At 31.7% G+C, this 144,179-nt stretch overlaps 6 protein-coding genes across 6 annotated transcripts; 4 read left to right on the top strand and 2 right to left on the bottom strand.

Annotated features, from left to right (window-relative positions):
- Positions 1 to 15,527: 15,527 nt before the first annotated feature.
- On the bottom strand, positions 15,528 to 50,114 carry LOC139504441 (serine/threonine-protein phosphatase 6 regulatory ankyrin repeat subunit C-like). The gene is made up of 8 exons (XM_071294526.1): positions 49,992 to 50,114; positions 41,414 to 41,591; positions 39,423 to 39,844; positions 38,815 to 38,983; positions 37,660 to 37,847; positions 34,387 to 34,414; positions 33,759 to 33,818; positions 15,528 to 19,735 (listed from the first exon to the last, which is right to left on the bottom strand). The coding sequence occupies exons 2-8, from the start codon at positions 41,511 to 41,513 to the stop codon at positions 15,528 to 15,530; spliced, it is 5,175 nt and encodes a 1,724-aa protein (XP_071150627.1). The 5' UTR covers positions 41,514 to 41,591; positions 49,992 to 50,114.
- A 4,762-nt stretch (positions 50,115 to 54,876) lies between these two features.
- LOC139503774 (nicotinamidase-like) lies at positions 54,877 to 67,440 on the top strand. The gene is made up of 6 exons (XM_071293649.1): positions 54,877 to 54,995; positions 60,005 to 60,285; positions 63,024 to 63,187; positions 63,603 to 63,756; positions 64,539 to 64,625; positions 66,707 to 67,440. Exons 1-6 carry the CDS (start codon positions 54,979 to 54,981, stop codon positions 66,841 to 66,843), a joined length of 840 nt encoding a protein of 279 aa, XP_071149750.1. The 5' UTR covers positions 54,877 to 54,978; the 3' UTR covers positions 66,844 to 67,440.
- Positions 67,441 to 80,088: 12,648 nt separating this feature from the next.
- Positions 80,089 to 86,639, top strand: LOC139503773 (uncharacterized). Its single transcript, XM_071293648.1, has 2 exons — positions 80,089 to 80,367; positions 83,158 to 86,639. The coding sequence occupies exon 2, from the start codon at positions 83,175 to 83,177 to the stop codon at positions 84,498 to 84,500; it is 1,326 nt and encodes a 441-aa protein (XP_071149749.1). The 5' UTR covers positions 80,089 to 80,367; positions 83,158 to 83,174; the 3' UTR covers positions 84,501 to 86,639.
- Positions 86,640 to 93,391: 6,752 nt separating this feature from the next.
- Positions 93,392 to 101,427, bottom strand: LOC139504442 (uncharacterized). Its single transcript, XM_071294527.1, has 3 exons — positions 100,755 to 101,427; positions 100,378 to 100,473; positions 93,392 to 94,563 (listed from the first exon to the last, which is right to left on the bottom strand). The coding sequence occupies exons 1-3, from the start codon at positions 101,425 to 101,427 to the stop codon at positions 93,392 to 93,394; spliced, it is 1,941 nt and encodes a 646-aa protein (XP_071150628.1).
- A 1,025-nt stretch (positions 101,428 to 102,452) lies between these two features.
- Positions 102,453 to 107,345, top strand: LOC139504443 (uncharacterized). Its single transcript, XM_071294528.1, has 5 exons — positions 102,453 to 103,373; positions 105,111 to 105,179; positions 105,699 to 105,781; positions 106,482 to 106,547; positions 107,025 to 107,345. Exons 1-5 carry the CDS (start codon positions 102,950 to 102,952, stop codon positions 107,343 to 107,345), a joined length of 963 nt encoding a protein of 320 aa, XP_071150629.1. The 5' UTR covers positions 102,453 to 102,949.
- On the top strand, positions 107,341 to 117,235 carry LOC139503772 (uncharacterized). Its single transcript, XM_071293646.1, has 8 exons — positions 107,341 to 107,479; positions 108,378 to 108,478; positions 108,960 to 109,249; positions 109,831 to 110,087; positions 111,654 to 111,937; positions 112,500 to 112,695; positions 113,321 to 113,597; positions 114,390 to 117,235. The coding sequence occupies exons 1-8, from the start codon at positions 107,353 to 107,355 to the stop codon at positions 115,198 to 115,200; spliced, it is 2,343 nt and encodes a 780-aa protein (XP_071149747.1). The 5' UTR covers positions 107,341 to 107,352; the 3' UTR covers positions 115,201 to 117,235.
- The last annotated feature ends 26,944 nt before the right edge of the window (positions 117,236 to 144,179 follow it).

Consider the following 144,179-nt stretch of genomic DNA (forward strand, 5'->3'; position numbering starts at 1 on the left):
CACAAGAACAGTTTAACACGCTATTAAAATATAATGTCAGTACTTATAATCTATTTTCCAAGTCCAGCATGTACTGTGAAAGTACTTTAATTCGTGGGTATCAATTTTGGTGGTTTGAGCAATATTTACATGTTCGTGGTTTTTAAATTCCTGGATTTAAGGTTTCTGAAAAAGAAAAAAATAATTTAAAAATTAAAGCCTTTAGAAACGAAAATTACAAATAGTCTGAATTGAAGGAAATTGCAAAGTAAATATTGACCCGTGTAAATCGTAGTGATAACACTAACTAACCCATGATAAAGTGATCAACAGATTAATGACCATCAAAGGTGTTAATTAGGCCATAAACATGTCACCTAAAGAAAACAGTAACATAAACAAATGCTATAAACTTATCTTGAATTGTCAAATAATTCTTATCAAAATCAAGCCCAGCATGAAATTATTATTTCCCATATGTACGAGAACTATGTTGATATAAATGAACACTTGATCATACTAGCATATCAATACGAAAATCTGACTTTCATCGATCAAAAATATTTTTATGAGAATTTAAAGATCAAAAGTTGTACAGTTAAGGTTAAGGTTATTAAAGGTTAAATGGGTATAATCCTGCATGCGGTTGTAGTTCTGTGACTGCTTAAAATTACTTAAAATTAAAGTATTCTCAGATTTGGCGTTATTCAATATATTCTCTAGATCACAACAGTGGTCAAACCTACTGATGGGGATCTTTCCATGTCTTAATTTGTGAAATGGTTTTATTAGAAAATAATAACACGTTTTTTTACATAACCCTTGTTCATCAATTTTCTGCTCATACATTTGTGACGTTTTGTAAAGTCTGAGTAGAAACTAAACGCTCTTGAATACCAGATATGTATAGTTTAAAATTACCGTTTCCAATTAGAATTAATTTACTATGGATGCATATTTATCGGCCATTACTCAAACCATCAAAGTTCCCGCAAAAAATGTACATCACGATTTAAAATACTTCACGTCATACTAGTAATCTAAATATGAATGTTGCATGACTACAAGTGGTTTGATCTTGGAAACAGATCTAGGGTAAACAAGTTAAGCTAAACCCAGATGTTTAAACTCATCATACATATGTACTTGTTGTCATACCTCATAGCGAACTGTTGTTAGATGCACCAATTGGCACATGAACATTAACAATAATTCCGTACAAAGAGTGAGGCAAATAAATAGACAACTTTCGAGTTCGATGCATTTCCGTCAAAAACTTTGGTTTTAATAAACATCAGTCGTGCGTTTAGGGGCATCTCCTTTCTCATGTTGAGCGAGTGATGGCATGCGTAAAAGTTTCGAAGGGAGGATTTCAACGTCACAAAATGGAACATTTGGTTTAATAGCTACCTTGTGAGCAATAACCCTCTATCAAGGAAATCATGATATGAAATACAAACCCGGGAATATCGTATCGAATGGGAGATATACACTGCGTATGCAGACGCTGCTGAAATGTTGCAAAATAGAAATGGAAAGTTCACAATTGGGAAGATGAAGTCACATCTTTCATCGTAAAGTTTCGTCTTCAACCAACCCTCATTGTCAATTTCTAAATGTATGTCAAGATATGAGTCAGATTTTAACATGTTCATTATCGTGAGCCCGCACGGTGACACTATTTTCTAATGTCCATGTCATTTGGTCTGGTGGATAATTATCTCATTTGCAATAATACCACATCTTCTGTATTTCATATAGCTCATACAGGTTACACAAACTCAAACAAACAATTGGTTAAAAAAATCAATTAAATCCAACATAACAAAGTCATCATCTCATTTACAAAGTAAAATTGTTTTGTCATACATATCATTAATTATATTCACACTTTAAACGTATATCTTACATTTTAGGTTGAAGCCAGAAAATATCATAACACTTTAAATGAATTATCCCTTATCGAGATTTGACATTGCAAACTAATGTCACCTTTATTTTTTACTAGATTCGAACTGTTTGACGGTCGAATGTCTATTGAGACTGTTTAATGTTATACAAAGAAAACCATGTAAAGGAAAACGGTACGTTGTTGTATGCATGTCATGTTGTTGTAACCGATATTTTTTTTATGTACATCAATTTTTCATAATATGATAACAATAATAACACAGAGTGAATGATTTTTCTTGATGAATTTATTAATATTGTGTCCTACGTTGTATGTGGTAGTATAAATGTTAAAGCAACTAATTCGAACAATTATTGTTGTGAAGTATTTAAAATTTTAGAAAATAAGATTTTAGTTTATTCCAATATTTTAAGCAATCAAATTTCATTAATTTTAATGAGTGTTTAAACATGTACTATAACAGTTTGATCTCTATTTATAAAAAAATGAATACAAATTACATATGTACACAGCATGATCAGAAATTCCATTCAGGGCTTCTCCACCATTATGATCCAGTACTGAGGGTATTATTATTTTTAAGATATATTGCGTAATAATTAAGAATGTCAATATGAACAAAGATATTTTAGTGTGACTTTGCCATTTTAATATCTGAGTTTAAAAAGTAACTGTAATAAAACAGTATAGATTTGAAATTAATACAATCTTAGTGGTTTAAAAATGTACACTGACATTTAGTTATCGAGAAACGATCTTGACGTATTATTTTACACTGGTGCATTGCTAATTAAAATAAAACAAAGATCAAAGTAGAATCTAACACTGAGGTTAAGTCTATTCGATCGTAGGAAAACATGCCCCGCTCGCACTGACAAGTTTTCATGTTCACTGAATCGTGAAGTTTGATTCAGAAAAATAATTAACAACACAATTGAATAATGAAAATTCACAGTGTCTTAAGTGGTCAACTTACTTAACCAAAAACTATATCATGAGACTTGTTTATAGTTTGTAAAAATGTATCAGAGTTTTGAATTCATGGGACCACACATTTATAGTTATATAAATATCCATTCAGATAAAAACTTATCTTGAAAATGTTCATACTTCACAAGACTTTAAACTTATTTTAGAGGAACATAAAAAAATGCCCGTACAAAGCTTCTGATTTTGCAATTTGATAAGGGACTTTCCGTTTTGAATTTTCTTCCGATGTCAGTATTTTTGTGATCTTACTTTTTGATAAACATTTTATTTAGTTAACAAAGTAATAAAATACGTGAACAAAGTTTCATGTTGAAGAAACTACAACTGCATGTAAGATTACTTAACAAAAATCTGTAACCTGATAGAAAGCGGACTAACAGACGGATGGCTGTACACGTTGTGCTTCGAAAATACTAGCTATCTAGTGAAAATGCGATTAATTGTAAAGTTATTATGATAAGTATATTAAAAGAAAAATCAATAGATACAGTGGATATGAATAAGACATCTTTTTCTTAGATAAATGAATGCAGTTTTATTTAATATCTGAGGAATAATTTATATATTTGGTATACAGTGAATATACAAATAAGTTTGCAATATCTATACATACAGATTAATCTCTGTAACTATACTGATATAATGACAAAAAATTTTGATATAGATTTCACACAAATCCTGTTTCCTCACTTTGAATCAAACTCAATACATTAAGCATATAGAGCCACGAGTATTACCCCTGAACCAAAATGACTGGGTACAAACTCTCTGTTTATTAAACATATCTTAACATTGTAATGTGGAGCAGGATTTGCTTACCCTTCCGGGGCACCTGAGATCACCCCTAGTTTTTGGTGGGGGTTTGTGTTGCTTATTCTTTAGTTCTCTGTGTTGTGTCATGTGTACTATTGTTTGTCTGTTTGTCTTTTTCATTTTAGCCATGGCGTTTTCCGTTTATTTTCGATTTTAATTTTTAATTATACGTCGGTTACATTAGACGTGCATATATATATTAATACTCCCTTAACTTGAAACTGTGAAAGTTAAGAAATGTTCCCTATGGCCATGTTATTACAGGGGATCTCACTATCGTCCAGGACAGAGAGGTTAAAAACTTTTTGAAAACAGGACCAACAAATCGTCCTCCATCTTAAATAGATTGAAAAGAGTGTCGTCAAGTCACCAAAGATGTTCTTTCCTCGTTATGTAAAAAGTGGTGTAAACGGGAAAATCTGATAAAAAATATCTTGATTATTATTTAAATAAATGTATGAATGTGGTAGATAAGAGAATATCACATTTTGAAAATCATTTAGAAAAAAAATAGAGTACATAATACACCCATTTCCAGAATAAGAAATAAACTTCAAAAACTTTCAAAGCGGTTTGTGTTTGTACCGGACGACAAAGCAGCCAACAATGTGGTGGTGGTATGCCGTAAATACCACACGGACGTTCTTAAGAATGAAATTTTCAATTCATCTACATTCAAGTCCATCCGTTCCACAGAGAGTCATATAGTAAACAAACATATCACAACCACATCAAAGCTTAAGGCTTCTTCTGAACAGTTGAATGTCCCTACTATGTATTGGCTACCTAAACTACACCGAAAAACCATTTAGATATCGTTTCATCTTGGCCTCTAGTAAGTGTTCTATAACTAATCTTTTAGTGCTCTTAACTAGTTCATTAACTACTATTAAAGAACTTATCATAAACTATTGTAATACAATATATGAACATAGTGGTACAAATCATTTTTGGAGTGTAAAAATATCTTTGGATGTTTTAGGTAAATTACGTGCTTTTGATGGTCCTTTTGATTCTGTTGACAGTTTTGATTTTTCTACTCTTTACACTACACTCCCACACTATCTTATTAAACACAAGTTTTCCTATTTAAGTAAATGGTTGTTTAGTAAAACTGAGTGCACATATATTTGCTGCAACTCATCTAAAGCCTTCTTTTCTAATAAGAAAGGTAAATATGCTAGATATACCTACTGGAGGTGTGATGAGATGATTGAAGCTGTTAATGTTCTCCTTGATAATATTTATGTACGTTTCGGCAACAAAGTTGATCGACAGGTTGTAGGTATCCCCATGGGCACTAATTGTGCCACTTTAATAGCAGACTTGTTTTTGTACTGTTATGAATCACAGTTTATGACTAAACTCAGTAAAGACCCGTCGAAATTGCATTTAATTGATAAATTCAACAACACTTACCGTTATCTTGATGATATTTTTTCGTTAAATAATCAAGAATTTTCTCGATACACTGCTGAAATTTTTACCCCAAGGAACTTACTTGAAATAAATCAAATTTATTCGGTTATAACTGTCCTTTCCTGGATTTAGATATTTCGGTTTTAAACGGGAAACTCCACACTAAAATTTACGACAAAAGAGAGGATTTTTCGTTCCCTATTGTTAATTTTCCATTGTTAGATAGTGATGAGCCTTTGGCACCATCTTACGGTGTTTATATTTCACAGCTCGTTTGCTATGCCCGTGTCTGTTGTGACATTTTTGATTTTAACGAACGCAATCTATGTATTACTGGTAAATTGTTAAGCCAGGGATATCGTTACCATAAATTATTTAAAATCTTTACTAAATTTTTCCATAGATATAAAGATTTGGTTTTGAAGTTTGGTTGTACCTGTAGAAAACTTATTTCAAACGGGATAGCACATCCTCTTTTTTACGGAAATGTTGTTAACCGTGCCCGGAAATTTAGAAATGATCCATGTAAACTTGTCGCTCCTTTAAATAAACTTATTCTAAAAGGTTACCTATTCAACACTGTAATAAGATCATTGAACATTGTTTTTATTGGTATAAATATTGATTTTGTTATCAGTAAATGAAATGCTTACTAAATATTACTAGTATGTTATATTCATATAAATATTCATGGATATAAAATCTGTCGATACCTGTAACTTGGCATTGCACAAGGTCATGTTTTTCTCTGGCTGTTTATGAATTCTTTACACTAAATCCATTGGATGTCGGATGTGTACTGATTGATAGTTTAGTCTTAGATGCATGATATTTTTTATTAGTTGTTAGTGGCTTTGAACTAGCTGTCAGATAACTGCGAGTACTCTCAAATCTGTTCATTGTGTCTTTTTGTGTCGGGATGTATAAGTACCCGGCCACTTTAACTTGTATTTTTGTCCATCTGATGAGTTAAGCCTTTTTCAACTGATTTTTATAGTTCGTTCTTATGTTGTACTGTTATACCACTGTTCCAGGTTTAACCCCGCCACGTTATGTATGTATGTGCCTGTCCCAAGTCTGTAATTCAGTGGTTGTCGTTTGTTTATGTGTTACATATTTGTTTTTCGTTCAATTTTTTTATTTAAATGAGGCCGTTAGTTTTCTCTTTTGAATTGTTTTTACATTGTCTTATCGGGGCCTTTTATAGCTGACTATGCGGTATGGGCTTTGCTCTTGTTAACGGCCGTACGGTGACCTATAGTTGTTAATGACTGTGTCATTTTGGTCTCTTGTGGACAGTTGTCTCATTGGCAATCATACCGCATCTTCTTTTTTATATTGACTGTCCCTCTGGTACCTTTCGTTCCTCCTTTCTATGACTTAAACATAAAATCTGCACAGTTTGATTACATTACTCCTATATTAGCTGCACAATTAGGCAGAAATCCACTAGACTATATTGGTACCATTCTAGACATCGCTACAAACGATTTATCGACATTGAATTTTGCATGCGGAGCTCGACCTATATCTGCTTGATATTTTTGGATTTTTCGAGACGGTCACATTTCAATATTGGTAACCTTTTCATTAATTGTGTTCAAAGTGGCAATTGGCACAAGCCCATTTTACAAGGTTTCATGTCAATAGCTTTATTAATATAATGGTCATGACAGTGACCTACCGAATTAGACTATTTACCTGATTTCTCAAAACATAAACAACACGACGAGTGCCACATGTGGAGCAGGATCTGCTTACCCTTCCGGAGCACCTGAGATCAACCCAAGTTTTTCGTGATGCTAAGTCTTAAGTTTTCTATGCTGTACTAGTATTTGACTGTTTTTTTTAGCCATGGCGTTGTTAGTTTATTTTTAATCTATGAGTTTGACTATTCCTCCAGTATCTTTCGTCTCTCTTTCATACAAGTGAGAAATTTAGCTTGCTAAAAAACCAGGTTCAATTCACCTTTTTCTAAAGAGAAAATGTCTGTACCAAGTTAAATATGGTTAATTTTTAATAATTTCCCCCCAAAAATGTAATTCAAGAACAAAACATAGAACTTATAGCAAATTTTGAACTTCTCCCCTTAATTTCTCTTTTTTTAATTCTGCAGACTATTTCTTTTCAGGAAAATGCACAATTTCAGAGAATCCTTTAACTTTAACACAAATTATTGTCTGGAAACTAAACAATGCATGTTTTCAGTTCTTCTTTTTTGCTCCTAATGTCTAAACGGTTTGGGCGACAACCCCCAAACTCAACCTCAGCCTTCCATTCACTTAAACAAATTGTTGAAGGTATTACCTAGGCCTATAAGGGTTTACTTTTATAAATTTTTGCTTGGATGGAGAGTTTTCTCTTTGGCACTCATACCACATCTTCCTATATCTATATAAGCTATTGTCCGGTAACCAAATGTGTCTTCGGACGACTATTACGACGACGACATGATTTCTTTATACGAACGGAAATATTTAGCGGAGGTATAAAAATGACCACAGCAAAAAAAAAAAAAAACCACAATGGCGTGATGTACAAATACCGAGCCACGCATAAAATTATAATGGACCAAACAGTAGACGTAAGTAATTTACAAAGACAAATAAACATGATAAAAAAACACTTCGAAAGAATAATAAACAACGTCAGTACCTAGAATATATATAAGAAAACTACCATGTATTATTTTGGAAGCCGATACAATGAATACTTATCAACAAGTTCTTGATATGTTGCGATGAAGTTTTTTTGGAAAAAGGAATAGACGTTCTTTGACATAATCACGGTTCATTAACTTTCTGTTAAGACAATTACAAGGCAGCTTGATATCGATATAAGCAGACAAACAGTTCTACATGTGTAAGGTTGTTTTGTTCAAACATCAGACTCGGACTTCTTTTTAACTGATTTTACTGTACGTATTGATATGTATTTCTTTATTCTACATTGGCTAGAGGTGTAGGGGAGGGTTGAAATCTCACAAAACATGTTTAACCCCGTCGCATTTTTGTGCCTCTCCCAAGTCAGGAGCCTCTGGCCGTTGTTAGTCTTGTGTTTTTTTTTCTTCATTTTAGGCCTTTTATATATTCTTGAGTTTAATATGACGTCCATGTTTACTAAACTTGTACAGATTGTTTTAAAGGGCCAACTGAGAACCACCTCGTGCTGCGTTGAAGATTCATTAGTGGCCTACCGCTGTTGTCTGTTATTTAGTCGGGTTGTTGTCACTTTGACATATTCCCCATTTCCATTCTCAATTTTATTGTTTTAGGAACTTTTACTTTGGTGTTTCATAAAGTTTTCAAAACAGTTTTGATTCTGTGTAGCTTTATACAATTTGTTTGTTTTGCCTTTATGGTCACCAACAACGGTGTTTTATAAAAAGTATTAAGTATTTCAAGAACTGTGCTTATTCCCTTTGTATTTCCCCAATATAAGAAACTGTTGTGTTATTTCTTCTCAATGTAGAGAATCGATATCAGACGCAAGGCATAGTTTTCACATGCTTCCAGATTGTTAGACATGTGTATGTAGAACACTATGCACTATTGTTCAATGTAACATTGTGTATTTCTAGATTTAGAGGATTTCAACTAGTTTATCCATTTGACGGTCGCATGCCAATGGGAAATGCCGATGTATAATCATACACACACGTTTCGCGGACAACTTTTGGGTTGCCATCTCATTGATGTTACCTAATTTCTATGTATTACATGGAATTTTCATCATGCACTTTCAGTAAAAGAGGGGCGAAAGATACCAGTGGGATATTTAAACTCATAAATCGACAATAAGTTGACAACGCAATGCCTTGGATGAAAAAGTAAAACAAAACATATTAGTACAAAAGACACGACATAGGAAACTAAAGATTTAACAACACGAACCCCACTTTAACAGTAAAAATCTAAGAAAGTTCAGAAGTAAATATGTATTTAAGCATTTCTTTATTTCATAATCAATGTTAGTTCAAATGTGAAAGCAATTTTAGGTTACAATTAATTGTTTTAACTAATTACAAAAAATGTATTCCTAACATCGTACAATAATGGTGTATTCTACTATTAAACACGAAAGTATACGAAATGAACGTATATACAATGTACCATAATTTGAAATTCCATCATGTACATATCCACGAGATCAACTTTGTGTGTATTACCAATGTATAATATAGTGCATTAATAAACAAGAATTTAAGTCCAAAACAAACATTTATTTATGAAATTTTACCTTTTCGAATGATAGAAAGAACAATCCTTAAAAAACTAAAGTTAAAAACCCAAATGTATCAGTGTGTACATAATAACATAAGATGGTTTAAGCAAAAATTTGCATTTGGATAAGATATAAGAGCAAGGACACCAGCAATGAATATTCTGTCAGAGCAAATCTTTTTTTAAATTGTATGTTTACATTTGCATGGTTACTGAGGTAATTTAGACACTAGATCACTTGTCTACCGTGCGAAGCAAAACATAGATAGAATACCTGATGGACAAGCAGACCATGCCACAAAAACGTGTACTATCATAAGCGGGTTGCAGATACATGTATGTACAAACAATCTAGACCTGATGATTATGCTTTTTGTGCTTTGTAACAAAAAAATGCAAAACATATTGCAGTGAACTGACTAAATGAAAGATCTTAAATGAATTGGAATTGTCACATAACAGGCATGATAAATATATATGTTTCAAGAAAAATGAAAACACATAAAAAAGTAATATATAAAACCTTCGACTGGGATAAATGAACACAGTTGTATTTTTAAACTTAATATATTCTACAGATGTAATTGAAAAATGTATGGATGTAAAACAAAAGTATTGATACAAATACAATTTTAATCTAAAAGTCAAACAAACTATAAGTCAAATGGTAATTTAATAGATACAGTATAAATCATTTACATCGTATAGTCATAATATGAGTCAAAATGGTGATTTCAATATATACAGTGTAAAACACTCATATCTTAAAGTCAAACTACAATTCAAAAAGCCATTTAAATATATACAGTATAATATGTAAATGTCAAACAAACTGTAAGTCACAATGATAACTTTAATAGATACAGAATAACTCATTTATCATGTTTATATCTTATTGTCGTACTATGAGTCAAATGGTCATTTTGATACACACAGTATAAATCACTCTTATCTTTAAAGTCGTACTTTAAGTCAAGTGGTCATTTTGATATATACAGTATAAAACACTAATATATGAAAAAAATTATATGCGTCTTATGGTCATTTCAATATATGCAGTATAAATAAAAACAGTAGTATACCGCTGTTCAAAACTCATAAATCCATGGACAAAAAACAAAATCGGGGTAACAAACTAAAACCGAAGGAAACGTATTAAATATAAAAGGAGAACAACGACATAACACTAAAATGTAACACACATAGACAAAATCCCACGAGAATAACAAATATAACATATATATATAACATCAAAACCAAATACATGAATTTGGGATAGACAAGTACCGTAATACACACAGAAACGAACTATATTATAACAATGGCCATATTCCTGACTTGGTACAGGGCATTTTTAAAGGAAAAAATGGTGGGTTGAACCTGGTTTTGTGGCATGCCAAACCTCGCACTTTTATGGCCATGTGAAATATAACATCAAAATGACAACACAGGACTACAATATAAATAAATTGGAGAAAACAATTGACAAAGAATCACACGAACAACAGCCAACAAAAGGCAACAAGTTCAAAATTTTAATACGCCAGAAGTGTATGTTGTCCACACAAGACCTACGTGTGACGCCCAGATAAAGCACTAATATCTAAAAGTCATACTAAACGTCAACATGGTAATTTAAATAGATACAGTAGCAATCACTAAAAAATAAAAGTTATACTATACACGCAAGTGAAATGGTAATTCCATAGTATACAGTATAAAACACTAATATATAAAAGTAATAATATGGGTCGAATGGGCATTTCAATAGATACAGTATAGAAAACTAATATATAAAAGTCATACTATAAGTCAGATGGTCATTTCAATGAAAACAGTATATAACACTAATATACGAAAGTCATACTACAAGGCAAATGGTCATTTCAATATATACAATATCAATCACTAATATATAAAAGTTCTAATATACATGTAGGTCAAATGGTAAATTCAATATATATACAGTAAAAAACATATTTATATAAAGGTCAAACTACAAATCGAAATGGTTTTTGTGAAATAAAACTATTCAACAGCAAATCAAGTTAATTCAAATATTGACATTAACATACACATTGATGAGATACTTGTACAACTATGAATCTAGCTTTTATTAATAGTAACTTGGTTTATAAACATAATTTCTACATACGTAGTAAGAAAACAAAAAACATATCATAAACATGATAAAAGCACATACAAAGCATATATTTTAACTGTGATTTAAATACATATAAAATCCTGGACAAACCAAATACAGAGAATAATGGGATTCCACTGTTTTATTTAAAAAAAATGCATGTGTTTGTAATACACTTATACATACATTATACGTTCAGGTATTTCACATCCAATTTTTTATGGAAATATTCTTTATAAAGCACAAAGGTATCAGTTTTCACCTCAAAAACTAACAAAACCTTTGAATAGACTTATAAAGAAGGGATATAGTTACGATACTGTTGTCAGGTCATTAAAGATTGCATATTTTGGCGTTAATATTGATTCACTTATAGGGTCGTTGCATCGGAACTAAACACATTTATTCACAAACCAGTTGTTGGCATGACACGGGTTATGTTCTTCTCATATATGTTATGATGGTATGATACTAAACCCCTAACGGGAAGGATAGTGCCTGATGTTCATATGATGACATCATAATATTTCAGTTAGTTTAAGTTTGAAGCTGGCATGTCAGTTAACTGCTAGTAGTCTGATGTTATTTATGTATTATTGTCATTTTATTTATTTTCTTTGGTTACATCTTCTGACATCAGACTCGGACTTCTCTTGAACTGAATTTTAATGTGCGTATTGTTATGCGTTTACTTTTCTACATTGGCTAGAGGTATAGGGGAGGGTTGAGATCTCACAAACATGTTTAACCCTGCCGCATTTTTGCGCCTGTCCCAAGTCAGGAGCCTCTGGCCTTTGTTAGTCTTGTATTATTTTAATTTTAGTTTCTTGTGTACAATTTGGAAATTAGTATGGCGTTCATTATCATTGAAATAGTATATATTTGTTTAGGGGCCAGCTGAAGGACGCCTCCGGGTGCGGGAATTTTTCGCTACATTGAAGACCAGTTGGTGACCTTCTGCTGTTGTTTTTTTCTATGGTCAGGTTGTTGTCTCTTTGGTACATTCCCCATTTCCATTCTCAATTTTATTTGAATTCAAAAGTGATTTCATAATGTTTGACAAGTTGTAGAATTCAATTACAGTAGCACCTGTTCAACCTTACTAATAAACCTTTGTAAATTTGCAGACTAATTGTGATTCTACATGGTACATGTATCTAACATATATTGCAAAATCATAGTATTCTACTGTTACTAATGTAATACTATTGTTTATTACAATACAACAATATGAAAAAAGTAAAATAGCAAAAATACCCAATTCAAAGACAAAATCAAATGAGAAAGTCACTGAAAAATCTAAAAAAAAAAATGCTAGGACACTCTAAACAAATGCAAAACAACTGTCATTTTACTAATTGTGTGAAGGAATTTCCTAATGTAGAAAGTAGTGGAATAAAATCTGATTTCATAACTAGTTAAACATCTACTTGAATGGCAGTCACATACAATATCATTATAACACAATGTGTGAACAAAAAAACATAATGGGGTAAAATGTCAAAAAGGGGTACAGCAGTCAACATTTGGTTGTTATCTTAATCACTATAAAAAAAAAACTCAACAAAGAAAAACAGAATGTCATATAGAAAAAGCACATCAGAAAATATAAGGACAATGATACAAAAATTACCAAAGCACAACCACACAACGGTTTGATGCAGAAGTACCGAGCCACCCTAAAATAATATAAACAAAAATGAACTAAACAGTAAAAGTTGATTTCCTTAACAAAGACATAAAAGAACCCTATAACACGTCATTAAGATAATATATGAGTGTTTCTTACAAGGCATACACAAATGTATTTAACAAATAACAGTGTATGCCATAATAAATGAGTGCTGAATACAAATCATACACGAATGTATTTTACAGTGTATGTCATTATAAAACAGTACGCTTGTATTTAAAAAAAACACCATTATAAGGTAGTCTTTACAATTAACATATAGATGGTCTATTTATATAACGGGTATAAAATCAATTGCATACAATAAATATATATGCATATTATGACTAATTTCATATACTCCATACGTGCATTGACCAATTACATATACCCTGTCTACATACTGACGAATAACATACACTTCAAGTATATACCAACCCAAACACATATATTTCATATGTATGGCATGACACGGGTTATGTTCTTCTCAACTTACTAATTACAAGCATTCAGTTTCGCTTGACTGTTTTAAAAATCTCTGTTATTTAAAATGTATTCTAAATTTAGTTACAGATGCACAATTTCGACGTTTTTTGTACTTTAGTGAAGTAAACAAGTTTATTTGGGATCGCATACTGAATTTTGAAAATGTAATTATTCTACAAAACGAAATATTTAAAAACTAAAATGTTTTCATTATCACTTTCTTTAAACAAAATATTTTCTTACTCGTAATATCATGTGTACATGATTACCAATGAGACAACTATTCAAAAAGGTCAAATGAAATTGACGCCAGTAATGATAGGCAACCGTATCAATTGTCAATGTTCAGTGAACCATGATATTATTATTTGCAACATAATATGGCCTCATAGTGGATATGGGTACGAATTCTCAATTTTATGTGACCACAACTTCATGGTATCTACAGTAACATAATACGGGACAGACAAACAGTCAAATTGAAGGACAAATAGACCAGAAACATATTGCCAATCTTCTATCGTAGAAGTTTTATCTATCTAATACTGGCGAGATTTTCAAGTCAAAATATTTGAATAAAATGTCCAACTGATCTTAAGAAATACAAAATCTTAAATACGAATTTCCGAAAGTCGAACTATAAACTAGAAATGTTGTTTTAATTCATACAGTATGAATCATGTCTATCAGTTAGTAGTGTAAATACATTGTAAATAGTACATGCATCGAAGTAGAAAATGCAAGAACAACATTTACTTAATATACATGATAAAGTAACAATTTTGATACATTGTGTTAGGTAAACATTATGATTGATAAATTATCAAGAAATGTATCGTACTATATTATCACAAGTACGATTAATGTATCGATTGAAATGTCAATAAAATAACTCCATGTTTCTATGCAGAATGACAAAGAATGCAACCTCTTTTAGTAAAACAATGTCACGCTATCTGAAGATAAGCAAAACGTTATTGCTCAGAGTGTATTTACAACAAAGGGTATATATTTTGTACAAATTGTAATGATGTGCAAATTATATGTTTTGCTCAGAATTGTTCTACATTTTATTAATATTTCATGAATCCTTTAACACAAATGGATGATACAAGAAAACAGTCTTTAGCTTTGTATATTTCTGTCATATGTACATGACTACACTATACAATATAATACTGAGAATTGTTACAAAACATAAAAAGAACACAAAAAAGACTTGTTATGGATATGATTTGGGTATAAGGACAAACTATGAAAATATGATTTAAACCATTCAGGTGTTCTTATTTCCAGTTTTGGGACCAGGAGAATAGCGCATAATGTTAGGTTTCAGTTGATAAATTTCAAGTAAAATCATTAAGCTGATGAATTTAGAAGATAAACGTTTTTATCACCTGCTGTCATGATCTACTTGTCAAAAAAAATATAAATTAATTGAAAACCAAACACAAATTATAAATTAAGCAAATTTTCAGCTTGTACACAACATACATACATAACAAGAAAGAGATAGTAGTGTATAGGACTATAAAGGGCGAAGAGGGAATAAATGTTTATTAATATTTAGGTTTGTGAAAAGAATCAGCAGTTGTATTGAGATTTACAGAGCAAATGTTTGTCAAATATTTCCATAATGACAGCCAAGAAGTCGTTAATTATTAAATACCGATACGTTTTATAAAATGCATTCATAATTTCGTCTTCTCTTTGGGATTTATCACATTTCAACATTTCAACAGACTTAATTTTATAAAACGTTGTTCCCATTTCACCCTTTTTGAGTATTGTCTTCACTTAGTTCATGATCTAGATGTTGTTACAGATTTTCTATGAAGAGTCTTACATTTCACGTATTATTTTTTGTTGAAATTTCTTATTATAAAATAGTTACTTTAAATTTGATGCTTGTATTTGATGATTTTTTTCGAGAAGTTTTACGATTCTCGTGTCCTGTGATTTACGGGCATAATCAAGTGGTGTCTGACCTTTCTTATCACACAAATTAACATCTCCATTCCATGCAAGTAATAGTTTTACAGTTTCAATGGTACCTTGATATGTATCTTCGAGATCAGGATCATCAGCTCTTATACAGCTGTAGAGGCAAGGTATATTTGGATCCCAAAATTTATCTGTTGGTTTAGAGTTGTCATGTATACGAAGTTCACAAGCAACATGTAAAGGTGACTTTCTATCTTGTTGTTCACACTGAGAGACATCAGCATTTTTCTGCAGTAACAGTTTTACTGTATCTCTACGTCTAAATTTACATGCCACATATAATGGGGACATACCACAACTGTTGCACTTAGATACATCAGCATTATTCTTAAGTAACAGTTCTACCGTATCTTCGTGTCCGTTTGCACAAGCAACATACAATGAAGAATTACCTGTATAATCACACTGAGAGAGATCAGCATTATTCTGAAGTAAAAACTCAACCGTATCTGTATGTCCTCCTGTACATGCAACAAACAATGAAGACTCAACACGATAATTACACTGATTGATGTCAGCATTATTCTGAAGTAACACCTTTACTGTATTTGTATGTCCTCTTTCACAGGCCACAAACAAAGGAGACTCACCATTATTATTACACTGATTGACATCAGCATTGTTCTGGAGTAAAAGTTCCACTATATTTGTATGTCCTCCTCTACAGGCTCCAAACAATGGAGACTTACCATTCTTATTACACTGATTGACATCGGCATTTTTCTGAAGTAACAGTTCGACCATATCTTTATGTCCACTATCACATGATTGTAACAATGGAGAATCACCCCACCTATAACACTGATTGAGGTCAGCCTGGTTCTGAAGTAACAGTTCCACTGTATCTTTATGTCCTCTATTAAAAGGGAAAAACAATGGAAACGTACCCCACACAGTACACTGATTGACGTCAGCCTTGTTCTGAAGTAACAGTTCTAATATATCGTAATGTCCTCCTCGACAGGCCAGATACAAGGGAGACTCACCGTTCTCATTACACTGATTGACTTCAGCCTTCTTCTGAAGTAACAGTTCTATTATATCTTTATGTCCTCCTTCACAAGCTGTACATAATAGAGACTGGCCATACGGCATACACTGATTGACGTCAGCCTTCTTGTGAAGTAACAGTTCTACTATATCTTTATGTCCTCCGTAACAGGCTACAAACCATAAATAATTACCCCATTCACTACTCGTATTGACGTCAGCCATGTGCTGAAGTAACATATCCACTATATCTTTATAGCCTGTTTCAAAGGCTTCACACAATGAAGACTCAACATCCTTATTTAATCGATTAACGTCAGCATTGCTCTGAAATAACATATCTACAATATCTGTATATCCCCCTCTACAGGCCACACACAATGGAGACTCACAATCACTTTCATACTGATTGACATCAACATTGTTCTGCAGTAATAGTTCTACTATATCTTTATGTCCTCCCTCACAGGCCGCATACAATGGAGACTTTCCACCCTTATTACATTGATTGACATCAGCTTTGTTCTGAAGTAACAGTTCTACTGTATCTTTATGGCCTCCCTCACAGGCCACATACAATGGAGACTGGCCATACCTATTACACTGATTGACACCAGCATTGTTCTGAAGTAACAGTTCTACTGTATCTTTCTGTGCGTCTTTACAGGCCGCATACAATGGAGACTCACCATCCATATCACACTGATTGACATCAGCATTGTTCTGAAGTAATAGTTCTACAATATTAGTATATCCTTCTTCGCATGCTTCATACAACGGAAAAGTAAATAAATCACTCTTATTCGGGTCCACCTTCTTCTGAAGTAACAGTTCTACAACATCTGTATGTCCTTCTTTACAGGCTGCATTCAATGGAGATATTCTATTCTCATAATTCCGACTGACGTCAGCCTTGTTCTGCATTAAAAGTTCTACGATATCTATATGTCCTCCTTCACATGCTTTATACAAAGATGACTCACAGTTGTTATTACGCTGTGAGATATCAGCCTTGTTCTGAAGTAACAGTTCTAAGATATTTTTATTTCCCACTACACAAGCACAAAGTAATGGAGAATCACCGTACCTATCACACTGATTGATATCAGCATTGTTCTGCAGTAAAAGTTCTACGGTCTTTCTATGTTCATTTACACAGGCCGCATGCAATGGTGACGTACCATATTTATTACACTGTGAGACGTCAGCCTTATTCTGAAGTAGCACTTCTACTATATCTTTATGTCCTGCATTACAGGCCGCATATAATGGAGAAGCACCATCACTATCACATTGATTGACATCAGCATTGTTCTCAAGTAACACTTCTACTATATCTGTATGTCCTCCATAACAGGCCTCATGCAATGGTGACTTACCATACGTATCACACTGATGGACATCAGCATTGTTCTCCAGTAACATTTCTACTAAATCTGTATGTCCTCTCTTACAGACTACATGCAATGGTGACTTACCACAGTTATCACACTGATTGACATCAGCAATGTTCTGAAGTAAAAGTTCTACTGTATCTTTATGTCCTTTTTTACAGGCAACATAAAATGCAGACATTTTATATTTGTTACATAGAGATAAATCAGCATTGTTCTCTAATAAAAATTTAGCTACATCATAACGTCCTCTTTCTGATGCCTTATATAAAGGGGAACTGTATATGCTGTCTGTGTTATTCACATCACATTTCACATTAACAATCAGGAAGTGAACAATATCAAAGTAACCCCTCATTGCTGATTCTATTAATGGTGTTGTATAATAAATATCAAACCAATATTTTCGTTTATTATCATTTCCATAGTCTATTGGGCAGCCTTGTATATCAAAGTTCCTTAATACTCTTTTTGCATCGTCACTCCTTCTTAAATAGCTTACTAACTTATCTCTAAATCTCTTGAATTTTAACTGGAAATTGTGGAATGTCCTTGTAATAACACGCTTGTTTAAATCACATAACAGTCGTTCAAAGTATTTTTCTTCTTGGTTTTTTAATAATATAATTGAACAACCACCAACGTTGGCTTCCATAAGAGATTCGAAGATGAAATGATTCTGAATAAACTCAGGGGGAGCATATTTAATAAAACATTCTGTACGGCGTTGTCCACAGATTACAGCTGCCATTTTATAGATTTTGTCATGTATCATTCTATATTTCATGTCTCTCAATTTGAAAAAGGTGCCATTTAATGTCGAAAAACCGGATTTTAAAGAATTTCTATGCTTCTCTTTCCTTAAGTCTATGTCAAATTCTTTAACAATGTCCTCAAGTTTATTCTCCTTCTTTTGTGAAGCTGACAACAAATTCATCCGATCTGTATTAAATCCACCATTGAATAAGATACACAGAACAAGAGCACAGAATTGATATCGGTTTTCAATAATAATATTTTCTATATTCTCTACGATACTTTTTAAAGGAGCTGTAAACAGTTTCTTCACTTCTTCAGAAGTTTTGTCTTTTGACAATTTACAAAGCAAGGGAAAATAATGAACGTTCTCTGAGACTTGTTTTATATTGTCAATGATGTCATCTGGAAGATACCTGTGCAGCATATCCATTCTTTCAGCTTCCAACAGACACAATTCGGGTGATAATAAGTTACATTCTTTTTTTTTGAATAATGTAATACGTTGAAACTGTAATTCATTATATATATGCAGTCTACAAGACACCAGTAATTTTGGTTTTAATACCTTTGAAACCGTTTTATCATATTTTTCTGCAACCTTAAATATTTTCTCCATTTTTTCTGAATAATCTCTCCACGTCTGTAATGTCTGCATGTTGATTGTTTCCTTCCCACAGATGTCGTCAACAATAAACACTTGTTTTTTGTTTTCATTATAATAATTTATAATGTCTGTTGGTCCTGTTAACACAGGTATAATCTCATATTCCAAACTGTCACGTAAGTGTAAAGCAGCATGGTGTATATTTGAAGATTTACCACAACCTGAGCATCCTGTCACAACAATACAGTTATTTGTGGGTAGATATTCCAGAATTTGACGTGTTGCTCTTGTTTCCAAAAAAGTAGTTTGGTCTTGCTCCCATTCTCTTATATCTTGTCCATGTTGAGCTGCAATGATAATAATATTCAAAGCTGGAAATTAAATTTGACCAGGAATTGAACCAAACAATTGTACAATCTAAAATGCCCTGCAAGATGTCAAGGTCAGATCATAAGTAAACAAATAAGAACGTGTTCAAGCGACACAGATGATGTACCCGCTTGCATAAAACGTCTTAAAGAGAAAATAAGTGTTGTGGCAATAAGCATTTTGTATAAGTGTCATGACATTTGGTTGAAGAAACTTGTGTAAGAGAGCAGAAACGAAAATTTCAGCATGTTTTCAATGTTGAAAGAGGTATAACTCTAGAACGGTTCAAATGATGCAATCAAATTTTAATTTGATCTGTGTTATTTGGTAATAAACTCTGTGTTTAAGCTTCATCAAATGTCGTTAAGGCAATCTTAAGTTGAACATTCGAAACGAAAAATTCAGTATTGTTTTTGCATTTGTAAAGGAGCATAATTAATTCTAGAACCGTAAAACTTACACTTGCAAACTGCAGACTTGATCAATGTGTAATGGTTGTAAGCATCATGATCATTGCGTTTAAGTTTCATTCAATTGAGTAAAAGACAAACTAAAGATAAAGAATGGTAACAAAAACTGAGCAACTATTCCATATGTTAAAGGGCATAACTCTAGATCGATAGAGGTACAGATGGGTGCGGTCCTAACCTTGACAAAAGTTAACTTAGAGTTAACTTGTTGACTGCTTTTTAAGTTAACTTGAGAATTTTTAAGCAGACCAGCAAGTTAACTTCGTCTACGGTGGACCAGACCTACGGTCCGCTTTTTATGACTGCTGCAGACCTATTGACGGGTCTGTTCCAGACCAGACCTGTGGACAAGTCTGCTTTTGACCAGTCCTGAGGACAATCCTGCCCCAGACCAGACCTGTGGACAGGTCTGCTCCTGACCAGACCTGTGGACAGGTCTGCTTCTGACCAGACCTGTGGACAGGTCTGCTTCTGACCAGACCTGTGGACAAGTCTGCTATTGACCAGACCTGGGAACATGTCTGCTTATGAAATGTTATCGTTTTTGCGACTTTTCATATCAGACTTGAGCTTTATTAAAATATGTATAAACAACATTCGCATTGTTCTTCCCAAGTAGGCCTCTGATAGCAAATTTCTTTACTCGCTATACTCTACCAGACATTATTAATAACAACACAATTTTTTCTTTTTTATTTTTATATATTTTTATAAACATTAGTCAATTACATAGAGCTATCATATTTTTTTTAATTAGAAGGCGGATATAAATTAGGGTTATCCAACGCATCGGAACAACATTCGTATATCATTGGATATCAACATCTTTGTCGACGTTACTTCGTTCCCCGTATTTTACCTGTCCCTTCATAATTTTTACTTTACGCATTTATACATGCATGGATATATATTTCATTGTTATTCTACTTATTTGGATTGGATTTACTATTCTTTTTCCGCAGAATATTCTAACGAAAATTGTACAGTTGTATCCGGATATGTACTATGTGGTAAAACTACCAACAATCTCGTCAAATTCGTCAGATTTGTCGAGAGATTTGTGCACATGAATGAAACAGTTGTCACTTGACGTTTAACTACAAACAAAATCAATCAACCGCCATAATAGATTAACAGTATACTATTCAGAAGAGAACCTCAAATACATTTTTTATTAAAAGTCACAAATGAATTCAGACATGTCAGTGTTGGTACATGTACAAATGTACTTGGATGATGCGGCCTAATAGTTTCGTTTTACACACCCTAGTCACTGTTCAATATTATGAATACAGAGATGAAACGCTGACATTCTCAATGTATGCGGAAAAAAAAATTGCATTAATTGTTTTCCTTATTGCTTACATTTGCCTCCCTACTAACATGTTCACAGGAGTGCCAGGAGCAGACATAATTAGGCGCCATCCCAACAGCGGTCATTTATTTTATACATTGAATCCAGACATCAAAAATATGGCTGATTTACTATGCGGATATATATAGATTTTTAAATTAAAGTGCACATATGCAGGTCAGTTTTTGGTCGATGCAGTCAAATAATTTTGTTGTATAAGTCAGCATGAGGTATCATATCTACTGAAATTTTGTTACGTATCAATATTTTGAATAAAAGGAGGACATGCTGACATCCAAAATTAATGCAAACAAAAATGTGTTGTTATTATATTGCAATATTACTGTCCATTGTATTATACATTGAATCCTGGCATAAAAAATATGGCTTATTACTATGCGGGTATACATGGTATATAGATTTTTAAATTAAAGTGCACATATGCAGGTCAGTTTTTGGTCAATGCAGTCAAATCATTTTGTTGTTAAAGTCAGCATGAGGTATCATATCTACTGAAATTTTGTTACGTATCAATATTTTGAATAAAAGGAGGACATGCTGGCACCCTAAATTTATGCGAACACAAATTTGTTGTTATTGTATTGCAATATTGCTGTCCATTGTATTATACATTGAATCCTGACATAAAAAATATGGCTGATTTACTATGCCGATATATATAGATTTACAAATTAAAGTGCACATATGGTCAGTTTAAAAAGATGCGGTCAAATAATTTTGCCGGACAAGTCAGCATGAGGTATCAAAACTACTGTAATTTTGTTACGTATTAATATTTTGAATAAAAGGATGACATGCTGTCACCCTTAATTTATGCGAACAAAAATTTGTTGTTATTGTATTACAATATTGCTGTCCATTGTATTGTACATTGAATCCTAACACAAAAAATATGGCTGATTTACTATACAGGTATATAACTTTACAAATCAAAGTGTACATATGGTCAGTTTTAGTTGATGCGGTCAAATAATTTTGTTGTACAATCAGCATGGTCAGCATGAGGTATCAAAACTACTGAAATTTTGTTAGGTATCAATATTTTGAATTAAAGGAGGACATGCTGGCACCCTAAATTTATGCGAACACAAATTTGTTGTTATTGTATTGCAATATTGCTGTCCATTTTATTATACATTGAATCCTGACATAAAAAATATGGCTGATTTACTATGCGGGTATATAGATTTACAAATTAAAGTGCACATATGGTCAGTTTAAAATGATGCGGTCAAATAATTTTGCCGGACAAGTCAGCATGAGGTATCAAAACTACTGTAATTTTGTTACGTATTAATATTTTGAATAAAAGGATGACATGCTGTCACCCTTAATTTATGCGAACAAAAATTTGTTGTTATGGTATTACAATATTGCTGTCCATTGTATTATACATTGAATCCGGACATAAAAAATATGGCTGAATAACTATGCTGGTATATAGATTTAGAAATTAAAGTGCACAACATGCACAAATTGTCAGTTTTAGTTGATGCAGTCAAATAATTTTGTTGTACAAGTCAGCATGAGGTATCAAAACTACTGAAATTTTGTTAAGTATCAAAATTTTGAATAAAAGGAGGACATGAAGGCACCCTAAATTTATGCAAACAAAAATTTGAAAAAAATTGCTGATTTAGTATGCTGGTATATAGATTTATGAATAAAAGTGTTCACATGGTCAGTTTTGGTCAACGCGGTCAAATAATTTCGTTGCACAAGTCAGCAAGAGGTATCAAAACTACTATAATTTTGTTACGTATCAATATTTTCAATAAAAGGAGGACATATGCTGGCACCCTAAATTTATGCAAACAAAAAATTGTTGTTATTGTATAGCAATATTGTTGTCCATTGTAATATACAATGTACATTGAATCTTGACATAACAAATATGGCTGATTTACTATGCTGGTATATAAATTTACAAATTAAAGTGCACATATGGTCAGTTTTAGTTGATGCAGTCAAATAATTTTGTTGTACAAGTCAATATAAGGTATCAAAACTACTGAAATGTTGTTACGTATCAAAATTTTGAATAAAAGGAGGACATGCTGGCACCCTAAATTTATGCGAACAAAAATTTTAAAAAATATGGCTGATTTACTATGCGGGTATATAGATTTATAACAAAAAGTGCACACACGGTCAGTTTTGGTCAACACGGTCAAATAATTTTGTTGCACAAGTCAGCAAGAGGTATCAAAACTACTGAAATTTTGTTACGTATCAATATTTTGAATAAAAGGAGGACATATGCTGGCACCCTAAATTTATGCAAACAAAAAATTGTTGTTATTGTATAGCAATATTGCTGTCCATTGTAATATACATTGAATCCTGACATAACAAATATGGCTGATTTACTATGCTGGTATATAGATTTACAAATTAAAGTGCACATATTGTCAGTTTTAGTTGATGCAGTCAAATAATTTTGTTGTACAAGTCAGTATGAGGTATCAAAACTACTGAAATTTTTTTACGTATCAAAATTTTGAATAAAAGGAGGACATGCTGGTACCCTAAATTTATGCGAACAAAAATTTGAAAAAATATGGCTGATTTACTATGCGGGTGTATAGATTTATAAAAAAAAGTGCACACATGGTCAGATTTGGTCAACACGGTCAAATAATTTTGTTGCACAAGTCAGCAAGAGGTATCAAAACTACTGAAATTTTGTAACGTATCAAAATTTTGAATAAAAGGAGGACATGAAGGCACCCTAAATTTATGCAAACAAAAATTTGAAAAAATTTGCTGATTTAGTATGCTGGTATATAGATTTATGAATAAAAGTGCTCACATGGTCAGTTTTGGTCAACACTGTCAAATAATTTTGTTGCACAAGTCAGCAAGAGGTATCAAAACTACTGAAATTTTGTTACGTATCAATTTTTTCAATAAAAGGAGGACATATGCTGGCACCCTAAATTGATGCAAACAAAAAATTGTTGTTATTGTATAGCAATATTGTTGTCCATTGTAATATACAATGTACATTGAATCCTGACATAACAAATATGGCTGATTTACTATGCTGGTATATAGATTTACAAATTAAAGTGCACATATGGTCAGTTTTAGTTGATGCAGTCAAATAATTTTATGCGAACAAAAATTTGAAAAAATATGGCTGATTTACTATGGGGGTATATAGATTTATAAAAAAAAGTGCACACACGGTCAGTTTTGGTCAACACGGTCAAATAATTTTGTTGCACAAGTCAGCAAGAGGTATCAAAACTACTGAAATTTTGTTACGTATCAATATTTTGAATAAAAGGAGGACATATGCTGGCACCCTAAATTTATGCAAACAAAAAATTGTTGTTACTGTATAGCAATATTGCTGTCCATTGTAATATACATTGAATCCTGACATAACAAATATGGCTGATTCACTATGCTGGTATATAGATTTACAAATTAAAGTGCACATATGGTCAGTTTTAGTTGATGCAGTCAAATAATTTTGTTGTACAAGTAAGTATGAGGTATCAAAACTACTGAAATTTTGTTACGTATCAAAATTTTGAATAAAAGGAGGACATGCTGGTACCCTAACTTTATGCGAACAAAAATTTGAAAAATATGGCTGATTTACTATGCGGGTATATAGATTTATAAAAAAAAGTGCACACATGGTCAGTTTTGGTCAACATGGTCAAATAATTTTGTTGTACAAGTCAGTATGAGGTATCAAAACTACTGAAATTTTGTTACGTATCAAACTTTGAATAAAAGGAGGACATGCTGGTACCCTAAATTTATGCGAACAAAAATTTGAAAAAATACGGCTGATTAACCATGAGGTATATAGATTTATAAATAAAAGTGCACACATGGTCAGTTTTGGTCAACGCGGTCAAATAATTTTGTTGTACAAGTCAGCATGAGGTATCAAAACGTAACTAAATTTTTTATGCATCAATATTTTGAATAAAAGGAGGACATGCTGGCACCCTAAATTTATGCGAACAAAAATTTGTAGTCATGTGTTAAAATGATGTATTCCTCTAAAATACGTCCTTTCATAGATATACATATAAATAAAGTGCAAATATGGTTGAATTTGGAATATATATTCAGTGCCCGTTATCATTGTAAACAAGATCGTTTTTTAATTTATAGATTGGCAGATCACAGATAAATTTGTGTTTCAAGCAACGTTTTATGCGAACTTTATTTTCAAATATTTGTATTAAATCCTGTTTATATATAACGGAAGTATTAGTTTAACTTTATTTTCGATGTTTATACTACGAAACAAAGATATTAAAAAATATTTTTAAAAAATCGATGTAGAGCGGTCCTGGTTACAAGTTAACTTAGTGTTGAGCAGACCAGTCAAAAGTTAACTTGGGAACAGGTCTGGTTTCGATCGGATTTGTCAAAGCAAAAGTTAACTTTGTGGCAGGACTGGTCTCGAAGTTAACTTATGTTAACTTTATGGCAGGACTGGTTTCGAAGTTAACTTATGTTAACTTTACGGCAGGACTGGTTCGAAGTTAACTTATATCAATAGCGGACCTGTTTCGAAGTTAACTTTTTGGCAGACATAAAAACAGTCCTAGGACCAAGTCCGCTTTTCAAGTTAACTAGATTTTGGTCCTAGGACTGGTCAGAGCAGTCCTAAATTTGGTCATAGGTTAACTTTGACCAGTCCAAATGACTGGTTATCAAGTTAACTTGCTGTACAGGTTAGGACTGCATCCATCTGTAACTTCATCAACATTCAAACTTGATATGTGTTATATAGATCGGTAGTGGTAACTCCATCAGCATTTAAACTTGATATATGTTATATGATAAAAAAGCATCGTGTATAAATTTCATAACATTTGTTTGAGTCAAACTAACGTTAAAGAACTAAAATCAATTTCGAAAATTACGTACGTACGGACATGGGTACTGCATTATGCCCCCACCGCGACTGCTTTCTATTGATGTTCCGATACAATGTTCTTTCATAACAAAATAAATATATTTTGAAATAAAGTTAATACAAATTAGTGCATCACAGCTCATCTGACTGATTGAATTAACCAACATTCATTAGGTGGGTATTAACCGACTCGTTTGCATCATTTATCATTTCAATGTGATCTATATAAGGAACTGTTACAGTACAATCCAAAAGCAAATTTCACAATTTATGTCTGTAATTGCATCATTGATTATGTCATTGTGATTTATTTCAGGAACTGTTACAGTACTATCCATAGGTAAATGTAACAATGTTTGTCTGTTTAGAATCAACATTTATTTATTTGTAACTTAATGTTGAATTGTCAACCCTATCATTATAGAGACATACTATCCAAACAATATATATTTACATTATCCTGTTTTGGGTAATGACTATATTTTCAGCTTCGACTATGCATGGTTTTTTATTTTACATGTTTTAAAAAAAAATATCTATAGCCCTCCCCAATCAATTATTTAATTCTCGCAACTGGTAGTCAAAGTTTGCTGTGTAGACTATAATATTATTGTGTATTCATTTCTTTGAAACCCTCAGGGTGTTTTATTCAGAATTTATCACACGAAAACGGAATTAAGAGACGAAATACATTTATTTAATAAGACCTGTTGGTGACCTTCTGCTGTTGTCTGTTCTATGGTCGGGATTTTGTCTCTTTGACACATTCCCCATTTCCATTCTCAATTTTATTTTATATTTAAAAAAAAAAAATGATTAATATCATTGACCTTCTCTGATATATTTGTTCGATCATACATCAGAATAACGAATCCTTCGATTAATTATGTAATACTGCTTTCGACATTCAGAGTACTCGCCAGGGTTGCAATTAATATGCATGATTCTCCTCACAGTGCACTGGAAAACTACCGTCAAACCTAAATGTAACAATAAACAGAACGCTGCGAATAATTGTTACTGCTTTATGAGTCTAAATTTAGTTTGAGTGAAAGTCATCGTCACCTCCTTTCTGAAACGACGGTACTATATCATCTTTGAAAGCATGTGAAAGCTCTCTCATAGACAAACAACCCATCAATGTAAAATGAAAGAATTCTATTCGTTCATCTTGTACTATGAACTCTGTCTTCAATGTCAACACCTAGATTCCTTAATCGCAAAGGCATCTTGAATAATGGTGCTAAATCTTCTTCGGTTATGAAATCTTCAATGTAGCTGATGAATTCAGCTGATGCGATTCCATGGTTTATTCGTGTGTCTCTTCCTTATTCAGTCTCATCTTCACTAGAGACTTTTGATGCATGCCGATAAAGATTAGCAAGTCATTGGACATGATATTTCGTTTCTTGTACAATAAGATCCCAAGCACTGATATTTTCTAATAAAGTTGTGTACTGACCAAAGAGCAGACAACAGCTGATTTGCACCAATGGTTGTTCAATGAAGCGAGAAATTCCCGCACCTAGAGGTGGTCCTCAGCTGGTCCCTATACACAGGTGTGTACTAGTTCAGATAAAATGGATGTCACACTAAACTCCAAAACATATAAATGAACTTAAAATAAAGTCCTGCCAACCTCTACAACATTTGAGGAAGAACTAACTGGGCTTTGATCATCTGATGTCTCAATAAGTTTAAATCTTTGACAGCTCATCTTTGAATTGTTATTTAGACTCTTGATTTATAAAGTGTATGTCTATCTGCATTCAAATATAATAATGAAACAATATTGTTCACCATATGAATTGAATTTTAATGGTCTCCAAATAAATAAATAAATACATGATTCTATTACATCCTTACAAATTAAAAGTCGACATTTTTCTTGAATTTTAACATGAAATTTTGACCGGAAGTTGACCAAACGTCACCTAATTGCTGCTTGAACAATACTGAAAAACAATTAATGTGATTCAGATCAATTAAAACATCAGGTCTTGTAGTTAAAACTAAAAGAATTGGGAGAGAATTAAGAAAAGTAGAAATTTTAACATGCATCCGCCATTTTGGATTTTACCGGAAGTTAACTATATTTCTAGCTTGCCTCCATATCCTAAATTAAAGAGTATAGATAAAAGTATGTTTGAGCAAAATTTGGTGCTTTTAACACGAAGTGCACAATTCCTTCATATATTGCACCTATCTACTGGACTAATGTAGCTAATGTAAACCTATTATATAGGTTTCATAAAAAAAATCTGGCAAGAAAAGGCCACATGAAAGCGATAACATTGCGTATAATCAAAAAAATTCAAGGAGAAATACTAGTTTATATTGATTGATACGTTGATGATATGAACCTGTAATATTATTTCAAAAAAATCGGGCAGAAATTGTACACCTAAGAGAGCTCAAAGGGCCAATTTCAATAAAAATAATTATATAATAAAAAAGACGAATTTTACTGATAATTTAAATTATTATTTACAGATGGGTGCAGTTCTAACTAATACAGCTAGCTAACTTAACAAGCAGACTGTATGACTGGTTAAAGTTAACTTAGGACCGGTTTTATGACTGCTGTGACCGGTCCTAGGACAGAACTTATGTTTACTTGATCCTAGGGCTGATTAATGTCTACCCGTAAAGTTAACTTTAGAACAGGTCCATCGACAGAATTGAAGTTATCTCTGCCACAAGCAGTCCTACACACAAGTTAACTTATAACCATGTCTGCTATCAAAAGTCAAACCAAACCTGTTTTATATAAGTAAACTTTGGTTTGGTTATGATAAAGTTAACATGATCCAAAGTTAACTTTGTTCCGGTCTGCTCTTCTAAAATAAAGTTAACTTGTTCCCAAGTTAACTTTGGTCTGGTCTGATTTTCCAAGATCAAGTGAACATGATCCAAATGTAATTTGATAACAGGACTGTTTTTATAGTACATTTGTATGTATCAATGTGGTAAAGAATATCCACGGGACCGATTAAAAAGCAGACCTGTCCTCATGACTAACAGGACTGATCTGTTTAATAGAAAACTTTTCCAATTGTCTAGTCTATCTGGTGTGGTCAAACAGCCCCATCCACAAATCTGTTCTAGTCAAGCAGACCTGTTCAGAGGACTGGTCTGTTTAGGCAGACATGTTCACAGGTCTGTTGTGGTCCGGTCAAGTACACCTGTTCATATGGCTCGTCTGGTTTATCAGATTTGTCCACAGGTCTGGTCTGGTCAAGCTGACCTGTTCGTAAGACAAGTCTGCCCTAGCAACCTTCTCCTTATGTCTGGTCTGCAGCAGATATGAGGTCTGATCTGCTAGGGATAATGTTAACTTACAGGTCTGCTAAATTTAAAATGTACCCACGTTAACCTACAGATCAGTCACATGGACTGATTTAAGTTAACGTGTGTACAGGTTAGGATCGCACCCATCTGTACGTACGGCTAATGAAAAACACTGAAATCTTCCAAAGCCCAAAACAAATTGTTTGAAGAAAAAAAATTGATATTTTACAACAAATTGTAACATATTTTCAAGACTAGGGCAAGATTGTAATATGCTTTTTCTTTGATATCTATTAAAAATTGTATATTACTGAAGTTTTGACTAATAGGATTATCCTCTTCAAACAAAGAGTTTTCATTCATTTATTTAGTAATTGTTTGTAATTATCTACGTCCAAATATGAAATAACTTGATACTACCATGTTATTTTTTACGGCATGTAAGTAATATAAAAAAGGAAATGTGGTGTGATTGCCAATGAGACAATTATCCGTCAAAGTTCAAATGAAGTGGGTATAAGCAATTACATGCAGTTGTACGGCAATGAGAATAACCAATACCATGTAGTCGGCTATAAATGGCCCGACATTAAAAAGACGTGAAAATTTACGACCTAATTCAAAACAAAAACAATATAGGACAAACAAGTATGACAGACATAAACCAACGAAAAACCATTGCAATGCAGGTTCATGCTTTTGGACAGGCACATACACAAAGAGACGGAGTTACACATGTTTCATGAGAGCTTAACTCTACCATGAGACGGTGGTGTACACAGCAGAACATAAGAACAAACTCCAAAAATTAGTTTAAACTTATTTATCAGAATCCTAGACAAACTGCTAAGGTAGTTCTGATCCTAGTAACATTTTGTGAAGTTGATTATATATACACTAGGGAGCTCGCGGATGTACATTGTCTTTGAGTCATAGATAACCCTGATGTCAGTTTGGAATTCACGCTGTCTGCATTGGAGTGTGCAATAGTGACTTTTACTTTGGCGAGTTGATAGTTTATTCAAATGTGTGGGGTTTTTTTTCGACATCAACACCTTCCAATGACGATAGATCGATGTTAACCTTTTGAAAACATTCAACTTTTCCATTATTGTCATTATTTACCTTTAATCAATCGGAGCATGTGTCATACACATAGCAGTATTGAGTAAATACTATTAGATCACCTGTTAGTTGTTCTAACAAAACTATTAGGACATTAAATAAAAAAAAATTATACACTCAGATTTTTACATTTTCAATTTAAAGATGTAGAAACCTGAGTGTATCGAACTTTTCAGTTGTTGACCTTGGCACTGTTCGATTCGGACATACACAAACTTTAATAGGACCCAAGATACATAGGGTCTGAAAGGATAGAAATATTGGCGGGTCAGTTGATTTTTTTCAATAAATTCCGGATTGAGGCGGATTCCGGCAATATTCAGCGTACAAAATATTCCGATGAGAGAGAGAAGAATTTGAAAATAATCGGATTCCGTAGAAAACTAAGTTATTATAACATGTGATGACTAAGCATAGATCAGTCGACTTAACATTGTAATATCAACTTTCGAAACCATCTCAAAAGTAAATGAATATTAAAAATATTACTCAAAATAAACCTGATATTTATGTAATATCAATTTGTCAAAGCAGCTCTATCGTAATTTTGTTTAAAATAATACTGTTTGACTTCACAACGTCAATGTATTGCAAAAAACAAACACAAACAGAATGAGACATAATTCCACTTTTAATGATTTCAATAGTGACATATTTATCACTTCCCCCTATATACAGGCTAAGGTTAAATATTCTTCTTTAATTATTAATTGACTGTCCCTTTGGTATCTTTCGTCCCTCTTTTATGTGCATAATTCCCTTATCTGCTTCATCGTTAACAAAATAATTATTTTTTTGTAAAGGCGTTATTTTGTTTAAAGATTGAAACCCACATTTTGAAGAAGCGTGTGTAATAGTTGGATTTTGCCCTTAGTATAGTTTCTGAAATCAATCATTTTGGAATAGTTTAAGCATCAATATTACAAATTGACTTATCATAGATACCAGGATTAAATTTTGTATTTACGCCAGACGCACGTCTCGTCTACAAAAGACTCATCAGTGACGCTCGAGTTCCAGAAAAGTTAAAAAAGCCAGGCAAATTTTGAAGTAAAAGAGCTTTGAGGACCGAAATTCATAAAAGTGTTGTCAAATACAGCTAAGGTATTTTTTTCCTGAGGTATAAAAGCCTTAGTATTTTAAATATTCAAAGGTTTTGTGGTAAGCTAGTTTATAAAAATGACAATAACAATAATAATTCATGTCAGAACATAAGTGCTGACTACCTGGCTGGTACTACCCTCGGGGAATTAAAAATCCACCAGCAGTGGCATCGACCCAGTGGTTGTAAATAAAGTCGTCATAGATACCAATATTACATTTTGTATTTATACCAGACGTGCGTGTCGTCTACAACATACTCAGCAGTACGATATTCCAACATTGATCAAACTAATTTATTCTTTTATTTTGGATACTTTTATTTTTAGAACCCAGCAATGTCACTTTCTGAGAAATACCATGTGACAAAAAACATGAATAACATACTTATTTTTATAATATTAATCATTTATTTTGTTCAAATGTTCTATTCAATTGAAATAAAGAGTTTTTACAATAGTGAAATGTCAAAATATCTGAGCGTGTAAGGGTTAAAGGGCAATAATTTCTAAAATGAATCGTCTGACAATTTTTGACAGATCCACATGATATCCGTAGAAATGTCATGCTAATACAACTGCATTCCATGTATTAATGACTTATTGTTATGTGTTCTTTTCAAACAGACCAAAGATTAACCTGAAAATTATGCACAATGTTTAGGGTCAACAATTCATAACTGGACTTTCATTCACGAACCTATCACAGACTCAAACTATACTCAGTAATTGACACAAAAGGGGCATAACTGAGGTTCAAATCCAAAATGAATGTCAAAAGCAATGAGATGTACCACTGCCTAAACCCATACCAAATTTTATCACTTATCAATTTTTGATCCCACGCTGATCGTATTACAAATTTAGTAAAAAGTTGAAGACACGAATGCTGTTGCATTCACCATAGGAAGCAACACGTCTTAGACTCGCGTTTAATCTGAAAACAGACCAGATAACAATGAGACTCAAATATAGGAAACTTGCAAACTCTTTTGTGTTTGTATTAGGTTTTTTATTACAAGTAGTTGTTTTAGCTTAACTGAAGAGCCAATAATTGTGGAAATGTGAATCTTACGCATTAAAATGTTACCCTTATGTTTTACTACCACTGAGTTGATATCTCTGCTGGTTAGATCCTGGGATATCATTGGTCAAGTAGCCAGTTCTTTAGTACTTCAGCACTGACATCACAATACGGATATTGTATGATGAAATTTGATTTTAAACAAATAGTAAAAATTAGGAATTATATCTCTTGCACGAAGAGCTCTCATTCCTTGACCACATTTGGCTATACTTAAAGGTTTTTTTTTAGTTTTATAAGCTCTGCAACGTTTGTATTTCTCTTTTGAACATGCTTCAAATAGCATCATCACTGAAGCAACATAGATTGGAAAAAAATTCATCTCGCGTATTAAAATATGTCTTATCGGGGCCTTTTATAGCTGACTATGCGGTATTGGCTTTTCTCATTGTTGAATGCCGTATGGTGACCTATAGTTATTAATGTCTGTGTCATTTTGGTCTTTTGTGGATAGTTGTTTCATTGGCTATCATATCATATCTTCTTTTTTATATATTTACTGTTGTTTTTTCTTCAAATATGGAACGTAAATTATTGTGCCAGGAGGTTGGTTCTGAAAATAAAAACTGGATATGGCACACAACCTTCATCAATATAATATAAACTGGTGCGCTTTCAAGATCATTGACAATAGGGAGTCAGTAAACTATAGGTATGCATACCTCGAATATGTTTTGGAATATGATCTTCAACTTGGTTTTTTATTTCCTTTTTCAGGTAATCTGAAAAATAATTCAGTAACTCAAGTTGCAATACATTTTGTACATCAATTTTTTATTAATGTTTTAATTACTTCTTGTTTTTCTTTCTTTATTACTGTCTTAAATAAAATTACTATTGTTATTTTGATATAAAATTCTTTCTGTGAACTTTATTTTTCTGATTCTGCTTCTGTGGTTTTTTTTTAGTGCTCCGCTTATAATGTTGATATTTGCTTTTTATAAATTATTTTGCCATCGATGATGTTGTTCATTTTTTGGTCTGGAATGTAAGTATTTTTCATTTCAAGGCCATTAATAGATCATTATAGGGTGTAGTTTTCCTCATTTCCGACGACCCTGTGTTGATATTTACAGTAATAAACTGATCTGCAGGCCGCAGCCTGATGAGACAGTCGAAATGCAATTGCTGGTCAGTTGTTAAACACAAATCAAATTAGTTAATATGCTATGAATTCTATGAGACAATATTGGGACAACTATATGGATGGTTAATAAATCTTAAGAACAAAACAATGTGTTCGAATAAAAGAATAAAGTGTTCTGTGACGGAAACAATGACTTTACTCACCTAATGTTTCATTATGCTCTTTAGTTTTCTGAAAAATAAGTGGGTACCTTTAAGATCACTTGATACCACCATGTTTTTTTTTTGTATTAGTCTCTGATAAATTCACACTTTAAAAACATTGGGCATAATTTATCATTGTGTCAAATTAAGAAATACCTGGCATGAGTAAAGTGTGATCCTGGCGAGTACTACAGAAGATAAATCACACAATATGTCATTGCATATAAGAAGGTATTCAATTCATCTCTGGAAGTTAACCAATACAATTTTCACTCTTTTTTCTTATGTACAAGTTTTAGTTAAGATGTAGCTTCGTGTTGCAAAATTATTCAATAGAAATACACAAAAAAAGAATGGTGCTTGGAATAACCCAAAATGGAACAAAATATTATACTGCAATGAACTGTTGGATTAAATTCCAACAACTGTCAAATTTACGGGAATAAATTTGTTCAACCTTATTTCGTGTGCAAGAAGTAAAAACACAAAAATACTGAACTCCGAGGAAAATTCAAAAAGGAAAATCCAAAATCAAAAGGCAAAATCAAAAGTCCAAACACATCAAACGAATGGACAACAACTGTCATATTCCTGACTTGGTACAGACATTCTCTAATGTAGAAAATGGTGGATTGAACCTGGTTTTGTAGCTAGCCAAACCTCTCACTTTTATGACAGTCGTATCAATTTCAATTACATTGTCAACGATGCATGAACAAAACAAACATACTCAAAGAGTAAAAAATGTCAAAAATAGGGGTACAGCAGTCAATATTGTGTTATCATCTTAATATCACTATAAAAACAACAAATGTAACGAAGAAGCACAAAAAGGCATACATCAAATTTAACATACTCATTTTGTTTTTCTTACGACTTAACTTATCTATTAACTGAATGTGATGTACCTTAACTCAAAGCTATTACATAAATATAGCTACAGAAATAAAGCAGTGAAACCAATCAGTTAAGCTCTTTAGTTAAGAGTTTTGAAAAAGAAATATCAATGAAAGCCTCAATCTATGATGGAAAGATACGATATGGATGCTCGTATTAGATACAAAGCAATGGGAATATGTGTGTAGAAAAGAAGTTATATGACCCAAAATAATGGCTTATTGTTTATATTTGCTGAATCGAGCACACCTGTAAATAAGCAAAACATGAAAAGATAAACTTTTCACAGAGAGATATGTTTCGCTTTTTTTGTAATTTCGATTGAAATATACAAATGTTAAACTTAAAATACAAATGTAGTAATACCTTAAGATGTCAGTTAAGCAAAATGTTCAAAGAGATTGAACCATGACTGGGCCAATCAATATCCATGGAAATGAGATGTGCCAATGCTAATATAATGGCATACCAAATATCATTTTCTAACCACTCAAGGTTCTCGATAAACTGACATAATAACAAACTAGTTCCTTAATATTGAGGAAGTTTCAAAGTCAATATACCATTACTAAGGACACTGGATTCTGAATATCACTGACCTACCATTAATAGTTCCACATAAACTGATCTTATCTCAGAAACAACATACATTGCATATACGTCTCGCATTTTGAATACGTCAAAGCGAGACAAAAAATGGATAAACATTTTGATTGAGGAAAAAACAAATAACACAATTTCATTTAATTTGACTCATTGTAGATGTTTTATTGATGGTCATATTTGTTGTTCAAAGGTTTTATCTATCTAAACACATGTTCATGATACTAGGCAAGAATGTTTTATTGATGGTCATATTAGTTGTTCAGAGGTTTTATTTATCTAAACACATGTTCATGATACTAGGCAAGAAACACCCACATATGTAAAAACTGTCTTTAGCATGTTTAGAGAACAATAGTTTTCTTGATTCATTACTTCAGTAATTATCATAACGTGCATGATATTATTTTCCTTCTACATTTATTCTCTATCTCAAATTCTAATTTTAGTTGACAATGAAGGCTGGTTGAAAAAAAAATTTTCAACAAAACAATTGATTTTAGCTCCCAAATGTGAACTTCCCATTCATATGTATCAAATATTTCAGCAAAGCCAACATATTTATCCTAGTTCATGTGATATTCCTGTCCTTGTACATGTATTTCCTATTTTGATTTCTTAGATACAGGGTTGTTTCTCTAAAGAGGATATAAACCATGAGTTCCAAGTGTTGAAATTGAAGACGTAAAATTTTATAGATACCACCAAAAGTTAGTTGACTGTTATTGAATATCTAGTTTTTATATATATATATAAAGTAACCATGCATTGTCTCGAAATATAAATGTTATCTGTACAAGGCTTAGAAACAGGTAGAAAGCGAGACTGTGCCGAGCATTTCTACCTGTTTCGAGCCGAGTGCAAATAACATTGATATTTCGAGACAATTTTTGGTTATTCTTTATATACTGCAACTCTTATAACTGTTCTAAATGAAGTATTTAGGGTAAAAACCTTAATGTCTTAATTTTGAGCGGAAGACTTAAAATTTCCGCGAACCTGTATGTTTTATTGACGTCATAAATAAAACTCTACGGGGATGCATTGTCAACTTCATAAACAAGCAGATATGAATATACGGTCAATGCAATTTGACTGCTCAAATAGCACAGCTGCAGTATATATGATAGCTGAAAGGTTCCAATCGTTATTACAATCCCACCCATCTTTTCCCGAATGTATGGAGCACGATCAGCTTACTCGTTAAGGGCATCATCCCAAGTTTTTAGTGCGGTTCGTGATGCTCAGTTTTAAGTTTTTTTTTAGTCGTGGTTTTATATACTGTATCAGTCTATTTGTCTCTATATTTCTAGCCGTGGTTTGTCAGTTATGTTTTACTTATGGGTTAAAATGTTCCTAATAGTATCCATCGTCTTTTTCAATTGCTTTTACGAAAAATGCAGACATGGAAGGAAATACTTATTGAAGGGTCATTAACACAAAACAATAAGTTGATGAGTTTGCTTTGTTTAATAATTAAATATATCAAACAGGGAAATAAAAATTATAAAAAGAATAGGACAGAAGTGGTTACAGTCAGACAGGTACAAGTAATAGATTATGACACTCATTCAACCATTAAGACCACAAATATGTCATGCCAATGTTAACATGTATATGTGCTATTTCATCATAAATTAAGCAATATATTTCGAAATAAAACAAAAAGATTTCATCTTTTTTTATTTCCGAAAATATCAATAATACTTTTTGGAGTCATGATAGTTGATTTATAATATTGACATTATCATATTATTTGAAAATTTTACATACACTTTCTAAGATCTGTATCCTTTGCTGTAAATCGTAATCTATTCTTGTTAATTCTTCTTGGACTCCGATAAACTGACTGTCTGCTTCAGAACACAAAGTCTGTACATAACTACTAAGAATGTGTGTCTGCTGACGAATCTCCCCAACTATCTCTAAACCAAGAGTTGTTCCACTAAGGAAATGCTGACCTGTTAAACAAGACCATTTACTTGCATATTCATGTATAGATTGAGATTACCTGTGTTTGATTTTGACCACAGTAACAAATTATATATTTAAGCTCACTGCCAGTAAACGAATTTGTTGTACTTTCTGTGGGTTTTTTTAATAGAATAAATTACCGTGGTCTAGATCATGTAATATATTTATTATGTATCTATTAATTCATTCATATGCATTAAATATCCTTAGGCCAATATCCTTTTTTAAAATATTTAAATAATTTTCAAAATACCAGCTGATTGCACAAAACTACATGTGGAGCTAAATTTGACTCCTATTTTATAAAAATGCATTATTTTAAACATCACAGAGAAAAAAGAAACAGTTAAAACACGATTACAATCTGCATACCCATACTTAAGACCCAGGTGCATCAGCAAAGTATCTTTGTTTTACAGTCAAATTTATAATGGACTAATCACTATGGCAAGATTATATCAAATGTTAACAAATGTTTTGGTTTAATGAAGAGAAACCTAAAAGTATCTAACACGAATCTCAAAACCTATGCATACCAATCCAAAGTGAGACCAAACTTGATTATTATGCTCTTAATTAATACAAACAACGGAATACAACACAAACATGGCAATGGTACAGAGGCGTGCTGCCCGTTAAGTGTGTAACAACTAATACATTATCAGTAGTGCTACATCTTTGATAAAACCATTTTGAATGGACCTAACTTGCAGAGCACTGCCTCAAAGCAGACTGATTATGTTCTTCAAAGTTATCATAAACTCATTGCAATTCCATCGCTGGTCCTTCTCTATCTTATACTAAAATAAGAAAATCACATACACAATCATTTCGGCAAATATCCACCTCACAAGAAGGCTACATGTGGTTATTTTTTCCACATTTAACAATATAATTGAACATATTACCACTATAAAACAGTACATTTAGCATGCAATACATTTAATCATATACCATTTGTTGCCCAAGTATTTAGTTCACCCAAGATCCTGTTCTCTTCTATGTTACTTAGTCCAATGTCCTTTACAAGCTGTCCCATTAGATTGAATAAATCTGTATATTTTCCTGTTGTCCATTCTCTGAAGTCGCAATGTGCCCAGGGATTACGTATGTCTGATCGTATCTATACAATTTAAATAGAAGGATACATGTTTAGTCGATTTCATATGCGATGATAGAAAAAATGCCCTTTCTTTTAAACTAAAGGAGTAACTGTGATATTAAATTTAACTGACATTAAACTCATATCTTTCCAAGTGTTAAATTTGCAGAATTTAAAAAGTAACAGGAGATGACTAGGAGACATTTAAAACTAGGTTTAATCCACCATTTTCCTACATTTGAAAATGCCTGTACCAAGTCAGGAATATTACAGTTCATGTGCTAAAGACTTTCCTATTAAATTTTCCTCTGAGTTCAGTATTTTTGTGATTTCACTTTTCAATATTAAAAGGTCATAGGAAAACGGAAATACAAAAAAATACCGACAATTTAAATAATTCCGTAAAGGACTTTAAACACATGTAATGATGCATCTAGTAACATATCTTAAAAGTGTATACCTTCTCAGCATCAGTTTGTATAATTGGTGGAAATGAACTGATGTTGATAACTAAACCTAGCAATGCAGATGAGTCACATGACTCATTAAAGCCAGTGTATTGGGCCATATTAGGCTGTAGGAACAATTTTGACAAATCCACATGACTCGTTACTTTGTAATCATAACTCCTATAATTCTTGTTCAATCTTCTATTGTTGTTGACTGATTCATAGTTCAGATAATATCTATTTGTAACTGGATATTGTTTAAGATATCCATTGCAGCTCTGTGTATCTATGAAGTTGCTGGATACCAGTGAACTATACAAATTGCTGAGAATAGGATCAACATATTTTCTCAGTAGAGGAGAAATAATTGAATGTAGACATATTCCAATAATCAGCCATCTTTTCTTCTCCTCATCTAAATCTCCTGGTGGACCTAGAAGAAAATCAATGTGGAGGAATTAAGTACATAAACTTGAAAAAAAAAGGAAATTTAATTTATTTTCTGGTCTTCCTTTTCAAACATTTTTTTAAATTTATTTTTGATTTCGTTTAAGGATTTGTTAAGGACGAAAATAATTATTTGAAAAGAAAACATGGTAGAATTTAACAACCATGGTACATTTGTAGACTGACCTTATATATAATCATGGTAAAGGATGTTAGTGCAAACCTATTATTTATTTTTTTTATTAAGTTTTACATTAGAAGTTCACACTATTTTGTTTCACATCTTCATTTGTAATATTTTTGCAGTTTCAACTGTTGATTTCGTTCATATTCGTCCCCTCGCATGCCTTGTAGAATAAACAAGATTGCTGGCCTCAAGTTAGGCAGGTTTCGGTTCGCTTGCCATCCAGGTCAAACCAGTGAATTGAAAATGTATTTGCAGCATCTCCATTAAACCTGTCCACTTATAGACCTAGCATGACGTGTCTGTGTTGGGAGACTATCATTTAATGGACTGTTACTATAGGATCTAGCACATTAATATCTCAGCTTACTGTGCTGGTATAGTAACAAAGTCTGATTCATTATCAGATTACATTGTCAATTCACGTTATAATTTGCCACTGAACATTTTACGCAAATATATCTTCATCCTCCTATCAAATTCTCATATACAAACTTGTTTACCCGTACATCATCCTTCCTTTGCAAAACCAAACAAATAACAAACAGACAACACTATACACCTTTTAACCAAGTATATACTCAAAACATAACACAGCTCAACATCTCCCAAAGAAACAAAAATCGAAACCCTGACCACTAGCACACCTTCAATATATTTACAAACCGCAAGCAAAGTGAACATTTCATAGCATTTAATTTATAGGATGAATTATTTAGAATATGTATCTATATATATGCTCATAGTAGGACAGACGCATGAACGGACGGACGGTGGACAGACGAACAGATGCACGAACATACGGACGGGGAGGGGCTCAGACATACAGATTGGGTAAAACAATATGCCCTCTAATTTTTAGCAGGGATTGCATATTCACTAGATATATATTAACAGCCAGCAAAAAGAAAACCTGCAGCTAGCATTCAAACTATAAGAGGATTTACAATATGAACATTAAAATGGGACGGACGGACGGACGGAAGGACAGACGAACGGACAACGATATACAATAAAACGTCCCGTAAAGGGACGTATAAAAACCCGACAAAAATTATTTAAATAAAAAATGTTAGATTACACAAATGAAAGAACACCAATAATTAAATTTTTTATGAAATCAAAACAAGCTCAATTTTGGACCCCAATTTGGACCAACTGTGCACACAATAAAAAATCTGAATACATCCTTTGATAAAGCATATCAAAGAACCCCATTCAACAAAAACAAATGTAAATAAAGGATTGTGTTATCCCGGCCGACAACTTTCTCGTATTTGCTAATTTTTTTTTATTTGTTACTAATAGTATGTGTTCTCTGTATAATCCAACTAAAATATATAAAACAAAATCTGTTGAATAGGATGATACCTGTATTTCTTGGTACTTTTGTCTGTATGTCTTCTACGTCCTTCTGTAAATCAGGTGGTATCGTTCGTTTTAATGGTCCAGGTTCTGGGGGTTCAGTCATTTTGTTACTTTTCAATATATCCTTAATTCACTCTTATCGTAACATCAATCTTTCACATAACTATTCCTCAGTCAATAACTGCAAATAAATTAATAAAACATATCCTCTTACAGATTATAAAGTGTACATAAAATAAATCATTAAAGTTTGAGTTAAACTGTAAACAAAATCAGAAAAATAACGAATTTAAAGAGTACCTGTTGTTTCATTTCATATGTCTACTGAGAAACCAACAATGAGTAAGACCCCTGAAATATCATTAAAACATTAATATTTAAATTTCTAATCATAAAAATAAGGTTAAGATCAAATGTACAATTATAATAGCACATGATTTGTTGTATTTTTCTAAGTTTTCATAGTTATGGAAACTACATTATGTATCAATTACACCTTGTAGGTGTTAATCGAATTAATCTAATTTAAACTGTTTTTAATAATTTCAGAGAGGGGTCCCTTCGGCAATTTAACCATATGTTATTAAAAAGCATGATACATGTAAAATATCCAATTTTTTTAAACAACATCTGTTTTTAAATAGTTATAAGTATTACATAGTATTTGGAATGAATGAAAAATTAAAGAAAAAATCTAGAAAAACATGTTCTTAGCCATAGTAATTTGAAACCCTTACAATGAAATTTGACACAACCCTCTGAAATTAGTATTTGGTAAAAATAAAACATATGTATACAGATTTGAATAAATTATATATGCATAATATATTTAATTTACTTGTGATGGTGTCTTAACTATGTGTAAAGCAAAGATGTCTACACATTATTAACTGTCCATTGCACGGTTATTCAGACTGAAACACTCAAGGCTACATATATTTACCAAAACATTACATGGAGAACAAAAAAATCAAAAAAAAATCAGCATACATTTTCAAACATTTTTGCGTCTTGATTGTACAAATGTAGCATCATGAACAGCAATATCGACACTCAGTAGTATACAAATGTACATTGTATGTAGTATACCTTTATCAGTATATGCTGATACACGTAGATGATGTTTTAGCAATACGTTATTATCCTTGATATTTCATTCACTATTACATGTTTCAGTTAAGAAAGCAAATTGTTTCTTATCTCTAATTGTTCACGATGTCCTGGAAAGAAGTTGTCGATTCTTGGGTTAATATATAAAATTCATATGGTCGCTGAATAACAACAGCATAAACATCATTTACGACAAACTTGTCTGCATCAGCGTAATCTAAAATTCTAGTCCTAATACTGAAATTATAGACAATCGGTGGTTTTCTTCTCGAATTCAAGTACTGCCTAAAAGTTCGTAACAAAATAAAAAAGTACTTATCATCATCAGCGTTAAACAGTGGAGATGGACATGCGGTAATCGATGTATATCTCATACAAGTCATTAAAATAACAATTAAACATCTTCGTTGTTGTAAAACAGTTGTTCATTCATTGTACTTGATTGTGTAACTTCTATTTAAACTTGATCAATTAGAAAGACAATTTTGTCTAAGTGTATATAAAATGTAGGTCAAACGCACGATTTCGTACACACGTTGTTCTCGATTGTTCCGCACACACATGTATCATATGTTATTTGATTACAAGCAATGGCCGGGTGTTCGCATATATAAATCTCTCAGAATGAGTCGACAACAATAGTCAAAGGTTACAGAAAAGTTGGCAACAACTGAGGAGCAGTTTAAGCAGATGTGAAGGACAACCGTGATAATTTACCTATGGCAGCCCTACAACTTTATAAGGACGGTAAATTTAGGAAGCTAAAAAGACAAATGAGCGACCAAATAAAAAAGGATTCCATGGACACTATGCTAGCCAACGACAAAATGGTTAAATATCAATTGGCAGGCTAAACTCAATCAAAAAACGTAAATGAAATGTTCCTTCACATACAAATGTTCACAAATCTTGCTCTGTAATTCTAAGACAAAATGTAATGTCTGCACATTGTGTTTTTCTTCTGCTTTGTGTTTTGGTATCTAAATATGTTGGACAACCAAGAACGGACTACCTGTTAATGTCATGGCAACCCGACCCCTTGTGAAAATACTATAATGTCTGGATATCGTTGTTTTTGTTGAATTTGATGAAAGAGTTCTTTTTAGGATCATTTCCAATATCTGTCCTTGTAATTGTTTTATGTGAAAAAAGTATATAAAATGATAAAATGTTGAAGATATTTCCGCGTATAGTTGCATACATTTAAGAAATTATCAAAGTGTTACAATGTGTAAACAGCAAAAATTTAAAAGAAAAGCCCCCCCCCCCCCCCCCCCCCCCCAAAAAAAAACAGTTTAAAAGAGACGTGTTTTTTTTTAATACCAAAGTAAAATTATCTTCACAAAAATTATGTTTATGTTATTATTGCATTTGATAGTAAAAATGGATTTAATTGCAAATTAAGCAAAGATATTACAAAAAGTCCAAATACTTGATAAAAGAAAATTTAATCCTAGATTACTCAATAGTTTATGTCGTGTTTGTTTTCATCGTTAAAAAAATGTCTAAGAGGGTATACTTGTTTTTCTTTAAATATTAAGTATAGAAATAACAAATATAAGACAACACACGGAAAGGCTGTAGATTTGTAAAAAAATGTATATGGTATGCATTGAAAAACAGGGATACATAACACGCAAAAATTTGGAATGATGGCAAACTTTCTCGTTATAAGGTAGTGATAATTACAAGTTGAGACAAATATGCGTCCGAAGCGCTTTTCTGGATTTACCTGCATCACGAATTCTCAAAGCCAAATATTTGAATCCGAAGATGTATAAGTACCGAAACCATTGAAAAGCTATATGACAAATAATATCTGAAATAAATAGCCAAATTCGTCTAAAGTCAGAGCATCATCGCCAGTTTCTATATGCTAGTAAAGATATGAGGAAGGCTTAAAAGTATATCGAGGTATCGACCCAGTCTCCAAAAATTTACACACTACTTTTTAATAGTCATGTTAGTGTGCATTCGAATTGGGTACGTTTCTACTGAATAATCAACATTGATATTTAAACTTTTGAGAACAACTTCCTAATAGTTATCTCAAGGAATATTTTGATTGTTTGTGTTCGCATTAAAATTATTACGTAAAAAATAATAGTTAGCTTTATCACTGAAGTAACTCCAGCATTACTAAATTAAAATAAAAAAGTAATATATTTCGGGAAAAAATAGTCTTAAAAAAACACGACTTCTTTTTAAAATGAAGCGACGTAATAGCACGTCTCTAGCGGAAATTGGGGCAAAGTTCTCCCTTAATTTGTTTGTTAAATTAAAAAGCCATTACATGGTATTTTCGTTTTTTTTGCACTTGAAATTTTATGACATGATTTATAGTAATGGAAAAAGTAAGACTATTACATTCATCTGCCATTTTTTTCAACATTATTCACATGTGCGTAAAATAAATAGGTGTCTTCTATTCCATTCGCAATTAGAACTAATTTGCAATTAAAAGTACACGTGTATGGGGAAAATAAAACAAGTCATTTAATTCAATTTCGAAGGGAGAGCATATTTATTTATTTTGCCTGTGTGCTTAATTCAAAATTAGAGAATCATTGCAAAGTTACATTGTCAAAGTTCATTTCAGATTGCATTTCTGTAAATATTGACAATGCAATCTCCCATGATAACTCCTTTTACGGCTAAAACTGTACCACTTTTAATATGAAGTTTAAACACAATCTTATCCTAGAATTGAAAGGTCATATGCACCACAATTATTTCAAAGGACAACATATAGGGCTGTGCGGCATATTTTCAACGTTGATATGCCCTGAACTTCTCAGAGTTTAAACTAACACTCAGTTTCTTAACTACCCCCACCTCGAATGAAAGGTTACCGCAGATTTCAATGTAAACAATATGCACATGTTAATTTAATGGTAACATTACCAAGTTATGTCTCTGTTAGATGGAACAAAGATTAATTATTTTTAAGGAATCAGTTTGCCAACGCTGTGATAACAGGGACAAATTAAAACTCTATATTTGATTCATTAAAAATATAGCAATCATTACAATGAAAAAGGGCGAAAGATACAGAAACAGCTTTAATAAAAAAAAAATAAGTTAATATCTAAAGGTTGCAGTCTTGTAACTGACTACTCCACAGGGTTACATGCAAAACAGCTGAATAAAAAAATGAAAAATTGCTACATAGAAAAAAACTGTGCAACTATTATTTTCATCACAAGTTAAAGATTTCATTGAAAAAAAATCTTTCTATGTTCTCTTTAATTGAAAATCATATTATGTAATACCATCAAAATCTCAATTTGCCTCAAACTATTGTGCTTTATATCTATAAATACTTGTGAATGGTGTCTAGTATGAAAAAGCATAATTATTTCATAATTTCAGAGTTTTTTTAGTGTAACTTGATTATTTTCTTTTGCCATGTGATTATGGATCCGATTTTCCGAATTGATTCAGTAGTTCAGTATTTTTGTTATTTTACTTTTTTTGATACCCCAAGATTTTTTTCTCTCTTAAAAAGTCCTTAAATCTTGATGTTCTATCATTCTGGACACACAAAAGTTCACATGAGCTACTTCCTTGAAGTGAGAATATGAAAAAATTATCATATGCAGGTTGCAGTCTTGTAATTGACTGCTCCGTAGGCTTAGATGCAAAACAGCTGAACTTTGAAAATAAAAAAAATAAAAAATGATCAATAGAAAAAAACAGTTTCATGTTCATACCATGTATGTACTAATGTGAATTTGTGATTTAATCGAGAGAGAAAAGGTGGGTCATGTCACGTAGAATAAAAAGGTACGTAATCCTGAAGTCAAAACATTTTTTTTCTACTTTCTGTTTGCTGTTTTTACTAGGCTGCACCACTTCCATAAGACAGTTTAATTTCTTGACAATTTATAACGCTTGCTTATTTGTAATTATTAGGACACTGGGTAATACACGCCCAGGGTTTTGTTAAGACACTTAAGAGTAAAATAGAGTTACGGCGTAGAAGTTGTGGCGACGTTACTATGGATATAAATAACGTCGTCAAATATTTTCTGGCAAAAAATCAAACTTCGACACAGAGTAGCTTGAAAAGTATCTTGGTCGCTAAGGACTTGCTTTACACCGGTGGATTCGTCTTTCATGTTTGAAACGAATATCATTTAAAACAAATTGCAAAGACATCCGATAATGTTGATGACTTATATAATAGCATTTGTGTTTTTAGTGTGTCATGTTCTTTATTGCAAACACTCGTATCTCAAAAATAGAAACGGCCACCCCCTTTTTTTATTTTCTGTTGTAATTTTACAAGCATAATTCATATTTGAAATTTAAAAAAAATATGTTGAGTAGTTTAATTGCGTACACTTCGACATAAAGTCGAAAACAAAAAAGTTTAAATGTTTAAATGAAAAGAAATGTATTGTATTACCAATATATCAGTTACATCATTCAAACGATCTACGTTATTGGTCATTCATTTTAAAGTTTAACTATCAAATAACATCAACATTAGTAATCTGTTTTGTTAACTAGCTGATAATAGATTTTAAATAACGAAACAATAGAGAGAATACAAATTTCTTCTTTTGAACTTACGAGGGCAGCTAGGTGGAAAAATTTCATAAACGTAAGATTTATATTCATGTGAAATATATAATATTACAGTTTTCTACATTGTAAATTAGCTTGTATCTATGGAAAGTATCTATAATTAGACTAACAACTAAGCTTTAAGGACACACCATTGATAAACTCCAATCCCGCCATCTAATCTGTGTTTTTCTAATAATCAAAGGGATATACTTTTCTTGAGTATTTTTTTAGTAAGGACTTGAACAGGCTAAATAAATAATAAAAATCAATAATTAGTGTTGTTCACCATGTTCACTAATCTTCAATGTTATGGAATTGATACAAGTCAGAAATTTAGCTAGCTATAAAATCAGGTTTAATCCACCATTTTCTTCAAAAAAAATGCCTGCTCCACGTCAGGAATATGTCATTTCTAAACTATTCGTTTGATGTGTTTGAGCTTTGATTTTGCAATTCGATAAGGGACTTTTTGTTTGGAATTTTCTTCGGAGTTCGGTATTTTTGTGATTATACCTTCAAAAGACCATGGCGTTGTTAAAGCCGAATTAAAATCACATTTTACGAATTGCTGAATAGAAAGAATTAACATGTGTCATATATTAAAAGACTACATAGAACTCTTTAATAGCGCCCTGGAAATAAATATAACACACTGACCTTTCAACAAAACTTATAAGTGACGTAATCTGAATATCAATATCCTGATAAAACCGCTGTGAAAAACTATGTAATTTGATAAGAAAATTTAAAATTAAAACAAAAATAATATCACGGACGCCATCACGAGTTGGTTGACCGTTATGGAATAACCGTTTCACAAATGATATCGGATATGTTCCTTACGTCGTAACTACAATCCCTTTCCCTTTCATGAATGTGACCTACCGAATTAGACTTTATACCGGATTTGTAATCACATAAGCAACACGACGGGTGCCACATGTGGAGCAGGATCTGCTTACCCTTCCGGAGCACCTAAGATCACCCCGAGTTTTTGGAGGGGTTCGTGTTGTTTATTCTTTAGTTTTCTATGTTGTGTTATGTGTACTATTGTTTTTCTGTTTGTCTTTTTCATTTTTGCCCATGGCGTTGTCAGTTTGTTTTGGATTTATGAGTTTGACTGTCCCTTTGGTATCTTTCGTCCCTCTTTTATCAAGTTTAAAGATGGTTTACGAATGATTCACCACATACATGATTGAGACTGAATTTGAATGGATTTATACGATGAAAGCATTCAAGCACAGATGCTGTCTAACATTCATTTAAATAAGGGGATCGTCAATGCTTATAATAAAAAAGAAATATGATCATTTTTTGCAACCAAATCATTGTTTAATGTAAATTTGGCCTACTTTGTCACGTGTTTCGTTTGAATAGAAAAACGCACCTGTATTTTAAATCATATGAAAAATAAAGAATAACATTCCATGACGTACACGGAAACGTTTGTGTTAGTGTTTTAAACGATACAAAAGCAAGAGGAAGATATTGTTTTATTTAATCTTGATCACATTATTTGGTAAAGGCCACTGAAGTTTTAAAAATAAAGGGTACATAGTAACAAAATGACAGTTAAAAGTTGAACTAATGAAAAGTTAAATCGCAAAAAAGTGAACTGCGAGGAAAATTCCAAACGGAAAGTTCATAATCATAATATTTTAACGGCCAATCATGGTTTGTGTTTGTATTCGTTTGACAGATCATTCATAAGGGGGAAATCAATGGAGGGGGAAATCAATGGATTTCAGTTATTATTACAAGTTCAATACAATTGTTAATATAGTATATCTCAGATGAAACGAACGAGCAAATCAGACAATGCCACATGTTGAAACCTTGAGTTAAGTCTGCTTTTAGAGTAATTTGATAATTAATTATTGAAGGCAAATATTTATTAGTATATTTGATGCAATTACTCTAAATATTATAAATTTTTATTGATCTTAAAATCAGTTTTTGAGCCTTCCTGTTACTTGATAGTAGATTCAAAGACACATAAAGGAACTAGGGAAAGCAAAGAGACAATTGCAAAGCATACAAAAAATCAACAAAAAAGTTATACGGACAGGCCAAATCAAGTAAACCAGATATTTTTTTCGTTGCACATACAACAAGAGAGCTGTAGAGATAACAAACCAAACAGAATGAAGACGTTTACGCTGGTCCAATCATCCTTACCTAGAAAATTAACGAGTACTACCCATAAGAAATCAGACCAAAGAAACGAAGAAGCTTAACAACATGTAAATCCACGAAATGAGGATGTATGACAACATGTCATATCACAAAAAAGGCAGAAGCATTACATACCATCAAACCAAAGAATGAGGACGCATGACAAATTGTCAAATTAAAGAATGAGGATGCATGACACCACGTCGAATCAAAGAATGAGGACACATGACAAAATGTCAAATTAAAGAATGAGAAAGATTGACAACATGTCAAATAAATGAATTTGGAAGCTTAACGACATGTCATATCCAAGAAACGAGAAGGCTTCCTATATGTCAAATCAAAGAAACGAGATTGCTTGACAACACTTCATTCCAAAGAAACTAGGAAGCGTGACAAAATGTCAAAACAAAGAAACGGGGAAGATATTGAGCTGACAAACAGTTGAGCATAATAACAATTAATCTTAACCAAAGAAACTTCGGAAACAAAAAAAAAATCAGCAAGATTATCATGAATGTCAACGATAATATACTTGATCAAGGACATGAACTGAGTTATAAATTATCTTCAGTAGCAAACTCGAAACACGTGTAATTATCAACACTTGAAATAAACCAAACACGATAGTGATTCAAACTTAGATATAGGATATACACGATGAAGTACAAGTGAATACGTTCAAGGAAATTAAAGAAGTTTTATGTTAAAAAAAACTTACCGATGTCTGCAATGGTCGATTTCTATTTTGAAATGATTTCAATAACTTTAAAGGCATTATTTTGGAAAAATCAACTAATCTTCCTCGTGACGCTATTAAATGTCGTGTGTCTACAAGGACAATATTTTGTCACACACAATGAAACACCTCAGTAAATCTGAATACTTCAGTATTCAAAGCTGGTGGAATGTGTTGTATTCATAAATAAAGATTCGGTAAATGATTATATAAGATATCCCTCCGTCCGATACAGTGCAATTCTATAATTTTAAACGAGAGTTTGTCGTGATGTGTATACTTTGAAATATCTCTATCAAGATTGGAGAAATATCAATTTTTACGATACAATCAATTTAATCAAACTCATAAATCGAAATTTAACTGACAACGCCATGGCTAAAAATGAAAAAAAGACAAACAGACAAACAATAGTACACATGACACAACATAGAATACTAAAAAATAAGCAACACGAACCCCACCAAAAACTAGAGGTGATCTCAGGTGCTCTGGAAGGGTAAGCATATCCTGCTCCACATGTGTTACCCGTCGTGTTGCTTATTTGATAACAAATCCGGTAACTAGTCTAATTCGGAAGGTCACATTCATGAAAGAAAAGGGGATTGTAGTTACGACGTAAGGAACATATCCGATATCATATATGAAACGGTTATTCCATAACGGTCAACAACATCGTGATGGCGTCCGTAAAATTTACGAAGGGATGATTTCAACTTCAACATTTGGAACTCTTGGTTTAATAGCTTCCTTGTGAGCAGCAACCCCTATCAAGAAAATCATGATAGGAAATGCAAGCACGGGAATATCGTATCAATTGGGAGATCATATATATACCCCGTCTGCATTTGCTGCTGAAATATTGCTACTTAGAAATGGAAAGTTCACAATTGGAAAACTGAAATCATCTCTTTTGTCGTAAAGTTTTGTTTTCGACCGACCCTCATTGTCAATTTGTTGATGTAGGTCAAGATATGAGGCCGACTTAACTGTATCTGTAGTTTCCTTTATCTTTAGATCCACATAGTCACCAAACTTTGAATTATTTAGTGAAAGAACATCATCAATATAGCGGAAAGTAGAGTTAAAGGATATCGCTAACTTCTTATCTTTCTTACTTAGAGGAAAACAAAACAAGTGAGATCACAAATATTTTTATATAATGCAGATTTGAGATCGAACAAAACACGAATGCATTATAATGAAAATTGTCAATCGTCTGAAGACAGTACACCTTTGTCATATGTTCTCATTGTATTTTAAAGTTTCCTGGTTTCCTTTAACAATAACAACGCTAGAGTTTTATATAGGAACCAAATTGGTGTACACAGATGTATTATTCCCACGTTTCGTTCATACTATACCATATAACTTAACCAAAAGAAGACTTTCAATTGAAAACAATGGGAGAATAAATTTGTAAGGAAGAGATCTGATGAAAATATGAATCAAATTATTAAAACCATTTTTTTTTTTTTAAAGTGAATATTTTCTAAGGGTTAAATATTTTGCAGTGGTGTCTTGCCATGACTTTGTTTGGACTTGTTTATTTGTCCCTAAAGAGATGAGAATTTGAACGCTTAACTTCTAATGATGGTTACTGTAGTACCTATATTACAGATAAATTATCTTTATACTAACATAAGTGTTGAAAGTTATTGGCTGGTCCAATTGAATACGAGGCAGTTGTTTCTTTTGGATAATCCTTGCGTCAACAATTCAAACAGTAGCACGAACATTTCGTTTTCAAATGCCATAAAAGCATCTACTTTAACATGTGTTTTAAATTATATTTATTGTTATGCGTATATATTATTTTGTTTGGTATAAGCAGTATGAAAAAAGCATTGGAAATTCATCATCTTTCGACATTATTTTGAATTATATGAAGAAAGATTTGTTTATCATGAGTTCCTTTTCATGGCAACTGGTTAAGAGTTGTCACGTGCTTTATCCTTTTTTTCAGTCACGTGATTTATCCTTTTTTTCAGTCATGTGATTTATCCTTATTTCTTGACACGTGATTTATTCAAATTTTTTTCTCGTGATTTACCCTCTTTTTTTTCTCACGTGATGTATTCTTTTTGCAGTCGCGTGATTTATCCTTGTTTCTTAGTCACGTGAATGAATGGTTTCAATCACATGTATACAGTTATTGCATAAAAATCATTTGTAACAAAAGTAAATGTCAATCAATTAAGGTTGTAACGAGTTGCACAAAGAACGAAATTGTTATCTGTGATATTTACTTAGCAAATTAACTTTCAATGCTGTATTTAAACTGTGTGTATATATTTAAATATTTTTGTGTTTGTTTTAACGTTTTGTATCCATATCTCCATTTATGTATAAATGGCTCAGGATAAAAGTGATATTGTCTTTTGATATTGTTAAGATGGTAGGATGTGTAAGTTAATAAATGCTAAACATGAACCGTAATTCTTTAATGCGTGTAAGGATTGGGGGAAAGGGATGAAGGAAGGTTAGAGAATCATTTGTATATGAATACATGTAATATGATATTTTTATGTGTACACAAACAATATGTACATAATAAATATGCATGCTTCACTATAGTATATTATTAAATCAATTCCTCATAGTGCGAAGTGCTCCCTTGAAGACGGGATTTTCTATAACAAAACAGAACAGAACAGATCATGTCTTATATTCAATAGAAATGTTTATCTATTATTATTATTTAAAAAAAAAACAGTTTTGCTGAACGTCCAGTTGCAAATATTTGATACATACTCATGGCGATAACAATTTACAAATACAAAAGGTAGGTCCTTGCAATATGTGCATGCCGTCGGGGGTCAAGGTTATGATGATTTTGACTGCCACTGGCAAAGAGATAATATTGAAAATGCATATATGGACAAAAATAAATGCATGCAACAGGCTACTTAAAGAGCCCACCGAAGAGTTGTTGCATTGGCTCTAAATATGCAGAGAGCGTATATCTTACCACATATAAAGAATATAATATAATATATGGTATAATTGTCTCATTGGCAATCATACCAAATCTTCTTTTTTATATTGAGACTACAATCCACAAAGGACCAACTGACGCTGGGCTATTAACCGATGAAGGTCACCATGGGCCTTCAACAATAAGCACTACCAAAATTGTGGGCTCATAAACCAAAATAATATATTACCATTCCAACAAGGAAAACCAATGGCCTGCTTTACATACTTAAACTTACTATAATTATACTTAGATCGAAAGATAGTTTATTCTCATAAAACCATGCAAGTACAAAGATTACAGAGAGGTTCAAAAAATAATATACATTAAAATTAGTATCTTAATCGTAATCCGATTTTCAGCATTTCTCATGTCTAGATAGAGAGATAGTGTCACTTTATTCTCATAAAACTATGCAAGTACATAGGTTACAAAGAAGTTAAAAACAAAAATTTACATGAAAATTAGTATCTTAATTGTAATCCAATTTTCAGCATTTGTCATGCCTGAATAGATAGATAGTTTATTCTTAGATAACCATGCAGTACCAAGATTACAGAGAAGTCAAAAAAATAATATAAGTCTAGGGACGATACATATTCATGATAACGTCACATGTCTTATAAATTATTGACAATAATGATGTTACATTACCTCTAATACCATATGAAATTTCGGCATAACGTTCAGGATATGTTTAAACTATTCGTCACAACTCGGCCGATTTAGTAGCGGATTCATCCGAGGATTACCGATTGATGTTTAAACAATTCGTCACAACTCGGCCGATTCAGAAAATGATTTACCCGAGGATTGCCGATTCATGTTTAAACCATTTGTCACAAGTCGGCCGATTCAGAAGTTGATTTACCCGAGGATTTCCGAATGGTGTTTAAACATCACTACAATGTCGTTGATACATGCGATTGTATGATTGGTTTTTTTTTCTGGTACATTTGGATCAGTATAAGATGTTAACTCTAACCTTGACCTACTTACTTCTCAAATCAGATTATATTATTGTGTTGCGTGCACTCAATTGCATGAAACAATCATCTGAGTTTTATCTATTTGTAGCCTTAACAAAATGTGCACATTGACCCCCATTTCATTGTTTTCATTGTTGAAGGCCGTTGAATTACTAACATCCACTTCATTTCAACTTTGGTGGATAATTGTCTCATTGGCTATCATACCTAGACTTCTTATTTCTATATAAAAAAAACAGTCCGACAAAAAAAAAGCTTTCATTTTTCAAATAATTAGTAATACAGTAGATTGCGGGTATGACAAAAAACACACATGATGATAATGACAGATTTTTGTAAAAATCATGCAAAAAAACGAACAATCCAAGGAAATAAGAAAGAATGTAAAATTAAATGCAGTGCATTATAATTATAGATAGTTTATTCTCATAAAACCATGCAAGTACAAAGGTTACAGAGAAGTTCAAAAATAATATACATAAAAATAAAAAATGCATTAACAATTCATAATATACACGTTCACAATGTCTTTTTAAATGAATTTGAACTGTTCAAACAAGCGTTATTTTTATGACAAGTTATAATTGACGTTTATCGAGTTTTATCTATAAATCAACTAAAAGATTTTAAAGATATCCATAGAGATGACAAGTCCTTTAAAAATCCACTTCACCCTTCTGTTGTGAATGGTTAACTTATAAGTATTACGTAAATCCTCTTCATACAAGATAGTTATTACTCATTCGGCAATCCTCGGTAGAATCCGCTACTTTCCTTCTATCAGGGTACGGAATTGGCCGGGTTGAGACGAATAGGTTACTTCTTTCTCATCGTTATTAGATTTACCTGTTGGAGCCTCCGAGAAATTAAATGATTACGATACTTACATCCAGAAGACGTTATCAAATTATCCCACGAGGGCCTCCGATAAATTAAGTGATTGCAATACTTACATCCAGAAGAATGTAAAATTATCTAGTTACAGAATAATTTGGACATTATAATGGTATCACCGTGCTGGTAAGAGAATTGTTTGTACTTGTTTACTTTCTTTTTTTTTCAGAATGGTTTTATTTAAGGACTTCTCTTGAACTGAATTTTAATGTGCATATTTTATGCGTTTACTTTTATACATTGGCTAGAGGTATAGGGGGAGGGTTGAGATCTCACAAACATGTTTAACCCCGCCGCATTTTTGCGCCTGTCCCAAGTCAGGAGCCTCCGGCCTTTGTTAGTCTTGTATTATTTTAATTTTAGTTTCTTGTGTACAATTTGGAAATAAGTATGGCGTTCATTATCACCGAACTAGTATATATTTGTTTAGGGGCCAGTTGAAGGACGCCTCCGGGTGCGGGAATTTCTCGCTACATTGAAGACCTGTTGGTGACCTTCTGCTGTTGTTTTTTTTTTCTATGGTCGGGTTGTTGTCTCTTTGGCACATTCCCCATTTCCATTCTCAATTTCATCAATACATGAACATTACGAATACGAGTATAGAATAGGATGCAAACAATGAGGTCCTACATTTCAATATACTTTATTGATTTATGCCATTTTTCTCTTTTGTTTATAATTTCGAACCCCGGTGTTCTCTTTTTGTCTTTTTCTCTATTTATTTTGCCCTTAATTTTATATATATCGCCTACAATTATCTATTCTGATAATCCCATTCGAACCCACATGGAAAGGAAACGAGATTTTTTTTCCATTTACAGCTATTTACCTATAGCATATAAATTAAGACTTTGGTTAGCTTGATTTCTTTGTTTGTTTATTGTACTGTTATTTTGGAAAATGTCCAATTGAATTTAAATTGTATATATATATATACAGGTTTAATTATGTCATATATATTGTTTGGCGATGTCAATCTTAATTGCAAAGCTTGAATAAACAATTATACAAACAAAGCAAGCAAGCCTACAAAAGTTTTACTCTACATGCATTAGAAAGTAGCTGTAAAGTTTGTATTTTGTTTTTTCTCGCCTGTATCTGTTTATTCTATGTTAAGTTGTTCAAAAAATGAGGTTCAAAATCCAGATCACATAATTAATGAATGTTCACTAAAACCAATAAAAACTATAAAAGGCCGAATCAAGTAAATTTTTTCAACCAGTTATTGACAATTTTAACAACATATTGAAATATCACCCTCGCCACTTACCCCCTTCCCATCCCTAACCCTGAATAGGATATAAAAAGGTCAGGAAGAAAACACAAAGAAATAACCCACCTGCCCCTACCCCATTTTCGTATCAACCTATCACAGAATTTCTTGTCTATTTTGCTTTTTTGAGTCTAGTAAAAATGAATCAGTAAGAACAACACAGAAATATCCTACCCACCCTACCCCCTTTCGTATAAATCTATTCAGTTTTACTTTAAACATCAATCTTTTTTGGAATTGATCGATCTGCTAACATAAGTTAAGAATTTCAGGGGCGGATCCTGTCATTGTTAAAGGGTGAGTCCCAACCCAGGATAAAGGAGAGTTGCAACTACTAACCCTTTAAAGGATAAAAAAAAAACTTACTAGTCAGGAGTTAAAATCCCATAGAAATAACCCACTCGCCCCCTATCCCTCGTATAAAACTATCACAAAATTTCTTATCGATTTATTTGTTTTGAGTCTACTAAAATAAACCAGGAAGAACAGCACATGGAAATATTATCCTTCTACACCCCACTCCATCTCTAACCCTTTAAAGGATTAAAACACTAACTAGTCAGGAGGAAAATCACATAGAAATAACCCATTTGCCGCAACCCCTTTTTGTATAAATCTATGCAGTTTTCCTGTTAACATCAAACTTTTTCTTGAATTGATCGACCAGCTAACAACACAAAATCCAGCCATTTTAAAGGGTGAGTTCTAAGCCAGGATAAAGGAGAGTTGCAATTATGTCCTCATTCAAATGAATTGATCGCCAAAAAAGGGAGAAGGGTTCTACCCCCTCTATATCCGACACAGAACCGCCACAGAATTTGTTTCGACTGATAATAATGATTAAAAAGACAAACCAAAATTTGATGATTATTTACCTGTCGTGAGTGTAGTCTCAACTATTGAGAATAGAAATGGGGAATGTGCCAAAGAGAGAACAACCCGATCAGAGAACAGAAAAAAACCAAAGTTCACCAATGGGTACATACAAAGTACATAAAACGTGTTCATGGTATCTAAAATTGAGAATTGAAATGGGGAATGTGTCAAAGAGACAACAAACCAACCAAAGAGCAGAAAACAACCGAAGGCCATAAATGGGTATCAGATCTACTATGTAAGCTAAATTGAAATGACAAAGTACACCAAGGGCAGTATTTCATGTATTTGGACCGCCTGTTTTGTCCCAAAATCATTTGCATAAAACAAATGAAATTAGCATCGAACAAGAATTACATATATCTGTTCTTCAGTATTGCAGGTGTTTTTTTCCCGTACTACGACAGAAACTAAGTTTTCACATTTTATACCGTTTATTTTCGTTGTTTCATGTCCTTTCATTTTTCATCAATTGAGTAGAGTAGTATCCATTTGAAGATGATTTAAAAATTGTTTGTCGCTTAACGTCCAGTCGCAAATATGTCATGCATATTTATGTTTGATGCAATGGTGTGATCATAATTACATGTATGTGTGGTAAAATATTTGTGTTAAGGATTTTCTCTTTCAAAGATAATAGCTAAATTATGTAAGGGGGATTTATTTTACTCTTTCTAATTTAATTGTAGGAACTGCTAACAATTCTGCTACGATTTTATACTACCAAGGATGTCTTTGAACATTTAGGATATGCATTTTGAGGCGTGAAATATAGAATTTCGTTTGGCCTAATTAAAAGTGTTAAACTATAAATATCATATTCTTCAATTCAAAATTGAAACGAGGCGTTTATTTACTTTTTGCCAAGTACATTATATAGTATTTCTAACTAAATGGACATACATGTATGCTAGTATTGAAGGACCGAAATTCATTGACTTTGACGCTAGACAAATATTGTTAAATATTTCTCAATTTAACTGTACTTATATCATGCATATGATTTTTATTCTGACAATACATTGATTGATCATATAGTGTTACCAGTATAGTATTATCTAATGATTTTATATTCTACAGTTATTTTTAATTTTCTGCATCCATCTGTCCATTTATTCTATCTGCGTTTATGCTAATGTTTCTTATGTATTACCTAATGATTTTATATTCTACAGTTATTTTTAATTTTCTGCATCCATCTGTCAATTTATTCTATCTGTGTTTATGCTAATGTTTGTTATTATGTTATTTACCATGATTCCCTACTCTGTAAATTCCATTCAGACCCTCATTTTTGATACTGATATTCGGTAATAAAATGTGTCAAATGTGTATAAAATTCGAATGGATAGACGCAATCTCTTAGCTGACCAAATTGACTCGGATACATGTATGACCCCTCCCCAAAATAAGATACTGACGTATTTTCCCGACCTTCTAAATGCACAGGAAGATGTGGTGTGGTTTAAAGTTTGTTCAAATTCACCCTTTTCATTTTTGATACAGCATCTATACACCTGAGGAAGATACCAATTTCATTGAGGCGTGATTCCTCTGAAACCATACAAAGTCAGAAATATGTGTAAGATGACGTTTTAATGTAGTGTTTTGGACTCCCTAAATTTGTCTTTTAAACAATCTTTTTTCCACGGAAAACTCTTTTTTTTGTGAAACCCAAAACACTTGCTCAATATTTGAATGCGATTTCGCGGTCATGTTCTAGTATTATATAATACAAAACATGTACAGGAAAACCACACATCGGCTGTTATCTACTCTTGGGTCAGGTTGTTGTCTCTTTGACATATTCCCCATTTCCATGCTCAATTTCAAGCATACAATTATGCAGACAAATGTATGTATACATGATCAAATATTTACATAACTTTCAATACAACAATTCATTTTGTTGAAATATATTTAACTTTTTTTTATCTTGATCTTTAGTTAATGTTAGCTTATGGGATACTCAGTTTGGTGTTTTTGTTGTGTCATTTTTTAAAAGTATCTGTTCTGCTTTAAATTCTTTTTTTTGTTGTTGTCTAAAACATCTGACTAATGTTTCAAACAGTTTGAAGTTTAAATTCAAAATACATGCGTGTTTTTATAAAGCTTGAAGTTGCAACACCATATACATTGTATTATGTCGTATTTGTTATCATAACGCTTTCAAAAGTTTTTGTAATATTTTGAGTACTCATAGAAATAAAAATTGTAAAAAGTAATAAAAGGACATTTTGCGGGTCAAAACTTAGGCTTTATAATCATTTCCTTAGCAGTCAAAGTATGTTTGGAATTGTCTTCTAATCAAATTTTTAATTTACTAGCGGGAAATCAAGTTAGTTCTACAAAAATATAACAAAATATTATTTTCGAAAAGTCTGAAGTTTGTAAGTTATCTTATCTATCCCAAATTCATGTATTTGGTTTTGATGTTATATTTGTTATTCTCATAGGTTTTTGTCTAATGCTTAGTCCGTTTCTGTCTGTGTGTGTGTATGTTACATTTTAATGTTGTGTCATTGTTCTCCTCTTATATTTCATGCGTTTCCCACAGTTTTAGTTTGTTACCCCGATTTTGTTTTTTGTTCGTAGATTTATGAGTTTTGAACAGCGGTATACTACTGTTGCCTTTATAATTATTTTATGATTTAATTTGTCATAAAGATTGATATCTCACAAAACGTGCATGTTTTATCCATTGCATTTTTGCGCATGTCCCAAATAAGAAACCTCTGCCAATGTCAGTCTTCTATGTTCGTTTTTAAATTTTTGTTTATTTGTTTTGAAGTTTGAGTGACCTCCTTTTTCGCTAAACTAGTACACTTTTTTAGTTTAGGGGGCCAGCTGAAACCCACATCCGGATACGACATTTCTGGCTATGTTGAAGACCCATTGATGTCCTTGGACTGTGTTCTGCTATTTTTTCGGGTTGATTTCCCTAGCACATATTCCCCATTCTCAATTTAATTTGATATATATGCAGGTTATCGACAATAACATTCATCTTGCTGTTGGATTTAACATGTACAAGACAGATAGCATTATTGATTATTGATGTCCAAAACTGTTTCTTACCTGGTGGAAGTCTAGCGGTAACCGAAGGAGATCAGGTGATACCAGTAATAAACAATATCCGGTCTGAATATAAAGCAGACATTTCATTGGTGGTTTTATCACAAGACTGGCATTGCAGTGACCACATATCGTTTGCATCTCAGCATAAAGGTGCCAATCAAGTCATTCAGCTTTCGTATGATAAATCAGGTAGCAATAAAAAAAATATTACTGTTAAAGAGGGGCGAAAGATACTAAATATACATTCAAACTCATAAGCCGAAAATAAACTCAAAACCACATTGCCAAAACAGAAAAAGACCAACAAATAGATAATGGTAGACAATACACAACATAAAAACATAAGACTGATGAACACGAATCCCAGGAAAAAATGGGGGCGATCTTAGGTGCACTTAAAGACTCCCATTTTAAATTTCAGTATCATAATTTGTAAGCAGTATTTTCGGATATCACAATAATTACTCTTGCTTTTTTGCGACGTACGACAATGGGAATAATAAACACGTAGAAATTTCTGAATTGAATTCTATAATATTTTAACGAAATACGTTTGACAATATCTAAAAAGATAAGTCCATAGACGATTCAGTATAACACGTAAAATGTGTTTTTCCTACAAACAAACAACTCTTTATGTTGTTATGGTGATACATGTACATAACACTATCGGGAGCTGACTATGTAAATATCAGCTTGACATTTTAATCACATTCTATTTATGGAAATACTAATACAATTGAGGATAGAAATGGGACATGTGTCAAAAAGACAACAACCCGACCACAGAACAGACAACAACAGAAGGTCACAAATAGGTCTCCAATGCAGCGATAAATTTCCGCACCAGGAGGCGTCCTTTACCTGGCCCCTAAACAAATATATAGACCAGTTTAGTGATAATGGACGTCATACTTAACCCCAAATTATCACAAAAAAACTAAAAGTAAAAATAATCCAAGACTAATAAAAACGCCAGAGGCTCATGGCTTGGGTCGGACGCAAAAATGCAGCGGGTTGAACATGTTGATGAGATCCCAACCCTCCCCCTATACCTCTAGCTAATATCGAAAAGTAAACGCATAACAATACGCACATTAACAGTCAGTTCAAGAAAAGTCCGAGGCCGATGTCAGAATATTTAACAAAAGAAAATAAACAAAATGAAAATAATACATAAATAACAACAGATAACTACCAGTTACATTTTGTAACTATGAAACATGCCAGCTCCTGACCTAAATTAAACTGATTGAAAAAATATCTCGTCATCATATGAATATCAGGTAGCAAACCTTCCCGTTAGGGGTTTAGTATCACACCATCATAACATATATGAGAAGAACATAACCAGTGTCATGCAAACAATGGTTTCTGCATGTGTTAAGTTCCGATGCAAGGACACTATAAGTGAATCAAAATTAAAGCCAAAATATACCATCTTTAATGACCTGACAACAGTATCATAACTTCTATATCATTTCTTAATAAGTCTTTTTAAAGGTTTTGTTAGCTTCTGAGGTGAATACTGACATATTTGTGCTTTATAAATAATATTACCATACTTTTTTATGTAAAATACCTGAACGTATAAGATGTATGCATGTTGAGCTTTATTTACGAATGATGTCCTTGTACCGATGATACAATATATTTAATGTTTTGACTAGTTTGTGATATCGAAAACCCTGGTGAAATAATGTTTTAGCAATACATAAATTTCTCTCGTTAAAAATCTTAAACGTTGTTACATACACGAGCGAATCGTACAAGTTGAGATATATGAACACCGTAAGAAGGTGAGAAGGGACTGTAACCCTCTAAACATGGATAATTAACGATAGGAAATGAAAAATCACCTCTATTATCATAAATTTTTGTATGAAGCTTTCCGTTAATGATATAGATATCAAGATCGAGGAAAGGGCAGTGGTCATTGTTATTATTAGCTTTATTTCAAGTAAGTTCAACAGGATACATTTATTTAGTATACATACTGAAGTCGTCATTATTAAGAGCCAATATATCATCCAAATATCTAAAAGTATTATTAAATTTTTGTATCAAATGTTGTTTCGATGGGTCTTTACTGATTTGAGTCATAAGTTGTAACTAATAGCAATACAAAAACAGGTCTACAATAATTGATGCACAGTTAGTCCCAATTGGAATTCAGATAAACTGAGGATATACGGAATCTCCAAAGCGAACAAAGATGTAATCTAGTAAACAATCAAGAGCAGATATAGTATCAAAGCATGTCCAACTGTCATAGTTGTTTTGTTTATTGCTACTTAAACATTACCTAAAAGGGTTTGAACATATGTATTCACATTCTGACTTTTTAAATGCCTGTTTACTCGCGTAGTGGTATTTCATTAGGTGTTTGAATTTGTTTTTAATGAGAATGTGAGGCAATGTGGTATACAGGGTAGAAAAATCAAATTTGGTACAGATTCAAAATCAACAATATAAGCATGCAATTTATCAAATACTTCCAACGAGTTTTTGACACTATAAAAGTAATAAATTCCACTATTTCAAAGGGCTTATTTGAACAATTTATTATTAAGATTTTCAATATTTAAATGAGTGTTTGTCAAACTTCTATATATCAAGTGAATGCATCCAAGTGAATGAATCGTTAGTGAAGTGAAGTGTAATTGTCTGGCTGGACTGTTGTTCGTATCTAAATCTTTCTTTGTTTTAATGCCAATTCGTTGTTTTGTTTCCTCCAACATGTGATTTCAGATTGCCATTTGAATAATTCATATCTATTTATATATTCACTTAGGTTCCCTATGTGATGAAAACAACAGCTGCACTGAAGTGGCATACGATCTTACTCAAAACCTGTGTTTTGACTTCCAACATGTGATTTCAGAACGCCATTTGAGTAGTTCATATCTATTTATATATTAAATTAGGTTCCCTATGTGATGAAAACAACAGCTGCACTGAAGTGGCATACAATCTTACACAGCACCTGTGGCCAGACCATTGTGTTATAAACACTCCATCAGCTAACTTTTCACACAACTTGACTCATGAGCCATCCGACCTTGTTGTAAGAAAAGGATATAACTGCAAGGTATGTACTTAATAAGTTGCCCGTTGGTTCATCCTTACCAAATACCTTAAAATCACGTTTATAGGAACGAGAACATTTGAACAATCGGAATGTACCGTATCTGCATAGTAAATGAAATCATGTTTTGACAACTAGTACTTCTACATTACAATAATTGTATGCTTCAACATACATATGTTATAAACAGGTCGCGTTCAACATCAGTTTTCAATATATATATATTATGTAGTTAGGAGACGAACAATTCAGAATTTTGTTTTACCTTTTATGTTGATGTCTTTTAAGTATCTCGTTTTTATGGTAAGACACGAACACAATAAATACAGCTAGTGAAACAATCAATATTAAAGAGAAAGATAGAAAAAAAATACCAAACACGAAACATTCTACATCTGTTTTTCTTGTGTTACTTTAGGTAGATTCTTATTCTGCATTTTACGACAATGGCGGTTTCCGCCATACAGAATTGCACGACAAGCTCAAGGAAGCCGGAATAGACGCTTTAATCATAACAGGACTGGCACGTGATTACTGTGTTTACTATACAGCAATGGATTCTAAAACACTGGGTGTGTGTGATTTTTGTTTCTGATTATTGTACCGATAAGGGGAAGAAAGAGAATAAAACGAAATGTCCATCGTTTCTGAAATGTTGTCAAAACTGTTGCAAATCAATACAATTTTTAAACACTCGTGGCAAACTTAAAAATTTAAATCACAAGAATACTGAACTCCGAGGATAATTTAATCGAAAACCCCTGATCACATGCCAACATCAAATGATAAAACACATAAAAAAACGAATAGACAACAACTGTCATGTTCCTGACTTGGTACAGGCATTTTTAAATGTAGAAAAGGGTGAATAGATCCTGGTTTTATAGCACTAAACCTCTCACTTGTACGACAGTCAATTCAAATTCCGCTATACTTACAATGATGCGTGAACAAAACAAACATAATAAATGAAATGGTCAAAATATGGATGCATCAGTCATCACTGTGTTACAATTTTAAAAGAAACAATTTTACAATTTTACAAAAAAAGGACAAAATCATCTATCAATATAAAAACACATTCATTGCTTCGCGTGTCTAAATGTAAGCACGTTAATAGAGATGTTTTGAATGTTTCACTGATATTCTTTTTATTATGATGGAGGGTCTAGATTACCGTACATTTGTTTATTTCGTTTGAATTATTTTACATTTGTCATTTTGGGAACTTAATTATCAATACTATGCAGTATTGGGTTTGATGATATTTGAAGTCCATACTGTGCCCTTTAGTTATAAACTTTTATGTAACTTAGTCGTTTATTCTAATGTCCATGTTTTCTGTCATCTGCAGGATATGAAACATACGTTGTTTTAGATGCGACAAGACCAGTTACCAAGGAAACCGGAGATTCTGCAGTAGCTGATATGAAAAGCAAAGGTAACATAAAGTGCTAACCAAGATTTGATAAATGCATTATGTGTTGAATGTATATTTTATTTGTTTAGGGGGCAGCTGAAGGACGCCTCTGGGTGCTGGAATTTCTCGCTTCATTGAAGACCTATTGGTGACCTTCTACTGTTTTCTGTTCTATGGTAGGGTTGTAGTCTCTTTGACACATTCCCATTTCCATTCTCAATTAGATATCTTCTAGTGGATGCACCGGTTCTACAATACCATTGCATGTGCCTTATCAGATAAATAAGGGCAACAGTAGTATACCGATGTTCAAACGCTCAAATCCCCAAAAATGTAAAAACAAAAGCTAAACAAAGTACGAAGTTGAAGCACATGTAGAACCAAAAGTTTTGCCAAATACAGATAAGGCAATCTATTCCTATATGGATCATCACAGTGCGTTGTACTTTGTGTGGTCCTTAGAATAAGTTAACTGAATATGTACGGTTGAATGGTAGGAGGATATTCTTAACGAATCGATTTAATTTTAATGGCCCACTTATGGGCAAAATGTTTTCTGGTCAGTGCGTCCATTCGTCTTTCAGTCCGTCCGTTCGTCCGTCTGTTCCGCTTCAGGTTAAAGTTTTGGTTAAAGTTTTTGGTCGAGGTAGTTTTTGATGAAATTGAAGTTTAATCAACTTGACACTTAGTACAAATGTTCCCTTTGATATGATATTTCTAATTGTTATGCCAAATTAGAGAATTTCCCCTCATTTTCTCGGTCCACTGACCATAGAAAATGATAACGCCGACGGAGCATCCGTGTACTGGGAATAAATTATTGTTCTTTCTGTATCATTATTGTATAATGTTATAAAACATTTTGGCGAAGATGACTCACTTACAATCATAAGAGAGTGCGACATGACTATATTTTCAATATTTAAATGAATTAATATAGAGAAACATGAGAAAGGAAAACAGGGATAACCTAACATTTAGGCAGTGGAATAGATCACGAAAACCATCTACATCCTACTTTATTTTCTATTCTTTATATTTTAGCACCTCGTTATTCACTACTTTGTATTTCGTTTTCGTCGATTATTCTCTATTCTCAATTCTGTTAACTCTTCCAGACCCTTTTATATCAATAAATAATTGTGTAAATTCTTTTCTTTAGGTCTGAAATGGCATTCTTAAGCCTTTTTAACCTGTTTTTTAAATTTCGTTCTTTTTTACTCCGCAACATTATGTATGTATGTGTCTGTACCAAGTCAGGAGCCTGTAATTCAGTGGTTGTGGTTTATTTATGTGTTTCATATTTATTTTTCGTTCATTTTTTGTACATAAATGAGGCCGTTAGTTTTCTCGTTTGAATTGTTTTACATTGTCATGTCGGGGCTTTTTATAGCTGATTATGCGGTATGGGCTTCGCACATTGTTGAAGGGCGTGCGGTGACATATAATTGTTAATTTCTGTGTCATTTTGGTCTATTGTGGAGAGTTGTCCCATTAGCAATCATACCACATCTTCTTTTATTTTTATTTACAGCAGCCCTTATTCTGATATCGATGACACACTCTTTAAACATGGCCAAACATTATTTCTTTAAGCAACTAGCACTATAGGCAAGTGACTACACTTTATATCATGTCTCAATAAGAGCACCCAAACTTTGTACTTGCTTTGGAAAAGAGTTATCTACCATCAGTAAGGAACGACCATATAACATTAAAGGGGGAGGAGTTATGTTTTTTCTTTATAAAAAATAGTCACAATTTGATGAAAAAAAAGTAATCTGGTCAGCAGATGACAAAAAAAAATTATGCTTGGAGACTTCATCAATACCTTATTGTGTTTTACTTTGAAAAAAATTTGAAAAACTGAGCTTAGCTTAAAGTGTTCTGTGAAAAAAATATACACCCCTTGAAATGAAATGGTTGCTACCTTAACATTATGTTTGATCAATTAATTTGTTATGACGTTGAAAATATGTAAGAATCGATGTTTTTTTGTTGTTTATATCTTTCTGAATGACTGGTATGCTTTGATTTTTTTACTAGAGTAACATTGTTAAGTTCATTTATTCATTAAATTAGGTATCATGTTTATGTTTCAGGTATTCAGATAATCGAATCACCCGATGTAGTTGGGGTAATTGCACAGCTGACCAGTGATGCGAAATGTTTAAATTCAACGTCTATATTGATGATTTCTATAATTCTATGTTTATTTAAGTGTTTGATAGGCATGTAGTGAGTTTTCTATCTTTTTTTATGTAGTAAATTGTCAAATGTAAAGCCTTAAGAAACTTATTTCAAATCAACGTTGACCCGGGAACAGACGAGACGTTTTTGACATAAACCCGGACCATCAATTGGCTTGTCTACTCATACATTTGTGACGTATAATAAAGTCTGAATAGAAGCTACAAAGTAGAAAAAAACTCATGTTTACCACTGTAAATCTTGTAGCAACAATACTTGGTTTGATGGTCGCAAATTAGGTTTTCTGGCGACGGGTCTCTGATTGATGCCGTCGGAGCTTAACATACAATAGTGGTTTCTCAATTTTCAAGAAACTGACAGAAAACACAGTCTAATCATTTATTTAAAATCTTTCAAATCATCAATTAAGAATTGATGTCATGAAAATTTGTGACTTTATCCAAATAAAATAAACGATACAAACGATGTTGCATTATAATATGTAATGTAGAATGACAATGAAATTACTTTCAAGCAATTATATGAACAGGTGAGATCATTGATGTTAGTCTATAAATCATTTACCTCAAGATCACCGCCTTTGATTCAAAACAAGTACTATATAGAATTAAACTGGTTCCTTGTATTATATCTGATTATCTCTATCAGTGACTGGTAACGAGTGTGACTCAGATGCCCGTATGTTCCAAGAGAGATAACAAGCTTACACAGAAAACACCAAAACAATTTACCTTTACATGTAAAATACATTTGTCATTTAAGATCTTTGCTTGCTGCATGTACAATATTGTTAAACAATTGATAATTTAAAGGAATATTACAGAAATGAGTTCCAATTTAAAAATTGTTTTGATTTCAATTGAAATTTTTTTTTTTGATAAAGTGAAATAACGAAAACACCGAACTATAAATAAGTAAGGGAACGTTTCTAATCAAATGGTAAAAATCAAAAGATCAAACACATAAAATAAAGAAAAACAACTTTCACATTCCTGAAAATTTTGTAACAATCCAAGTGTTTTAGATAGCTAATAGTTATCAAAGGTACCAGGATTATAATTTAGTACGCCAGACGCGCGTTTCGTCTACATAAGACTCATCAGTGACGCTCATATCAAAATATTTTTTAAAGCCAAACAAGTAAAAAGTTGAAGAGCATTGAGGATCCAAAAGTCCAAAAAGTTGTGCCAAATACGGCTAAGGTAATCTATGCCTGGGATAAGAAAATCCTTAGTTTTTCGGTAAATTCAAAGTTTTGTAAACAGGAAATTTATAAAATGACCACATTAATGATATTCATGTCAACACCGAAGTGTTGACTACTGGGCTGGTGATACCCTCGGGGACGAAACGTCCACCAGCAGTGGCATGGACCCAGTGGTGTAAATTTTTATCAAAGGTACCAGGATTATAATTTAGTACGCCAGACGCGCGTTTCGTCTACATAAGACTCATCAGTGACGCTCATATCAAAATATTTTTTAAAGCCAAACAAGTAAAAAGTTGAAGAGCATTGAGGATCCAAAAGTCCAAAAAGTTGTGCCAAATACGGCTAAGGTAATCTATGCCTGGGATAAGAAATCCTTAGTTTTTCGGTAAATTCAAAGTTTTGTGAACAGGAAATTTATAAAATGACCACATTAATGATATTCATGTCAACACCGAAGTGTTGACTACTGGGCTGGTGATACCCTCGGGGACGAAACGTCCACCAGCAGTGGCATCGACCCAGTGGTGTTAATAGTTATCAAAGGTACCAGGATTATAATTTAGTACGCCAGACGCGCGTTTCGTCTACATAAGACTCATCAGTGACGCTCATATCAAAATATTTATAAAGCCAAACAAGTAAAAAGTTGAAGAGCATTGAGGATCCAAAAGTCCAAAAAGTTGTGCTAAATACGGCTAAGGTAATCTATGCCTGGGATAAGAAACATATCACTATAATAATAATTGTTTATACGCCAAAAACACAGAAACCTTACGACAAAAACAAATATCAACAGAAGGTTTTTCTAAACGATAAAATATTAAAAAAAAATGCGTCAATTATCTATGTACTTATTGATTTCTAAGGTCACATAATTTAACATTTCACGCAGACATAGATAAACACAAAAGAAAAACGTTAGCAGTACATTGATAAAATTATAAAGAAATAGTATGGAAACAAACAAATTATAGAATAGTCATCTATTTCCATTTCAAAAATAAACACCAGTTAGAATTTTTTGCAATGGCTGCATATAATTTGTCCGAAACAAGTTGGTTGTCTGTAGCAGCTTGATTCGTTGTCACAATTTCTGGTGCAATATCCTCTAAACAGTTGTGCAAAAAACCATGATGTTCAAAATTTAGATGCATGATTTTTTTCAAAATGTAGCGAGTACGACTTTAAAATAAAGTTTTACTTTAGATAATGCTATTTTCTTTTTATAGACGTATCTCATTGTTTTTGACCGATAAGAGAATGAGAATATTTTCTAACATATTAAGTCGAAGCGCACATGTGTTACTTTAACGTTTTTGTTTCCAATAGGGATTGGTAAACTTTAGAGTGTAAAGGTTAAGTTATAAGATGTATTTACGTAGGTTTTATTCATATTTTAAATTGAATAAATGTCATTGTTTGCGTCCCAGCTTAAACAATCAAGATCAAAAGCTAATCATTAAGTTGATGTTTTCAGCGGACAATTTGAAGTTTACCTGATATTCATACTCCGATACAAAACACGACAAGCATTTGTGCAGAAATTTTGTTGAAATAAGATATGTCGAGGTATTGAACAGAAACAGTTCTTAGAAGGATACAACCTTTAGCTAGCTATAAAACCAGGTTCAATCCAAAATTTTCCACATAAAAAATGTCTGTACCACCGCAGGAATATGACAGTTGTTATCCATTCGTTTGACGTGTTTTAACTTTTTATTTTGCCATTTCGTTTGGAACCATCAATTTTGAATTTTCCTTGGAGTTCAGTATTTTTTAGATGTTTCTTTTTTCTTACATAATTGAGCAATGCGCCATGTATTTAGTTAAACTGGTAGCCAGTCTTTTATTAGATTTACTTTAACAGAAAAAAAAAGCCAAACTGACTAGGATACCCATATGTAAGAGGCCGAAAATACCAAGGAGACACACAAAACCATTATATTGATGAAAAAGAAGCAACGCCACTTAAATTAAAAACTCCGACAGAAGACGAAAACACTCTAGATAACTAGCAAACTATAAACACAAACACCACCAAAAGCACGGGTAAACTATTCTCCTTTTAAATTGTTTGTCACTGATTTTTATTTTAAGCACTCATGCATACTACATATTATTTTTTTTAGAATTTTACTATTTTTTATTTTTGTTTTGCCCTTTATTATTTATGCTGTTAGCGCCCCCTTGGTGTGTAGACATCTAATTATACTGCCAATTATTAAATGCAGAAATTCTAAATATAGAATGTTTCTCTCCGTTGTGCGAAAAGTATATATATTTACAAAACGCATTTCTGTGGAGTACTTTTAAGTAAACTTTGAACTTTTGAAAAACTAAGTCTTGTCTACCTCAGGAATAGACTACCTTAGCTGTATTTGGCACAACTTTTAGGCCTATTTGGTTCTCAATGCTCTTCAACTTCGTACTCTATTTGAGGTTTAAACAATTTTTATTCGAGACGATGTAGACGAAACGAGAGTCTGGCGTAAACATAATTTTTTATCCTGGTTTCTATGACGAGTTTATTCTGTAAAAAGTAAGAAGAACAATCAATGTACGGGTGTCAAGATTACCGTTATTGGTTTCAGTAATATCAAAAGGTATGTCGTTGAAGTCTACTGATGTGCAATTTACAGACCATTATAAGTAATGCAGGCTTTATGAAGGTTTTTGTGAAACTCATTTTTCTTTATTTTTCATGCCTTGTAAATGTTATGTTTGATACTGATGCTACCGTTATGTTTGATGATGATGCTAACATCTTGATTATGAAAGCTTAAACATAGAAAAAGGCCTCTGCAGAATAAAGACTATTTTCGAGAGAGTATTTGATCATTTGAAATACCAGCTTAAACGTATGTAAAAAAACCAACTATTGCGTCAAAAACAATTAAAATGATTATACAAAAAGAGCACCAGATGTGTTATTAGAGTAAACAACTACCCTATATAAAGGCAACAGCAGTATACCGCTGTTCAAAATTCATAAATCGATAGTGAAAAAAACAAATCCGGGTTACAAACTTAAACTGAGGAAAACGTATCAAATAGAAGAGAACTACGACACAACAGAGACACAACACCGAAACGAAACACACACAGAAACTAACTATAATGTAACAATGGCCATTTTCCTGACTTGGTACAGGGCATTTTTATGAAAAAATGGTGGATTGAACCTGGTTTTGTGGCATGCCAAACCTCCCGCTTTAATGGCAGTGTTAATTATAACATTAAAATGACAACATTACACGACAGGGTTACAATAAATAAACAGATAAATGGGAGAAAATATAGGACAGAGAAACAAACGAATAATAGCCACCAAAAGGTAACAGGTTAAAAAATATTTCTATACACCAGACGCGCGCTACGTCGACACAAAATTATGCTCAGATGTAAAAAATTTGAAAGCCATTACAACTACCAAGTTAAAGATCGCCTAAGACAAAAAGTTGTGAGGCCAGGGTTATCCGCCTTGGACAAAAACATCATTATTATCAAGAATAACACATAGTTTTGCAAACAGTAAATTTTATAAAATGACTATATAATAGATATACATAATTAAACTAAAGTGGTGACTAGCTATAGAATAAAAAACGAATACATTACAAAATCACAGCCCTGTTAGCCATAGTCAATGCAACGCCCAAAGTGACGTCACATAAAAATTTCCAAAACGTGTTCCGAAATTGCGCTTATTTGTAAAGATACGTGATAATCTTATTATTTATTAAATCTATTCCTATATATTCTTTAGCAAACATTCAGGTAAGTGTATACATGTATGCAAATCATTGTTATAAGGAGGTAATTAAATCGTCACACAGGCATGTTTTGTTTAATGCTCCTGCTGTTTGCAAAATTACAGTGTTTGTTTAATTTCTTTTACAATCTAGCAGTCGCCCTTTAACAACAAAAGAAGGCGTGTAGTCCAATACATTAGGGACGGGGCGCAGAAAAAAGTTCAATGTGTCTCTATACCCAGTTTTTTTTTCTGCAAGGAAAGCCACAGTTTCAAGCATGAGCATGTGTTGGTTAAAGCATGATATAGGGATACTCGGATAAATGTAAGGCAGGTTGTACCCATATTCTGACTATTTTATTTATTGTGTCTGTTTAGTTAACGCATCAATGTAAATATAACGGAAATTGAGGAGACTGTCATCAAAGTGAGAGTGTTAGCGCTATAAAACTAGGTTTAATCCACCATTTTCTACATTTGAAAATGCCTGTACCAAGTCAGGAATATGACAGTTCTTGTCCATTCGTTTTTGATGCGTTTTGTTATTTGATTTTGCCATGTGATTATGGACTTTCCGAATTGATTTTTGATAGTAAATTAATTTTAGACTCAGTTTTCTTAGTCATTAACATGTGTTCTTTCGTTAAATAAAAACAGAAATCCATCTTATAAGTTGTCTTTTAGTAGTCCATGAGTTAACTGAGAATAAGTTATTGATATTGTCGTTAGCAATGTTAAATTATTGTAAAGTGATTAAAATAGACGTTATCAAGGAACAATTATGTTATCATACAATATAAACGTTAGTTTAGTTTTAGTTTCAAACACATTTATTTATAGTGGTTTGGGAAACAAGTTTTGCAACTTATATTAATCTCTTTCCACTTATGGCTCTCTCTTAACATTGTTCAGCCATTCATCGCCCCCTTCCGGATGACTATCATCACAAATGAGTAATAAATAAACGTTATCAATCACAAATTAGTATTTGTCGAAGAAATATTATTGATACCAAGGTAACGTGTTGTTAATTGTAAAGTTGTTATAATCGAGATAATCTTGATATCGTTCAGATAAATATATTATAATCAAGTTAAATTCATCGTTGTTATCGAGATAATCTTGACATCGTTCAGATAAATTGGTCATAATCAAGTTCCATTCATCGTTGTTATCGATATAATCTTGACATCGTTCAGGTAAATTGTTTATAATCAAGTTAAATTCATCGTTTGTTATCGAGATAATCTTGATATCGTTCAGGTAAATTTGTTATAATCAAGTAAAATTCATCGTTGTAACCGAGATAATCTTGATATCGTTCAGGTAAATTGGTTGTAATCAAATAAAAATCATCCTTTAAGTAAAATCACAAAAAAATTAACACCGAGGAAAATTCAAAACGAAAAGTCCCTAATCGTATGGCAAAATCAAAAGTTCAAACAAATCAAAGGAATTGATAACAACTGTCATATTCCTGACTTGGTACGGGAATTCTCTGGTGTTGAAAAAGGTGGATTGAACCTGGTTTTATAGCTAGCTAAACCTCTCATGTGTACGACAGTGACATCAATTCGATTATATTGAGAACGATTGGTGAACAAAACAAACAGCATAATGTCAAAAACAGCAAAGAACAGTGTGTAACAGTCAAAATCACTAGAAAAATAAATGTTTAAAAGTTGTTTTTAGAATTTATTTGGTATCTCGCATGAATCCTCTTGATATTGTCAGTTTCAGTTTGTTATTGTTTTAATTAGAGTCTAATAAGATATGCATTGTCACTCCTTACTAATATACTTAATTAATTACTTTTTGAGTGTCAACAACTCGTTGGAAGTACTTGATATATTGCATGCATATATTGGTTATTTTGAATCTCTTCAAAGTTTTGATTTTTCTACCCTATATACCACTTTGCTTCATATTCTTATTAAGAAAAAAATCACATCCTTAATTAATTGGGCATTTAAAAAGTCAGAATGCGAGTACATATGTTGAACTCTTTTAGGTCATTTTTTAGTAGCAATAAACAAAAGAACTATGTCAATTGGACATGCTTTGGTACAACATATGCGCTTGAAGTTTTACCTGATAACACCTTTGTACGCTTTGGATATTTCGTATATCGTCAAGTTATTGGAATTTTAATGGAGACTAACTGTGCACCACTTATTGCGGACCTGTTTTTGTATTGCTATCAGTTACAATGTATGACTAAAATTAGTAAAGACCGATCGAAACAACATTTGATACAAAAATTTAACAATACTTTTAGATATTTGGATGATATATTGGCTCTCAATAATGACGACTTCAGTATGTATACTAAAGACATTTATCCTGTTGAACTTACTTTAAATAAAGCTAATACTAACAATGACCACTGCCCTTTCCTCGATCTTGATATCTATATCATTAACGGGAAGCTTGATACAAAAATTTATGATAAAAGAGATAATTTTTCGTTTCATATCGTTAATTATCCATTTAAGATGGTGACGTTCCCTTGTCACCATCTTATGGTGTTTTTATATCTCAGCTTGTACGATTCGCTAGTGTATGTAACAACGTATTAGATTTTAGCGAGAGAAATATATGTATTACTGAAAAATTATTACACCAGGGTTTTCGATATCACAAACTACATGTAGTCAAAACATTTACGAAATTTTATCATCGGCATAAGGAAATAATTCGTAAATATAACTCAACATGCAGACATCTTATACGTTCAGGTATTTCACATCCAATATTTTATGGTAATATTCTTTAAAAGGCACACCAATGTCAATGTTCACCTCAAAAACTTACAAAACCTTTAAACAGACTTATTAAGAAGGGATATAGTTACGATACTGTTGTCAGGTCATTAAAGATTGCATATTTTGGTTTTAATATTGATTCACTTATAGGGTCTTTGAATTGGAACTAAACACATTTACTAAAAAAACAGTTGTTGGCATGACACGGGTTATGTTCTTCTGATATATTTTATGAAAGTATGATACTAAACCCCTAACGGAAGGGATTGTGCCTGATATTCATATGATGAAGACATAATCTTTCAATCAGTTTAATTGAGGTCTGGAGCTGGCATGTCAGTTAACTGCTAGTAGTCTGTTGTTATTTATGTATTATTGTCATTTTATGTTTTTTCTTTTGTTACATCTTCTGACATCGGACTCGGACTTCTCTTGAGCTGAATTTTAATGTGCGTATTGTTACGCGTTTACTTTTCTACATTGGCTAGAGGTATAGGGGAAGGGTTGAGATCTCATAAACATGTTTAACCCCGCCGCAATTTTGCGCCTGTCCCAAGTCAGGAGCCTCTGGCCTTTGTTAGTCTTGTATGATTTTTAATTTTAGTTTCTTGTGTATAATTGTAATATTTGGAATAGGATTTAGAAATAAATAATTGTGTACGGTTGTGATCTTAAATTTACTACAAAAAAGTCATTTCAATTTTTTATTTTTTTTTTTTATTTGGTGCAGTTAAAATTCATTAACCCCGTGATATGGCGTATATCTCTCCCAGTCAAAATGATATTTAATAGTTCACCATAATCATGTTAACTATCACATGTATAATAAGGTCTCACTGAGAGAGGATTTCAGCTTTCGTGTAAGCTAATGAACCAATAGGATGTGTACTGGTTTTTTTTGTATTTTTAGCCCTAGCGTTTTCAGTTTTTTTTCGACTTATTAGTTTTATTGTCACTTTGGTAAATTTAGCCTATTCTTTATTTTGATTTTCAGTGCAGGACTAAAAACGTAACATTGATAAATGAGGTCAAGGTCAGATTAAACCTGCAAGTCAGACATGTACACCTTGTAACCATTCCATACATCAAAACTAGTTGACCTATTGTTGATAGTATTTGAAATACAGACAAAAACACAAAACATGAACATTGACCAATGAACCATGAAATCGAGGTCAAGGTTAGATAAAATCTGCCAGACTGACATACACTCAATACAATCATTTTATACACCAAACGTAGTTGACCTACTGCTTATAGTATTTGAAAAACGGACCTTACCATTGAATTTTATTCTTGATAATGGATCAGTGCAGAAAGTCAAGGTCATGTGAACTCTGTCTGATGGACAAGTGGATGTTGCAATGAACCCAAATACCAAATTAAATTTATCCTTTTACTCATTATAAGGGAAAAATACACATGATAAAAAGAAACAAATTTTATGTTTAAGCAGTCGCTGAACCACGGAAAAGAATTTTAACATAGCTCTTGTAGCTTTAAAAAACCTGTACAATATTGAAAAATTCGAAAACAAGGAAAATTTGAGGGGCAATAGCTCAATATCATATTGATTTTTTTCTGAGATTATCAGACTTACTCTATCATTCTGATCATGTTTGCATTTTTACACTTTAATTCTAACTTCTTTATTTTGCAGAAACAGCCAAATACTAACGGATATTTCAGGGAAATATCTCAAAAACAGCTCGATGATTATTATCATATTTCTAGGGTAAATGCATCTTGTCGCTAATATTTTTATCTTTTACTCGTCTAGTTTTGTTTTGGACATACATCAGGTCGTTTTTTCTTTCGTTTGAATTCTTCTACATTTGTAATTTTTGGGCATTCTATAGCTGACTATGCGGTATGGGTTTAATATGCTCATTATTGTGAGCCGCACGGTGACATTGTTTTCTATAGTTACTACGTCATTTGGTCTCTGGTGGAGAAATATCTCATTGCATGACAATAATACCACATCTTCTTCATTTTTTGTAACTTATATAGTTTACCCGTTGGCAACTAACAGCTGGTTTAGAATACAAAAGAAATCTATTTACTCCAACATAAGGCAGTACGATTTCTATCTAATTTTCAGGTTAAATTTGTCAACTTTTTTGATTTTCACACTTTTAACGTAGATCTTATAGATTTTGGTTATAGTTAGAAAATGTCAGAAAATTAAAACATCACTTATCTAGATTTGACATTGGTAAACACCTCTATGTTTTACAAGATTTGAACTGTTTGACGGTCAAATGTCTATTAAAACTATATAATGTTATACAAAGAATATCCTGTAAAGTTGCTGAATGCATGTCATATTGCTGTAATCCATTTTTTGGCAGATCAACTTTTCATAAAGTAATAACATTAACAACAAAAAGTGAATGATCTGCCTTTATGATTTTATTAATCATGTTAAATGATTTTTCATTTCCTATCGTTAATTATCCATTTTTAGATGGTGACGTTCCCTTGTCACCATCTTACGGTGTTTATATATCTCAACTTGTATGATTCGCTCGTGCGTGTGTGTAACAATGTTTTAGATTTTAACGAGAGAAATTTATGTATTACTGAAAAATTATTACACCAGGGTTTTTAGATATCTCAAACTAGTCAAAACATTTACTAAATGTTATCATCGGTATAAGGACATCATACGTAAATATAGCTCAACATGCAGACATCTTATACGTTCAGGTATTTCACATCCAATTTGCTATGGAAATATTCTTTATAAAGCATAAACATGTCAGTATTCACCTCAGAAACTAACAAAACCTTTAAATAGACTTATCAAGAAGGGATATAGTTACAATACTGTTGTCAGATCATTAAAGATTTGCATGTCTTTGTATCGGAACTTAACACATTCATTCAAAAACCAGTTGTTGGCATGACACGGGTTATGTTCTTCTCATATATGTTATGATGGTATGATACTAAACCCCTAACGGGAAGGAGTATGGCTGATATGCATATGATGAAATCATAATCTTCCAATCAGTTTAATTGAAGTCTGGAGCTGGCATGTCAGTTAACTGCTAGTAGTCTGTTGTTATTTATGTATTATTGTGATTTTGTTTATTTTCTTTGGTTACATCTTCTGACATCAGACTCGGACTTCTCCTGAATTGTATTTTAAATGTGCGTATTGTTATGCATTTACTTTTCTACATTGGCTAGAGGTATAGGGGGAGGGTTGAGATCTCATAAACATGTTTAACTCCGCCACATTTTTGCGCCTGTCCCAAGTCAGGAGCCTCTGGCCTTTGTTAGTCTTGTATTATTTTAATTTTAGTTTCTTGTGTACAATTTGGAAATTAGTATGGCGTTCATTATCACTGAACTAGTATATATTTGTTTAGGGGCCAGCTGAAGGACGCCTCCGGGTGCGGGAATTTCTCGCTACATTGAAGACCTGTTGGTGACCTTCTCCTGTTTTTTTTTCTCTGTTGTCGGGTTGTTGTCTCTTCGACACATTCCCCATTTCCATTTTCAAGTTTAATAATGTGTCCTGCATTGTCTGTGTATAAATGTTAAAGCAACTAATTTCAACAATATATTGTTCTGACGTATTTAAACATATAAAAATGAGATTTAAGTTTATCTAACTATTCTAACAATCAAATGTTACAAATCTTCATGATTGATTAAATATGTAAATCAACAGTTCTATCTAGTATTTATTAAATAAGATTATATATGTATATAGCATGATCAGAAATTCTATTTAGGGAATCTCCACCATTATGATCCAACACTGAGGACATTATCATTGTTTGCGTTATAACAAAGAATGTCAACAGATATTATAATGTGACTTGACCTTTTAAATAACTGAGTTTTAAAAGAGACTCTAAAGAAAACAATATAGGTGTGAAATTAGTGCAGTCTTAGCGGTTTAAAAATATGCACTGACATTTAGTTAGCGAGAAACGATTTTGACGTATTATTTTACATTAGCTCACTACTAATTAGCTAACAAGTGATGTAAAACAAAGACTAATGTTCAATACAATCCTAGATTTGGAACATTACTTTTGGAATATATAATTATTTTACAAAACGGTAAGTTTGAAACCTATTGTTCGTAAGAAAACATGCCCCGCTTACTTTATCAGGTGTTCATGTTCATTGGACCGTGAAATTTGAGTTATAGAAATATTTGACCACACAATTAAATAATGAACATTCCCAGTGTCTTAAGAAAATTTGACCACATTCTATTAATCAACTTGCCTAACCAAAAATTATAGCATGATACTTGTCAATGGTTCGTTAAAATGTATAAGAGGTTTTAAATGGGACCCCACGTTTATAGTTAAACTATATAATCAGAAAACCTATCTTGAGAATGTTCTTATTCCTTATTTTCACCAGACTTTATGTATTTATGATCTTTGATGAATGGAACAAAAGACACCTTTTTCTAAATAAAACAAATCCTGTACCAAGTAAGTAATGTTATCCATTCGTTTCATGTGTAAGAGCTTTTGATTTTGCCTTTTGATAAGATACTCTACGTTTTGAATTCTCCTCGGAGTTCAGTATTTTTGGTGATTTTACTCTTTGATATATATATTTTTTAGTAATTAATTCGTAAACAAAGTTTCAGGTTGAAGAAACTACAACTGCATGTTGGCTACTTATCAAAAATATGTTACCTGATAGAAAGCGGACTAGCATACGGATTGCTGGACAAGTGGTGCTTCAAAAATACTAACTATTAAATCTTGTGAGAATGCCTCTCAAATTTTCTAACTAAACATTTGGCAAAATACTAGTATGTTTTTTTACAAAAACTGAAGAAAACGATACTTTTATATTTAATAAATTTAAACAGTAAATATGAGTAAGAAATCTTTTTCTAAGATAAATGAATGCAGTTTTATTTAATATCTGAGGAATAAATAAACTCATCAAAGATACCAGGACTAAATTTTGTATATACGCCAGACGCGCGTGTCGTCTACAAAAGACTCATCAGTGCCGCTCGAATTCAAAAAAGTTAAAAAGGCCAAATAATGTACGAAGTTGAAGAGCATTGAGGACCAAAATTCCTAAAAGTTTTGCCAAATACAGCTAAGGTAATCTATGCCTGAGGTAGAAAAGCATTAGTATTTCAAAAATTCAAAATTGTGTGAACAGTAAATTTAAAAATATAACCATATCAATGATAATTCATGTCAGCACAAAAGTGCTGACTACTGGGCTGGTGATACCCTCGGTGAAATAAATCTCTACCAGCAGTGGCATCGACCCAGTGGTAATAAATAAACTCATCATAGAATGATAGATACCAGGACTAAATTTTTTATATACGCCAGACGCGCGTTTCGTGTACAAAAGACTCATCAGTGACGCTCGAATCCAAAAAAGTTAAAAAGGCCAAATAAAGTACGAAGTTGAAGAGCATTGAGGACCAAAATTCCTAAAAATTTTGACAAATACAGCTAATGTAATCTATGCCTAAGGTAGAAAAGCCTAGTAAGTATTTAAAAAATTCAAAATTTTGTGAACAGTATATTTAAAAATATGCTAATTTTTATTAAAAATGATTTTTTGGCAAACTAGGCGGTACTATGGAAAGCGGCATAACTCTTTGTTCTTATTTGGTAGAAACGCAAATACCAAGTTATTCCTTCCCCTGATCATGTTATATGATCTCAGAAGGCGCTTCAGTTGCAGTTAGAAGTGGCAGGAAACATTTGGAACTAAAAAGTATATTACATTCTGCGTAATTTGTGTTTTAAATAATACGATTATATTGTGACTTGAGAAGAAAAAGGATTATATTCTGTAGATAATTAGGTAACTTTAATATGTGATTTGACATTGTAATTTATAGGTCCGTAATTTGCATCAACCTGCTTGAGATTTCTAGAGTTTAAAGAACATTGTAGTCTAGTTTTATTGAAAGATTTTTCTTGTATTACTTTTCACGAAACGGTTCCTTTATAAGTACAAGAAAAAGTATCCAGAGAATATTGTATTAGATCCAGTGAGTGATTTTGGTCAGCTGAAGCGCCAGAAAATAAAATTATAGTTTAATTAGAGAGACTGTATAATTTTACGATGAAAATTGTCGTAGTTGGTAGTTCACACGTTCGTAGATTGGGAACTTTTATTTATAATAGACCTGCATTACATAATTTCAACTTGATGAACTGTGAGGTAAAATGTCTTGGGATCGGCGGCGGAAAAGTTTCAAATTCAGATCATGTGCAAACTATTTTGTCTTTCATAGAGAAAAATCGTCCCGAACATGTAATTGTTCACATTGGTGGTAACGATTTGGATATATTAGGAGCCTCTGAAGATACGACAGAGGAATTGGGGTTACGACTGATTTTATTATCCCAAACATTGACAACCCGATTTGAGATTAAGTCAGTTACAATATGCCAACTTCTACCAAGAGAATCGACACGAGTCATTGCATCAAATGTGTATAATGATTTAGTTATTAAGACTAACAGATTTTTGAAAGCACAAATAAAGGACCAACCACATTGTCGTTACTGGAAAATAACAGGGGTGAAACATTCGGATCGCAATAACTATGTTGATGGTGTTCACTTTAACTATGATGTTGGCATGCCAAAATATTTTCGAAATATGAGAGGGTCAATTATTCAAGCTATGAAATAAAGAAAGTTAATAGAAGTTAAGTATTGGACAGGTTTTTATTTATTTATTTATTTATTTGTTAAAAGCTATATTAAGTTCAAGGGAAATTCCCCATAAACATGCTTGTACAGAACAATGCGATTTAATGTTCAATTTCTTTCAAAACTGGAGGTATATTTGGGTATTATGTGCCAAAAATAGTTATGCAACTATGGTATATTTATACCAGGATGATTTGTTTCAATAATAATGATATTAAAATTACGGTTTTAACCGGAGTGTCATATCAATATAACAGTTTTTCTGATAACAGAACACGTTATATGCCTTGGATACTTTCTCGCGTGGTTGTATCGAATCGGGACCACACATTGGAGCAGAAGATAAATAAACAAACTCATAAACTATCCGGCTTGTAATTAAAGTCATGATAGTAACAACACAGCTGCATCATCCATCAATTTTAACGGTCATCCAGACAGTCTGCTAAGGTTCATAAAAACAATTAAGATAAAATTATTTAACAACCTTATCCCTAACAAATTAAAACACAGCTGCATATTAATTTACATTAATTTTAACGGAATTCAGACAGTCTGATAGAGTTCATGAAAACAACTAAGAGAAATTTATTTAACAATCCTTATCATAGCAAATTAGGTGGGCAATTAAATACTGGCAACAGAACTGCGTATATTTACAGAGCTTAAATCTTCTTGCGTTTTGTTATAAGTGTAACATTATACATGCAGACTTTTTCACCAAGAATCATTGTAACTAGAATTCACATATTTATTAGTTAATAGTGCATGCATATGACACACATGTAGAATATCATAAATTTTTTTTTTTTTTATTTCTATTTCCCTAAATTTTGTATTTGGATACATTGTGTACTTTAAACAGGTGTTATGGCACCTACATGAATTTATAAGGCTCTTTTGACGAGCCACTGAGATAAATAGTGTACTTGGATACATTTATGTACTTAACACAAGCGCATCTGAATCTATGAGGCTCTAGTACATATGCATGATATGGTGCTTTGATGAGCAATGCCCATATGGCATTTATATAGTTTTATTGTGCTTGAGTACATATTTGTATGCATGACGGGTGCCTATAACATTTAGATGAATTCTATGAGGCTCTAGTACCCATATGGTGCGTTGAGGAGCATGCCCATATGGCATATAGATAGATTTGTTGTGTTTGAGTACTTATTGTATCTAGTTTTGAGTGCATATAGCATTTAGATGAATATCGTACAAATGGTGCTTTATATGTATAGAATATGATTAATTTTTTATTTTATTTTTTCCTAAATTTTGTATTTGGATACTTTGTGTACTTTAAACAGGTGTTATGGCACCTACATGAATTTATAAGGCTCTTTTGACGAGCCACTGAGATAAATAGTGTACTTGGATACATTTATGTACTTAACACAAGCGCATCTGAATCTATGAGGCTCTAGTACATATGCATGATATGGTGCTTTGATGAGCAATGCCCATATGGCATTTATATAGTTTTATTGTGCTTGAGTACATATTTGTATGCATGACGGGTGCCTATAACATTTAGATGAATTCTATGAGGCTCTAGTACCCATATGGTGCGTTGAGGAGCATGCCCATATGGCATATAGATAGATTTGTTGTGTTTGAGTACTTATTGTATCTAGTTTTTGAGTGCAAATAGCATTTAGATGAATTTGTGACGCTCTAGTACAAATGGTGCTTTTGATGGGCAGTGCTTAGGGTACTTATGTCAATTCTGTTGGGGTTAATAAAATATAATATTTAGAATCAGTACACACGGCATTTGAATGAATTTAAGGGTATAGAGTATATTGGTATAACAGAAAAGTGCAGATAGTATAAATATGTTGAAAATGTTCTTATGGCTCTTATTTTGATATGGTAGTTCTATATCATGCATTTAATATATCTTGTGTTCTTTTCCCAGCAACCGTTTTATCAGAAATGCCACCCAAAGAACCAAAAAGAAGTAATCGTAAACGGAAAAGCACACAGAGGCTTGGAGAAGTAATTGAAAACCTAGGCAGTTCAGATCTGGGACTGGGTGTATCTATAGATAATTCTGTACCAAGCTCTTCAAATCCAAATATTAATTCCGGCCAGTTGTCAGCTGATAATCCACCTGTACAATCCAATCCAATTGATCCAAACACGTGTAATGATGACCAAATTCTGAGAATATTGACAGTCGCAACTCCAATTATCACCCAAACAGTAGTTACAATACTCAAAAGCACTGGCGTTATTCAAGGCAGGGATGTAAACTCACCTGATCCAACTTTGATACCAACACACCAAGGTGTTAATTCCGTTTGTCCACCAAGGCAAGATACCACTACATGTAATACAATAGAGATGACGACACCATCCCAGTCCCACTCAACAAATATTATTGATAAACAATCATCTGAGAGCAGTCATCCGTCCTGCTCAAATGATACTAGCAGAAGCGGTCAACAGTGGTTCATGCCAACTGAGGGATCTCCGAGTCAACAGGTGGTGAACCATCTTCTACAGGGCACTCCAAACACAGGTGCATGTTCAAACGAGTTAGGAGGCCAGGGTTTATCACGCCCACTGGCTTTGGGTGTGGACCCAAAACTGAAAGCTGATATTTGGTCTAACAAATACATTAATCTGGAGGATTTATTGAAATCCAAATCCAGAGTTGTTAAGTATGTTCCAGTAGAGAAAGATGATTGTTTAACATTTGTTAAAAATAGTAGTAGTAAGACAAAAATTGAGTCAATGGCACAGTGGCATGAAGCTTTTCACATTTATGGGGCAATTTATTTTGAAAAATACCCTACTGAATCCCCGAAGCTGATGAAATATGCGGCTATCATTGCAAATTTGGCAGAAAAAGCTGGAATTGAGGCTGCATTTTTTTATGATCAAGCTTATAGGCAGTGGAGGGAAGTAGACCCTTTACACTTACCATGGGATGGTGTAAATGGGGAATTATTCAATGAGGCGTTAGCTATGGGGCTTATTGGGAAAACTAATGCCATGAAACAGCCCTTTCTTACACAAAGCCTCACGGCTCCAGTCCTTAAACAGAAAAGGTTTTGTTATGCTTTCAACAATGAATCAGGCTGCACGGCAAGAATTTGTAGATACGAGCACTCCTGCCAAAATTGCGGTGGAGACCATAGCAGGAGGGATTGCCAACAATCAAAACACGAGAACGCCGATTTTAACTCCACCAATAGAAAGGGGGGCCCTGATTCAGAAAAACAGTCCAGTAAACAGAAACCTAAAACCAGGTGATTTTCAAATATCTACACCTATTCACATTGACCAATTGGGCAAGTACCTTAAAGGGTATGACACAAGTAAAGTTGAATTTTTATTAGAGGGGTTCAAAACTGGGTCTATGATGGGCATTTCAAGTGATAACATTCAGTTAATGGGAAGATGGCATTCAGATGCGTACAAAAAATATATTCGGATACCAGTCCTTAACATCTGAATCTGTTTTATGTGTTTTTGATGTTGTATCATGGGGATATGGACCTCTGATACGACACAATGCTGTTCTTTTCTTGAAATACGTTTAAGGGTTCCTTGTTCTTGCCACTGTGCCATAAACGGATAATCATGTTTAGATCTAGAAGTGTATTTTCATTACAAGTATAAGAGTGTATAAGAGTGTAATAACTTTGTTGACAGTATAGTTGATACTAATTTTTAATTGTATTTATGTTGGTAACTGTGATTACGAAATATAATGGGGACATGGGCCTCTTTATTTTCAATCCCTTTTAACAGACTTACGGTAATATTTTGTATAGTGTATATGGTTATTGTTTTATTTTTGTTTTTGTATTTTCCTTTTTGTTTTTGCTTTTTATTACTTTTTGGATTTGTTTTTGTTTTTGTTTTTGTTTTTGTTTTTTTTTTTTTTTTCTTTGTATATTTAAGTTGAGATATTTATCAGAAATACAATCATTTGCTACCATTATTTTTCAAGGATAATTTAACACATAATAAAATGAAGTATTTAGGTTTGCAATCATGGTCGTGCAATTTTATGCCATATTTTCTAATTTCTCAGAGAAAGTATAAAACTAACAGTAATGAATCATCCCCTTCTGTCATTGCAGCTGACGATGGGGTGAACTCTGGTCGACCTGTTGTCATAAAATTTAAGGAATCTCGTAAAGATATTGCTTAACTTTACGCACTGTTATAAACTATGCGGGTAATGATGTTATCTTTCAAGAAGTTAAATTGAGCAGTCAAAAATGTTTATCACTGATAAAATAGATTTTTAACTGGATCAAAATAAAAACAAAATAAAATAAAATAAAAAAAATAGATATACGAATAATAATAAAAATAAATAAGATAAAATAAAATTAGAATTTTCAATGTAAATATATGTATAAATCTGGCTTTGGTTGCCATGGGGACAGGGGCCTCCGGCAACCATTATCATTTTTGTTTTGTTTTAGAATCTGTTAATACATTATAATCATGGGATAGTTATCGTTTTAGTGTATATAATGAATACTCTTAGATAGAAGTAGCTTTATTCAAATGTGTGATTTCTCTTTTGATATTTTTTGTTTTTCCTATTTTTGGTAGTTAGGACTTTTAGAATTTTTTATCACTGGCTTGGATGGGGGATATTGTTACAAGGAAGGCTTTGGGTAACAATATTGTGGCGAATGTAACCCCATCTTTGATGGGATGGGTCAATAAGGTTTTGTCATTATAACCATATATGTTGTTTATAAATATGATTTATTGATTTCATTATACATGTTTTCCATTGTGTTGCTTCTTCGTCATTTTAATAATAAATGACAGTTTTCAATTCTTAAATATCTGTTTGTTTGTCATTCTTTCATCCCATCAAACAGAGCAAGCCTGTGTTGACAAAAATGCTAATTTTTATTAAAAATGATTTTTTGGCAAACTAGGCGGTACTATGGAAAGCGGCATAACTCTTTGTTCTTATTTGGTAGAAACGCAAATACCAAGTTATTCCTTCCCCTGATCATGTTATATGATCTCAGAAGGCGCTTCAGTTGCAGTTAGAAGTGGCAGGAAACATTTGGAACTAAAAAGTATACCCACCATCCCTCCCTGGATAGCTAATTCGGATTTTCTGTTATGTTTGAACCAATTTAAATTGAAATATTTTAATTTTTTTTTTCATAATGGGTATTGTGTATTCATGTTGTATTTGGTTAAACAATATGTCAGTGTTTATATTCTAATGTAACACCATCTCTGATGGGCGAATGTAACCCCATCTTTGATGGGATGGGTCAATAAGGTTTTGTCATTATAACCATATATGTTGTTTATAAATATGATTTATTGATTTCATTATACATGTTTTCCATTGTGTTGCTTCTTCGTCATTTTAATAATAAATGACAGTTTTCAATTCTTAAATATCTGTTTGTTTGTCATTCTTTCATCCCATCAAACAGAGCAAGCCTGTGTTGACAAAAATAACCATATTCAATGATAATCCATGTCAGCACAAAAGTGCTGACTACTGGGCTGGTGATACCCTCGGCGAAATAAATCTCTACCAGCAGTGGCATCGACCCAGTGGTAATAAATAAACTCATCATAGAATGATAGATACCAGGACTAAATTTTGTATATACGCCAGACGCGCGTTTCGTGTACAAAAGACTCATCAGTGACGCTCGAATCCAAAAAAGTTAAAAAGGCCAAATAAAGTACGAAGTTGAAGAGCATTGAGGACCAAAATTCCTAAAAATTTTGACAAATACAGCTAATGTAATCTATGCCTAAGGTAGAAAAGCCTAGTAAGTATTTCAAAAATTCAAAATTTTGTGAACAGTATATTTAAAAATATAACCATATTCAATGATAATCCATGTCAGCACAAAAGTGCTGACTACTGTGCTGGTGATACCCTCGGGGAAATAAATATCCACCAGCAGTGGCATCGACCCAGTGGTAGTAAATAAACTCATCATGGATACCAGGACTAAATTTTGTAAATACGCCAGACGCGCGTTTCGTCTACAAAAGACACATCAGTGACGCTCGAATCCAAAAAAGTTAAAAAGGCCAAATAAAGTACGAAGTAGAAGAGCATTGAGGACCAAAATTCCTAAAAGTTTTGCCAAATACAGCTAAGGTAATCTATGCCTGAGGTAGAAAAGCCTTAGTATTTCAAAAGTTCAAAATTTTGTGAACAGTAAATTTAAAAATATAACCATATCAATGATAATTCATGTCAGCACAAAAGTGCTGACTACTGGGCTGGTGAAACCCTCGGGGAAATAAATCTCTACCACCAGTTATATATAATTTATATGTTGTATACCGTGAATATACAAATAAGTGTGCAATATCTATACATACAGATCAATCTCTCTAAATATACTGATATAATAGAAAATGTTGATATAAATTAACGGCTATCAAAATTAATTGAACAAACAAATCCTGTGTCCATGCTTGGAATCAAAATCAAGACATTTAGCATATAGGGCCACGAGTCATACCATAAATCTAAATGACTGGCTACAAACTCTCTGTTTATTTAACATATTTAAACATTGTATTCGGGGCTCACAATGGGTATATAGTATTTAATAATATATCAAGTTTATAATAATGATTGAATGGCGTTACTCTTGATTAACCACAAATGTATTTTATTATTTTAACTGGTATTTTCAAGCATGACGCGTCTTCTCGATTTCAGAATATGTTTAATTTTTTTGACGAGATAACTTGAGAACTAAAAAAACATTAGAATTAGTGTCATATTGTCTTATGATTTTTGAGTGTTTCTGCGATCCAACGACCTTCATTCAACTGTTCCAATTTTTGTAATGGGGGGTAAAACCAATTCAATAAATAATCTAGAATAAAAGGACTGAGAACCAGCTCCAATGAATATGTTTGTTGTTTGGTCTTTTGAACATCGAACATTCTGTCTGAGCTGTCTACTCATTGATATTTTTGTCAATGAAACGGATTGCTATATGACTGTCATACAAGTGAGAGGTTAAGCTAGCTATGGAACCAGGTTTAATCCATCGTTTTCTACACTAGGAAATTCCTGTACCAATTCAAGAATGTGACAAGTGTTTAGCCTTTATTTGATGTTTTTTTAGCTATTGATTTGTCATTTGAAAAGGGATTTTCCTGTGAGATTCGGTGATTTTTATGTTTTCGATTTTGTTATGTCTACCATTTTAATTCTTTTCGATATGGTCAGTGCAGTATCCAAATACACTACGTAATGGTTCGATATTAATATGTGCATATTTTAATGTGTGTTTTTCTATGTTGTGATGTTATGCTATTGTTTCAGAAAAAAAGGAGAAGGTTTGGATCCATTTAAACATTTAATCCAGCTGCAAATGTTTGCACCTGTCCTAAGTCAGGAATCTGATGTAAAGTTGTTGTCGTTTGTTTATGTAATTTATACGTGTTTCTCGTTTCTCGTTTAGTTATATTATATAGATTAGACCGCTGGTTTTCCCGTTTGAATGGTTTTACACTAGTAATTTTGGGGCCCTTTATAGCTTGTTGTTCGGTGTGAGCCAAGGCTCCTTGTTGAAGGCCGTACATTGACCTATAATGGTTTACTTTTTTAAAATTGTTATTTGGATGGAGAGTTGTCTCATTGGCACTCACTCCACATCTTCCTATATCTATAAATTAGTTTCCACAGTGCATTTTCAATATAAATAGCCAAAGTCCTACAGAAATTTGCAAAACTAGTTGTAAATGTATCAAAACATTAGGATATAAAAAACGATGCATTGACATTTTTTGCTTTCAAATGGCCATTTTTCAAAATGGCCGAAAGTACCTAAAGTCCTCATATTATGGTCTTTGTCATTTATTTTATCATGTTATCAAAATTGACAAAACTATTCTCGTTTCTTAGCCTAATGTAATTTTGATTATTAACATGTTTAATTAGATTTTCTAGCAGTTATTGAAATGGCCGCCAAAGGCTGCAATATTGATTGCCTATGTTTGCTATGACCTAAACATAAACTCTGCAGAATTTGATTAAATTAACTCTATCTGCACAATTAAGCAGAAATCTTCTTGACTTTATTGGTACCGTTCTAGACATCGCTACAGCCAACGATTTATCGACATTGAATTTTGCATTCGACCTATATCAGCTTGATATTTTGAGATTTCCCGAGCCGGTTGCCTTCAAATATTGGTAACCTTTTCTTACATTGTGTTCGAAATGACAATTGGCACAAGCCCATTTTACAAAGTTTCGTGTCAATAGGTTTATTAATAAAATGTTCATGACTGTGACCTACCGAATTAGACTTTTTACCGGATGTGTTAACAACACAATGGGTGCCACATGTGGAGCAGGATCTGCTCACCCTTACGGAGCACATGAGATCCCCCTGTTTTAGTGGGGTTCGAGTTGCTAAATCTTAAGTTCTATGTTGTGTCCTCTGTACTATTATTTGGCTGGATTTTTTAGCCATGGCGTTGTCAGTTTATGATCAATCTATGAGTATCTCTTTCGTTTCTCTTTCATACAAGTGAGAAATTTAGCTTGCTATAAAACCAGGTGTAATCCACCTTTTTCTAGAGAAAATGCCTCTACCAAGTTAAACATGTTTAATTTTTTATCCTTTCCCCCCAAAAAATGTAATTCAAGAACAAAACATAGAACATGAAACAAATTTAAAAAAAATCCCAACAACACTTTTTGAACTTTTCCCTTTAATTTCTGTTCTTTAATTATGCAGACTATTTCTTTACAGGGAAATGCACAATTTCAGAGAATCCATTAACTTAAACACAAATTATTGTCTGGAAACTAGAAAATGCTTGATTCAACCCTTTTTTTGCGCCTAATGTCTAAACGGTTTGGGCGACAAACCCCAAACTCAACCCTAGCTTCCTTCCATTCTCTTATTATAAACAATTTGTTGAAGGTAGTACCTAGACCTAGAAAGGTTTTTTTATAAATTTGTACTCAGATGAACAGTTTTCTCATTGGCACTCATACCATTTCTTCTTATAACTTCATATGCTATTGTCCGGTAACCAAATGTGTCTTCGGACGACTATTACGACGACGACATGATAGATTTATACGAACGGAAATATTTAGCGAAGGAATGAAAATGACCACAGTAGTATAGTACTTGAACGAGTCCAGCGCACCCCCCAAACAAAAAATTCGACCCCTAAAAAAATACCCTCATTTCAAGTAAAAAAGCCCTAATTTTTTATAAAAAATGCAAAAAACACCCAAAAACACCAAAATTTTCTTACTCCCAAAAAATTTTTTTTATCCCGAAAAAAAAACACCTTAAAAATCCCCCAAAACCCCAATTCCTTTATGAATTACCAAAATATCCCCATTGTGCTATCATATGTGGTCAAACTGGATGTGGAAAAACAGAGTTTGTTCTTGATTTATTAGAAAAAGAATATAGTGGGGTGTTTAAACATAAAGTCATACTTTGTCCAACCATTCAATGGAACAAAGCATACAAAAATCGTGAATGGATTGGTGATGTTAGAAAACCAAAAACAAAAAATCTAATAACTGTTAATCCTATTGTTGAAGTGAGAGAAGCGAACGGTTCCCTTTATGAAGAAGAGAAGCTACAAGAACTACTAAGAATGTTTTTTTAAAAAACATGCTGGTCATCCAACATTATATATCATTGATGACTGCAGTGCAACAAAAGAACTAACAAAGAAAAAAGATATACTGTCCGAGCTTGCATTTCCAAGAAGACACGCGGAACAATCAGTGTGGGTCATTTCACAGAGATACAACTCTGTTTTAAAAGATTTAAGAGAACAAACAAAATGGTTATGCATGTTCTACACAAAAGATAGAGATAGTTTTGATAATTGTCTAAGAGAAAATGATGTTATTCCTACTTTGGAAGAAAGACAAAGAATAAAGGAAGAACTTAAAAAAAAGAAACATCGTAAATTAATATTAAAGACAGATCAACCTACTGATTATTGGTTACTTAATTGATTTTTTAGCACTTCTCAAGTAATGCTTAAGTAATGCTTAAGTAATTCTTAAGTAATTTAACCAAAATAAGCAATAAAAAAAGCAATGCTGTTGGAAATACTAACAATTGCAAGAAACACTGCAGTCTTATCATTGGTTGGATATGTTGTATTTAATTTTTTTAAAGTTAAAAATAAATTATATCCGTTTTTTTGAAACGTTTAAAATGAATGCTGAAGAATTATTAAGCGAGCAAATTGTGGAGAACATAAATATTGATGATGATAAACAAGCGAGCGAAGTGAACGGTTCCCTTCAAAAAAAAAACGCGAAAGATTATCATCCGTTGTTGCTGGTGGGAGTAGTAAACAATATCTGGGTAAAGCATTTCAACTGTCAGATATTGATAAAATGACAACAGAACAAATAAACAAACTATACTGTAAGTATGAAGCAAGATTGGGAGCTAGTATGACCAAGACATTAGGAAACTCTTTTATAAATTTATATGTTATGGGTGTATCAAAGTATTTCAATGTTGTTAATCCACTAAAATTAATACAAGACTTAGAGGAAGATCCTTTTATCAATAATGCTTTAACTAATACATGTTGTGAACTGTACTATAGATATGGAATGTATCTTGCTCCTTTTACTGCAATGTTAACAACAGCAAGACATATCGAACTATTCGCTTCGATCGATTTCCAAAAAAAGATGAAAATAATGACATAAAAAATGATGAATGAAACTCCTGAACAAATAGAAAACAAAGAAGAAAAAAAGGAAGTATTTAAAAAACCCAAACCAAAAGACCCAAAAAGAGTAGCTGCTGGTAAGAAAGGTGCAGAAGTAAGAATAAGAAATGCAGAATTGAGAAAAAAAGAAGTAGAAAAATTTAAAAAAGAAAATTTAAAAATCAAACAAATAACAAAAGATTCTGATACAGAAACAGATTATGAATCAAACGAACATATCCCTTTGGTCAAGAAACACTCCAGTTCCCTAGTTGATTACAAATTTGTACTTTTTTCTATAGGTATTGTTGGATTGGGATTGGTTTTTTACAACCAAAGTAAGAAACCAGAAAGAATGATTAGAGAAATCGTGGTGGGTAAGGAAATAACAAAACCAGAAAAACAAAAGAAAGAAATTGATCCTTTTGAATTTAATTAAATTTAGTACATTAAAATGACAACACAGAAAGACGGAAAACAAATATGTTATATCATGCTGGAGTGGAAACATTGTTAACAGTTGGATATGCAGAAATAGGTAAAAAGGTATTAAGGAGGCCAGCACCAAAAAGTGGATTTTAATATGAATGATGTTGTAATGTTAACCATTGATATATTACTTGCAATGGCAACAAAAGATATGTTGATTAAGCAAGGTATTATACCTGCTGATATTATGAAGTAATTTTTGTTTTTATAAAATGGCAAGTGCTTTAGCAATGATGCTTGGTGGGGCAATAACAAATGCTTTTGCATTTTCAGGGAGTAATTATTTATTTTCACATATGGGTAGTTATGCAAATGAAGAGAAAATAGGACATGATAAAGCTATAGAAAAATTAGAAAAAGCACAAGCAGAATGGAATAAAAAAAGAATACAAAGATTAGATTTTATAAATAAACAATTACAAAAGGAACATCATGCGGTTCAGACTTTTGATGATGTTGACCAGGCAATGAAACAATACTATTATGTTACAAGTAAACAATTAGCTCCATTACCACCTAAACCTACATTAAGTGATTTTTATACTCCATCAGAAGACCAGAAAAATAGAGAAATTGCATTTGTTGTTGGTGGTATGACATTAACTGGTTTTATTGTTTGGATAATACAATAAATTAAAATCCAAAAGGTTGAGTATCTATTCCATTATCTAAAATATGTCTTTTGTCGTCGAATGGAGACATACTTATTTTATTTACTTCATTAACAAACATTTTGTGTTTGCTAGAGTTCATTGTACACATTTTATTCATTTTTGTTTTTTTATTGAACAGACAATCTTTATAATCATCAAATTTAATATCTTTATTTATTGTAGTTTTTCCAATTCCTTTTATTTTTTTTTTCTTCACTTAAATCTGTTAATGTAAAAGAATATGCTTTACTTTAAAAAAAAAACATTTCATTCATAATTTTCCCATTAAGTTCATCTTTAAATTTACCAATTACTTTTTTTATTTTTTTCTGAATATAAAGGGTGATCTTTTGGATAACCAGACGTATCTAGTTCGTCTATTATTTCTTCCATGTCTTTATAAATATCTTTGGTTTTTATATTCAAAATCATACTATCAGTATCACTTGCAACTAATTCATTCTTTTCCCATAATTCATTAGCAACATCATAATAAAAGCTATACATTAATTGTTTTGAGTAATCCAATATAGCCTGTCCTAAATGAATAGGTTTATTAAATTTAACAGAAGTAACATTATTTTCAATTGCAACAAAGTTATCATTAAATGTTATTGAATCTTTAAAATTAGTTTTTTTTATATATTTTTTTACTTCTTCCCTGTTTGTAAATAATTTTATTTCACTTCTTCCTCTGATATTTTCTAAGGTTTTGCCATAGCAACTATTGTTCATCAGTTTCCCAAGATCTTTTTCAAAATCTGATTTTGCTTTAGTTCTTTGTTCTGTATTAAAATTTTTGTATTTTGCTAACCAATTTGATTCTTTAAATGAAATTGTTCTGTAAACTTTTGTTACCTTTATTCCAAGTTTTCTATATTTTTTTAAAATGCTATCGTGAATTATATATTTTTTTTTATCTCTCAATGTTAGAAATAATTTTTCTTCATTACCTAATGGTTTGTCTCCCAATAGATTTAATTGGTAATCAGATAATTCTTCTTTTTTTATTTTCATCTTTTCCGGTGCTAAAGGATATTTATATGTTTTCTTTTTACATTTTTCTGTGTATTTTAAATCACATTCAATTAAACATCCTCTTCCTTTTGGAATTTCTTTATAATAATTTGGATCTTTTTCCCATTTAAAATCTTCTTCAGGAAGTTTTTGAGACATAGCCCATCCATATAAATTATTTGCATCTAGATACAACAAATAATTTATTTCAAAAAAATTATTTAAGTTTTTTTCTTCCTTTAATCTTTTTAAACATTCTTTTTTTTCATGTTCATCTATTATTCTATAATCTTTATCATAATTTGAAGTATATTTGTTGAAGGCTTTTACATGTCTTGGTCCTAGAACACCAGAAAATCCTCCCCTTATTCCTTTCTCAAACATTTGTAACATATCAACATCAGTCAACAATTCTAATTTTATTTCTGTATATTTTAATCCACATTGCCATGTTAAACCTGGAGCAGAATAACAATAATATGGGTCTATTTCATGATATTTTATAAAGAATTTTCTAAATTTTTCGAAGGCATCGGCTAAGATAAGAACATCTGTTTTAAGATATAAATTATGATAGTCTAATAAAGTTTTACAATTATAATGTTCCCAGACTCTTTGTGCATGTTTGTACTCTTCTTTTGTAATTGTTTCTTTTTTTAATTTAGAATAAAATTTTTCTATTTCAGGAAGTTTTTTATCTTCAATTTTTTTGTATTATGTATTCATATGGATAGAATCCTTTTTGTTTTAAAAGAGCTATATTACCTTTAAACTCTTTTTTTTAAATAGGAAACTCATCCATTGATTTGGCAATATCTGATAAGCCTTTTAACATAAATCTATATGAATCTAGGAATCTTATTTTTTATAATTTGATCCATAATCCATAGAAATATAATTTTCTGAGTTTTTAGAAAGAAGTTTTACTTTATTATATTCATCTTCATATTTCATTAATTCTTCGATTAAAAAGTGGAAATCATAATTTGATCCATTATGAAAGAACACGGGTATTAATTTTGTTGCTTTACCTTCTTTTGTGTTACACGATTGACACGTTGCTCCTCTATCTGTACCTGAAAGATGATTATGTTCTCTTACTTTTTCGCTTTTTTAAAATTCTTCTCCACAAATATAACATCCAGTTGCTTCTTGAAATTCATCTTCTTCATGATTATTTAATATTGTTTTTTTTCTTTTCGTTAAGGTAGATCTTATAAGTTCTTTGAATATCTTCATTACTTTTTTCACATATTTTTCTACTGCATCATCACCAACATAAGAAAAGTATTGTGGTTTATATATTTCTGGATAATCAGAATGAACATACATACCATAACTCAACATGCAGACATCTGATACTATAAATATAACTCAACATGCAGACATCTTATACGTTCAGGTATTTCACATCCAAAATTTTATGGAAATATTCTTTATAAAGCACAAAAATGTCAGTATTCTCCTCAGAAACTAACAAAACCTTTAAATAGACTTATTAAAAGGGGATATAGTTACGATACTGTTGTCAGGTCATTAAAGATTGCATATTTTGGCTTTAACATTGATTCACTGATAGGGTCTTTGCATCGGAACTAAACACATTTATTTCTAAAAAAACAGTTGTTGGCATGACACGGGTTATGTTCTTCTCATATATTTTATGATAGTATGATATTAAACCCCTAACGGGAGGGATTGTACCTGATATTCATATGATGAAGACATAATCTTTCAATCAGTTTAATTGAGGTCTGGAGCTGGCATGTCAGTTAACTGCTAGTAGTCTGTTGTTATTTATGTATTATTGTCATTTTATTTATTTTCTTTTGTTACATCTTTTGACATCAGACTCGGACTTCTCTTGAACTGAATTTTAATGTGCGTATTGTTATTCTTTTACTTTTCTACATTGGCTAGAGGTATAGGGGGAGGGTTGAGATCTCATAAACATGTTTAACCCCGCCGCAATTTTGCGCCTGTCCCAAGTCAGGAGCCTCTGGCCTTTGTTAGTCTTGTATGATTTTAATTTTTAGTTTCTTGTGTATAATTCGGAGTTTAGTATGACGTCCATTATCACTGTACTATTATGCATATTTTAGGGGCCAGCTGAAGGACACCTACGGGTGCGGGAATTCTCGCTACATTGAAGACCCATTGGTTGCCTTCGGCTGTTGTTTGCTCTATGGTCGGGTGGTTGTCGCTTTGACATATTCACCATTTCCTTTCTCAATTTTATTTTTTACAGAGTTTGTCTTTAGTGCCGTGTGGAGACAGTAGAGTGCCTCCCCGTGCTTAAGGTTTATGCTCTTATATTATACTAGATTATGGAGTGTGTGTCCGAGCGAGAACTTCTCTATGTTCATTACTTTAGGAATATCTATCAAAAAGTAGTATTTTAATATTCAGCCCCATTCATCTATTTAGTCAGACGTCAGTCGCTACCTTGATATACCCTATCTTTTGTTAAATTTGTCGGGTAACTTATGACAATAAGCATTTGACGTCTTGAGCCGAACAGTTTTATCATTTTTACACAATTTAATCTACTGTGTGATGGTTCATATTCTGGACGCCAGTCTTTGCTCCTTTGTAATAAATCTACATACCAAAAAACAAATATGAAGCTTAGAAATGGAAAAATATTAAATACTAAACTCGTTCAAAGGGTATCTACACGTCTCAATCTTCAGAATCGCTTATCAAAAAATACTACAATAGCTAACGTTTTTAACAATAAAAATCGTGGTTACCCTTCTATCGATAAGTGTCATGCCAAAAAATGACTTACGTGTCCCCGTCTTTCCACCAACAATACAGTAAGGTCCACATTTAATGGTCGCACATTTTCTCTAAATTTTGAAACTGATATTACTTGAAAAACAAACAGTATTATTTATTTACTCACATGAAACAAACCGGGATGCGGTATTCAGTACGTAGGTGAAACTGGGCGATATTTATCTAAACGCACGCAAGAACACCTGTATCGTTTTAAAAGACCCAATAAATTCAAAAGTATCATTTATCAACATCTTAAGAAGCACAGTCATCCTATTAAATATTTAACAGTTCAACCTTTAGAAGTAGTAAATAAGCAGCCTGGTGAATCTCATTCCAAGTTTGTACGATCACGAAAAATAAATGAATTAAATTGGATTAAAAAATTACAGACAGTCTACCCTCTCGGTCTTAATGATAATATCATGGGAATTGGCAATATATCAAGAACCGATTCTGTTAACATTTTGGATATAGTTTCTAAAACTGTTCGTAAAAATCGTTCTCATGGACGCAGAAAAAATCGCAATCAAAGAAAATTTCGGACCAACCATACAAATATTTCGGACCTAATTTCCATTTCAAAAAACAACGGCAGACATTATCTGTTAACCAAGCTTTGTTCTTTACCTATAAATAAATTAAATAAAATTTTAGAGGATTGCAACACAATTTCATATTACAGTCCTAAGTATGAAATTGTCCAAATCATAATGGCATATTGTTATTCTAAACTGTTTCCAAAAATTGATCGCCCTGAAGATCATAAAAAACATTTTATTAAAATAAAGTATGTCAATAAAGGTTTTGATTTTGTAAATATTGCCGGTATTTTTAACGACCATTCTGTTAAAGACCAAATTCCTGGATATTTTGATAATACTGAACTCCCTCTCATTTGTTATATTTACAAGAAATCTACCCGAAAATATGTGTTTAATTATAGCCAATTGTGTAAAGATGTAAATATCACTGAAAATACACCTATGTCGTGTAATTGCAGTAATTCAGAATACACCTATGGACCAATTTCCCATGTTATAACAGGAGACCTTAACATCGTTCGCGACCGAGAGTTAAAATCATTCCTCAGTAAAGGACCTAAATATCGTCCCCCGTCAACTATTAACTGGAATGAGTGTCGTAATATCATCAACGACTCACTCCGCGCCTACTGTTTGAAATGGGTAAAACGGGAAAAAGCTGACAAAAAATCTTTGGACTCTTTTTTTAATTCAGTAATGAAGATAGTTGATATTCGAATACAACATTTTAAAGAACATTTTACCCTCAACAAAAACTATAAAAACCCTATTTCGCGTATCAAAAATAAACTAACAGAACTAGCCAAGGAATTTGTTTTTGTCCCGGCTGATAAAGCTGCTAATAATATCATTATTGTTTGACGTAAATTTTATATAGAGGTTCTGCAAAAGGAAATCACGAATTCACCAACATTCCAACTGACTTCATTTTCAGAAAACGACATCTGTAACAAACATAAACTTTTAGCTACTTCTTTACAAGCAGAACCAAACACAATAAAAGTCCCAACTATGTACTGGCTTCCGAAGCTGCACAAAAAACCTTACAAATATAGATTTATTTCATCTTCCAGCCATTGTTCAACTACTAAATTGTCTGTTTTACTTACTAATTCACTTGGTACAATAAAAAACCTGATAATAAATTGTTTAAATAAGGCCTTTGAAAATAGTGGAATTAATTACTTTTGGAGTGTCAAAAACTCGTTGGAAGTACTTGATAAATTGCATGCATATATTGGTGATTTTGAATCTGTTCAAAGTTTTGATTTTTCTACCCTATATACCACTTTGCCTCATATTCTTATTAAGAAAAAATTCACATCCCTAATTAACTGGGCATTTAAAAAGTCGGAATGCGAGTACATATGTTCAAACTCTTTTAGATCATTTTTTAGTAGCAATAAACAAAAGAACTATGTCAATTGGACATGCTTTGATACTATTTATGCACTTGAATTTTTACTTGATAACATTTTTGTTCGCTTTGGAGATTCCGTATATCGTCAAGTTATTGGAATTCCAATGGGGACTAACTGTGCACCACTTATTGCGGACCTGTTTTTGTATTGTTATGAGTTACAATTTATGACTAAAATTAGCAAAGACCCATCAAAACAACATTTGATACAAAAATTTAACAATACTTTTAGATATTTGGATGATATATTGGCTCTAAATAATGACGACTTCAGTATGTATACTAAAGAAATTTATCCTGTAGAACTTACTTTAAATAAAGCTAATGATAACAATGACCACTGCCCTTTCCTCGATCTTGATATCTATATCATAAACGGGAAGCTTAATACAAAAATTTATGATAAAAGAGATGATTTTTCATTTCCTATTGTTAATTATCCATTTTTAGATGGTGACGTTCCCTTGTCACCATCTTATGGTGTTTATATATCTCAACTTGTACGATTCGCTCGTGTATGTAACAATGTATTAGATTTTAGCGAGAGAAATTTATGTATTACTGAAAAATTATTACACCAGGGTTTTCGATATCACAAACTGGTCAAAACATTTACTAAATTTTATCACCGGTATAAGGAAATAATTCGTAAATATAACTCAACATGCAGACATCTTATACGTTCAGGTATTTCACATCCAAAATTTTATGGAAATATTCTTTATAAAGCACAAAAATGTCAGTATTCTCCTCAGAAACTAACAAAACCTTTAAATAGACTTATTAAAAGGGGATATAGTTACGATACTGTTGTCAGGTCATTAAAGATTGCATATTTTGGCTTTAACATTGATTCACTGATAGGGTCTTTGCATCGGAACTAAACACATTTATTTCTAAAAAAACAGTTGTTGGCATGACACGGGTTATGTTCTTCTCATATATTTTATGATAGTATGATACTAAACCCCTAACGGGAGGGATTGTACCTGATATTCATATGATGAAGACATAATCTTTCAATCAGTTTAATTGAGGTCTGGAGCTGGCATGTCAGTTAACTGCTAGTAGTCTGTTGTTATTTATGTATTATTGTCATTTTATTTATTTTCTTTTGTTACATCTTTTGACATCAGACTCGGACTTCTCTTGAACTGAATTTTAATGTGCGTATTGTTATTCTTTTACTTTTCTACATTGGCTAGAGGTATAGGGGGAGGGTTGAGATCTCATAAACATGTTTAACCCCGCCGCAATTTTGCGCCTGTCCCAAGTCAGGAGCCTCTGGCCTTTGTTAGTCTTGTATGATTTTAATTTTTAGTTTCTTGTGTATAATTCGGAGTTTAGTATGACGTCCATTATCACTGTACTATTATGCATATTTTAGGGGCCAGCTGAAGGACACCTACGGGTGCGGGAATTCTCGCTACATTGAAGACCCATTGGTTGCCTTCGGCTGTTGTTTGCTCTATGGTCGGGTGGTTGTCGCTTTGACATATTCACCATTTCCTTTCTCAATTTTATACCATAACTATTTATTTCTTGTTTACTGATTGGTTTTATATAAGATTTATTAGGATCTGGAGTACATGATTGCATGGGTATATTATATGCTTCAAAATCTAAATATATAACAAATGGTAATCTATTTTTAAAATGATGATTATTGAATTTAAGAATATTTTTCCTGGTTTTGGCATTATGGTTTTACAATGTTCGTTATCATAACATATTTTTGTATGTTTTATTAGTGTTTCTTTTCTTTGAAATCCTTGCAAACAATTTCTACATATAAACGATTTATTTCTATTCTTATCACACATAAAACTATTTAAATCTTTAATTAGACAATAATGAGTATTTTCGTTACTTTCAATGTATAAGAGATCAATTACGTTTTTACTTTCTACATTTGATATATCAACTGGATGGAAATATTGTTTATTTGTTTGATCCTCTAAAGCAAATACATTTATACTTAGATTATTTTGTTTCTCTACTTTTGGGATATCTTTTATTGATACAGGATATTCAATTCCTTTCATGTTAATTTCATTTTCATATTCTTTATATTTAGTTACTCTTTGTTTGTCTTTATTGGCTGGAAATAAACTTGCTAATATTGACCAAAGAAAACACTTATTATCCTTTTTATTTTGGACATTAATAATATTACTTGATTTAAATTGAAGGGGAATATAAGACGAAGCTCTTTGATATTCATATTTATATAGTTTTACTTTTACACTTTTGATACCATCGAAATTAAAACCAGATCCTCTTTCTTGAAATTTATCCACCCAAGCTTCAAATTTATCTATCAAATTATTGTAAAATGTATATAAATTGTTTTGTGTTTGGACAACTTCAACAGGATGAGAGTAATGACTTTCTATTCTACCAAATGTCATAGGACTTGTAAATTCACTTGTTATTATTATCTTTATTTTCAAAGGAAATTGATTAATAACTATTTTATCTTTTAATAAGTGTATGTATTTAGTTGCATTGTTTTCTTCTATATCATCAATAGTAGTTTCAGTAATAAGATCTTTAAACGATTTTTTATGACCCATTTTGTAAGGTTAAATTTTAATTATATTATTTTCTTTGATATAAATTCCAATAAGTAGGATTTCTAAACATAAATTCTTGATAAGATTGTTTATATTTTTCTTTGTTATTTTGATAATGATTTTGTTTTATAGGCTTTAAACATTGTTTACATGCACATCTAACCCCCATCGGTTTGTCTTTTGCTTTGTGATATTCACTTAGTAACTTGTATTCATTACATTTGGAACAATGTTTTCTTTCATCCATTTTTTTCAGAAAACATTTTAGTTACTTCAAAATGTCTAAAACAAATCTAACAAATAAATTAGCAGATGAATTACATCATAGAGTTGTAAAATCTTTTCCTAAAAGACGTGTTTATGTTCATTCAATAGATCAAACATGGGCAGTTGAGTTAATAGATATGCAACCATATTCAAAACAAAATAAACACTATAAATATTTATTAGCAGTTATAGATATTTTTAGTAAATATGGTTGGTTAATCCCTTTGAAAAATAAAACAGGAGTAACACAATTCCTGTTACTTATAGAATAATTGATTTAAAAGGCGAAGAAATAACAAGTGATTCCTATGAACAAGAATTACAGATGACTAAGTTTTAATATTCAAATCGATGAAATATCTGTATCAATTTGCTAAGCTTTGGGAGTTTTCAATGATTACCAATAACACACACAGTATAATTTCTAGGTTACCTGTAAATATTTACAATGATCGATTTAGTTTATTTAAAAGTCATATCCTATTGAATTGAATATAAAAAGTTTGCTTGGATACAGTAAACATTTACTTAGTTTCAATGAACACTTACTTAGTTGCAGTAAACAACTCCTTAGATGCAGTAAACACTTACTTAACTAACTTCAAAATGGAATCTGAATTGAGAAGATGTTATTTAGTTAAGTATGGCTCCACCTAAGAATCATGCAAAATCAAGAAAAAGTGATTTACCTTATGTTACCAATATGCCTCATTTTTTGTTATGTGACACATTATAACTTAAAATAAACATATGTTCAACCAAATGTGTTGAGGTCTATTATTAAGGTCATTATATCTTAATAAAAATTCAGATTGACATGTTTTTCTCACTATATAAGTATTGAAAATATGATGGATTAAATAGAATGTATCTGCTGAGAGCAGGCGATTTGTAATAAACCATTTAGTATAATAGAAAATATGGAATCTTCTGAAAAACATATCAATTTTTTTTATTTGTAGCCTATCACCTATCTCGAATTATTTTCATTTTAAATTAACCGCTTCCACGGACTATTCCAAGAAAGACAACTCTTGTTGATCTTCACTTCAAGTACAAAAAACAAATATTTCATAATTTAAATTGCATCGTTTGGAGAAAAGGGATTGAACACATCGGTAAATTCATAATTTGATAAACAAACAGCTCTATATGATTTTTTATTGGATAGATAAATTATTTTACGGTCTATTTTCAACGTGTGCATTTCGTATCTTGTTATTGTTGTCACTTTCGGTTCTGCTTGACTACCTACATGGAGCCAAATTTACGGTGTAGTTTAGGCAGCTTACACCAGAGTAGTTCCAGTTGTGGTCTTCACCCACGTCATCCTAAAGACACAACTACTGTTAAGCTTAGTTCTTGTAACAAAGATATAAAAACCCACTTGCAAAATTTAAAATTAGCTGTGGGAGGTCGATGTGGAGGTCTTGATACGCACAATTCTGAAATAACAACTGAAGCAGACCTGTTGTGCCGTAGTGTAGCGTTATTTACTACCAATACTTCGCTCACAGTTTGTCCATTTTACCGTTACACTCTTGGTTTAGATTACCGACAGGGCAAAACTTGTTTACATCCTGATCATGAAGGAAAAGGGAAGACATTTAGAGGCCTTTCCAGCTTCCAAAGCCAAAGAATCTTGGAAGAATACAGTTTATTCATTCCAGTTGGAAGTGGTAGGTTTAACATCATGATTAGTTTTTTTATTTTCATTGGGGAATACAGGGACATATCATGTCTGGGGGATACAAATATGATATTATCATCTTATAATCAATCTCAATCTTATATTTACTGAAGCGATCACTGTGTTTTATGTATTTGACCAATACAACTTTCATGTTGCTCCTGGATGATGTTAATCTGATTGGTCTATATATGATATTAAAATTTTCTTATGAGCAATAATTGCATTGAACATGTTGAAATACATTTTTTAGGAAGCAATACTGCCAATAACTAATTATTGAGTTTATATTTTTTTATTTACACATGTAACTAAAACGTGGGTCTTGTTGACATTGGGGTCTAAGTGTGACATGGGATTGATGATTTTTTTGTAAACGTGACATGTGAATGTGAAGTTATTATAAAATGAAAATGGGAAATTACCAAAAAAATGAGAATTGTGTATGTACATGTAGGTAGTGTACGCGAGATACATGTACAGGATCTTACAAAGCCTTAGGCAGGATCACGAAACAAACCCCCCCCCCTAATAAGACCCCCTAGAATAAATATAAATATTTGATATACCTGTGAAAAAAATTAAAATATGTAAATCTGGAATGACTCTATATATATCAGAGTCAAATGTGATATATAGAAATTTAAAATACTAGGTCACTTTTCAGTTTTCAACAATGAGCAATGCCTTTATAACCTAAGACAATAGTGTAACAGTAGAAAATAAGAACAGACTAAACAAGTTGAAAAGGGATTTACTTGTCATAATAAGCACACTTGTTTTCTATATATGTCAAAGTCTCAGTATCAAATCAACACAAAATAATACACAGTACATGTATTTCTATTTTTAAATGTCATATCTAAACTAAGTCCAAATAATTATGACGTCTGGCAAGGCTATTTTAATTTTTTTCTGGGACGGGAAGTCGTCCCAGAAAAAAAATAAAATAGCTTTGCCAGACGTCATAATTATTTGAACTAATCTAAACTCAGATTGTTGTCTCTTTGACACATTCCCCATTGCCATTCTCCATTTCATTGACTTCAGGCTGGTACAACCTGATAAATGTACAAATGTACAACCACAAACATTCATCTTATTCATAATTATTATTAGATATGGACTATTTTCTAATTTTTCTTAATTTATTGATCAATTTCTTCACAAATTCTCACATTGTACATGTTGTATGTACATGTATATATCTTTATATTGATACTTTTTTTTTTAAATACCGGTATGTGCAATTTTAGTTTTCCTTACATGTACTTTATGTTTTTGAATAATGTCACCTTATTTCAATATTAGGGAAAACTAAAAATGTCTTGTGAAATTATAAAATATTCTGTTGAAAAAAAATCCATTTCGAAAAATTCAAACAATTAATTTGGGATACCAACAAAAAAGAATTCTTAAAGCATTTTTTTTTGTTGTTGAAATTTTTTTACATGTACATGTCCAAATCATCATTCATGTATGGAAAGAGTGGGATGTATACCTCTTTTATTTATCTATTACCATTTACTTTTATATAATTATAATCTGATAAGTCTGATGTCTTTCAAGAAATCTTTGAATTATATTTTACATGTATTTCACATTTCTCCCTGTTTCTAAGCCTTATACATGTTATACAAACACAAATATATTTGCAAGAATGATTGATGTAACTTTATTTTTGTTTGGCTTATTTAAAAAAAAAAATATACTGATTCTTTTTTAGGTATCTGCTACCAGTGCCATTTAAAGTTACCAAAGCAAACAACAAGTTATGGAGAGGGAGATACACAAGGTAATAAATAATTAAGAAAAAAAAAGCTTCAAAGATTATCCTATATTAATGAGAACTATCGACAGAATCTTGGGAATTGAATAATATAAGGTATATACGCAGGGTTCTTTTTTTTTTCTTTTTTATATCGTCATTTGACGCTACATACATGTATAATTTGCAAAATTTCAAACAATATGCAAATGGATCAGATAAAATATTATAAAAATAATTTCACTGTTTAGCAAACTTAATTTTTATCTAATCTATGACTCTCTACATTCACTGTTCATTAAATTCCTTTCTCCCAGAGCAGCATACATGTACATGTTGTTGTCATAATGTGATGTACCAATTTTGTACTTTAGTTCTTAATTTCAGTATATTATGTAAATTACTGTTACATATTAGAAATGTAGACCTAGTTTAACAAATGTAGTGTTGTTGTCAATTTTAATTGGATTTATTTTTTCTGTTTCCCGGCTTATTTGAATATTAAATTCCTATCGATATAACCTTTATTTTCAATATGTTATATAGAATTATCAGCACCAATATCAGAGGAAGATGACCAGTTCTATAATTTCAGAGAACGTCACATTGTGAAAGGTGATCATTTACATGTAAGTGTACCTATAATTAATTATCTTTTTCATGAAGAAGTAGCAGCTTAGCCAAATTTTGAAGTAAAACATGTGGTAAGATATATAGTTAATACATATGCATGAATGTGCATGAATGTAGATTTATAAGCCTATATTTAAGATCTTTTGATAAAAAAAGGATGAATTACAATAAGTAATAATTGTAAATAACTGATAAAAAATTAAACTTTTTGAAAAGTAAAATGTTCACTTGTCACAAAATCTATGAATAAGGGATGACATCAAAAATTCAATGAGGGATAACAAACTTTATTCACATAGTTTTTTCACTGACCCCCCTACCCCCCTCTTAACTTAATTTGGGAAAAATTGATTGACCCATATGGAAACATGTAAAAAATCTGAATTAAGTTTTTTATCTTTCATTGATCTTTTGATGTCGTCCCTAATAGAATAACTATATTTGGTGTATAGATTCCTTGTGAGGTCTACATACATGTAGTGAAGTACAGTTCAATGTTAAGATTTTATTGTTTATTCTGTTTCTCAGATTCTATTAGTCATACATAAAATCAATGTATTTGGCGTATGGGCTGCCCACCCCCTCTTTTTGGAATTGGTTGATTAAAAAGAAAATCAATAAAGCCTGACTATAGAACGCCCCTCTGGGGAACTCAACCAAATCTGTTTTCATATGCTAAAATCTGTTTAACTTCAGGAAAATAAGACAGTCAGCTTCATAGATTCACAAGAGAAAACAGATTCAGAACCTCCTAGTATAAATGTAAGTATGTGTTATAATTACATCTGTTATTATACAAATTTAAAACTATTTTTATTTGTTTACAAGAAAGAACTTCTATTAAAGACTTGTGTAAATTAAAATGGAACAGGCAAATGAATAAATAAACTCATAAACTAAATACTAATACTACAAAAAGAGAAAGGATATCATACGTGTATAAGGTAAACATACATGATAGTGATACACTTTTTTTATATCAGATATCATAGCACACAAAAGAAGAACAATAATGATTGTTTTCTGTCTTCAGCAATGGGAATCACATATAAAACCCCAAAGTTGGAGTCCTAACATGCTATTCACAATAATAAAAAAATGTTTACTTGAGTCCTTATATTCAACTACCTTTGTTGCCATACATATTTATTATTGTATACTGATCTTCCTTTATATGTTTAAGGGAACACAGTATTTTTTTGGGTGGATCTATTATTTATTGCTTCTTTTTTTTTAAAGTCATCACAAGCATCTAGTTGGAGCATAGAAGACAACAATGACATTCCTTTAGAAAATATTAACACAGCTCTCTCTTTGCTTTCAAATGGGAAGTTTAGCCCTGTAAAACATAAGATCAGAAATGATATAGATAGTCTTCAACCATCATCAAGGAGGGCCCTGAAACGCAAGGCAACTAGTGCTGTTGAGGCTTTGCTTGAAAGTCTTGCTCCAGGACAAGGAACAGAACTGATGGCTATGATTAAAGGTGAACCTGCCACAACTGAACTTACTGACAATTCTGTGACGGATTTAAGGAAAACAATAATTAAACTCAAATGATTTCCTAATGAAAAGACAAACCCTATCAATGTTATCTAAGAATCACACCAAGAAGCAACTGATGGAGATGATTCCTGGATTGTCAACCTACAGTATTGATCAGGCACGACTTCATGCTTCAATGTATGGTGAAGGTAAATTTTGTTTATTAAAAAAAAATAATCTTAAAATGATTTGCTCACCAAGGCTTCAAATGCTTTTTCAAGTTACTGTCATATATAAACAATATTTTAGTTTAAGATGAAATACATGTACATACACTTTCTTTGCAGTGCAAGGGCTGTAAAGCCAGTCAATATAAAAAAGAAGATGTGGTATACGTATGATTGCCAATGAGACAACTATCTGTGAAAGACCAAAATGACACATCGACATTAACAACTATAGGTCACTGTATGGCCTTCAACAATGAGCAAAGCCCATACTGCATAGTAAGCTTTAAAAGGCCCAGATAAGACAATGCAAAACAATTCAAACCAGAAAACTAATGGCCTTATTTATGTAAAAAAAATGAACGAAAAACAAATATGTAACACATAAACAAACGACAACACTGAATTACATGCTCCTGACTTTGGACAGACACATGTATACATAAATAATGTGGCAAGGTTAAACATGTTAGAGAGATCCAAACCCTCCCCCTAATCTGGGACAGTGGTATAACAGTACAGCATGAGATAACTATCAGAAGTAGTTGAAAAAGGCTTAACTCATCATGATACAAGTGAATGTGGTTGGCAAGGTTGTTAAAAACTTCCAATTGTTGCACCTCTGGCAAAATACACTATTTCTCCTACCTAAAACGTTGAAGGCAAGTGAAATGGACTAGGTTTGCAGTCAGTTAGTCACCCTACAATTTTCTAGATTTTTATTACAGATCTAGTTAAGTTTTACAAATTTGCAAAAATGAGTTAATTTAACAGGTTTATAGCAAGAGGGTGATACAGTTCTGAATATCTTAAAATGTTTCTTCAATTATTTATTCAGTGGTACTCTTAAATTTTAATGTACTTTTATATTTCTTTACAGGTGCACATGTTTCCAAACCATTAAAGCTCTCGCGACAAAGAATGGATCAAGAAAAGATGGCTCATGCACTAGACTTCCTGTTTAATCCTTTGTTTCATCAAGTAAGTATTTTTTATAAACAATGTGTTATCATGGTGCAATATATCCTTGAATTGGTCTGGTACAAAGTCTATCTATACAAAGTATCTACTGAAATCGAAAGTTAACAATTGTTTTATTGTCTTATTTTTTATCCTCTTCCAATTTCAAGTATTTGCTCAAGAACTCTTAAACCTGCTTCATAAATATATAATCTGCTTTTGCAATTGCTAATTGTCAATTTAAAATTTAAAATTTAAATTTAAAAAAAAAGTTACTTCAAAAACCAGAAAAAGATATTTAAAAAACTAAAACCAGAAGAAAACAAAACAACAGCATTTGAATGACATCATAAGCTACATGTATGTTATTGACTGCCTTGCCATGAATATCTATATTTAGTTACACACCAATCTTCTATCAACTTTTAATGATTTTAGTAGACATTAATACAATATTTTATAATTTTTGTATCCAATAAAGTTATAAATTTACTGTTGACAGGTAAGCTCATATGGAACTAAAGAGATGAAGCTTGACAGTGGTGAGAAAATTGAGATACCAGAAGTTGTCAGGACAGTATGCCATGCTAACCTCATACATATGTATGAAGCCTTTTGCACAGAGTCAGATTTTGTTCCATTGTCGAAATCGTCTCTGTTCCAGATATTACGTGTTTGTCCTGCTTCTAAACGAACAAGTTTGAAAGGTCTGGACAACATATCCGCTGATGGAGCTACAGCCTTTGAGAACATTGACGTGATTATCAATCAGATGAAACAATTTATTACTGAGTAAGTTCAGACATCTTTATTTCATACACACATGTTGAAGATATGATAAAAGACATAGATACTGTCAATCTTCCCATCTTAGTTCAGTCTGAGTTAAATTAATAAAAAAAAAATTATATACAGTAACAACTTGTCTGTTCATAATAAATTTGAATCAATTTATTTTAACATATGTCGGATGATTGCCAATGAGTCAACTCTTCACAAGAGACCAAAATGACACAGACCTTAAAATCTCTGTATGGCCTTTAACAATGAGCAAAGCCCATACTGCACAGTCAGATATAAAAGGCCCCGAAATGACAATGTGTAATAATTTAAACAAGAAAACTAACAGCCTTATTTATTTAAAAAAATGAATTTTATATATATATATCTATGAAATTTAAGTCACAGGAGGTCGCTTCATGCTTGTGCTTGTATTTCTGGTTGAACAACTTCAATATGTTAGTTTCTCATATAAAATAATGTATCACACAATATTTTTTAATCTAGCTTTCGTTTGTTCATCTTACTTTGAAAAACTTGTAATATGATTTATTGTTCTTTTTCAATTTTCACTTGGCATTTATATTTTGCAGTCCAAGTATGATAGACAGGCTGCAGAAAATAAAAGAGGACACCCATGCATGCAAGCTGTACATTAAGACAGATTTTAAGCTTCACTTAGGACTTGAAGACCAATGTGCAGACCATTGTGTACAGTTTGCTTTATCTGATCCTAATGACAGCAGCTTACAAGCCGCATGTGCACATGACCATGACATGACTTGTGACAGATGTCAACTTCTGTCTGTATCATTGGTCAAGCTTAAAAAGATCCTCTCAGAGCTACAAGGTATTGAAATTATGTTAAACAACAAGTAATTTATTGGGTTTGAAATATATTGTTTGATTGTCTAAATTGTAAGATAAGTGTAATTTACAGTAACATATTGATTGTCATGACCTAACTCTTTGTTAAAAAAAAAACAACCCAGAGGACTTTTAGTATTAAAACCTTGTTTTAAATGAATTCAAATTTGGCTGCTACAAGTTAATCAGTGTTAAATACAGCATAGAGTTTATATCAGTATAGTAGGTAAACCACTCTCACTAATCCCTAACAACTTTTAAAAAGAAGTTCAGTATGGCAAGCCGTTTTACTATTTATTCGAATTTCAAGATATCTCCTATTATATATAAGATATCTTATATAATATATAAGATATCTCCTTTGATATATAAGATATCTTATATAATTTCATTTTTATAAGATATTTCATATATTATATAAGATATCTCCTAAAGTTTATAAGATATCTCCTAAAGTTTATAAGATATCTTATATAGTTTATAAGATATCTTATATACTTTATATGATATCTTACATACTTTATAAGTTATCTCCTAAAGTTCATAAGATATCTTATAAAGTATATGAGATATCTTAAAAAAACTTTTAAATAAGATATCTTATATAATTTATGAGATATCTTAAATAGTTTATAAGATATCTTATAAAGTTCATAAGATATCTTATATAACTTATGAGATATCTTATAAAGACAATTATATAAGATATCTGATAAACTATATAAGATATCTTCTAAGATATCTTATAAACTATATAAGATATCTTATAAACTTTAGGAGATATCTTATAAACTATATAAGATATCTCCTATAATATATAAGATATCTGATATAATTTCATTTTTATGAGATATCTGATGTATTATATAAGATATCTCTGGAAATTTATAAGATATCTTATATACTTTATAAGATATCTTCTAAAGTTTATAAGATATCTTATAAAATATATGAGATATCTTTTTAAGAATTTTTATATAAGATATCTTATATAGTTTATAAGATATCTTATATAGTTTATAAGATATCTTATATAGTTTATAAGATATCTTATGTAGTTTATAAGATATCTCATATAGTTTATAAGATATCTTATAAAGTTTATGAGATATCTTATATAGACAATTATATAAGATATCTGATAAATTATATGAGATATCTTATAAACTATATAAGATATCTTATAAACTATATAAGATATCTTATAAACTATATAAGATATCTTATAAACTATATAAGATATCTTATAAACTATATAAGATATCTTATAAACTATATGAGATATCTTATCATCTATATAAGATATCTTATAAACTATATAAGATATCTTGAAGTAAGATTAAATAGCAAAACGGCTTGCCATAGTTCAGTCTGGATGGAATAAATTATTTTAAAAATTATCAGTATCACAAATGTATTTGAAAATGAACTGAAATTGCATTTTTTTTTATCTCAAAAACATTTGTTTTCTAGGGGTTTTATATTATACTTAGAGAAAGTATGATCATACCATAGACACATTTTCATTTCTCTTTTTATTGAATTGCAGATTTTCCAGAAGACCTAAATATTGAGCTTCTAAGAGATATAGAGCTGTCAGAGTCCAATATAGTGTCTTGGCGTCAGCATATTGTACGATGCTTTAACCAAGACCGTGGACGTACTACCCTTCTGGATGGGTTAAAGCCTGGAGAAGTATTGGTCATCATGGATTGGGCCATGAAGTTTTTGCCCTTATCCTTTAGGGAAAAGCAGTCAGAGTGGTTTGGTCAGAAGGGGTTAAACTGGCATGTATGTGTGTGTATCTACAAAGATAATGAACAGAATTTAAAGGTATCATTGTTATAAAGTTATTTATTAAGAATAGTAAATTTGATAAAAACTGACATGCGCGTTATAACTGAATTAAGTTACTCCTAAAAAATCTGTGTCAGCATTTTATGCTTCAATTACATTGTAGAATTCCTTTAAATGCATTTTATTTGTATGCCCCTGCGGCAAGTCTCAGGGTATTGAGTTATACCATTTACTGTCAATCTGTCTTCTTTGGTCTTGTATTAGTTTCTGTACCTACGTTTTCCTCATCGTAATTTTTTAAAACTTGAACACTATATGCTTAGAACCAAAACTTGCCGAATTTTGGCACTGATTCACTTACTGTGTTTGAGTTATGCCTAGATTCAGAAATCACATTTTTTTATTCAAAATGAGAACTTTACTGAACACAACAGTACAGTGAATGCATGAATATGAAAGGAATAGTCCCAACACTAAAATACCTAAGACTAAATTAATGAACTCTTTGAAAACTAGCAGTGACATTAAATGCTCTGAAAATTTACTTTCTGCAACTAATGAAACACACATATTTTATTTTAATATTGTATCTTTTCAGCACAGGACTTATATTCACGTATTTGACTTTGTCAGACAAGATTGGTTTGCTGTTGTGTCCATCCTAGAGCACACATTGATCACATTAAAGAGCCAACTGCCAGAACTAACCACAGCATTTATAAGAAGTGATGACGCTGGATGTTATCACTGTGGGAGTCTGTGGTCATCTCTTCAATGTATTTCTCTGAGAGCAGGCAAGCAAATTTAAATGAAGCCATTTATTAAATATAAGTTTACCTCAAAAGGGTCTATTATCATGAATATTTTTCGTTGCATTTTTCTCAGGAACTACAATACAAGACTGAAATTTGGTTTCAAGGTTTATCTAAGTCAGCTATACCATGTGATGCGTTTTCAGATTGATCACTTGACTGAACACTTGTATGATTTTACACATGATAGCCAAGTTGAAAATTTTCGTCACATTTTTCTCAGGAACTACAATACAAGGATTTCTGAAATTTGGTTTCAGGATTTATATAAGTCAGCTATACCGTGTGATGCGTTTTCAAATTCATCACTTGACAACTTCCTGTTAACCGAACACTTGCATATTTTTACACTATTTATATTATCCACTTGCGGCGGGGGTATCATCAGTGAGCAGTAGCTCGCAGTTTCACTTTTTTGGTATTGGAATGAAGAAAAGAGGGTTTAATTCTTACTACTGATAGGAAATATGCATGAGGTGCAACTAAATCTGTACAATTAATAAAGAAATATTTATCTTGTGTCCTTCAGTCCAAAGAACTTTGTTTGAAATGCCTCACACTGGAATGTTGATTCAGTTTTATTATATAAAATAATCTTTTTTTTTAGGTATTCTGATTCGGAGGTATGACTTTAGTGAGTCACAGGATGGGAAATCCTACTGCGATGCCAAGATTGCCCACTTGAGGAGTAAAATAAGACATCATGTAGCTGCTGGTAATGATGTAAAAACAGCAGGTGAGATGAAAAAGGCAATTGACTCAATGGGAGGAGTAACTGGATGTCAAGCTGCCCATGTGGAAATAAACAGTACCATCGATGAAGAAAGCAACAAAAAGAAAACCACATGGAAAGGAATAACAAAAATTTCCAATATTAATATAAGGTAAATATGTGTACTATATTCAGGTTAGTTTATACAATCAGTTCCTATAGTATTGACATCTAATCAGCATGTCATAATAAATAAAATGCACTAAATCTTTACACAAGCATTTTTTGGTTTTAAATTCGACATAAGTTCCCTTTTATCATGATGATATTCTTTATACTTTTAATGCAAAATTAGAGTTTTGAACCCCAATTATCACAGTCTACTGAACTCAGAAAATGATATTGTGAGTGGGGCATCTGTGTACTATGGACCCATTGTTGTTTATGTTTATATTATATTATCATGTAACCATAATATACATGATATATTAGAAAAATGCAAACTGTTAATTGCAACTGAATATCAACCTTGATGTGAAACACACTTAAAATGAAGGATTTCACTTCCTGACTTCCTGTTTTCAGGAAAAATAAACCAGTCAAGATAAAAATCCTTGCCAAATTGAATAATAAATGGTTAGTAAACAATGCACATGAGATACTTATTTGAATTTAAACAGCAATCAGCAACTTAAAAGTACAAACAGGTGAACATAAGAATAAAACAACTAATCAGTGATACTGCAGACATTGGATTACCAAAACTTTGAAAGTTGACAAAGGATACTGAAAAAAAACCCAACAGATATATTTGGAATATTTATTTCTGCTGAAATGAGGTACAAGTAGTAACTTGAAGTAATTGTATTTTTTTTGGTTATATATCTGCATGCTTATAAAAATACTTTTTTTGGTACAGAATTTCACTTTTTTATCGGCATTAATGTGAACTGCTCTATTTTAGGGAAAACCAAATTGTTGCTTGGAAATCGTTTGAAATTGGACAGGGGAATATTTATACAGAAGAAGATCTTAAGAAAATATGTCCATCTCCTCCGTCATCTCTTGGACTCATTGTTCATGAAACCTTCATTTTACCATCTAAAGAAGAAGGAATGATATCCAGAAAGAAAAACAGTAGTAACCTAAATGAGGAAGCTGTTGAACCTGTTGTGACACCTGAAGAACCAGGAGAACCTGAAATTTCAACTAGGGACCAGAGAACATTTTCATGTATTGAACCTGGCTGCTCCAAAATTTTTCAATCTTTTTCTAAATTAGAGTCTCACATACTTTTTGGCAAACATAAAATTGAACTGAATAGGAAAACAACATTCGACCACATCAAAAATAAATGGAAAGATTCCTGCTCAAGTATCGTTGAACATTCTGTACTTTCAAGAAACTCAAGGTTAGATCAAGGACTTTCGACAACTCAAATGGGCTGGGCACTAAAAAAAGAAAGAAGAAATGTTCGATTTGATGAGAAGGTCAAAAACTACCTCAGAGGAATTTTTGCAGGAGGAGAAGGCAGTGGGAGAAAAGCTAATGCTGCAGATGTTGCTAGGAACATGAGAGTTTGTAGGGATGAAGCAGGAGGGAAATTGTTTGCACCTTCACAGTATCTTCTGCCTAGTCAGATTGCCTCTTTCTTTTCCAGACTATCTATACTGTCTCATAACCCTCGGCAACAACAAACAGAGGATGAGGACCTTGAATCTGCGATACAAATGATTGAAGTTATTGAAGCTGTAGATACTGTGAACTCTTCATAAATATATTCTTATACATTCTAAATTCATATCTTAATGCATCTTTCTTTTATTTCTTTATAATTACATGAGATGCATGTTTCATTTTAATATGTTCTTCTGATTGGCTAACTGCAATCTGAGGTTATTCCTTAATCAAATTCATTACACAATAAATTATGGGAAGTCCCATAATAAAGTGCTCTGACAGGTACATTTTAGAATACAAAGTTGATAAAAATGGTGTTTTCATGATTCTAGCTTAAAATTTAATTTTAAGTATACAGTTTATGATGTCATTGACTAATATGAAAGAAAAATACATTTGTCATTTGTCGAAAAAAAGCAATTACAAAAAGAATCCTGTTTTTTATCTGATTTTTTTTTCATTATACATGTTATATGTAATTTCCAAGTTTAAATAGGCATCTTATGGACTATGTTTTAAAATTCAGTACACACATTTTAGATTAAAAAAAAGTACCTGAAGTCTTTTATTCTACCTAAATGCATCTCAAAAAAATATGATCCTTTTAGCAGAAAACTTTGACAAGTTAAATTGTAACATGATGTAATTTTTTCGGTGTATGACATAACATTGAACATTTAGGGTTTCATCGAGTCAGTGTTTTTTTTACTCCAACAGAGGAACCAGTTTGTTCCCTTTTTAACAGTTATGATCTTTTTCTTGACACATAATTACTTAACTTATGATTTCATTCACTTCCCCTTTCTAAAGATCATTAGTCAAAGGGTTTTATCCCTGGGCTTCAAAACTGTTGACATATAGACATTTGTTAGCCAATTACAGAACAAAGTGTCCTCTATACTGTACACATGTCTGTTGTGTGTTTACCTTTTTTGAGGGGCCAGTTAGCAAATACATTTAAGGTGATACCTAACACTACAGGGAGATAATTCTGTAAAGTCAGCTAAACGTTTTAATTACGTTGTGTTGTAATAGGAATATTAAGCTTCTAAAATTAAATGATCAAAATTGGTGTTTGTCAAAATGCAATAAAACCAGTGCAATTTTTCTGACAAAACGGTTGGTTCAAAATTTTTGAAATTTTTATGCTTTTGTTGAAGGGTCAAAGTAAACACTTTGACAAAATTTTATGAAAATTAAACGAGCCAAATTAATTTTAGTGAAAGTGTTGGATACCACCTTAAAGGGCAATATTGCACATTTATTTAATGTACAGAGTCAAATATTTTTTAGTGATTTGTTGAGAAAGGCTAATTTAAAAAGATATTATTTAGGTTTTTTGATACATTTTTTTTTTAAATTCTAGGCATTTGTCAACCATGTCATCTATTCAACTTTATTTCTCAATTTGTCTGAATAGTTTGTAGATCTATTCATCTGATAGTAAATGATGTCATATATATATATATATAAAGTATCACCATTATAAAGCATTTCTTAATTAAAATGCTTGTTTTTCAAAATCAGTGTGTTCCATTTCCATGACAACTGGTAGCCATATTTAAGATTATGGTCAAATGAGTAATAGTTTTATTTAAATTGTAATTAATTTTAGTGATAATTAAAGTCAAAATGATATATTCAAATGAGTTGTGGTAAAAGTATATGAAAATTTTTAATTTTACCAAAAAAAATTTTTTTTGAGAAAAAAAAAATGAGATGAAAAAAACTATTTTTTCCAGAAAATCTATAGGAGGCTACAAACGATTATTTTTGATATGTTGTAAACAAAAGGCTAATGATCAAATACAAATAAACAGATTTTGCATAGGGCTCTGCTCTCGGAAGGAAATAGACATTGAAAAACGCTATTTTCACCAATTTTAAGATAAGGTGAAACTTAGTATATTGGTTGCCATGGAAACAGTCGTTGCCATAGTAGTATTTTCTGTTTAATTACTTTAATATTTAGAACAAATGTGGAACTATGATGTTATGTATTTGTTTTATCCAAATTATTAAGCAGTTTATTAAAAAAACTGAGATGAAAAACAGATTTTTTAGAGGTTTTTGGACCGAAATTAAAGGGTTGTTATGGTGCCATCGTAACCATAGCAACTAAATGAACAACACATGTGTTACTGTTATTTTTTTGGGTTTTGTGTCAAAATAGAACATATGGAGCACAAAAAAGTCAATTCAGCAACTATCACTGTATCACCCTCTGCATGATTCTTAGGTGGAGCCATACTTAAAGTGTCGGATGAATTAGAAAAACTTGAAACATTATTAGTGAAACGTAATTATACAATAAATTTACAAGATATGGAAATGAACAGCATAAAAAATGAAATTGAATTGTTAACCGAGAGAATAAATAAAGCTAAGGAAGATTTTGATGACAAAAACAAGAGACGGATTTGGTTACGATTAATAAGACAAAAAGTTAGTGCAAAGACTAAGCTCAAAAAATTGATAACAGAAAGAACCTGTGAGAATGAAGAAAAGACTACATTGGAAATAAAGAGAGGTGAATTAATTTCTGAAAAGAATAGGATAATAGAACTTGTTCGTCAAGACAGTAATTCTTAGTAATTAACTTCTTTAAATCTTCCATCTTCAAAATTAATTTGTGCATCTTGTATAACAAACAGATAAACATTTATTAATTTATTTGCTCCTGCTGTTTTAGTTATTTGGATAGTACAGTACTTGCAACCTTAGGCGTTACTGTTTGACGTGAACTTGACTGATCGGTGAATGATCGGTGACGGATGTTTGACTGATCGATGAGTGATCGGTGATCGGTGACCCATAGGATCCGTCAGATAAGTCAAATAACCTATGTGAGAGTTACCGTGACAACGGTCATCGATCAATCAGTAAATTAAATTTATGCACGGATCGGACGGATACGTATATATTTCAAATTCTTATGTAAACCGAACTCAACAGTGTTTACAATCCATGAACGCGGACCTCGACGAAGACACCATTATTTACACGTTAATTTGTAATAAAATTGGTTGCAATAAAAAAGTAAAAATAGTATAACTGTAGAAGATGCTTAATTAAAGCGATAATTGTTTGCGTTGATTAATAGTTTTGTATTAAATATTGTAAACATCAGAGACATATATAATACATAATTGTATTACATGTGTCAGTTAACATGAACTTTTTCCTACGAAAATGCCGGTAATTTTCCGCCATTAGAATTTTGTACTTTTTTATAGTTTAGAAAAGGTCGTTTGTCATAAAATTAAAAGAATGTCAGAGAAAATATCTTAAAAATTTGTTCGCATTGTTAAAAACTTTCATAAAGTAATCTCCTTTTTATTTAAAAAATGACACTTTTTTCATTTGAAATCAAACAACTCGAGATCAGTTTTTTTTTAAATTAGAATTGAGATATAATAAGAATTAAAACACTAAAACTTTTATTTTTGTGGAATAAGAATGTCGTTATTGCTTTATTATGATAAAAATTATTAACCGCCATATGATTTCAGTACTTTTTGTTCATCAGGATTGGTTGTTAAAATTCTTCATCAATTATGTTTACGTACAGGAAAAAGGAATAATTTTTTTGTACGCGTTGCCTAAAATGCAAATATTTCTTCTCATAGTTGAAAATATTGTAACTTCAATTGCAATCAGTTGTTATCAATTCCTTTTAATAACTTATTTTGTATAAAATTTGAATATTTGAAGAATAAGTATCTGTTTACTTTTGATTTTGTTGAACCAGAATGCAATCATTTCTTCATTTGAATGGAAATTATTGACCACCATTAGATTTTTTTTACTGTATATACATTTTGTAGTTTAAAATGGGTATTTTTGTCTTAAAATTAAAAAATTGTCAAAGAAATCATAGTTAAATTTTATTCGCATTGTTTAAAATACCCAAATTCATTCTTCTTTTTATCAAAAATATAACGATTTTATTTGAAATCAGTTATTTTTAACACCTCAAGACAAGTCTTTTAATAAGAATAGGATATAATAAGATTGAAAATCCCTTAACTTTTACTTTTGTGCAATAGGAATGCAATATTAATTTATTTTGATACAAATCATTAACCGCCATATGACTTCAGTACTTTTTCTATATCAGGATTGTCTGTTCTTCATAAAACATGCTAACTATAAGGGAAAAGATATCAAATTTATGTACGCATTGCCTAAAATGCAAATATTTCTTCATTTTACTGAAAATTATTGACCGCCATTAAATTTGTGTACTTTTTATAGTTTAGAATAGGTTTTTTTCATGAAATTAAAAAAATGTCAATGAAATCATACTAAAATTTTATTTGCATTGTTTAAAATAACTTAAATTATTCTTTTTTTTTTTATTAAAAATGCTACTATTTTATTTGAAATCAGTTATTTTTACCATCTTGAGACAAGTATTCTAATCAGAATTGAGATATAATGAGAATTGAAATACATGTACTTAAAGTTTTATTTTTGTGGAATAAGAATGCAGCTATTGATTTATTTTGATACAAATTATTAACCATCATATGATTTCAGTACTTTTTGTACATCACCATTAGCTGTTCTTCTTAACATATGCTTACATTAAGGAAAAAGATATTACATTTTTGTACGCGTTGACTAAAATGCAAATATTTCTTCATTTTACTGAAAATTATTGACCGCCCTTGAATTTTTGTACTTTTTATAGTTTAGAATAGTTTTCTTTCATAAAATTAAAAGAATGTCAGAGAAATCATTCTAAAATTTTATTCGCATTGTTTAAAATAACCAAAATTATCATTCCTTTTATTAAAAATTATACTATTTTATTTGAAATCAGTTATTTTTACCATCTTGAGACAAGTATTCTAATCAGAATTGAGATATAATGAGAATTAAAATACATGTACTTAAAGTTTTATTTTTGTGGAATAAGAATGCAGCTATTGATTTATTTTGATACAAATTATTAACCATCAGATGAATTCAGTACTTTTTGTACATCGCGATTGGCTGATCTTCATAAAATATGCTTACTTCAAGGGAAGGCATTGACTAAAATGCAAATATTTCTTCATTTTACTGAAAATTATTGACCGTCATTGAATTTTTGTACTTTTTATAGTTTAGAATAGGTTTTTTCATGAAATTCAAAGAATGTCATAGAAATCATTTTAGAATTTTATTTTCATTGTTTAAAATAACCAAAATTATCATTCTTTTTATTAAAAATGATACTATTTTATTTGAAATCAGTTATTTTTACCATCTTGAGACAAGTACTAGAATTGGTTGTTCTTTGTAGATTATGTTTCTTTAAGAAGAAAGATATTATTTTTTTTTGTACCCGTTACCTCAAATGAAAATATTTCTTCTCATATTGGAAAATATTGTAATTTCAATTGCAATCAGTTGTTATAAATGATTTTCATGCTTTTTTGTAGAAAATGTGAATTATTCAAGAATAAATCTGCTTAAATTTATTTCTTTTTTTAAGAAATATATTTATGTTTACCACCATTGGATTTTTGTAGTTTTCATCGTTTAGGAGTAGTTATTTTTTTATAAAGGTAAAAAAAAAAGACTATCAGAAAAATATAATGTAATCTTGTTTGCATTGTTTGAAATTATTCATATTTCTTGTTAAAAAAACAGCATTTATTTTTGTAATTTGTTATTTTAACGGGTTCGATTGTGACAGGAATATAGAAAGTCCGTGATTTTAAGTTTTTTTTTTAGAATTTTATGATTATAAGCATACAAAAATTTGAAATATTGAAAAGAATAGACTACATTTTTTCAATAACCGATCCTTTCATTTTGTTTTTCCCCGAGTATGTTTGGAAAATAATAAAATCAAAATCGCGATGTATACACCGTTTTAGAACTCGCCGAGTTTGAAAATATATTACATGTACCTAAATAAAACTAAAAAGACGATTCTTTAGTAAAGATATTTTAATTCAGGTTTTAACTGTACATTTCTTTTCATTTCAATTCATAAAACTTTGCTAAATAATAATTAAAGTCATAAGAAACCTCAAATTAAAAAAAAATATGCATATGTTTTTATAACTAAATGGATAGTTTTCATTATACAACTTATGTACATATACTTTTTTCTGAGGAAAATTCTTTAATTTGTCCACATTTAGAAGAAGTTTACTTATTTTTAATTCCTTGCTTCCAGGAAGCAATTCGCCGACATATTTTCCGTATGCATAGTGACCCAAGCGTAACCCTCCTCGTAAAAATCCGGTGACCACAATACGGATGGATCTGTCATTGAAATAAACAAATATCTGATTATGCATGTTAAACACGTGCTCAATACCCATGCTTGTTGTGATTTGTTTACTATAAGGTGACAATCGGTAAAACTCGGCTTCAAAAGACGGCATTTAATGAGCAGCCATATTTGTTAAATCATAACAAACAGAGAGAAAAAAAATTGACGATTATATGTTATATTTGCGAAAATAATGATAAAATCGTGCACAGAGGACTACGTTTATGATGTATACATGCATTGGTTCAAGAATTGGACAGACATTATTTTTCACCACTCACTCGTTTCATATGACTTTAAACAAAATGTATAATTCAACGTTCCATTTCCACGAGTAGCCATTTTAATTGAATTAAACGAAACTACGATTCCGTAATTTGTATTAGTTTATCATGTGACGTATTCAAGTTCAATCCGTCATCAAGGTCGATCGGTACGATCCGTCCGATCAGTTCGATCAGTCAATTACTTTTCCTTATAAGTCTGACGGATTGCTGACGTGAGTTTGACGCGAACTTGACTGATCGGTGACTGATCGATGACCGCTGATTGATCGCTGAAATAGTAACGCCTAAGGTTGCAAGTACTGTAATACCTTCAGAAGCATTTTCAATTCTTCTACCTGAACCGTGTAATGAATTGTCATCTGTTGAACGTAAATCTAACCATAATGCATAATTAGTTGTAAGATATTTTTCTAATGTTGTATAGGATAAATTTAAATCTTTTAAAACTTCTTCTGTTCTTTTATTTCTTTTTGAATTTAAAGCAAAGAATTTATTTATTTCATCCCATTGCTGATATGCTTTCATTCCTTGACTGTATAGTTGATTTGGAAGACCTTCTATTGTCATTTCTACTTTTGTTATGTTAGGATTATAATAAGTTTCGGTACTTGTTCTTTCAGGATCTTCAAACAACATTAGAATTCCTTTCATACTTCTAGCTGGAACATTTAAATTTATATTCCACAATGTATCAGATTTGTTTTTGGTTATTTTTCTATGTCTTAGTATTCTATCGTACAAAATAACCATCTTATCATTAACTTGTTGTCTTATCTGTCTTGCTAATTCTGCATCAGTAACCATATCAAATTCTAAACAAATGTTTTTGATTGTATAACTTGCAGATGTATCTGTAACATTGTTATAATTATCAAATGTAAGTTCATATTCAAGTCTATCACCAAGACCTGCTTGATAAAAAGGCATATGAGTTTCTAATAGTTCAAAATCAAGTGGGATACAAAATCTTGCACCATATGCAGTTGCAATTGCTTCATCGCCTGTGTCTGATGCTTTATCATCCGCGCCAACTCTGTGTTTTAACATGTTTGTTTCACCAATACCTTGGTATGCCATATTTAAACGTTCAGATGTAGATTTCCATAAATCAACATAACAATGATAAATATCACTATCATCAATTGACATAATTTCATTTCCACTTATACGAATTGTTGTTTTTTTAACTATTGCTCTTCCTATGTTTTGATATATAGTTGCATTGTCGTCTGTAGATGTGAGTTCTATTTCAAATGCCAATCTGGTTGTTCCAGGAACAATAACATCATTATTGCTTAGATTAGGGAATCTCACTAATAGCTGTTGATTTTGATCAATAGTTGAAGGATTATTTGTTATTGATACACTTTGACGAATACCTTTCACACCACGGGGTTCTCTTATTTGTCTGTAAGAATTTAATTTGTTTCCGTATGCCGACATTTTTAAGGATTAAATTTGTTATAAAAATAATTCAATTACCGCTGATACTAGATAGATATAGGAAGATGTGGTGTGAGTGCCAATGAGACAACTTTCCATACAAATAACAATTAAAAAGTAAACCATTATAGGTTAAAGTACGGCCTTCAACACGGAGCCTTGGCTCACACCGAACAACAAGCTATAAAAGGCCCCAAAATTACTAGTGTAAAACCATTCAAACGGGAAAACCAACGGTCTAATCTATATAAACAAAACGAGAAACGAGAAACACGTATATATTACATAAACAAACGACAACTACTGTACATCAGATTCCTAGTATTGATACATGAAAAATTATTACTATTACTTTCAAAACCTATTAAATCTCCAGTCTTAACTTCAAAAGGTGTATTATAGTTAACATAATTGTGTGTGACACCACCTCTCAATATTATTGCGTAACCAATTAGCATATTATTAACAGTTATCCAAACGGCTATACCATCTGTGATTGTTCTTAAACTTAATAAACTAACACCCAATATTTGTCCTGGAAAGTTCATTACATAATTACCACCACCATCACTAAAATTAAACTTTTGATTTGAATGTATTGGACCATCAATTCCAGCATTTATACTTATTATTTTTCTGTCTGGTTTATTTTTAATATTACTAACTATATTTTCAACCTTTAAAACTCTGATGGTTAGGGCAGCGACACTCCGATCTTAATCTTTATCCTTAGTATCCATTGTTTGAAGCTCACTCTTCATATTTAATATTTCTTTTTCTACGTTTTTTTTTACACCAAGTATGCTCATTTTATTAATAAATTATATAACTTCTAAAACACAATTAATTGGTAAATGATTAATTATCTTGTTATTATTTTCATCTCTTATTTCTAATTTCAATTCTGTTATAACATCGTTTACTAAACACTTATATTCCGGATGCTCAAATTTCGCTATTATAACTTCACCAAACTCTTTATTCTCGACTGGGATAACAGCCAATAATGTACTCGGCTTACCGTCAAGATAATTATGAGAAGTGCTAACTTGTTTCAAACGGATATATAATGATTTATTGATAGCAAAATCCACAAATTTGTTTCCATAATGTAATTCATTAGGTTCGAATTTACGTTTATTATTAAATCCTAACATATTTCCCAAATCTTTACTTATTCTTAACTCAGTAGGAGTGTTTAATGAAGCGATACCATTTGCTTCATTTACGGATAATACAATATTTTCTTTTTGAAATTCATCCACTATTTGTTGAAAACTATAATAACCATTCATAATCCTTTGCTGTGTCTCTCCGGTTTTCTTTATAAACCCATGATAAACATTATACCAACATATATTGTATCTTATAAATTTCAAACCAATACGTTAATTTCCATTTCTGTTATTTATGTATTGTTCTAAGTTTATTGTCTTATCACTGTTTGAAATAGTATGAAACATTTTTAACATAAAAAAATGATAACAAAAGAATTTAAATATAATCCAAATGTTTCATATAATCCAGGTATTAAATATTCTGAAAAAGATCATCAATTAAAAACAAATCTTGTAAATCAAACAATATTTGTAAATCAAAAAGAGAACTTTAAAACAGCTTTTCCTGATTTAATTCAAAACTATCAAAACCCATCATTACACACCAACGAACCATGGATTACATGGATTCATTCTTCATTTGATTGGTGGCAATGTCAGTTAAATTTTGCAGTTTGGTGTGCAAGTACAGGATGTGGTGATTCTTATAATGATCATATACAAAATACTTCAAATCTTACAAAGTCTTTTTATATGTTTCATTTATATTATTGCATTGCCAGAATTTTAAAAGATCTTAAATCACCTTTACCAACAGATTTTTCTTTCTGTTATTACAAGAATCCCTATGACAAAGCTGCATATCAAAAATAATGCGATGAATTTAATATTTCTCCAAATACAGATTGGAGACAAAAAGTAGAATCATCATCTCAAGGATTAGGAAATTTTGCGCAATATTATAAACCAAGTGGTGAATACAGATATCATCATTCAAGGGATGGTCCCTTCTTTAATATTCATGATACAATTTATCATACAAAAGATATAAGTATGGCTTGGACAACATTTATATTAGATAAATCAGAGGGTTTTACAAAAGCAGGTAGTGAACGTATTAATAAAAGTATTAATATTTACGTAAGGGCTTTGTTGGGTGCACAATCTAAAAAAAAACCAGAAATTTTAAAAGTAGGAACAGGATTTGATGCACAAAAACAATTCTTAGCAAATGTACAAGATGTTATTAATAGTCCTACTGATTTACCTACTCAAATATCAAATTATCAAAATGTTTTAAAATACGCAAGAAGTAAAGTTGATTATGCTTATGGTCTTGGTTTATATATGTCTCCAAGTGATATGGTTTTACAAATTGGAACAACTGTTGGTTATAATAATAAAATTATAATTGCAACAGAAAATCAAACATTAGGTTTAAATGATGATTTAAATTATAAAAATTTTGATCATGTTGATTTTAAGCCAAAAGAACCTGTAAAACCACAAGAACCTATAAAACCTGAAAAGCCTAAAGAACCAAAAATAGATCCAATAAAAACAAATTGAACATGAAGATCATGAAGATAATAAACAAGCAATAATATTTGTAAGTATTGTAATAGGATTTACAGCACTTTATTTCTAATCTCTAGCAGCAGTAAACAATAAACTAACAACTAAAATAAGCAATGCCCATAAGTTGTTTGCAAACCAATTTACTACTTCTTTTGTTGCTGTTAATAACCAAGATAAAATAGAACCTATAATACCTGGTAATGCAGCTGCTAATTTTCCTGCAAGAAAAGATAATAATTTTCCAAGATTTTTTAATTGTTTTTTCATCCAATCTTGTACACCACCACCTTTTGATGGAGGAGAAGGAACAGGAGAAGGAGAAAGAGAAGTAGTTCCACCAGTAAATGCTTCAACAATAACACAAATAATCATTCCAAAAGCAGTTAAAAGACTAACTATTGTTATTCCTTGCTCTCTAAATAATGTTCTTATTCTTTCACCTAATGTTCTGTCTTCGTTTAACATTTTATGTATTGTTTGTTTAAATCTATCTAATTGACTACGTAGTTTTTCTTTATTAATATTAATTACTTCTATTCTTGCACTTTTTTCAGCTTCCAACTCTCTTATTCGACTACTTATTCTTTTTATTTGAAATTCATTATTGTCTTCTTTAGCTTGTTTTAATTTAGCGTTTTCTTTTACTAATCTTTTATCTACATCACTTAGTTTTTTGCTAAATTATTTGCAAACTCTTCTTTTGATGTTGTCATTGCATTGATTACACCATCCATCTCTCTTTTTGTCATTTCTGTTTGTGTTTCATTATCTACCAAAGATAATTTATTTTCAATAAAAGATGTTTCTATTTCTTTCACATATGTTTCTGCATTACTTGCTATTTCTAATAATTCTTGTCCTTCTTGTTGTGTAGATATTTCTTGTAATGAAATTTCTTATTGAATTCACGAATTGGTGCTTTATTTATCGTTCTATGAAAATCTGCTCTAGCTTTTCTTAAATTATCAGATATTTTATAATCATCTACACCTAAAACATCCCTGACAAAATTAACACCATGATATGTTTTAAGAGTGTCAAATTTATAAAAAATTAATACTCCTCCTTTGTAATGTGTTAATTTAATATCATTATCTTTTTCATCTTTTATAGAAATCATTGGTCTTCCATAATCATCTTCCCCAACAAAAAAACCCTCTTCATTACGTATAGTTTCATCATTTTCCTTATAAAATTGTTTTATCATTTTTTTTATAATTTTTTTTTCACGAATTTTAGCATCATTTTCTGATAAATATCTTGATTCTTCAATTTCTTTATTTATATACTTTTGAAACTCTACATTATTCAAAAAAAAAACGTTTCTTCTTCTTCATAATTTTTAAACTCAGGATTATCAAACTCATTACCTCCTTCAGCCATTTTTTTAAAGAGAATTTAATTCATATTTTGGAGGAGGGTCATTAACTATTGTAATTTTGTTGAAGAAAATTAGATATTTTCCTTTTTTTTTTAATTCACTTCTTACTCTAGCTTCTGTATCTTCAATCAATTTCTTTCTTTCACTGTCATTCAATACTGTTTGTGTTTGTTTTGTACGTATATTTTCTTTCATTTTGTTGTATTTTTCTAATTCATCCAAAACTGATTTAAATTCATTCACACTTATCTGTCCGTCAGTTAAAGATTTTGATATTAAATCTTTTATACTGTTTAACTTGCATTCTGACATTGTTTTAATTTCATAATGTTTTTTTGATTTTGTTGTCAACTTTCTTCTAATTAATTTAACTAGACCTCCTAAACTTCCACATACAACAGCTGTAATTTGTATGGGAAGTACGATAGGAAAAACTATTCCTATACCAGCTAAAACAACAGATGTCGAAATTAAACATGTATCAACACCATCAGTAACATTAACTCCGCGTTTATATTTTTTGTATAGTGATTTACGATTATCTCTCTCATTTATTAATGTTTTTTCTATTTCTGTTATTTTTTGTAGTCTATAATTTTGTCCATCTTCTATAGGTAATTCCGGATATAAATCAGGAGCTGTAGGTTGTTTCATTTTTTAAAGTAAAAATTGATTTTTTTTTCTCTTAAATACCACAGAATTCTTTCTCTGCCAGTTCTCCCGGCTTTTTTTTAATTTTTTTTTTTTAATTTTTTGGGTTTTTTTTGGGATTTTTAAGGGGTTTTTTTTTGTTTTTTTCGGGATAAAATTTTTTTTTGGGAGTAAGAAAATTTTGGTGTTTTGGGGCGTTTTTTGCATTGTTTATAAAAATTTAGGGTTTTTTTACTTGAAATGAGGGTATTTTTTTAGGGGTCAAATTTTTTTTTGGGGGGTGCGCTGGACTCGTTCAAGTACTATACTACTGACCACAGAACAAAAAAAAACATAGGTGCGATGTACAAGTACGCAGCTACGCCTTAAAAATATTTTGTTTTTCTAATTATGAACCAAACAGTAGACGTAAGTAATTTATAAAGACAAATAAAAGAACTCTTCAAAAGGATCATAAACAACGTCAGTGCCTAAATATATATATGAAGACAATCATGTATTATTGTCGAAGCGGATATGGTAAATATTTAGACAGAAGGTCTTGGAATCTTCCAAATAAGTTTTTGTTTAGAAACAGGACGAGACGTTCTTTGACATAACCATGGTTCATAAACTTGCAAGGCAGCTTATCATCGATATCAGCAGGCAAACAGTGCGTGTAGGCTTGTTTTAGGAACTTTACTTTGGTGTTTGATAAAGTATAAAACATTTCTGTTTCTGTGTAGCATTATACATTTTGTTAAGCCTAATTGGTTTTTCAACAACGGTGTCATCTAAAAAAGAATTTAAACTTGAAGAACTGTGCCTTATTCTCTTTTACTTTCCTTAATATAAGAAACTGGTTTGTTTTTTCTTCTCAATATAGAGAATCGATTTTAGAACCAATGCATAGTTTTTCCAGTTCTTTCACATTGTTTTGTCATAAGTATGTAGAACACTACACACTAATGTTCAATATAACTATATTGGGGTGATTTCAACTAGTTTGACAGTTGAACATTTGGCTGACAAATTTCGGTCTGCTGTCTTATTGATGTAATCTAACTTCTATTTATATTATAAATTTTTCAGCATGCACTTACAATAAAAGAGGGACTCAACGATACCAGTGGGGCATCCAAAGCCATAAAACTCATAGATCGAAAATAAACTGACAACGCCATGGTTAGGAAACGAACACGTCAAACAGACAATTAATTGTATGAAAGACCACTAGTAGCACGATTTAAGTCTGAAACGGTCATTTTGTTCTGATCGTATCTTAATTGACTGGATTTACCGCTAGAGGAAAACGTCAAGATTTGTCAGATCGTTAAGTCTCCATTCGGATCGATAGTCTCATTAGGTAAATTAGTCCGTTAAGGCATGTCAAGATATTTAAGACTGTATCTTCTAGCGAGCTGTTTAGATCCGTTAAGACCGTGTCAGACCAAAACATACCATGGATACAAACTGACGTCAAGATGTTGTCAGACGTGTCCAGTCGTGTTCAGATTTTAATAATTTGGACACAAAACGAGTGAAACTTTCCCATTATTTATCAGGGGTTGCTCCCCTTTCAAGAATAAAATAAAACTGTGAAAGAAGACGATTTTTTTAACTGAAAGTCTACCACGTCCCTTTAATCATGTTATTTAAATAAAACAAATATTCAATTTGAATTCTAACTTCTTCCTATTTAATTATTTAACATTGTTTTATAATTATATAAATAAAAAAAAGTAGCTCAAAGTCATACTGCTGCACAAATCGCCGCGAATTGACTAAAAAAAATCAACAGATTGCCGAAATAATATTTATTTATTGAATATAAGCACCTGAACCTTTATATTTAATGGTTTACAAGTGATTGCAATACGTTTTATATGCAATTACAGACTGCCGTACGTGGTAAAGAATTTGTCATTCATTTTTACAAACCGTTATTTAATAATAACGGATGTCGGCCGTGAACACTTGAAAACGTGATCTTAATATGTTAAATTAAATTTAAGATGTAACTATTTTTAAATATTGTAAATGAATGCATTATCATTTATCTTTTTATGTTACCTATATAAATTGCATTTGAGTAAATTTGAGGCAGGGAAAAAAATATATATATAACTCTGTCTTTTATCGTTTTCCGTTTATTCCGTTTATTTTTGCCAGACTCATGCGTTTGACTACGGAAGCCGATAAGGGCCATTCAAAAAAAAATATTATGTCGTAATTACAACATAGCATGTCGTAATTTCGACATAACATGTCGTTATTACGACATCGCTATGTCGTAATTTCGACATAACATGTCGTTACAACGACATCGCTATGTCGTAATTTCGACATATTATAAGTTATCTACGTTCATATCCGTAGATATGGATATTTTAACACCACGAAAGCCGATAAGGGCCATTCAAAAAAAAATATTATGTCGTAATTACAACATAGCATGTCGTAATTTCGACATAACATGTCGTTATTACGACATCGCTATGTCGTAATTTCGACATAACATGTCGTTACAACGACATCGCTATGTCGTAATTTCGACATATTATAAGTTATCTACGTTCATATCCGTAGATATGGATATTTTAACACCATGAAGTACCCCAGTACACCATGAGGCGTAGCCGAAGGGTGTACAGGGTACTGAAGGGTGTTAAAATATCCATATCTACGGATATGAACGTAGATAACGAATTTATCCCCGGTCTAAGTCCGAATCGGGCGAGTTTTATGGAAATTCGGGTACAAACTGTATCGCGAAAACAACGTTTTTTTCATTATCTAAAAAAGTTTTATTGAAATTTGGAAAGTTTACATATTTTTTACGGGGTGTAGGGTACTACCTTTGGTATAACCCTACAGGTAGTCAAATATAAGTCGTTTTTAATACGGAGACAGAGAAACTGGTTAGAGTCAAATTTGGCGCTCAATGTTGTGAGCGTTACGCCATAGATGGTGTGACGTCAACGTGGATCATTTGCATAGCTAGGTCAGTAGTCCCATTCCTTGAATATGTTGCAGTCAAGTGATGCATTTAATGAAATGAATGTAAATAATCGGCATAATGGGACAAAATCGTTAATGAATCAAATATTTAATTACAAACATTATGGATAATCTACAGAATTCAATATTTCACAAGGAGCAATCATGGAACTAAGGAAAACTTGCGTGAAGTTCCCCGGAATAATGGTTAGCAACGTCCGGGGATATGGGTTAGCAACACCCAGGGGCTATGGGTTTTGTAACGACGTGCGTTAACCAATCAAAATCCTGGATATATACTAAGCCTGGGATAACATGTCGTAATAACGGCATCACTATGTCGTAATAATGACATCGCTATATATATAAAAGAATATGTATTATGATTGCCAATAGACTAAATGACATAGAAATTAACAACTATAGGTCATTATAATGCCCCCAATAATTAGAAAAGCCCCACATAGTCAGCTTTAAAAGAGGGAGGAAAGATACCAGAGGGAGAGCCCCCGAAATGCTGTGTGGCAGACAGTGTTATTAATTAATTATTAGCTCCCTTGGTGACTCCAAATTTCATATTTAATGTATTTCATTGTTAAATAATTTGCATGAAGCTTAATAAGTACATATTTGTTAATTGCATAGACTTTGCTATTTGAATTCATTGGTTAAAGATATTTATTTATATTGTAAAGTTTAATATTTGCATCGTCGCAAAATCTTTGGTTACCTTCTTTGAATAGATTCAGTGAGAAATTTATATATTTTATAGATCACATGTAATTACACCGACCTTGTATGTTAAGTCTAACATACATTCCTAGCAAGGCAAGCTATCCATCTCCCTACAAATAAGTGCAAACTTCAAGGCTTTTTGTAATAAGGTTGTATTGAAGTATTGATTGCTCTATTTCTACTTTCAAACGTTGGGCACGATGTTCCTACAACGCCTAGGATTTAAACCGGAATCTTCGAAATTTCATCCGCAAAACAAAATAAAAATAAAAATGTTAGAAAACACAAAACAATATTGTAACAAATTCAGTATATGTTTTAAATTATGTTTTTACAGCTCTTGATCATATACTAAGTAATATCTAGTTTATTTGAGGATTAAAATAAGAAAGCTTTGTGAAAAAAAAACGGATGTCCAACGTTACATTTATGAAAAACTGTTTTAACCCTTATGTATAGTGATTCTATTTCTAATTCTCTGATCTTCTTGATTCTTGGCAGGAACAACGACATGTGTTGGTTCTCTGTGCCGTTAAAGTCGTTATTTTGCCAAATTTCATTTGACTCGGTGACTGCATATTAAGCTGGAATAAGAAAAATGTCCAACGACGTTTTTCATTAACTCAACGACTGAGAGTGAATGTTATAAGTAGATACAGCAGAAAATGAATAAAAAGAGTAAGACAATAATAATATCTAACAAAAGTACAAATATTTGCCTCATGTGAGTTCAAATATTGCTGATTCAATAAAAATCTTCTCTACACAGTCGTTTATCAAACGGTAGCCATTTTGTCCAAGTTGATATTTCATTTTTCAAAGCAGTTAACGCGTATTTTTTATAATTAATAAAAACAAAAGTTAGATACACGAAGAGTAAAAAATGCCAATATTCTTTTCTTATTACCTACATATTTGGGTCTTAAAGGAATAAAATGCTTCCACATTACAAAACGGTAGCCAATTTGTCCAAACGTCTGAAAACGTCTAAAATCCTAAAGACGCTAATTTCCGACGTTACATGTGGTAAAGTTTCAATTAAATGTTCATGATAATTAAAACAAATCGTGTTATAAAATTTGGAAAAAGAGGTTGATGATTGCTGCCGAAAAAAAAAGAATAGTGCATGTTGCTATAGACTCCGCCCGAGGACATAGGTTCGACACAGGTTAAATTTTGCAATTTTTATTAATCGTTTATAGCTTTTAACGATTTATTTAAAAGAATTGGGTAATGGGGAAAATATCCCATTACATGAACTTCGTCCAACTTTTGCAAAGACATCAAGACAGTCCTCTAAATGTAAAATGCGAATTGAAAGTTATGTTACGGAAGTACTCCGAAATAGATCATTTAAAGTCGTCACTTCAGTAAGGTGCAATCACCAATATTTAAAGACTTAATACCAGTTCACGGAATGTTTTACCTCGCGATTTGTCCTGCTATTCATGTTAACTTATAACGGTCGTGATGAAAATAATTCCTGTACTAGCGAGGCCGGAACTTTTCGTCAATATAAACTTGTGCATGAAATGGAGGTAATTGAAAGACGAATCCCAAACAGCAAAGAAAACCGTTTCATTGAATAAATAAAAACCCGGGATTATATTTGCCGTTTTCGCGGACGATCCAGGAGTAGATTACTATACTTTAGAATGTATATCAGAAGTTAAACGCTATAGATGACTTGGGAAATAATTCTCAAGCCAAGGTTCAAGTAATTGAAGGGGTGTATTTCGACAACTTATGTGCCAGGGAAAATACAATTCTATTCAAATTTTACCAAGGGTAAAAATGTTCTATTTACTTGCAGAGTGTCAGATATATTTGTATTGGTTGAATTAAGATATAGAAATTTTACAATGACAGATGATATGCACCTTGAAAGTTAAACATCCTATGATAAAACAAAAATATGAAAAACCGTATGCATGTACTTCCGTCCCATCTTTCCTTCCTACATTACTTGCGACAGTACTGCATTTTTAGTTGAAATAACTTAAAGAGTAAACATTATTAAATCGATTTCCACAACTCGAGGCAATTTTTGACATCACAAAACGAACAGAACCAGAATCAACCAACAATATGAAAAACCGAATAAAACTTGCAAAAATTAAACGAAGTCAAAAACCCTCTTCGACGCCGCATGTTAAAGTGTAACGTCGTGTTAAAGGAATGTCGTGCCCAACGTTTGAAAGTAGAAATAGAGCTATCAATACTTCAATTCACCCTTATTACAAGAAGCCATGTAGTTTGCGCTTATAATAAGGGAGATGGAATGCTTGCCATGCAATGTCAGTCCTCATATATTTCCACGTCTTATTTGTTTATTTCAAACTTGTCTGGCTGTACAGCCCTTCCATGGCAGGTAACTCATAAAACTTAGACGGGATTTTAAAAATATATAAGTTTCTCACTGAAGGTATCCAAAGAAGGTAACCAAAGATTTTGCGACGATGCAAATATTAAACTTTACAATGTAAATAAAAAATCTTCAACCAATGAATTCAAATAGCAAAACCTATGCAATTAACAAATATATACTTATTAAGCTTCATGTAAATTATTTAACAATGAAATACATTAAATATGAAATTTGGATTTTTACCAAGGGAGCTAATAATTAATTAATAACACTGTCTGCCACACAGCATTTCGGGGACTCTCCCTTTTGGTATCTTTCCTCCCTCTTTTATAGCTGACTAATCGGGGGCTTTTCTCATTATTGGGGGCATGATGATGACCCATAGTTGTTAATTTCTGTGTCATTTAGTCTCTTGGCAATCATAATACATATTCTTTTATATATAGCGATGTCGTTATTACGACATAGCTATGTCGTTTTAACGACATAGTGATGTCGTTATTACGACATGATATGTCGAAATTACGACATAGCGATGTCGTTATAACGACATGTTATGTCGAAATTACGACATAGCGATGTCGTAATAACGACATGTTATGTCGAAATTACGATATGCTATGTCGTAATAACGACATAAAAAAAAAATTTTGAATGGCCCTTATCGGCTTCCGTATTTGACTTTCCATCTTTATTTTTTAATGTGTCTATAATTCGAGAGCCTTTTGTAAAAAAAAAACATACCAGAAGCCTTCGTTAAAAAAATAAAGTTTGAACATTATAGCAGAAAAAGGCTTATAAATTCATTAAAATTTATATTTGAAATAGGATAAATAATCAAGAAAATGTTTATACGTCAGATACTGTACTTAAAGTACATTTAAAGACCAGGTTACATATATATTACATGCATACAGCATAATAAAGCTGGTTTAATTTGAATGACTATCCATTAGGGATTTTTCGACGATAATTAATCAAATCTGACAAGTTTAATTAAAACTTGAAAATAATTCTTCGCCCGTAAACGATTTAACGTTACTGTACCCTCTTTATTTTTGTTGCATTCATGTCGCATGTGTGTCGGCAGTGTCAGCGCTTCTAATAGCTAACTTATTTTACACAAAATCGTGCACATGGTAGAAGGAAACTATAGTACAATATAAGCTGAGCTGGAAATTGCAATTGGTGAGTAGAAATGAATATTTTAATACATGTCTATCAGAATAATCATTGATCATGGATCATCACCCAAGAGTTTGAAGGAAAAATGTTCACATTTGTTAAATTTGTGCATACAGGTATGAATCGACGTTCCAATACTCCACACTCTTGGATAGTAGCCTGTTCAAAGGCAAAGTAAGAATTTGGGCTTGTTAAAAAATTGTTCATGTGATTGGAACCCCCCCCTTTTTTCATGTTTTTTGGAAGATCAATGCATGATTTAAAAAGTTACATATAAACTAGTATGGTTTAAACCCCCTTTTAAAAATGGCTGGATCCACCCCTGTTTATTGCCTAATATGCATTGACATGTGGGGTATTCACAATGGTATGGTTGTGCGGGATGGCCTATTACAACAGTTACAAGACCTAAACCCCTGATCGAGTAATCCTACATATTGTATGTTAATGTATTGATAACTGTCACGTCCTAAATTTGCATGAAATATTTGTCACTTTTTTTTTTTAACCAATAACCAACCAATCTTCACATGTTACGATGTAGTCCGAGACAAGCTTGTCTGGCAAGAGACAAGCTTGTCTGGCAAAACAGCCGTTTGGACGTCAGAGTAATCTCGGACTAGTTACGACGATGATATACCTATTTATCTAGCCACTGGTGGGTGATGTACAATAATTATAATTTGTCACATATGTGTTATGAATACCTTCAACATGTTCAAGGCTTGGGTTTGTATATATGCAATAACCTCAAAATTGCCCGGGGCAAAACAAGAGTATATTGATATTGTGCCCTGACATGCCTGATTCCAAATGATGAGACGGCATTGCTCCTTAACAACAATTTTTAACACTTTTCATCTTTTGTGGTAAGAAATTTAAGATTTTACTGGGTATGATTCATTATTTTGTTATAAATGATTTGTTATGCTCTAAATTTTGTAGAACTTAAATATATGTTATAACAGAAGAAAAAGAAATTATGTTGAAATTTTTATTTTTATCTTTTGTATATTATTCACTGTCATGACTGTCATGACTAAATAAAAATTAGTTAAATAAGTGCCCGACACGTTATCATCAGTATGTTGATGGATTATAAAGAAGAAGAAGAATCTTATAAATACTATTTGCTTTGTCACCATGTCACGTTGGTAGTAATATTCAAGTTAACAAATTCTATTTTAATATAAAAAAAGTATTATAAATTGATCAAAACAAGTATAGTGCTATAGCCTCTATTAGACAGTAACCCTTCAATGAAGTATACACCTAAGAAAACATTGATATAGAATGAGAGAACATTTTGTTTTAGAAATAGAACCTCAAAAAAGGGTTTTATTCATTTCTTTACATCATTAAACTTTGTTGTCAAGCAAATTATGATTGCTAGTTTTTCTTGTAGATAAATACAAGTTTATATATAATAAATACTTTATTCTTAATGTATATTTTTTTTGTAGATAAGATATCACATTGGTTTGAGCATGATTCCCAGCCAGATTCTGAAGCGGCATATATCATGTATATCAATGTATATATAGGAAATATATAGTGTCACTAAGTTACTCTCATATGGTACCTCATTTGTACCTGTAGCTATAAATTGTGAAATGGTGGATTCATTCATAATTTTGTGTTACTTATTGGTTTGGAAATAACGTTGATAGAGCTAACAGCATTATGTCATGATGTACAGTTGATGGGATGATCTGATTGGACAAAAAGAAAATTGTGAAATGAACAAATAGCAAACTTACAATTCATAGAAAAAATGTAGGAAATACAATGTACTACATTACTTGGTGACAGAGCATACCTTTGATGTATATATATATATATTTGAAATAAGTAATATTAACAATTTGAAATAAAGAGAATTTAAAGTTTTCTAGGAATATTAGTAGTGCATCATATCTTAATTCCATGATTATCTTGGATAGGTATATCATTAAAAATAGAAAATTGGAATAATGGAAATTTCTAGCTTTAGTGAATATCAATCATTGTCAATACTAAAAGTGCAGCATCATGATCATACATCATCTGATTCACCTTGGATAATTATTCATTTGAAATAAGAATTTGGATATAATAAGAGTTTCTATGCTGCCATTGCTATTGTTGGCTACATGTACCACCAGGGAGTGTTAAACCTCCTTTACTTTCCATGAGGGTATGTCACGGTCCATCACTATTGGTTAGTGTCATATATATGCATGATAGTTTCTAAAACTGTTCGTAAAAATCGTTCTCATGGACGCAGAAAAAATCGCAATCAAAGAAAATTTCGGACCAACCATACAAATATTTCGGACCTAATTTCCATTTCAAAAAACAACGGCAGACATTATCTGTTAACCAAGCTTTGTTCTTTACCTATAAATAAATTAAATAAAATTTTAGAGGATTGCAACACAATTTCATATTACAGTCCTAAGTATGAAATTGTCCAAATTATAATGGCATATTGTTATTCTAAACTGTTTCCAAAAATTGATCGCCCTGAAGATCATAAAAAACATTTTATTAAAATAAAGTATGTCAATAAAGGTTTTGATTTTGTAAATATTGCCGGTATTTTTAACGACCATTCTGTTAAAGACCAAATTCCTGGATATTTTGATAATACTGAACTCCCTCTCATTTGTTATATTTACAAGAAATCTACCCGAAAATATGTGTTTAATTATAGCCAATTGTGTAAAGATGTAAATATCACTGAAAATACACCTATGTCGTGTAATTGCAGTAATTCAGAATACACCTATGGACCAATTTCCCATGTTATAACAGGAGACCTTAACATCGTTCGCGACCGAGAGTTAAAATCATTCCTCAGTAAAGGACCTACATATCGTCCCCCGTCAACTGTTAACTGGAATGAGTGTCGTAATATCATCAACGACTCACTCCGCGCCTACTGTTTGAAATGGGTAAAACGGGAAAAAGCTGACAAAAAATCTTTGGACTCTTTTTTTAATTCAGTAATGAAGATAGTTGATATTCGAATACAACATTTTAAAGAACATTTTACCCTCAACAAAAACTATAAAAACCCTATTTCGCGTATCAAAAATAAACTAACAGAACTAGCCAAGGAATTTGTTTTTGTCCCGGCTGATAAAGCTGCTAATAATATCATTATTGTTTGACGTAAATTTTATATAGAGGTTCTGCAAAAGGAAATCACGAATTCACCAACATTCCAACTGACTTCATTTTCAGAAAACGACATCTGTAACAAACATAAACTTTTAGCTACTTCTTTACAAGCAGAACCAAACACAATGAAAGTCCCAACTATGTACTGGCTTCCGAAGCTGCACAAAAAACCTTACAAATATAGATTTATTTCATCTTCCAGCCATTGTTCAACTACTAAATTGTCTGTTTTACTTACTAGTACACTTGGTACAATAAAAAACCTGATAATAAATTGTTCAAATAAGGCCTTTGAAAATAGTGGAATTAATTACTTTTGGAGTGTCAAAAACTCGTTGGAAGTACTTGATAAATTGCAGGCATATATTGGTGATTTTGAATCTGTTCAAAGTTTTGATTTTTCTACCCTATATACCACTTTGCCTCATATTCTTATTAAGAAAAAATTCACATCCCTAATTAACTGGGCATTTAAAAAGTCGGAATGCGAGTACATATGTTCAAACTCTTTTAGATCATTTTTTAGTAGCAATAAACAAAAGAACTATGTCAATTGGACATGCTTTGATACTATTTATGCACTTGAATTTTTACTTGATAACATTTTTGTTCGCTTTGGAGATTCCGTATATCGTCAAGTTATTGGAATTCCAATGGGGACTTACTGTGCACCACTTATTGCGGACCTGTTTTTGTATTGTTATGAGTTACAATTTATGACTAAAATTAGCAAAGACCCATCAAAACAACATTTGATACAAAAATTTAACAACACTTTTAGATATTTGGATGATATATTGGCTCTAAATAATGACGACTTCAGTATGTATACTAAAGAAATTTATCCTGTAGAACTTACTTTAAATAAAGCTAATGATAACAATGACCACTGCCCTTTCCTCGATCTTGATATCTATATCATAAACAGGAAGCTTAATACAAAAATTTATGATAAAAGAGATGATTTTTCATTTCCTATTGTTAATTATCCATTTTTAGATGGTGACGTTCCCTTGTCACCATCTTATGGTGTTTATATATCTCAACTTGTACGATTCGCTCGTGTATGTAACAATGTATTAGATTTTAGCGAGAGAAATTTATGTATTACTGAAAAATTATTACACCAGGGTTTTCGATATCACAAACTGGTCAAAACATTTACTAAATTTTATCACCGGTATAAGGAAATAATTCGTAAATATAACTCAACATGCAGACATCTTATACGTTCAGGTATTTCACATCCAAAATTTTATGGAAATATTCTTTATAAAGCACAAAAATGTCAGTATTCTCCTCAGAAACTAACAAAACCTTTAAATAGACTTATTAAAAGGGGATATAGTTACGATACTGTTGTCAGGTCATTAAAGATTGCATATTTTGGCTTTAACATTGATTCACTGATAGGGTCTTTGCATCGGAACTAAACACATTTATTTCTAAAAAAACAGTTGTTGGCATGACACGGGTTATGTTCTTCTCATATATTTTATGATAGTATGATACTAAACCCCTAACGGGAGGGATTGTACCTGATATTCATATGATGAAGACATAATCTTTCAATCAGTTTAATTGAGGTCTGGAGCTGGCATGTCAGTTAACTGCTAGTAGTCTGTTGTTATTTATGTATTATTGTCATTTTATTTATTTTCTTTTGTTACATCTTTTGACATCAGACTCGGACTTCTCTTGAACTGAATTTTAATGTGCGTATTGTTATTGTTTTACTTTTCTACATTGGCTAGAGGTATAGGGGGAGGGTTGAGATCTCATAAACATGTTTAACCCCGCCGCAATTTTGCGCCTGTCCCAAGTCAGGAGCCTCTGGCCTTTATTAGTCTTGTATGATTTTAAATTTTAGTTTCTTGTGTATAATTCGGAGTTTAGTATGACGTCCATTATCACTGTACTATTATGCATATTTTAGGGGCCAGCTGAAGGACACCTACGGGTGCGGGAATTCTCGCTACATTGAAGACCCATTGGTTGCCTTCGGCTGTTGTTTGCTCTATGGTCGGGTGGTTGTCGCTTTGACATATTCACCATTTCCTTTCTCAATTTTATGATGATGGAAGTTTTTACCAACCTAGACAAGCTTTACAGCCCTGGCATGGTTGTTGGTTAGAGTCAAATGACAGCTTGCTGTATAGTTATAATAGTCTGAATGTATCTACATGTATTTTAATAATCTTCTAAATTACTGTTCATTCTGAAACTGGCATTTTATAATAGTAGTCAAACATATTAAACAATACATGTACTTCAAAGTATCATTTTATTTTGTCTCGCCTTACACAAAAGTCATGAAAGTTGGTTGTATACAAGAAATTTGTATTACAGTCTTGGGGTGATGATGTAAGCTATTTTATAGAGCTTTACATTTTAAAAGCTAAAAGAGCTGGATGTTTCTTGTCTTGTATTCAGATGCTAGTAGCTAATTAATATGTTATGATGTTTCAGTTTGCCATTATATACATGTACATTGCACCTGACCCCATTTTCATGGTTCAATGACTGCATGTAAAATGTACTGTTACTTAATCAATGAAATGCTCTCTTATACTGTATATTCTATATATGTAATTGGATACATTTTTTTGTATATATATGAGTATCTTGAAAGATCTACTTGTCTATCAGGTTGGGTTGACCTGACCTTGACCTTCATGGATAATTTAAGTGATTAAGGTTATTTCAGTTTAATACAATGTTAACATTGTTTGGTTTGTTTCTCAGTTTATACTTCCTAATAAAATTGACACTGGAAATTGGGAATGTGCCAAAAAGACAACAACCCGACTACAGAGCAGACAATAGCCGAAGGTCATCAATGTTTCTCATAAGCTATAAGCTACATTGTACATGTATAGGATCACTACTTTTGGCATAATTATGGAATAAATGTAAGTTGTACATGTTTGACATTTTTGAATGGCTTATTTCATCTGACAATGACACCATTTTCATGGTTTTTATGTTTAGTCTTTTTCTCTGTTTCTATGGTTACTATAAACGTTTAACCATAAGTTTGGGGTATGGAAGAACTGTGTAAATTCAGAAATTCATGAAATTCATGAAATTATCTGTCATATATCCATGATATCTGTCTGGCATGGTTATTTTGACTGGACTTCATTTAAATGGATTATTGATAATGTAAAGTTTATGTGATACTTATAGACTAGTAAAATCTTCTTATTACAGAATTTCAATAAAAAAGATCATGAATAAGGCCATATTTAAAAGAATGTCTGTTTCCCATCCCAGGGGGCTTATTTTTGACCTGGGTGTGGGGAGGGGAAACAAACAATTTTTATTTTGGCCTAAGGAGATATGGTGAGACAACTAACTATCAACCATTTAAACCATGTAGACCAAGTGATTTACTTGTTAGTCACTATATAATAGGTCACTGCACACCCTTCAACAATGACCAAAAACTAAAACTTTATAATGAGCACCCTATAAAAGGTTCAGCCTGTAATGAGGCATCTGACACAGTTAATGTAAAATATTCAGACGAGAAACCCAACAGTGATGACAATTTGATTTATTATACCATACCCTCCCCCCCCCCCTTTGAAGTTAAATGTCTAATACCTTAGTGTACTGATATGAATAGTATTTTACTGGAAATGTTTCGGAAAATAGATATTGATGCTAACATAAATATTTTATCCAATAAAAAGACAGGAAATAAGTCGGTGAACCAAAAAGTTCAAATTTAATTGAAAATTAAAGTGCCCATGAACTTACTGATCATGCACAAGTGATTCTATTCATAAAAAGTGTCCGTGTAATAACTAAGAAGAGTCTGTGTATCATCGAAAAAGAGTCTGTGTAACACCCGTTAATGTATTGTTTTTCTATAGCTCTGCAGAGGGGGGGGGGGGGGGGTCAAAGTCGTTCAAAGGTCACTGTACGGCCTTTAACAATGAGCAAAATCCATACAGCATTCTAGTACGGCATACGTTTTACCTTGAGCGAACTCTCTGTCTTGGTGATGTATCAATCATTTGCTTCAGGTCGATCCATTTCGCATCTCGTCATGAATATGCGTGATATATTTGCCACTGGACATTAAGGGAACAATCAATTTATCAGTTTCATTTAGAGATGCATGCTAATTATATATAGTTCTCAAATGATAATTGTCTAAAATTGTTTCCATTTTTGTGTATTTTATTTTTAAGCGTAAATTTTAGAATTTCTTTCCGAATCTTTCTCTTTGCATTTATTTGTTTGTAAACATTTAATAAAGTAGTCCATGTCAGGGGTTAGATTGTATACCGCCAATCTAGGACAAGGGCAGTAGAACAGAAAACAGTCTCCATTGTATACATACATATGCATTTATGTTGAAGCGTAAAACAACGACATGTAGTTGAGCTCGTTTTGGTGAAACAATTACTGTCAAATCTTCATATATATATATATATATCTGGTAAAGTTGTCATAAAAGCAAAAACGGACGAAAAAGTTGGCAACAATTTATAATAAGACTAAACTTATTTTGGCCGTTTCGTTTCTTCTAAAGTGTTAAATTCAACCATGCGACTGGCTTACTTGGAGATTCAGGTGACCTTTTTCGTTTTTAGAAATTTCAATCGAAGTTCGTATATCCCTTCAACGATTTATTCAATTTTTTTTCAACATATATATAGCGCGAAACTCTCACTACACCATGCATAGACTATTTTTTTTTCGACCAAATGCGGCTGCTTATTTAAACAACCCAACAACCAAACGTCTGCACCCAATTTTAGCAAAGATATACTGTCGAACGGGGTAAGTCAAGAGATGTGAATATTTCTATACCCAATCAATCATTTGGTTTTGAAAACAATTTTAAAGGTATACATTAATACGACATCAACCCAACGACACATATCAATCAAAACATTAAGAGTCAACACACAGATTTTTGTAATAGAAAGAAACCTATACAGAATAAAAAGCCTAAACCGCAACAAGACTAAATAATACGGGAGCAGTGATTTTTTTTTAGACAAAAATGCAAGTGTTCCGTAGAAATATTTCACGTACCATTTTTTTTTTATTTCGATCGTTGAAAATTATAGCAGGTGTGATATAGATCAGTAGATTTAGGACAAAACTATAATATGGAAATATAATATGAAAATTAAGCCTGCTTTGTACTAGACCGACACACTGAGATGGATTTTTAACGTGTAAGTTCACAAGCTAACAGTTCGAAAGAAAGAAAAAAAAAACTCTTTGTTAGACCCGTTTGGGATTCGGACTAAAATCCTCTCGCTGTCGAGGTGAACTTAATATTCTCACGAGACCAACCAGGAGAGAGGTCGCATAGTCATACCAAAAACTCGAGCATAATAAACAATACAGTTTAACAGATTTATCACCGTTACTAATGCGATTTTAAAGTCATGATCGATCTTATCTAAATTAAATGCCGTTATGTGATGTTGGTATCTACACGTATGAATAGAGATGGCCGACATCAGAGTAGATTGAGAGGACCATCGCTCTCTGCAAATTGAAAACTCTTTCTCAATTATGTTAGTGGTCCCACTGTAGCGAGCTGTTGCAAGGCTAAATTTCTATCTTATTAAATCTTCTCTCATTATCCAGTGGTATTTCAAGTTTACTTTTAATCTGATTGTCGAACGACTATTTGAAGTTCTCCCTATTATATTTAAAACTTGTGTTTTTCGTTATGAACACGAATGAAATATTTGCCACTGGACGTGACTGAGGTAAACAACAATGAATCACCATCACTAAAATATAAGTATTTGTTCTCACAAAATACTTTGTAATTAATTAGAAGAATGATGACAATTTCTCATCTATTCACGTTTTGATCGAGCCGCTTCAACCTCAAATCTTGCTGCATTTGTTTCACATTTAGGCTACTAGTATTAAATATTATTGTATTCATTGAAGTTTACATGCGTAGTTTTTTTTATTCAAAAG

The sequence above is a fragment of the Mytilus edulis genome, chromosome 14 (genome assembly GCF_963676685.1).
Source record: "Mytilus edulis chromosome 14, xbMytEdul2.2, whole genome shotgun sequence".
Classification (NCBI taxonomy): domain Eukaryota; kingdom Metazoa; phylum Mollusca; class Bivalvia; order Mytilida; family Mytilidae; genus Mytilus; species Mytilus edulis.

What these genes read in the sequence shown, in the direction of transcription:
- LOC139503772 (XM_071293646.1), top strand. Translation starts at nt 107,353, where the DNA reads ATGAAAAGACAAACCCTATCAATGTTATCTAAGAATCACACCAAGAAG. An exon ending in ATAATGAACAGAATTTAAAG is followed by an intron (nt 111,938 to 112,499) that starts GTATCATTGTTA and finishes GTATCTTTTCAG; the next exon opens with CACAGGACTTATATTCACGT. An exon ending in ATTTCCAATATTAATATAAG is followed by an intron (nt 113,598 to 114,389) that starts GTAAATATGTGT and finishes GCTCTATTTTAG; the next exon opens with GGAAAACCAAATTGTTGCTT.
- LOC139503773 (XM_071293648.1), top strand. Translation starts at nt 83,175, where the DNA reads ATGCCACCCAAAGAACCAAAAAGAAGTAATCGTAAACGGAAAAGCACA.
- LOC139504441 (XM_071294526.1), bottom strand. Translation starts at nt 41,513, where the DNA reads ATGACTGAACCCCCAGAACCTGGACCATTAAAACGAACGATACCACCT. An exon ending in AGAGCATAATGAAACATTAG is followed by an intron (nt 33,819 to 34,386) that starts GTGAGTAAAGTC and finishes ATTATTTTTCAG; the next exon opens with ATTACCTGAAAAAGGAAATA. An exon ending in TATTCCAAAACATATTCGAG is followed by an intron (nt 19,736 to 33,758) that starts GTATGCATACCT and finishes TTATCATTGCAG; the next exon opens with CTCAACATGGACAAGATATA.
- LOC139504443 (XM_071294528.1), top strand. Translation starts at nt 102,950, where the DNA reads ATGGAGCCAAATTTACGGTGTAGTTTAGGCAGCTTACACCAGAGTAGT. An exon ending in TGGAGAGGGAGATACACAAG is followed by an intron (nt 105,180 to 105,698) that starts GTAATAAATAAT and finishes TATGTTATATAG; the next exon opens with AATTATCAGCACCAATATCA. An exon ending in TGAAAGGTGATCATTTACAT is followed by an intron (nt 105,782 to 106,481) that starts GTAAGTGTACCT and finishes GTTTAACTTCAG; the next exon opens with GAAAATAAGACAGTCAGCTT.
- LOC139503774 (XM_071293649.1), top strand. An exon ending in GCTTTCGTATGATAAATCAG is followed by an intron (nt 60,286 to 63,023) that starts GTAGCAATAAAA and finishes ATATTAAATTAG; the next exon opens with GTTCCCTATGTGATGAAAAC. An exon ending in AATGGATTCTAAAACACTGG is followed by an intron (nt 63,757 to 64,538) that starts GTGTGTGTGATT and finishes TGTCATCTGCAG; the next exon opens with GATATGAAACATACGTTGTT.
- LOC139504442 (XM_071294527.1), bottom strand. Translation starts at nt 101,427, where the DNA reads ATGGGTCATAAAAAATCGTTTAAAGATCTTATTACTGAAACTACTATT. An exon ending in TGATATATCAAATGTAGAAA is followed by an intron (nt 100,474 to 100,754) that starts GTAAAAACGTAA and finishes TTATATATTTAG; the next exon opens with ATTTTGAAGCATATAATATA. An exon ending in ACAAGAAATAAATAGTTATG is followed by an intron (nt 94,564 to 100,377) that starts GTATAAAATTGA and finishes ATTCTGCTCCAG; the next exon opens with GTTTAACATGGCAATGTGGA.